This window comes from Bos indicus x Bos taurus, chromosome 18 (assembly GCF_003369695.1).
Source record: "Bos indicus x Bos taurus breed Angus x Brahman F1 hybrid chromosome 18, Bos_hybrid_MaternalHap_v2.0, whole genome shotgun sequence".
Lineage (NCBI taxonomy): Eukaryota > Metazoa > Chordata > Mammalia > Artiodactyla > Bovidae > Bos > Bos indicus x Bos taurus.
The window spans coordinates 22839795-22960773 of NC_040093.1; the positions used below are offsets into that span (position 1 = coordinate 22839795).

Genomic DNA, 120979 nt, shown 5'->3' on the forward strand with positions numbered 1-120979 from the left:
TACTTTAAAATTTGTTTGATTATTTTTGGCTGTGCTGGGTCTTTGTTGCTGCATGTGGGCTTTCTCTAGTTGCGGCAAGCAGGGGCTGCTCTCCAGCCGTGGTGCACAGGCTTCTCACTGGGGTGGCCTCTCTTGTTGCGGAGCACAGACTCTAGGGGGCACTGGCTTCAGTACTTGAGCCATGTGAGCTCAGTAGTTGTGGCACATGGGCTTAGCTGTCCCACGGCATGTGGAATCTTCCGGGACCAGGGATTGAACCTGTGTCCCCTGAATTGGCAGGCAGATTCTTCACCACCGGATCACCAGGGAAGTTCCTATATATTTTTTGTTTGTTTGTTTGTTTTTAATTGATAGTTTTGATTGAACAGAGTTAAACTTGAGTTGTTGTGACTTTAGGATAAAAAAGTTATGACTCTAAATTGTTCAATGACATTTGGTAACAATTATTTACATGTATGTCTGTTTCAATGAATTGGATGTGACACTCATTTGACACCCTAGAGCTTTTGAGTCAATGTGCTTTTGGTATGTAAATGGTCTAGAGCCCTAAGGTTCTATCTCTGTGTTGCCTACAGATTCATCTTCATTTGTGTGCAGGGAGACAGCCTAAAGAATCCCAGGGGACAGAAGCATCTTAGACAGGGTGCTTTAATCTCTTGCTTCTTGCCTCCGTAGACAACGTACGTGAGCACATTTTTATCAATGACATGAATGATAAAAGCAAAGTCTCGGGATTTCTGCTTTCAGCCCCAACATCTAAAGAGCTTAGAAGAAATAGATAAATCCACTATTTGAAGATTTTAACCTCTTCTGTCAGTAATTGATAGATCAAGTAGGCAGAAAATCAGTAAGGATATAAATGATCTGAGTGTTATCAATCAGCTTCATCTAATTGACACTTATGGAGTACTCCATCCAACCACAGAAGATCACCAAGAGAGACCAACATTCTGGGCCATAAAACACAACGTAACAAATTTAAAAGAGTATAAAGCATACAAAGTATGTTCTCAGAACAAAATGTAATGAAGCTAGAAATCTATAACAGAAAGCTGGAAAGTAACAGAAAGCAATAAAGATAGCTGGAAAATTCTCAAATACTTGGATATGAAACAACCTATTTCTAAACAGCACACGTGTTGAAGAAGATGTCTCAAGACCAAGTGGCCAACAGGTTCATTAAAAGAGGTTCGATGCACGATACTGGACGCTTGGGGCTAGTGCACTGGGATGACCCAGAGGGATGGTATGGGGAGGGAGGAGGGAGGAGGGAGGAGGGTTCAGGATGGGGAACACGTGTATACCTGTGGTAGATTCATTTTGATATTTGGCAAAACTAATACAATTATGTAAAGTTTAAAAATTAAATAAAAATTAAAAAAAAAGTGAGGGTAAAGTAAAAAAAAAAAAGATGCTCGACATCACTAATCATTAGGGGGCTTCCCTCATAGCTCAGTCAGTAAAGAATCTGTGTGCAATGCAGGATATTCAGGTTCGATTCCTAGGTTGGGAAGACCCTCTGGAGAAGGAATTGGCAGCACTCCAGTATTCTTGCCTGGAGAATCCCATGGACAGAAAAGCCTGGCAGGCTGTACAGTCCATGGGGTCACAGAGTCGAACACGACTTAGTGACTAAACCATGCGATGTGATACTACTTCACACGTTCAGAAGGCACTAATGAAAAAGACAAAACACGTGAAAAGGGAACACTTGTGCACTGTTGGTGGGAATGTAAACTGGTGTAGCTACTATGGAAAGAGTAATTTCAAAAAATTAAAAATAAAACTCCTACAAGAAAAAATAAAAAAGCTTCTTGACTTAGCGTTGGTGATGAGTTTTTTGGTACAACCTTAGAAGCACAACCCATGAATGAAAAAACTGATAAGCTGGACTTTATTCAAATGAAAGCCTTCTTCTCTGTGCAAGACACTCAACTGTTAAGAGAATGAAAAGACAAACCATGGTAATTAACATATATATGATAGAGGACTCGCATCTAAGATATACAAAGAACGCTACAAATTCAAGGATAAGAAAGCAAACCCCAGTTTAAAAATGGGCAAGATACCTGAACAGAAACTTTATCAAAGAAGCTATCAGTTCAGTTACAAATAAACATATGAAAAGGTACTAAACATCTTTTGCATTAAGGAAATAGAAATGAAAATAATAAAACACCACTAACATCTATTAGAACGGCTGAAATCCAAAAACCTAAATGCCAATTGTTGGTAAGGATGCGGAGCAAGAAGCACTCATTAATTGCTGGTGAGAAGGCAAAAGGGAACAAATACTTTGGAAGACTTGTTTGGTGGCTTATTTTGAGGCTGAACTTAGTCTTACCATATAATTCAGCAATTGTGTACCTAGGTATTTACACAACTGATTAAAAAGCTTACATCCATACAAACACTTGCACACTAATATTTATAGCAGTTGTAATCATGATCACTGAGAACTGGAAGCAGGGACCTTCCCTGGTGACCCAGTGGTTAACAATCTGTCTTGCCATTCAGGGGACGCAGGTTCGATCCCTGGTCAGGGGCTGAGATCCCATACGCTGCAGAACAATTAAGCCTGCCCATCACAGCTTACTGAGCCTGTGTGCTTCAGAGCCCGAGCGCCACAAGGAAAGATCCCGCGTGACATAACCAAGACCTGGTGCAGCCAAGTAAATAATTAAATGCTTTGAAAAAGAACTTGAAGCAGCCCCAACTGAAACAGTTTCTCCTCATCAAGATAAAATGTATGTAATATCAAGCCACACAAAAATACAAGTGAATCTTAAAAACATTGCTAAATGAAAGAAGCCAGTCTGTAAGGCTACATACTGTATGACTGTGATTCCATGACGTTCTGGAAAAGGCAAAACTGTAAAAACAGTAAATAGAAAAGTGGTTGCCAGGGCTTTGAACAGGTGAATTACAGGGGAGGTTTTTAGAGCAGTGCATCTATTCTGCGTGACATTAATGGTGGTGACGGATATGCAAGACTGGGCATTGATCAAAAACCATCAAGTGGTTTCTGTATGCTTTCCAGTTTGAGTTCTGTATGCTTTCAAGTTTGAGAAGCACAGTTTGCTATGACCCATGTATTTCCAGGTGGGACAGTAGTAAAGAATCCTCCTGCCAATGCAGGAAACGCAAGAGACACGGGTTTGATCCCTGGGTAGAAAAGATCCCCTGGAGAAGGAAATGACAATCCACTCCAGTATTCTTGCCTGGAGAATTCCATGGAGAGAGAAGCCTGGTGGGCTACAAAGAGTCAGATACGATTGAGGGACTGAGCACACAGCAACACACTCAGTCCGACTCCACTGGTGCTAGACATGTGAGTGAAAAGGACCTCAGATGACCCCAGCCCTAGGCCTCAGCTGAGTGCAACAGCATGATGGACTTCCCTGGTGGTCCAGTGGTTGGGAGTCTGTCTGCCAGTGTGAGGGACACAGGTTCGATTCCTGGTCCAGGAGGATCCCACATGCTGCAGCTCGTGTGCCTAGAGCTCGGACACTGCAACGAAGAGTAGCCCCTGCTCATCACAACTAGAGGAAGCCTGTGTGCACCAAGAAAGACCCAGCACAGTTAAAAATAAATAAATGCAATAGCACGAGACGTGAGAGTCGCTCAGCTGTGCCCAGTCAACCCACAGACTTGTAAAGAGACAATAATAAATTGTTGGACTTTGCTATTAAGTACTGGAGTGGTTTATAAGGCCACAATAGATAACCAGTCCGGATGGCTCAGAGGGTAAAGAATCCACCTGCGATGCAGGAGATACAGAAGACGCGATTTGGTCCCCTGGAGTAGGAAATGGCAACCCATTCCAGTATTTTTGCCTGAAAGATCTCATGGACAGATGAGCCTGTCGGGCTACAGTCCATGGGGTTGCAAAGAGTCAGACACAATTGAGGAGAGCCAGAGCTCTAAGGTTGTACCTTGATCTGGGGACTCCTACCATGTTGCCTTGCTTACCCCAAAGAGAGAAATGCCTGAACTATCAGAGGAGAAAAATGGAAAAGATCTCTAGGCAACATTCCCAAGTCAAGGCAGACAGTTACTCCAGCTCATTCTTCACCCCTCTCACCCATTCTCCAGCAGAATGAACAGATTTCATTATAAATGGTCAATAGCTAGTTCTTCAGTTCTCTTTCTAAGGGAAGAATTAAAACAATGCTCAGATTATCAGGAAAAAAATGGTGATGGCATCATGCAGCTCTCAGGAAGGCTCTAAGAGGTACCGCACTTGGTATAACCAGAAAGGAACCAACGAGGGACGCAGGCCTAGATGTTACAAAAATGGGGGTGGAGAGTACAGATACACACTTGAACAAGAATTAGCTCACACAACTGAAGAGGTGGAAGTCGCTCAGTCATGTCCAGCTGTTTGCAACCCCGTGGACTGTACAGTCCATGGAATTCTCCAGGCCAGAGTACTGGAGTGGGTAGCCATTCCCTTCTCCAGGGGACCTCCCCAACCCAGGAATTGAACTGAAGAAACATACTTCTTTTCTGGCCACGCCGTGCGGCTTGCAGAATCTTAGTTTCCTGGCCAGAGATTGAATTTAGGCCAGCAGTGAAAGCGCTGAGTCCTAACCCCTGGATTGACAGGGAATTCCCTGAAGAAATATTACAGAAAATGTCTCCAAAGTCTCAACGAAATTATCTTTAATCTTAATCATAGGGCATGCCTACGAAGCAAGAGGTTAAACAGAAGGTCAAAGACAAGAGCATCAACCGGCAGAAACAGAAGGGAAATGGCTCTTGGAAGCTGAGTGGAGGGGAAAAGTTTATAGAATGAAAAGCACCTCAGAAGCACCTAGAAGCCAAATGTGTCCTGCTGCCTTGGAGATGAGGTCCAAGGGAAAACCTGTCAGGTGCATGGGGCAAAGGCAGCAGAGAAATGTGATGAGATGGTGGATATGGAAGCTGGCAGTAACAATGCAGCACACAGTGGGTTTTCCCAACGAGAACAGAGCAAGCATAACACAACCAAATTTGTAGGATGACTGTAATTTGTCTTCTAAAAGGATTCTCTTACTATAATAAGACAAACAGCATAAAACCATCAGAACCAATACAAATCCTATAAGCATCAGGGCAGAATAAGGCCAGCTTATCATGGGAAATTTCAGGTTGGCGTCAGACTTTCCTCCAAAATTCAAGATGCCAAAGGAAAATGGAACAGTCATTTGCAGAGTATGGTGGGAAAGCCTTTGAGCTGAGAACTCACAAATGCTTCTCAAACTATATGCTTTAAGGGAAGACATATTCAAAGAAGAATCAAAATAAAGGACATATGAGTATAAAGATTGAAGTCTGTGATGGGCCTTGAATCTAAATAAACAAAATTATTAGGTTAAAGTGACTGACAATTGTGGCCATAAACCAGAATTTACTTATTAAAATGTTATTATTCTTACATTATGTTGCCTATTCAAGAAATGTAAGAGATCACAAAAATCTCAGCTAGTGCCAGCAGAAGCAATGGAAGCAGAGAAAATTGGAAAGGATCTTGGCTGCTTCATTTTTTTCTACAAGGGGAATATCTTAGTCCATTTGGGCTGCTATAACATAATTCTACAGACTGGGCAGCTTATAAACAACAGATATTTATCTCTCACAGTTCTGGAGACTGAAAATCCGAGATCAGAGTGCCAGCATGGTTGGGTGAAGGCTTTTCTTGCTGTGTTCTTGCCTGGGGAGAGGAACTGTGGGGTCTCTCTCTCTTTTTTTTTTTTTTCCATACATAGCATTTTATTTAGTATAAGCATTATATCTCCTTCCTTTTTTCCCTTTGAACTTATTATTTTGTATTGGAGTATAGCCGATTAACAGTGTTTTCAGGTGAATAGCAAAGGGACTCAGCCATACATATACATGTATCCATTCTCCCCCAGATTCCCCTACCATCCAGGCCACCACGTAATATTGAACAGATTTCCATGTGCTATACAGTAGGTCCTTGTTGGCTATCCAATAGTGTGTACATGACCACCCCAAACTCCCTAACTATCCCTTCCCTCCTCCCAGCAACCATAAGTTCATTTTATAAGTCTGTGAGTCTCTTCCGTTTTGTAAGTAAATTCGTTTGCATCATTTCTTTTTCGATGTATGGGGTCTCTTTTATGAGAACTTTAATCCCAATGGTAAGGGCTTCACCCTCATGACCTTATCATCTCCTGAAGTTCTCATCTACTAATACTATCACCTTTGGGGATTAGGATTTTAAAATATGAACTTTGCAGTGGGGAGGACACCTTCATATCATAGCAGGGAATCAAGAAGTGATATTTTATTAATTTATTTGCCTTTGGGCTTCCCAGGTGGCATTAGTGGTAAAGAATCCTCCTGCCAATGCAGGAGATGCAGGAGATGTAGGTTCGATCCCTGCGTCAGGAAGATACCCTGGAGGAGGAAATGGTAACCCACTCCAGTATTCTTGCTGGGATAACTCCATGGACAGAGGAGCCTGGCAGGGTTACAGTCCATGGAGTTGCAAAGAGTCGGACATGACTGAGCGTGACTCAACTTCACATGTGGGATCTTAGTTCCCTGACCAGGGTGGAACGCCCACTCCCTGCATTGGAAGCTCAAAGTCTTAACCATTGGACTGCCAGGGAAATCCAATAATATTTTATTTTTAAAGCTCATAAATAGGGACTTCCCTGTTGGTCCAGTGGTTAGGAATCCACCTTCCAATGCAGGAAATTCAGGTTCCATCCCTGGTCAGGGAACCAAGATCCCACATCTAAGCCCACAATTAAGCCCAGGCCCCACAAGTAGAGAAGACCCAGTACAGCCAAAATTAATTAATTAAAAAACATAATAAATAACTAAATAAAGCTTATAAATAAACTTTAACTTTTTTATGTTATTGTTCAGTTGCTAAGTCATGTCCAACTCTTTGTGACCCCAGGGACTGCAACACGCCAAGCTTCCCTGTCCTTCACTATCTTCCAGAGTTTGCTGAAATTCATGTCCATTGAGTCAGTGATGCTATCTAATCATCTCATCTTCTGCTGTCCTCTTCTCCTTTTACCTTCATTCTTTCCCAGCATCAGGGTCTTTTCAAATGAGTCAGCTCTTCGCATCAGGTAGCCAAAGTACTGGAGCTTCAGCTTCAGCATCAATCCTTCCAGTGAATATTCAGGGTTGATTTCCTTTAGGATTGACTGGTTTGGTCTTCTTGCAGTCCGGACTCTTGAAAGTCTTCTCTAACAGCACAGTTCAAAAGCATCAATTCTTCTGCACTCAGCCTTCTTTATGATCCAACTCACATCGGTACATGACTACTGGAAAAACCATAGCTTTGACTAGATGGACCTTTGTCAGCAAAGTGATGTCTCTACTTTTTAATATGCTGTCTAGGTTTGGCATAGCTTTTCTTCCAAGCGTCTTTTAGTTTCATGGCTGCAGTCACCATCTGCAGTGATTTTGGAGCCCAAGAAGTTAAAATCTGCCATGGTTTCCACTTTTCCCCCATCTATTTGCCATGAAGTGATGGGCAGTGAAGGGCAGAGTAGGCACGGATGATTCCAGTAACAAATCTGTTTCCTCCAAGACAAAAATATACTTCCCTTAATAAGCATTTCCCCACTTTTAGGTTGCAAGCTTAATTTAGAATTTTACTTGTAAATGAATCTTTGAAGATGAAGATATCATGCAAAGACAGCATAATGTAGTGGTTAGGAGCAGACTCTGGAGCTAGGCTGCTGGTCAACTCCAGCACGTACTAGCTGGGGGATAATTTTTTTGCCATGGGGCATGTGACATCTTGGGCTTCCTTGGTGGCTCAGCTATAAAGAATCTGCCTGTGATACAGGAGACACAGGAAACAAGGGTTCGACCCCTGGGTCAGAAAGATCCTCTGGAGGAGGGCATGGCAACCCACTCCAGTATTCTTGCCTGGAGAATCCCATGGACAGAAAAGCCTGGCAGGCTAAAGTCCATGGGGTCACAAAGAGTCAGACATGACTGAAGCAACTTAGCACACACGCACGCATGTGGAATCTTAGTTCCCCAACCAGGGATCAAACCTTGAACCTGTACCCCCTGCATTGGAAGCACAGAGTCGTAACCACTGGATCACTAGGGAAATCCAGCTGGGGGATCTTGAACAAATGCATTGGTTGAATTTTCTCATCTGAAAATGGGGTTTGTGATAGTACCTTTCTCATGGTGCTGAAGTGAGGATTAAATAAATTGCTATATGTATATCACCTAGAGGGCTTCCTGGCAGAGAAATGATGCTGTGGAAATGTTAACTGCAATAAATACAATAGATAAAGGGAGATAGAATGTCTGACTGCCTTTTACTGTTGTCCTTGGTGAAGGGTGTGTTGATTGTGGTTAGCCCAGCCCATGAGTGTTCTATCTTTGTATGTTGTGAGTGGGGCAACACACTTGGGGTTGGAGTGATGAACTTGGCATCTGGCTCTTAAGTCTCTGGGTGGAGAGAGTACCACCTTTAACTCAATTTAGAAATTCCTGTCCAGTACCCGTAGATTCTGGGCTTTAAGCTTGATGCCATGACTGGATGGAACTTTTGGATATCACCCTTGGAGGGGAGCTGTGTAAGTATATATTGTTTGTAGGGAAGAAGGGTGGTCTAAATATTTAGTGACAAGAAGCATAGACTGTGATAATAAATTGGCCGGTATTTCCACTTCTCCCATTTCTGGGTATACTGCAGGGTGCACTTTGGGGCCCCCTGGTGGTAGAATGAGTTGTGAGCAAAAGAGATGTATCATTTCCAGGTCAGAGTTTGGGGTGTTTTTAAGTATTTATTTATGTATTTTTGGTTGTGCTGGGTCTCTGTTGCTGTGTGCAGGCTTTCTCTAGTTGTGGCGAGCGGGGGCTACTCTAATTGCAGTATGGAGGCTTCTCATTGTGGTGCCTTCTCTTGTTACAGAGCACTGGCTCCAGGGCGTGCAGGCTCAAGCAGCTGTGGTGCACAGGCTTAGCTGTCCTATGACATCTGGGATATTCCGGGACCAGGGATCAAACCTGTGTGCCTTACATTGGCAGGCGGATGCTTAACCACTGGACCACCAGGCAAGTCCAGGCCAGAGCTTTTAAGTACTGGTGCAAGACCCCCTCAAAGCCATCTCTTCCTCTGCCACGGTGACCAGGCGCATGCCACACAAGGGCCGCTTCATCAATCAGTCTAGCGGGGAGGATAGCATGATGGAAATTTCCAGTCAACTTGCTGGATATGTAGGAAGAGTGGGAAATAACATTTCATTGCTTTAAGCCGCTGAGATTTTAGGGCTGCTGGCAGCAGAATTAAGCCTATCCTGAAGACACAGAAATGTGAAGGGAACATTTCACTTGTGTGAAATCGCCTTACACTCCATCTCTCTGTTTGGGGGCCAAAACCCTTGTTAAGGCCAGAGAGGAACCAGCATGGTGCTGATATGTCGTGGCTGCCTAGAAGGTAGTTTATGATTGATCGGTGAGCGTCATATTTTTCATGCTAGAAAGTCACTTCCATTGGACCTCTAAGGTCTTCACTAAGCTATTATTAGAACATAAATTGGAGCAGACTGCTTTGTAGTGACAGGAATATGAAAGTTGGTAACTTAGAGGCACTTCATTTTGAAACCGTTTGGACAGCTCACATTCAGGTATTACAGCAGGAGAGTTATAAGGAAAGATGAGCATGGGGAAGGCAGACAGGTTTAAAATGCGGCTGCTGGAAATACTCTGAGGGGATTCCAGCATCTCACTATTTACTATGTGATGAGTGTTGAAGGGAGGCAGATGCTTTTTACCATATCAATGTCCAATGACTTTGTTTTCTTTCTTTTTTTCAAAGATGAATTATTCTTTATTTTTTTAAATATAGATTTATTCTTATAGACCAGAAAAGGGGCCTAGTAACCCATGGTTATTAAATTTAAGTACTTAAGCAATTTAAGTATTAAATTGTTGGATGTTAAGTTGTTGGGTGTTGAGCAGGCCAAGGCCAAGTTCAAAGTCATTCTTTTTTTGAAAGATTTGCATTTAAATGTTTTTAAAGTATAGTTGATTGACAATGTGTTAATTTCTGCTGTACAGCAAAGTGACTCGGATATACACACATATACATACTCTTTAATATTCTTTTCCATTATGATTTATCCTAGAATATTGAATATAGTTCCCTGTGCTATACAGTAGGAACTTATTGTTTATCCATCCCAAATGTAACATTTTGCATCCACTAACCCTGAACTCCCAGTTCATCCTTTCCCTACTCTCCTTCTCCTTGGTATAACCACAAGTTTGTTCTCTGTGAGTCTGTCTCAGTTTCATTGTCATTGTTGTTCAGTCGCTAAGTTGCGTCTGACTCTGCGACCCCATGGACTGCAGCCCACCAGGCTCCTCCGCCCATGGGAGTTTCCAGGCAAGAGTACCGGAGTGGGTGCCATTGCCTTCTCCTCTCTGGATCATAGATAAGTTCATATCTGCCATATTTTAGATTCGACATATAAGTGATATCATATAGTATTTGTCTTTCTCTTTCTGACTTATTTACCTAATGTGATTATCTTTAGTTGCATCCGTGTCGCTACAAATGGCATTATTTTGTTCTTTTTATGGCTGAGTGGTATTCCACTGTGTATATGTTTCACATCTTCTATATCTGTTCACCAGTCGATGGCCACTGAGATTGTCTCCATGTCTTGGCTATTGTGACTAGTACTGCTATGAGCATAGGGGTGCATGCAAAATCATTCATTTTTGTAGTGACTCCTCTTAGTTGTTTTAAAAAACATTTCTTTGCCTGCTATATATCACTTTTTTTAAGACTTCATAAAGCTTATCCTTTTAATTCATTCTCATTTTTAATATGGACTTGTTATTTCTATTAGTTCATTTCATAAGAGAGTGAAAAGGGATGAGTGGCTTGGGCAGCATAATCAGATTTGCATTTTGAAACAACTCCTCTGCAATGTGGAGAACAGATCTCTGGGCGCAGGAGTAGGTGCAGACAGACAGAAAGCTGCCCAGGACTCTAGCTGAGAGATGATGCTAGCTTGGATTAAGTTATATAAAAATGAGGAATTGACAGGTACTAGAGATGTAGAAGAAATAAAATGACTTCTGGATGCGTCTGATACTGGAGACAAGGGAAAAGATAGTATAAGGATAGTCAGGTTTCTTAAACGTCAGGCTTGAACACCAGGATGGATGAAGGTACCATTCACTGAAGTAGATGCAGTGGGTTGACTGGTGCTCTCCCCAGATGTCTACATGTTAGAACCTGTGGTTATGACCTTATTTGGATAAAGGGTCCTTGCAGAGGTATTTATGAGTTAGGATCTTGAGATGAAATCATCTTGGATTTTTCCAGGATCTTCTAAGAGAAAGGCAGAGGGAGATTTGAGACATAAAAGGAGAAGAAGTGAAGATCATGTGAAGATGGAGGAAGAGACTAAAATGATGCAGCCACAAGCCAAGAACACTGGGAGCCACCAGAAGCTGGAAGAGCCAAGGGAGGACTGCCCCCTAGATCTCACCTTTTGAGAGAGGCTTGATTTCAGACTTCTGGTCTCCAGAACTGTGAGGGCATAACTTTGTTGTCTGAAGTCACCAAGGTTGTGGTAGTTTGTTATAACAGCTCCAGAAATGAATGCACTAGTGAACACTGGAAAAGGAACAGGCTTGGAAGAAGAAACAATGAATTTGTTTGGACATGTTGAACTTGAACTGCCTTTGAGACAGCAAGGAAGAGAAGTTGAATGGGCCCATATGTACTTGTCTAGGCCAGAAAAATCAGTTTGTGGGTCATGTACATTTAGGTGGTCTTGGAAGACAGGACACAGTAAGATCAGAGGAGAGAGAAAATACAAGGAAGAGGTATTTACAAGAAGACTAAGTCCTGAAGTACCTCAACCTCTAAAGAGATAAGTAGTAGAAGATACACCTGTAGAAGAGCTAGGGAACGGGAGGGCAGGGAAATAGAATGAATCAGGAGAGCACTGTCTTAGAAAATAAGGGAAGAGGGTCATTTTGGAAAGGATGGAGTGGTATATTTTTATTTTTTATTAAAATATACTTGATGTACAATACGGTGTTAGTTTCAGGTATATAGAAAAGTGATTCAATTTTATACATATATTCACACATACATATGTGTATATATCAATTTGCATAAGTATGAAAATATATATATTCTTTTTTCAGATTTTTCCCTGATAGATTATTACCAGATATTGAATACAGTGCCCTGTGAATTGAATACAGTCCCCTGTGTATACAGTAAATCCTTACTGGTTATCTATACAGAGCAGTGTATATATGTTAATCCCGAACTCCCGATTTGTCCTTCCCCCACCACCTTTCCCTTTTGGTAACTATAGGTTTATTTCCTATGTCTGTGAGTCTATTTCTGTTTGTATATAAATTCATTTGCATAATTTTTAAAAAATTCTACATATAACTGATACTATATGATCTCTGTATTTATCTGACTTACTTAGTATGATAATCTCTAGGTCATCCATGTTGCTGAAAATGGCATTATTTCATTAATCTCTATGGCTGAGGACTATACCACATCTTTATCTAGTCATCTGTCAAAGGACATTTAGGTTGCTTCCATGTCTTGGCTATTATAAACCACCAATGTTTAACATTAAGGGAGCACAAGGACTAAAAAGTGTCTCCAAATCTCGTGAAGTCATTGGTAACAAGAGCTTTGCTAGTCAAGTAGTCCTGCTAAAGCCACACTGGGGCGGGTTGAAAGTGACTACAGGCAGCTTTTTTGGGGAGAGGACAAGGGCATTAGGCCTGTTCAACAAAGGAGAGAAATTTACGCGTTGGAACGAGAGGATGTGAGGGTTCAGTTGGTTTGGTTTGTGTTTCTGTTGGTCCGTTTCTGTGAGAAGAGTCACGAGTACACTGAAAAGCTGATGAGAAAGACCCAGCTGAATTCAGAGGTTGGCTGTGTAACAAAGGAGGGATTATACTTTCTGAAAGCATCCCGAGAAGAAGGGTCAGGAAGGGAACCAAACCACAGGTGAGAGGGCGCTTCTCTGCTGCGACAGGTGGTCAGGGTGATAAGATGATGCAGATGAACGAACAGATGAGAAAGCTCTCGTGCCATGGCTTCTGTTTTCTGTGGAAAATTGGAAGTGGGTGTGGGTGGTAGCCTTCAAGACGGCCCCCAGTGATGCCTCCTGGCGCTCATGCCCTGGTGTGACCCCTCCCTAGAGTGTGGGCTGGACCCAGTGACTTGCTGCCACCAGACCCAACATGGCACAGTCACGGGAAGCTGCTTCAGTTATGAGATACCCTGAAAGGCAGTGGCTTCTGTCTCGAACCTCTTGCCTGCAAGTGCACTTAAGGAAAGCAAGCTGAGCTGCCCTATGGAAAGTCTCAGAAGGTGAGGAACTGGGGAGGGGGGCTTCTAACCGATAGCCTGCAAGGAGCTGAACACCACCAACAAGCATGGGAGTGATCTTAGAAGAGGATCCTGCCCCATTGGGTCTTCAGGGGAGGCACAGACCTTACCGACAACTTGGATGAAACCAAATGAGACCTGGAGTCAGAGGCATCCAGCTGATCCACACCTGAATTCCTGAACAACAGAAATGATGGACAGCAAATGCTTTTCATGTTGTAAGCCATTAAGTTTTTTGAGTTAATTTATTACACAGCAATAGATCGCTAATACTTGGTTTTATCTACTGAGAATGAAGAATGGTCTGTGACGTCTTCAGGGACATAGACTCATTCAGCACATTTGCTGAGGGTTTATTATGTGCCAAACACTCTTTATGCATTAACAAATATTTACTGGGTGTCTAATTGGGCTTCCCTGACAGCTCAGACAGTAAAGAATCTGCCTGCGATGCAGGAGACCTCGGTTTGATCCCTGGGTCAAGAAGATCCCCTGAAAAAGGGAATGGCAACCCATTCCAGTATTCTTGCCTAGAGAATTCCATGGATAGAGGAGCCTGGTGGGCTATAGTCCATGGGGTTGCAAAGAGTCGGACACAACTGAGTCAGTAGCACTTTCACTTTCAAATTGGTGCCAGGGCTTCCCTGGTGGCTCAGACAGTAAAGAATCTGCCTGCAATGCGGGAGACCTGGGTTTGATCCCTGGGTTGGGAAGATCCCCTGGAGAAGAGAAAGGCTACCCACTCCAGTATTCTGGCTTGGAGAATTCCATGGACTATATGGGGTCGCAGAGTCGGACACAACTGAGCGACTTTCACTTCAATGGGTGTCCACTGTTCTAGACACCGTTCTTGTGGGCGATGTGGAAAATTAATAAGTAAACAAAAAGGTGATGCAAACTCAAAAGGAAAGGAAAGAGGAAGGGATGGGATGAAGGGGGCTCTTTTATATAGGGGGCCAGGGCAGCTTAGTTGCAGGGGCTTCTGTAAATAGAGGATAGTACAGTGAACAAGATAAAGTCTTTGCTTTCTTGAAAGTTACATTCCTGTGGAGGAAATAGAAAATAGAACAAGCACAATCGTGGGACTTCCCTGGGGGGGGTCCAGTGGTTAAGAATCCACCTGCCGATGCAGGGGACACGGATTCAATCCCTGGTTCAAAAGGATCCCGTATGCTTGGGGCAACTAAACCCGTGTGCAGCAACAACTGAACCGGTGCTCTGGAGCTCCACAACAAGAAGCCCAGGCACAACTTAGAGTAGCCCACGCTCACCCCGCTGGAGAAAGCCTATGCACAGCCGTGAAGACGCAACGCAGCTACAAATAATAAATAATTTTTTAAAAAGTATAGCTGTAGGCACTGATAGATGGTAGGAAGCAGAATTAGAGTGAGCAGGGCATGCTTCTCATAAAGGGTAATATCTGAACAAAGTTGAATGGAGGGAGGGAGTCCTGTGGAAACAGAATCCCAAGCCAAGGGGATGATACCTAGAAAAGCTCTCAGATGGGGCCGTGGTTGAAATGTTCCAGCCTTGGCCAGTGCTCTGGGAAGTGAGAATTGCTTTTTGCTGATGGCACAGAGTATTTCAAAATTTTCATGGAGTTAAAAAAAAAAAAAGGGCAGAAAGTGTCTATTAACAGATGATCTCGTCACACCAGGGGTAAACATTTTATTCCATGGGGTAAGAAGAAGAATTACACAAGTCAAACTCCCCTTTAAGAAGTGTCAAAATTGTGTTAATAACAGCAGTAAATATTTATTAGGTGCTTATGCCATGCCTGACACTGCCGGAGAGCTTTAAATTATTAACTAATTTAATCCTTTCAAACCTTATGGGATGAGACTATTGATTTAATCTATTTACAGTTCAGGAAACTGAGATACAGTTTCCTGTGTTTATGTGTTTCTTGTCCAAGGTCACGCTGCTGTCAAGCGACGATGCTCTGGCAGAACCCTTCGCCCTTGTGCTGCCTTCATCCAAATCTCTTGGAAGGGTATTAGAAAATATTAGCAAATAATATGCATTATGATTTAAGTTTAATGGAGTGGATTATATATGTGAAGGGGAAATTAATTTCAAATATCTTAATGTAACATTACAGTAGTTGGATAGAAAGCAGCTTAGATTTTACAGATGGCTTAGTAGTTGTTTGGGTTAGAATTCTTAAAATGTCACTCACTGAGTTTGTATCTTATCATAAAATATTAATGGGCTAAGGATGGACAGGGAGGCCTGGCGTGCTGCGATTCATGGGGTCACAAAGAGTCGGACACGACTGAGCGACTGAACTGAACTGAACTGAATGATTTATGTTGAACTCCCAGCTGCTGATATGCCGAATCTTTTCAAATATTGTCCATCTGGAAAAACCCTAACTGATCATGGGGTAGGAGTCACTCTTTGTGTTTTATAGTCTTTCCATTTACACAGCAGGCTCAAATACTCTGCATTTGGTTTTCCTTTGATAGTTTTGAGCTCAGTCTGTTAATGACTGATTTTCATATAATTAACTTAAAGACAGACTTTATTTTTTAGAGCAGTTTTAGGTTCATAGAGAAATTGAGCAGAAAGTATAGCGGTTTCCTATATACTCCCGGCTCCCCGCTGACTCCTAGACAGCTTCCCCCACCATCATCTTCCACAAGAGGAGGCATTTGTTACAATTGATAAACCTACATCAGCACATCCTAGTCACCCGAAGTCCACAGTTTAGGGTTCACCCTTGGTGGTGTACATTCTATGGATTTTGGCAAAGGTATAATGACAAACATCCAACATATATTTAGGGAAGATGCATGTCCCTAAAAATCCTCTATGGTCTGCCTATTCAACATTTCCTCCCACCAGCCCCTGGAAACCACTGATGTTTTATGGTCTCCCTAGTTTTGACAGTTCCAGAATGCCATATAGTTGGGATCGTACAGCATGTAACCTCTTCACACTGGCTTCTTTCGCTTAGTAGTACGCCGACTCCTCTATGCTGCAGGCTTCTCATGACTTGATAGCTCATTTCTTTTTGTGCTGAATCATATTCCATTGTCTGGATGTACTACAGTTTATCCATTCACCAACCAAAGGACATCTTGTTAGTCGTTCTTCGGTCACCCAGTCGTGTCCAAATCTGACCGCATGGACTGCAGCACTTGAGGAACAGGGAGGCCTGGTGCGAAGGACGTCTTGGTTGTTCCCAAGTACTGGCAGTTATGAATAAACTTGCTATTAAAGTAGATATACATTTTCAACACATTTGGGTAGTGTGATTTCTGTCTGGGTCATGTGGACTTGGTGGCAGAGGGACCCCTTCTGAGTGACACCCTTGCTTTCAGAGGAGGACGCTGGCTGAGGACAGCAGCTTTCCAGCTTCCCAAACTGCCCTTCCTGGCACTGCCCCTCAGCCCTATGAGTAGGGCCTGGTGCATGCAGTGTGCCATCCTTGAGGAGAGCCCCCGTCTGCGGGGCCTGGATGGAAGAACGGAGCCCCATACCCTTGGCCACAACGGCCTGGAATCTAGTCTCTGCAACACGTAGCTGGAGTTGAAGGGTAAGAAATGCTGTGCCTCCTGGAAAGACACTGCAGCCATCAGTTGGGAGGTTGGGGAGGGAGCCGTGTCCTCATCTACACTGGCCTGGACCGGAGTTCCTGTCACGCTGAATGGGGAGGGGGAGGGAGAGGGGCTGGCTGTGGTTCAGATACCACAGACTTGCACTGTGTTTATTTTTAATAGATTTTCTTGAATAAATGTTTTTTTATAAGATAATTTCCAGAGACTTTAAATGGTTGGGTTTAAAAAATTATTTTCCCAATTTATACTCATCAGTGAAATAAGTATAAATTTGGAAAATAATTTTTTCTGATGAGCAGAAAATAATTCACTAATAATTCACTAATAATTTCACTGATGAGCAGGTCCATAGAATTCCTCATGCTACCTGTGTGGAAGTGACACTCTTTGGAAAGGCTTTTGCTAAATTCAATTTTATTAAGACATTAATTCCTAAAGTATTGTCTAAATAGCTACAAATACAGTGTGGTAAAGAGAGAGGGTGAGGGAGATTGCTTTAAGGTTTACAATAGGTAAATACAATAGATAAATACAATAGGTATTCTTCATTATAGAATACCTTCAAATAATACTGTATCACTTCAGGTAAAATATATGAATCTTATAACAGGTGGAGACAAGGGTGAGAAATAACAGTAAACAGAATATAGCCTGACAAAGTGTAAGTTATGACTGAAATTTGGAGGAGAAGGGAGAAAAGCCAAGGTAGATGTGATAATTGATTGTTGCACAGATAACAGGTGAGACACCAGAGAGTAAAAGCTAAATGAGTTTTTCTCACTTATTCCTAATGAAGAACATAAAAAGTACAAATATAAAAGTAACCAGTGAAACAAGATACAAGCTTTCCTAAATATAAACAATAATTTTAGAAAGAAGTTGATATATCACATAAAGAAACATGGCAAATATAACAGGCACAATAATTAAAACAATAAGAAGGCATTAAGACCATACATATCAATCATATCAATAAATGTTTAATGGGCTTAACAGCTATTAAAAATAAGTAAAATTTCTATGCAAATATGTGAGATGATTTCAAGGATATAGCATTAAGAAAAAATAGCAAAGTGCAAAAGAATATATTCATTTTGTGTAAGGAAAAATGAAAGATAAGAAAACATACACACACCTGCTTAGTTTCACAAAAAGATACAAAGAAAAAATAAACACCAGAAACTAGTAAAATGGATTGTGCACAAGAATGAAGTCAGGTGGGAAGGATAATGGAGAAAATGACACCTCTTTTTTATTTTTTTGACTTCTGTAATCATATTAATGTTCTAAATACTAACAAACAAAAAACAGAACAGCATGGATGGGGAGAGAGGAAAACTAAAACTAAACACAAACATAAACCGGTGAATCCAACTGTGTTTCATAAGAATAACAACCACAATTAAAGGGGGACGGGATTAATTTGAGCAATATTTGAACACAATACTTTGACTATATACCCACCCTCAGTCTAAAAAATAATAAATAAATACTGAACACTTTCAAGTAGGTTTTATTTTCATAGTGACTTATAGGCACAGCAGTTCTGAAACTATTTTACATGATTTGGGATTGCTAACATTGGAAACCAGGGTTCTCACTGCAAAAGGAAGACATAAATATTAATTTTTTCTTTAAATATAGGGAAAGCAAGGAAGAACATTGTGGGGTTGTATTGGAATTGGCTGTATCAGCACAAAGTCATGTGTGTGTTTATACATACATGCATGTATATATTTATGCATACACATATGTATATAAATTTTCTCATGCTTGAATATATGTGCATGCATATGTGTGTATGTGTTTCTGTGTATTTCATCTCATAGTCCACTGGAGAAGCCTAGAAGCCACAATGGTCAATAGCAATGAGTACATCTAGCATTCAGAGTTTGGTTTCTAAATACCATTTCCTATTAAAAGGACCAGAGCGCCTTAGAGAAATGCTTGGGTATAGGGCTCAGGAAGGAACACAAAGTAAGTATGGAATGTCTTATTGTACCAAAAAGAGAGGAAAGGTTAAGATAAATAACAGGGCATGTGAAAAAGGCGGAAGAGTCAGCTTGAAGGACTTCCACTGTTCAAAGCTATTAGAATGTGAACACTGAAGAAATAAGATCAGGCATGGTTTGTAAATCTAGTGGAGGAGCCGAAATTGATGAAAAACAGTGTTTTTGTTCTCAAAATATCTTCCCACACATCACTTACTATTTATCTTTTCATAATTATTAATAATAACTATACAGTGGGTTGGAGAAGCTAATGGCAACCCACTCCATAATTTTTGCCTGAAAAATCCCATGGGCGGAGGAGCCTGGTGGGCTGCAGTCCATGGGGTTGCTAAGAGTCGGACACGACTGAGCGACTTCACTTTCACTTTTCACTTTCATGCATTGGAGAAGGAACACTCCAGTGTTCTTGCCTGGAGAATCCCAGGGACGGGGGAGCCTGGTGAGCTGCCGTCTATGGGGTTGCACAGAGTCGGACACGACTGAAGTGACTTAGCAGCAGCAGCAGCATACAGTGGGTAATTGGACAACACCATAAGTAAGTGACCAAAATTAGTATCATTGAGAAAAGAAAAATGGTATCATGTGTCTTCAGGTGTGGTGCCCTGAGAAGGACACAACATCCCTGGTTTAGTATCACTGTATCTACATAATGTATTTATCCACGATTACCCTAAAATCTAAACAAACTGAACATTTCTTTTGAAAGGACAACATTTTCAGAATGGAGGAGAAAACCCTACTGTATGTTTATAAGAGACATCATAAATGTAGGAATACAGAAAGTTTCCAAGAAGAAGGGTGGAAACATATATATATACCATGCAAAGAGAAATGGGGTAACTCTACTAACATCAGACAAAGTAAGCTAAGCCAATAAGCACCATTTAGAAATTAAGTGGGGGAATCTCATAATATTGAAGGGATTCATCTACCAGGAAGGCACAGCAATTCTAAATCTTTTAAAATTAATTTGTCTTGGGTTGTGCTGGCTCTTTGTTGCTGTGTGTGTGTTTTCTCTCATGGTGAGCAGGGGCGACTCTGGTTGTGGTGTTCCGGCTTCTCACTACAGCGGCCTCTCTTGTTGGGGAGCACAGGTTCTGGGTGCGCGGGCTTCAGCAGTTGCTGCACGTGGACTCAGCAGTTGTGGCACGTGGGCTTAGCTCCCCCCATAGCATGTAGAATCTTCCCAGGCCAGGAATCGAACCCATGTTCCCTGAATTGACAGGTGGATTCTTAACCACTGGACCACCAGGGGAGTCTGCAATTCTAAATCTTAATGCATCCAGTAGCATAGCTGTAAGACATGTAAACCGAATTAACAGGAGTAAACTGAGGAACAGGCGAGCCCGTAAACACAGTGGGTTATGGGTTCTACCACCTTTCTCAACAACTGACAAGAAGAAACAAAGAAATAAGCAATTCTATATATTGAATATCTAAATAACAAAATTAAATTTGGCCTAACAATAAATAGTAGAGCACTGTATTCAATCAATAATGACAGATATCCTTTTAAAGTGTATATATGTGTGTGTGTGTGTGTGTATAGTAACCTTTTTTTTTTTTTTTACTGTTGACTGCTTGGATATTTTTGAGTGGAATTCTCATATTCATACATTCTTTTTGGAACGTAGATGAATCAGTTTCTTCAATAGGTCATAAGAAGGGAAGGTTAGCTTGCCAGAAGCCATGCTCTTGTTCCCTTTCTCTCCCTAAGAGGAACTGACTGACTATAGCTCAGTGAGTATTTGGCCACTTTGATCTTAATTGCAGAATCCAATGCAATAAACCCCTACAACACACTCACTCTCGGTGTCCATTCAGAGTTTGAAGATGAAAAATAAATAGTCCCTCTCAGGAAGTTCGCAGCACAGTCAGAAGGGTAGAAACTTACATAACTAACCAGTCCCTGGTGCTGGGAAAGACTGAGGGCAGGAGGAGAACTTAGTGACTCAACACCAATAGGATGACAAGTACCATGTTAACTGTGTAGAAATGTCTTATGAAATTAAGAACATCAAGAAGAGATGTCTTAAGAAAGCCAGACTCCTGAGAGTTCTTTGCCTGTACTATCATTTCATCAGGGATCAGTTGGTTATAAGAAACAGACACAGTAGCTCAAGTCAAAGAAGTAATTTACTGGAAAGTGAGTTAACAGGTACTTCCTGGAACCCAAGAACAATGCATGAGGCCAGCCTCAGGGGGACTATGATTAGGCACTGATCAGCCACAACCTGCTATTTCTCCCCCTGTCTCGCCAGGCAGCCACATGGCTTCCTAGGCCCGCTTTTTCTGTCTGCTTCACTCTTTCTTTGCAGGATGGCTTTGTCTAGTTTGGTGTGCACATAACTGCTCCAGTCTTGTGGTTTTACAACTCAAAAAGCCAGTGAAGACTGACTGGGGTCCTGAGGTCATAGTTCCAATTACACTTATGTTAAGATAACCCATTTAGTAAGTCAGCTGTGGGGAGGATTCAGGAATGTGCTCTTTTTTGTGTTAAACAGAGGCGGAGAGGGCAATGGCAACCCACTCCAGTACTCTTGCCTGGGAAATCCCATGGACGGAGGAGCTTGGTAGGCTACAGTCCATGGGGTCGCGAAGAGTCGGACACGACTGAGCAACTTCGCTTTTCACTTTCATGTACTGAAGAAGGAAATGGCAACCCGCTCCATATTCTTGCCTGGAGAATCCCAGGAATGGGAGCCTGGTGGGCTGCCGTCTATGGGGTCACACAGAGTCGGACACGGCTGACGTGACTTAGCAGCAGTAGCAGCAGCAGAGGAGGGCAAACTCTCTGGGAAGCACATGTGGGCAGTGCGGGTAATACTCGCTATAGATGGGCAGACCCATCAGTTTCTCAGACTTCTCTCTACATGGTTAATTATCACAGTTGTGGCACTGGAAACAAATGTTAATTATTGTTTTCATAGTATCTATGGGGGAAATGTCAAGTTGAATCTGTGGGTAGATAAAAGTTACATACATGATATCTGCAACAATTTTAGAGGAGATTAATAGTGCTCATAATGGGTTCCATGAAGGATGGGATTACTGATAAAATGGTACACGCTGGGAATTCCCTGGTGCTCCAGTGGTTAGGACTTTGCGCTCTCACTGCCGAGGGCCTGGGTTCAGTCTCTGGTCAGGGAACTAAAATCCCACAAGCCACATTCGGTGCAACCACAAAACACCAAAAAAATGATACAAGCAAAGTATCGAGCATTGTGCCAGACCTACAACAGGAACTTGAAAATGTGTTTTCCTCTTGTACTGAACATGCATTCCCAGCAGCTTCCCTCTCAAGAATGCTCTGGTTTTCCTAGTCATGTGAATTACATGTGATTGGTTTCACAATGAACTCCAGAGGGAGACACACTGATTGGCCTAAGTTGTCAATATAACCCATTCCCATGGTCTCAGCAGCTGGTTCTAAGACAGACACATGAACAAGATCAGGTCATAAAAACTCCATTCTTGGACCTCTGAGCTTATCTGAATCTGGATCATGCCAGCATATAGATCTTGAGAGCAGCTGACAGCAAGTCTAGAAACAGGAAGAGTTCTCTGAGAATGGAGGTAATACATTAGCACTAAATTGCACTCATTTCACATGCTGGTAAGGTTATGCTCAAAATCCTTCAAGCTAGACTTCAGCAGTATGTGAGCTGAGCAATTCTAGATATACAAGTTGGGTTTAGAAAAGGCAGACGAACCAGAGATCAAATTGCCAACATTCATTGGATCATAGAGAAAGCAAGAGAATTCCAGAAAAACATCTGCTTTATTGACTACATGAAAGCCTTTGACTGTGTGAGTCACAACAAACTGTGAAACATTCTTAAAGAGGTGTAAGTACCAGACCACCTTACCTGTCTCCTGAGAAACCTGTATACAGGTCAAGAAGCAACAGTTAGAATCTTACCTGGAACAATGGATTGGTTCCAGATTGAGAAAGGAGTATGACAAGGCTCAATACTGTCACTCTGTTTATTTAACTTCTATGCAGAGTATATCATGCAAAAGCCAGGCTAGATGAATCACAAGCTGAGATCAAGATTGCAAGAGAACTATCAACAACCTCAGCTATGCAGATGACACGACTGAATAGCAGAAAGTGAAGAGGAACTGAAGAACCTCTTGATGAAGGTCAAAGAGGAGACTGAAAAAGCTGGCTTAAAACTTAACATTGAAAAAACTAAGATCATGGCATCCAGTCCCATCACTTCATGCCAAATAGAAGAGGAAAAGTGGAAGCAGTGACAGATTTTATTTTCTTGGGTTTCAAAATCACTATGGACACATGACTGCAGCCATGAAATTAAAAGACACTGGCTCCTTGGAAGGAAAGCTATGTCAAACCTAGGCAGCGTATTAAAAACCAGAGACATCACTTTACCAACAAAGGGCCATGTGGTCAAAGCTACAGTTTTTGCAGCAGTCATATACAGATGTGAGAGTTGCACCATAAAGAAGACTAAGTGCCAAAGAATTGATGCTTTCAAACTGTGGTGCTGGAGAAGATTCTTGAGAGCCCTTTGAATAGCAAGAAGATCAAACCAGTCAGTCCTAAATCGGCCCTAAATATTCACTGGAAGGACTAATGCTGAAGCTGAAGCTCCAATCCTTTGGTCACCTGATGCAAAAAGCCAACTCATTGGAAAAGACCATGATACTGGAAAAGATTGAAGGTAAAAGGGGAAGAGGGCAGCAGAGGATGAGATGGTTAGATAGTATCACCGACTCAATGAACATGAATTTGAGCAAACTGTGGGAGATAGTGAAGGACAGGGAAGCCTGGCATGCTGCAGTCCATGGGGTCACAAAGAGTCAGATACAACTTAGCAACTGAAAACAAAACTGAAGCAGAGCAGTAAAGTAGACAAGAGAGGCATGTTTTCTGACACACCATTGATTAAGCATCATGAACTTAACTGGTCAATTCATAACTCTTTATTCCTGCTTCTGCAAAAGGGCTATTGCGTCCCCACTACGTCAGGTCAGGATAGGTGAGATTGAGGTGCAGTAACAAACAACCCTAAATCAAGGTGACTTAAAACAACCAAGGTTTATTTCTTACCTTACATGTCGAATGTAACTTGGCAGGAAGGTCTGTTCCACACCATCCTTTTTCAGGACCTAGGCTGACGGAGCAGCGGCCACTGCCTGGGAGAGAGCTCCTGAGAATTTTGCGCTGGAGGGTAAATGCTCTGACCCAGCAGTGACACATCTCATTGGCCAGAATTGGTCACAAGGCTGCATCCAACCAAAAGGTGGGCAGGGAGAGGGGAGAACCAGATTACTGAACACCAATAAGGACTACAATGCCAGTCTTCTCCATTTCAAAAGCTACTACCATCATATACCCAGTTTTCCAAGTAAAAAAAAAAATTTAGGTGTTTCCTTTGATTTTACCCTTATTCTCAATGTATAATCCACCTACAATGTATAATCCAGCTCCTATTTAACCCTACTTCTCTTCCTTCTCCATCACTACCATTCTGTTCCCCAAGCCACACACTTTTACTTGGAGTACTGAAATACCCCTCTAATCTTACCCTCTGCCCACTCAAGTCTGATTTCCACACAGCATCTGTGGTAAGCTGGGTAATACCCTCCTCCCCCAATTTCTACTTCCTAACCTCCAGAATCTGTGAATATGTCCTGTTACTTGGCAAAATGGTCTTTGCAGGCCACAAACCTTGATGGTTATAAACCCTGAGACGGGGAGATTATCCTATAACTTCCGGTGGGTCCAATCTAAGGCCACAAGCCCTTAAAAGAACACTTGGACTTTGCTGGTGGTCCAGGGGTTAACAATTCACTTGCCAATGCAAGGGACGAGGGTCCAGGAAGATTCTACGTGCTGTGGGGCAACTAAGCCCAAGCGCCACAACTACTGAGCCCATGCTCTAGAGCCTGTGCTCTGCAACAAGAGAAGCCACCTCAAGAATAAGCCTGTGCACCCCAATTAGAGAGCAGTCCCTTTTCGCCACAACTAGAGAAAGCCCATGTGCAGCAATGAAGACCCAGCGCATACTCAAACAGAAATACAATTGTAAAAAGTGGAAAACTTGTCCCAGCTGAAATCAGAAAGATGCAGTAGACAGAAGGTAGAAGTGACAAGTGATGCAGCAGAGAGGGGCTCCTACACCTTGTTGCTGGTCCTGAGATGTAGGGGACTTGAGAAAGGATCACAGAGAGAGAGATCACCAGGAGCTAAGGGTGCTCCCCAGCTGAGAGCCAGCAGAGAAATGAGCACCTTAGTTCCACGTGTGCTTGGAACTGAATTCTGCCAACAACCAGAATGAGGCTGGAAATGGACTCATCCCCAGAACCCTCAGAATGGAGCCTCAATTTCTTGGGAGAGTTTGAGCGGGACAAACAGCTGAGCTATGCAGACTTCCAACTACAAAACTGAGGTAATGCTTTAAGCATAGAAGTTCTTGGTAATTTGATACAGCAGCAACAGAAAGTGAATACAGCATCCACGGATACCTTTCTTGAAACAGAAATTAATGTCACTACTCTGCTCAAAATCCTCCATTATTTTCCTATCATATTGGAGTAAAATTCATCCTCTTTCCTGTGGCATCCATGGTCTGAGGGCTGCAAGCTTCCACCATCCACTTCCTTCCCTATGCTCTCATTTCTGACCCTTAGTGGACCCAGACTCCTCCCACCTACTTGCCTCCTTCCTGTGGGTCAAATCCTAGCCTACGTGCCATCTCCTCCAACAAGTCTTTCTGAGCACTTAATACCAAGTAACCCCCTAATTGGGCTTCTTAGGTGGCACAGTGGTAAAGTATCTGCCTGCCAGTGCAGGAGACGAGGGTTTGACCCCTGGGTCTGGAAGATCCCCTGGAGAAGGAAAATGACAACCCACTCCAGTATTTTTGCCTGAAAAATCCCATGGACCGAGGAGCCTGGTGGGCTACAGTCCATGGGGTCGCAAAGAGTTGGACACGACTGAGCAACTGAGCACTGTAACCCCCTAATTACACTGTCACAACACCTTATTTTCTCTCTAAACATTTAGCATTTTCTTATTTTTTTTCTTATCATGTGTATCCTCCACTAAAATATAAGTTCAGTGAAACCATGGACCTTGTCTGTCTTGTACACTAATGTGTTCCGAGTGCCTACGGGTCTCAATAAATATTGAGTCCATTTAGTCACTGGGACATTGCTAATGCTAAGTCACTTCAGTCGTGTTCGACTCTGTGCGACACCATAGATGGCAGCCCACCAGGCTCCGCCGTCCCTGGGATTCTCCAGGCAAGAATACTGGAGTGGGTTGCCATTTCCTTCTCCAATGCATGAAAGAGAAAAGTGAAAGTGAAGTCGCTCAGTCGTGTCCGACTCTTAGCAACCCCATGGACTGCAGCCTTACCAGGCTCCTCTGTCCATGGATTTTCCAGGCAAGAGTACTGGAGTGGGGTGCCATTTTCTTCTCCGCACTGGGACATTAGACTAAGTCTTATCTAAAGGCCTAATGTGCTAATAAATTCCTTTTATGGTTTGAGCCCGTTTGAGTTAGGTTTTCTGTAACTCTCAACATGAAACTTCCTAACTGGCACATCTTTTGTTTTCCCTTAGAGGAGTTTTGTTTTTTTTTTTGATTAGAGGTTAATTGCTTTAAAATGTTGTGTTGGTTTCTGCTGTACGTGAATCAGCCAAAAGTATACATATGTCCCTTCCCTAGTGAGCCTCCCTCCCCCTCACCTGTCTCACTCCTCTAGGTCATTACAGAGCACAGACTGAGTTCCCTGTGTTTATACAGCAACTGCTTACTAGCTATCTATTTTACACATGGTATATATATATATATTTCAATATTTACTTTCTCAATTCGTCCCACCCTCTCCTTCTCCCACCATGTCCGCGAGTCCATTCTCTACATCTGTGTCTCTCTTCCTGCCCTACAAATAGGTTCATCAGTATCATTTTTCTAGATTCCATACATATGTGTTAATATATGATATGTTTTTCTCTTTCTGACTTACTTCACTATGTACAACATGCTCTAGGTTCATCCACCTCAGTTCAACTGACTCAAATTTGTTCCTTTTCATGGCTGAGTAATATTCCTTTGTATATATGTACAACTTCAGCTGTGTCTAAAGCATATCCTTATAACCGTTTCACTCAGTATAACAGGGTATTTCTATTCATGTTCATATTATAGGACCTTCCCTATCCTTAGGCTTCACCTTGTCAGAGAGTAGGTCCTCAGTAAGTTCTCATGGAAGGAATCACTGAGCTGAATGATGGTACAGGGAAGGTTGTATTCATAATGTTTATAACCCAACAGGCTCTTACAGACAATCAGATTTCCTATTAAACAAGCAAAAAATACCACCCAAAAAGCCAGAGCAAAATAGCTGTACAGCAGGCTCTCCAATAATGGTTTTGTCCGTTTCTGTCATACTATTAATTATCAATAATCCCCACATACTTTCCTGGCCAGACAGAGAATCAAGCATGAGATCAGGCATTGCTTAAAAAAAAAAAAGCATTAAGAGTGAATTCTGAATGAGCGCAAGTTATGTAAATAATCTTAATAGCAATGATAAAAAGATAATTGTTCACAGGTGTCATTTCCTGGGGAAGGGAGAAATCCACCATTTCTTGCAAGAGAAAATGCTAATAGTTACATTAAATTTATGAGCTTTCATTATCACTCTGCTGTTCTAATTACTATGGTAATTCCTGAAGTCATGTTCTTTTACTCTTTTCCCTCTCTTAGGTAGATTCAGACACAATCAAACACTTTTACTTTCTTTATGAATATGTGCATTTTGGCAGGGCTTTGACGTTTATCTTCAATAATGATGATGTTGCTTCCAAAAACATGCAAATAATTAGCTTCTCAATCTTTGTCTCTGGCTCCTTTTCCTCTCATATATATATATACTTAGCTAGCCACAGACACAAAAATACCTCTCTTTGTGATGTAAACACGTAACTCAGAAAATACTGAGAAGTTAGTTTCCCTACAAGCTGTATGTCCATAAAGGTTTTTGTTTTGTTTTTTAAAGATTTTTTTTTTTAAACAGCAATATCGCAAGAGTAGTTCACAAAATTATCAAGGGTTCTTCTGGTTGAGTCACATAACTTTGTTCTTCATACTCTTCTTGAATTCTAATTTTGATGACAATGACGATGGTGATAATATCCTGTAGCTTCCACCTGCTGTACTCACCTTGTACAAAGTATTAGACCTATTGCTTTAAATGTTATCATCTCATTTAATCCATCCAGTGACCCCATAGGTAGATGATTAAACCTCTATATACAAAAAAGGAAGCTGAAGCTAAGAGTATATGTAGCTTGTGCAAAGTCATCTAGCCCCATTCTCTTCCTTCTCCCTGTGGGGCTTTAGTTATAGGAAAAGTAAAATGTTTTAGCATATACATCTCATGCTCTTTCCTTTTTCACTTTTTTTCTCCTTTATGTTTTAGTCTGAATATTTTCTTCTAACCTATCATCTAGTTGATTAAGTCTCTCTTTAGCTGTATCTAATTTTTTATTTAACCCTTCACTGAAGACTTATTATTTTTCAATTCTAGTATTTCCATTTTGTTCTTTTTTTTAGTTTTCACTTCACCTAAATTTTCCATCTTGTCATTTACTTTCTTGAATATAATAAGCACTTATTTTTGAAAGTTTAAATGGGTTTCCCAGGTGGTGCTAATGGTAAAGAATCCACTTGCCAATGCAGGAGACATAATGAGCCGTGGGTTCAACCCCTGAACCCACTCTAGTATTCTTGCCTGGAGAATCCCATGGACAGGGGAGCATGGTGCGTTACAGTCCATGGGGCTGCAGAGTCAGACACGACTGACGCAACGTAGCATAGCATATGGTTTAGACGCTAACGTTGGGCTTTTGTGGTGGCTCAGTGGTTAGGAATTCACCTGCCAATGCAGGGGACAGGGGTTTGGTCTCAGGTCTGGGAAAATCCCACATGCCCCAGGACAACTAAGCCTGTGTGAGACAACTACTGAAGCCCCAGCACCTAGTACCTGTGCACAGCAACAAGAGAAGCCACCGCAATGAGAAGCCCACGCACTGCAATGACCATCCACTGCAACTAGAGAGAAAAGCCTGTGCACAGCAACGAAGGCCCAGTGCAGCCAAAATAAATGAATAAATGAATAAAAATACAAAGATGGTACTCTGGTCAGTTGCTGCCAGATAGTCAGTATTGGCCAGACTCTAGTTTTCTTTTTAACTTGTAATTCTGCCTGTGGTAGGCAGAATTCTAAGATTGCCCCTAAGATTCCTACCCCATGGTGATCACGCTCTCTATAATCCCTCTCCCAAGTACCGGAGGGTCCTGTAATGATGATGATCTGATTACATCACAGTCTATGGTAGTGGTGAAGGAAATTTGTTGATGTAATTCAGGCCCCAAGTCAGTTGGTTTTGAGTTAATAAAAAAATGGAGATTATTCCAAGGGGGTGGGAGTGGGAGTGGGTGGGTGATGGAGTCTCACTTACTCAAGTAAAAGGCCTTAAAAGAATCTTTCCTGAAGAGAGATGCATTCCTGCTGGTCTTAAAGAGGCAAAAAACCATGTTATGAAATGCTTATGGAGAGGCATGGGCTCCAGGAGCTAATGGGCTCAGTCCTACAATCACAAGTAACTGAATTCTGCCACCACTTCTATGAGCTTTGAAGAGGATCCTGAACTCCAGATGAGCAAGCTGCCTGGCTGACATCTTGACTGAAGTCTTGTGAGACCCAGCTAAGCTGTGCTTGGACTCCTGCCCCATGGAAACGTTGAGATAACAAATGTATGTTGTTTTAAGCTGCAAAGTTTGTGGTCACTTGTTATGTAGCATTAGAAAACAAATATACTATCTGTGTTGAATTCTAGTGAACTATTTGAACAAGTTTCCTAGGAGAAATGTGGGAGATTTCCTTATTTTTCTATGGCCCAAATTAAATTTGGAGTCATCCTTTCTTTAAAACTTGCAATTTGGCTGTGTATCCTTCTTGCCCAGGTGTCCTTTACAACCTTTGGGCCTCTTTCCAGATTCTTCTATGGTTCTTGTCTATTCAAGTTTTCATCTTCTTCTTTGGGTTCATTTTGACAATTTCTGTTTTGTTAGGAAATCACCCAATTCTGGTAGGGTTTCCCAATTTATTTTTTGCTACAAAGTTGTATACATTATTTCATATATATTTTTGGTCACTTCTGATTCTGTGATTGTCTTCTTTTGCTCTTTTTCTTAATCAGGTTTACCAGGTGTTGTTTTCATTAGTCTTTTAAAAAAATATCCAGCATTTTGGGGGTGGGCCATTTGTTTATTCTATTGTTTTCCTATATAACTGGTTTCAGTTCTTACCTTTTTATCTTCCTAGCTTCCTGGTTAAATTTGTTAGTTTTTTAATAATATTACTTGGGTAAGTTAATGTTTTTTTAATTTAATTTTTATTTTTGGCTGCGCTGGGTCTTCGTTGCTTTCTCTAACTGTGGCAAGTGGGGGCTACTCTTCACTGCGGTGCTCAGGGTTCTCCTTGCAGTGGTGTCTCTTGTTGGGTAGCAATTTGGATATAAACCCTGTATGTATAATCTCTCCTGTAAATATTTCAGTATATATTCTAGAAGATAAGGATCTAACAAAATAACAATGTCCATATCATCCCTAAAATGTATAATTCTTTAATATCATCATCATTGTTCAAAAGGGTCTACTCTAGTAGAGTTGGGAGGACAAGCACAGAGCCAAGTTCAAGCTGCCATCTTCCCAGAGTCCTCCCTGCTGTAAGGGCATGGCTTTCAAATTGACTATGAATTCACAGAAACACGTTTGACATTGCATTCCAATGCACAGATATTGACATGTATAACTGAAACAAACATTTCACAAAACAATACTTATAGTTACCATATTGGCTGTCTGCTCTCTCCCTTCCCTTTTCCTCTCTCTCCTCGTCCTTCCTCCTTCCTGTCTCTCTTTCTCAACTACTAAATGTTGGCTGCAACCTACTAAGCTGATTTCACATTACACTATATTTCACATTACACTATAGCTCTGTTATCTGCACTTCAAAGAACAATCCTATAAAGCAAATATCTAAGTATTAACTGAAAAGGGGTACCTCCTTGGCAGCCCAGTGGTTAAAACTCTGTGATTCTATGGCAGGTGGCATGGGATTGATCCCTGATCAGGGAACTAACATCCCACATGCTTCGTGGTATGGCCAAATACAAATAACGAAATAGTTTAAAGATTAACTGAAAAGGTTTGAGATGAGTTTCAGATACCTCTTCTGAAAGGAGGGGCAGAGAACTAGCATTTTATCTGCTCTGTGCCTAGTGTCACTTGTCAGACCGCTACATGTTCATTCACATCCTGAATCTCTCGCTTATCTGTACTGTTCGCAATTCTTAATTTGCTAGACCGTTCTAGCAACATGGACTTAATTGTAAGTATACTGAAACTGTCTATGTATAGAGTCAGTATGAAATATCTGAGATCCCACCACCATTTTCCTCTGTTAGGAAGTATACCTGTCTCCCTGACCATTTTTGCTTGGAATTTCAATATCTGCTTTGAACGATAGTCAGGCACATTTCTTATCTATACACTTAGCAAAAATGTGAACCACTGGCATTTTCCTGAGGTACTAAAGACTGAGAATTTGATCAAGAAGTAGAAACAATTCCAAAGGTCAAAACAATAGCATTTATCTCTCTGAAGATAAATTCTGCTGATAGCAGCCTTCTCTTTAGAAACCTTAACTATAACCTTGAGGTTCAAGTGAAGCAAATAAGCAGCTAGCAAACCAAATTTTGTGAAAAAATGAACCCCTTCAACATTAGCAAGCACAATTAAGACCTTGCCACATCCATCTTATGTGATGATACTCTATTTAGCACATATTTAATACACTTCAGTAAGCCAGTTCCTTGTTTTTTGACCTTCAAAGAACTGAGAGACACTCATTTTGTGTAACTTAAAAGAGCTTTATTCAGTACATAATCTTCATACAGTTCAACAAATTATAAAAGCTCTTTGTAAGATTTTACCCATAGGATATTAAGTACAGAAAATGAATTGCCACAAGAAAGTAAGCCTCTCTCTCATTTTCAAAGCTTTTTCCCATGAACAAACAAGCACTCTCTTTTATGCCAAAAGGTTGTTGTATATAACGCACTTAGGAGCATACTGGCCAAGTTATATAATCTGAGAACATTTTGTCTTCCTATTAATTCCAAGGTTTAAACGAAAATTTAAAAATGGAATATTTCTGTGTTACTTTAGGTTAAGTTTTGGCCAAAGATGAGCTAAAATTGTTACAAGGTTCATGTGGAATAAGAATAAACATTTTTAGTTAGTTTTAAAGATGCAGGCCAGATGAAACATTGGTCTGCAGTATCTACATATGCCCTTGAAATCACCAGCCTCAACCAAACACATACAAAGACACGCACACTCACATAAACATATTTGTCTAGTTGATCTCGGTGAGGTCAAGAAAATCACCTTTAAGTGGACAACAAATGACGCAGATAACACCTAACTGTGGTCCTGGCTAATATATCTGAAATGAATTCCTACTTTTAAGTCTATAATAAAGTGACCGGAACCTTTCAACTGTAGTAGATCAGTCACTGTGATCAGCATCAGCAGCTAGTCATTTAATGAAGATAAGTAGGTCAAAGCAGGGAATCGTAACTTCACATGTATAATTTGTATATTCATTTGCTCATCTTTTGATGTAAAGCTGAGACGTTTCCTTTGCATAAGGGCCCAATGACTGTGAGAATCCCAGGGACGGGGGAGCCTGGTGGGCTGATGTCTATGGGGTCACACAGAGTTGGACACGACTGAAGTGACTTAGCAGTAGCAGCCAATGACTGTGGTTTTATTCTTGAATAAATCATACCAATAACATGCTTTGGGTACATTTTAATATCTTCTGATCAGTCTAGATTTTTTTAAAGGTGAAATGAGGACTAAAATAAATAAATCTGTGAAGCAATCTAAGCTCATAAATTTTCTTGAATTTTAAGTACTCCCAATATTTTATAATTTTCCCAAACACAATTAATTTAAAAGCAGTTTTTACTAGTGGTAACGTTTATCAAATATGATCAAAGCATTCTAGCTAACTTTCACAGAAATAATCCTTTTGTTTTAGATCGAAATGTCCTGGATTTATGTTCAATCGTGTATTTACAACAGGAAGTAGAGCATGCACAGACAAGCAGAGAACTCCAAGGAGGGAGCTGAGGCCTGTGAGAACAGAGCAGCGGGGAGCAGCCCCCCGTGGCGCTGGGTGGCAGTCAGCTTACATGACGTTGGAAACCATGAAGGGATCTGGTGAGTTGTGTACGTAAAGGATAATAAGAGCACTTACTGTACTTAGAGTTTCTTTTGAATGCTAACTCTGAAGCAAAATCTAGTGGTATTTCTATGCATAAAATACAGCCGTAATTTGAGGTCATTATCAAATATTAGCACAGCCACGGAGATCCGTGTGGAAGGGACCCTGGGCTACAGGTCACTTGCTCTGGCTCGGCAGAGAGCCAGGAGTCTGCCGCATTCCTCTCTTTCCTCCTGTGTACTCCAAGGAGAGGGTCATAAAAGAGAAAACTGAGGAGCACTAAAATATTTAACATGATTCACTGAGAGATTTGGTCATCAGGAAATAAAAACGTCTACTATACATGGTCACAGTGTTTTGGAAAGAGTGTATGTATGGATTCTGTCTTGCAAGATTTCTTGGCACTTTATATTTTTCACTAAAGACTGAACACTAAGTGTTTTGGCAACAGATGGCACCTAAACCACGAAAAAAAGATTACTGTGTGCCATCAACGCAGTGATGATAAGCATAAAAATTTAAGTACGTGTGTCTAGTATACTGAAACTCCAAATACCCAAATGTGTAGATTATAATAATACATATAGAAATATTTAAAATAAATCAAAATATTTCTGAGAAGGTAATAGGGGGTTTTAAAAACGTAACTAGATAGTCTAACATACTGTACCTTACATGTGCTTGGTTTCAACTAGAGTAAGGCACTCACTGAAGAACGGACTGACCCATGCTGTCAGCTACAATAGGCATGCATCATTACAGAATCAAAGTTTTAGTACTGATTAAAATGTTTCATTATTGTATTATCCTAAACTGCCGTGGTCTCCAACCCTATTAAGGGATATAAGACATAATTCAGGAGTTTCAGTTGCATAATTTAATAACCCAGCTACTGGCAATTTTTTATTTAAATAAGTTGTGATAAAAGCCAAGTGTCCTTGAGTCCAACATGACAGTGTAAAATTTCTTTCTGAATATTGCTTAATAAGTAGTAGGTGAATAAAAAATCATTTGGACATATGATCCATCCATCTTCATGCCTACAGCGATTTACTTTAATACGATTGTGAGGAGAAACATTTAAATCATTTCCAACATGAGAGATGAAAGTTAATCTCATTAGCCATCTTGATTTAGTTGAAAACACAATATGCTTTTATCAGCAACTTCTTTACATGTCCCTATCATTAGAAATTAATTATAAAAGCAATTATCAAAAACTTTGAGCAGGTACAAGGTACACATGATCCTCTTCATTGTTGTTTACAAGTAAGCATGACTTAGAGGCACTTGGTTACCTTTGAGTAAGAAAAAGAACAACCTATCAAGGGCCCTTGCAGTAAGATTGGAGACCACAAATCAAACCTAGTATGAAAATGCTTTCTGCCAAAAATATCATAGTTGTAAGTTAGTTAAGATACAACATTTAAAAAATAGTAAGACTTTGCAAGGTTCTAGGCTGTAAAAAATACAAAGGCTAAAAACAAAGAGTTTACAAAATCTTGCAAACCCAGTAAATTTGAATGAGTAAGAAATAAAGAAAAATTTTCTTACTTACAGGATAGGTTAAATAGTATCAACAGGTTTTAAAATAATAACACTAAACAGTGACAAATTTGACTCAGCTACGTAACATTGCTGCTGCTTTAAGGACTTACAGTATGGAATTTGTAACCCTTTTCTGTGTCCAGCATTAAAAGACGCATGCACGTGCTCATGTACACACATGCACACAGACACACACTGCTGAAGTGCTACCCATTACATTGCAGACACAGCACAACGAAAATTTAGATATATACGAAGGCCTAACATGATCTTTCTTTAAATAGTAAAAGCATGACAAATGGAAAACATTATAAAATTTTTAGGTGAAACAGGACAATAAAGAGCTTTTTAAAAAGTCACCAGTTGGTCTTCACTGGTGAAATAATATTAAATAACTTAATTATGCATTTCCTCAATTCAATTCAACTATAGCTGTTTTAAGTCAATTAAAAATTAGAAGTATTTCAAATCCTGAACAGGCTTTGGATTTACAACAGGATATGCAACTGTTCCGGGCTCCCTAGGTGGCGCTAGTGGTAAAGAACCCACCTGCCAATGCAGGAGACATAAGAGATGCAGGTTTAATCACTGGGTTGGTAAGATCCCCTGGAGGAAGGCATGGCAACCCACTTCAGTATTCTTGCCTGGAGAATCCCATGGACAGAAGAGCCTGGTGGGCTACAGTCCATATGGTTGCAAAGAGTCAGACACAACTGAAGTGACTCAGCATGCACACACGCATGCAACTGTTCAGGCTTCCTATAGAACACTTAATTGTTCTACCCAACAACAAACTTCTAGATCACTTTTAGAAAGTGGAAACATTTAGGCTAAAGAACATTCATGAAACAGGACAAAGACTGAAGCTTGTATAAGATACTTTCAAAGATGGTAATGCTTGTGTAAACATTTGTAGACTTAATCATATCACAGCTTTAAGGTTCGGGCTACCTAATTACATATGAAACATCATCTGAGTTTCATTATGATGGAGTTTCACGTATCAAAAATAGAGATTGAATAGAAAGCTCTGTTACTTGTTTCTGGATAGCTTGTAAACGTGGAATGTTTTGTTCTGGAACACTCTAGTGAAGTATGCTGTGTAGCTGGGCAGGTTTTTTTTAATCTCTTCACAGAAGCGAGGGTGGCCTGCAAGTTTCAAATCAGGATCGTTCTCTCCTGGGCCGTCCATCATCTAAAGCCAAAACAAAACCAGATACAATTTGGGAAAAAAAATCGTATTTACAAGCCAAACATAAGTAGGAATAGGGACTGAGTTTCTTTAAGAATGATATGCTAGTGAACTTAAATTGAATGATGTCAATGTCACCTGCGGCTTGGAGATCATCCGGTTCATCCTTTTTCCCTTTGGAAGTGTGACCCGGGGCTGAAGAGGAGAGTTCTGTGTCCAACAGCGCTTGCCTTTAATGGTAAAGCTAGAACTAGAACTTGGATCTCCTTGTCCTGAGGAACACACTACACTGTTCCTCTCACAAAAATCAAATATAAGAGAAGAATTTCTATGACCAGAGAAAGCTTTTCAACTCATTAGATGGCCTTGTTAGAAAAAGTTACAAAAGTTACCCACGAAGCAAAATTTAAATGCAGGTGTTTGGTCTGTACCTTCTCGGAATTCAAGATAGTTATGGACAGTTATTTTCCTTGGGCAAAAATCAAATATTCCTTTTTCTTCCCTCGGCTTTATTGAAGCATAACTGACAAATTATATATATTTAAGGCATATAATTGATGCTTTGTTACACATAAACATGGGGAAATCAGGACCACAATCAGTGGGTCAGGACATCTGTGTTGGTCAGCCTTTATAAGATAAGTAAGTTCTGGTGACCTGAATGCACAGCATGGCGACGAGTGTTAATCCTGTGCTCTACACTTGAAATCTGCTAAAAGTAGATCGTTAAGTGTTCAGAATCTCAAATTCTGTAGTGAAGTTTTTTAAGAGTTAGACTAGATTTATCACCCCCCCCCCATTCTAGAAATATCTATCAGCTTTTATTTTTATTTTATTTTTTATTTTTTTGGTGTCAGCAATCCAATTTATTGATTATGTCCTCAGTGAGGTGGAGGGAGGAAGGGCCACGTCCTCCTACTGCAGACCTTTGATCATCTTGACGGCTTCTGCTCTCTCCTGTCCCTTCAGCCCTGCCTTGGTTTCCCCACTGAGAAGGGAGGGGCTTCTGCTGTCCTATGTGCCTCTATCAGCTTTTAATACAGCCCCAATAATTACAGCAAACACCACTTCTAAAGGGTGAAAATCTTCTGTTTGCTCTATCTGGCACAGCTCCAAAAATATTTTCCCTCAGAAGGGAGAAAAGAGAAGTAGCTTGTTTTCCTGCTCTGGAGCGTAAGCTTGGCCGTAGAAAGCCATCTCTGTGGAAGTGTGTTAGAGGATGGAAAGGGACACCCAATGGGAGAGCAGGGAAGGAAATGAGATTCTGTCGTGGGTGGGGGCGGGGTGGGGGGAGGGCACAGGGGTGGCAGCGATGTGGGCATGGGGCACTGCAGTCATTTTGAACGAGCCAAAATGATGGTTTGGAGAAGCGGTTTTAAAAGGCTGAGGTTTCTTTTTTCACTTCTGAAGCAAGATCGTAAAAAAAAAAAAAAAATTCTACGCAGAGCATGACACAAACCAGGTGAAGACAAAGTTGCTTTATTTGGTGTGAAGCTGGGGATTAGAGCCCCACTCCTATCTCTCCTGCTGTCCAGCTCCCGTGGCAAGTATCTAACATGCCAAGGTAGGAATTCTGCAGAACACAGCAGATGAATGCTTCATCTATCGTGCAATTCTGCAGACACTCAGTCTAAAGGCTGTTACGTTCCTCAGGACTCACCCTGGACCCTCTCCTCCCCGGGAGATGCCCTGTGTGTGCTGGCTGGCATGCTTACGTGTCCATTGGCGACGTCCAGCAGGTCCCGCAGCCGGCAGCCCCGGCGGTGCCTGCGCTCGTAGCAGATGCTGTCTTCCAGGATCACGTAGTCAGTGCCAAACGACCTCAGCAGGGCATGCACTTCCTCTGGGGCCCTCTTTGCATATATCTGATAAACCTTCAAAAGGAGATAAAAAGTGGAATAGGGCAAAATACCAGTTAACCGCTGGGGAAGCTAGTCAAGGACTATCTACGGATGTAACTTCCCCCAGGGGCGAGTCTAATTGCAGCCACCTAGCTCCCTCACCTCTTCCCATGCAGGTCATCTCATTCACCTATAGTCCTGGGGTGTGTGGAACATTTCAAAACAAGAAAATTGTTGGCAAGGGGGAGACTGAGTCATGCTGAATATATTTGGATTTATACACCAAAGAGATCTGGATTGAGAATGTATTACCTTGAGTTATGAATATATTCATTAGCAGATCTTGATTCTAAGACTGCTTCACCAAGGTAAAGAATGAGGCGAAGTGAAAGTCGCTCAGTCCTGTCCGACTCTTTGCGACCCCGTGGACTGCAGCCCGCCAGGCTCCTCTGTCCATGGAATTCTCCAGGCAAGAATACTGGAGTGGGTTGCCATTCCCTTCTCCAAGGTAAATAATGTGATTTAGTAAATAAGGCACGACCTCTCCCTTTGAAAAGGGGACCTTCAGACTAAGGAGTGGAGGAGACTTTGGAGCTGCAGATGCGTGTAAGGAGACCCAGCCTCTGATGATGGCAGTTGGGGAACAGGACCCTCACAGGGTCCCTGGACCCGGGCAGGGGAGCACCCATCCTCTACTGCTGCTCTGCTGCACTCGGCTTGACCGGCAGACCCTCCACTTTCTCTCTCGTCTTTCCTGGAGGGAGAGCAACGTGCAGTGCTCAGGGGCACCAGTAGAAGGTGTCTTCCCAGCCACCGCCAGCTTCACTGAAGTCCTGTCTCCTAGGACTTGGCGGGGTGGGGGCGGGGGGAGGTGGATGGGGTGTGCATGGGGAGGGCGTGGTAATGAAGAGAGCTGCTGCTTCCTGTGCCGCCCACTGATTTCTCATATGTCTCTGACTTAGGAGACTGGGTTCTGACAACCTCGGTCAGCGTGTCTGGATGGACGCTGAAATGGTACAGGGTATCTGTACTGCTAACACTGTTACGTTAATCCTACCTACAGTCCAGCACCAGCCTCAGAGTAAGGCATTTCAGGAATTTGAAGGTCATGACTGAGGAGGGCACTGGGACCTTCAGGACATCAATTTTTAGGGCATAAAACAGCACTGAGGTAGAGACTGGATCTTGGAGAGGATGAAACACAGCACTCCCATCTCTCGAGTCAAAGCGGTGGCCACCTCCTGGCTGAACTCTGCATTTTGGTGAGCCAGGCACCTTCCCCTCTTCCTCGAGCTAACCTGGGGCTATCTGGAACATTTGGGCCAGTGGGAAAATTCCCATTTTAGCTGAAATCAGACTGTTCTCTTTAAAATGGAGGAGTTAGTAAAAATCATTTGCTTTTAGGCTAGTTATTAATAAACCTCATCCCCCCCCAAAAGACTTTTCAACAGACCTTCAGCCACCACCAAGATTATGAAGTGACTGACAAGAAACACTGAAAAGTCTGGAACCCCTGTTGGTAAGGACTAAGACAGGCAGCCTTCTGTAGCACTGACCGGAATGTAAAGTTGGTGTAATTCATACAGACTTAGTAATTCTATCTCAATAAAAATGCCCATACCCTGTGACCCAGCAACTTCACTTCCAAGAATCTGATGCACACTTGTACCTGTGCAGAGTGAATTCTATACAAGTATGTTATTTGAAACACTGTTCATGGAATTGCAGAAGACAGGCAAACAACCTAAATGGTTAAATAAAATTTGCTATTTCCAAGTAACAAAATATTAGGCAGCTTCAAAAATTGCAAGGAAGCTGTTGAAAAACCAATATGGAACAATCTCCAAAATATATTATATGCCCAAAAAAGGAAGATGTAGTAGGTTAGTTCGTTTAAAAAAAAAAAAAAAGGAGGGAAAAGAATATGAATTTACATGTGTATATACATACACATACATTTGTACATACATAAAATTGCTGGTAATGTTATTTGCCTCCTGGGAGAGGAACTGCTAGTTGAAAAACAGTGTTGGGATGGAGACTTTTCTCTATGTTCTCTTTTGCGTGTTCTTAATTTCTTAACTGTGTGCTGCCCCCCTACATACACACACACACTCACACTCACTCACTCACTCACTAGAAATGGCCCATGAACACTGTGACCAGCACGGCTTGCCCCCTTTCCCTCCTCGCTCCAGTTCCAGGCTCCGAGGGCTCCATCCTCAAACATTCTGCCCTAAACATCTCCAGGTGCACTTCTCCTCGGGTACTCTTCTGACCCGCGAGGAACATAAGGCCTAAACGGCACGCCTTTAATGGACGGGGCAGGTCAAGGTCTAGGCTCCGGAGACGTGAGTCCTACCAGGCACTTCAGTTGTGCCTTCCCCTCAGGACCCGCAAGACAAGCAGCCGGAGCCCCGGCTTTACCAAATACAAGCCAGCCCACAGCTGCCCTGCGAGGAGGAGGGTGAGGCCCTCACCGCTTTGGTCCGCTCTCTGAGGCTGTTGTCTTCGTAGTGTGGGTGGTTGGTTAAGGTCCGTCCCGTGCACAGCTTCACGCCCGCCAGCAGCTGCATGCTTCCAGCAAACACAGCCTTCCCTGGAGTGTTAGCGCTAAAAGATTTTAAGAGTCTGAATTAACCTCACTGCTAAGACTTCCATGAAGACAATGCCACACACTCAGGATGACCCGGCTGTGTTAAGAAAGGCTATGTATGAGTTGGGAAAAACAAGAGGCTGCTGTGATTCTGATCTGCACTCAAGCTGTTCTATGAAATTTTTCCTATCTGATTTTGACAATGACTGGGAAGTTTCTGATTTACTGTTTTGATGGGTTTACTCTTACAATGAATTGTCTTAGGATGTGGGTACCTCCTGAGTCTTCTAGGCTCAATCCCACAACCCTCTCCTGCTCCTGTTCCCAAGGGACAGCTTCTAACAAGAGGCCTTAGAAGACTGCCAGTGCCTTTTGTATTAAACTTAATTAAATGGGCTGCCTAGAGTAAAACAAATTATAATGCTAGAAACTGCAGCTGGCCATGAGTTGATTCCAAGGGTTTTTGGTTAAAACAAGAAAAAAAGGATCACAGATACTACTATAAATTACTTTTCAGAAAAAAATAATGGCTAAAAACAAAAGAACACGGAAAGAAGATTCTGAACCAGCAGATATCTTATTACTCGGTATGAAGCTATACAACATTTTTGGTGCGAGGCAGAAGTATTTTATGTATTCCTCTCCTTTAGCCCTGATTATGAAAGACTGCATGCATCTTAAGGAGTACAGGACATTCTGATACTAAATTACGGTCTCACTTTCCAGTTATCACCAAGCTGTGACTCTCCGCTTCCCCATAGGGTGTGAGGGACAGCTGACGGAGGGCCAAGGGAAGACTTCCTGATTGCTGTGATACCGTGAAAGCATGTTTTCCTTTTCCCCCTGGAAAAAACTAATCTTAGTCGTTGATCCAATTCCCTTCCAAAACCTGGGAGCTACCTTCAAATCAATGAGGTGTCATTTTATTGTGAAGAACATAACAGCTGTTCTATGGACTCTCCTTAATGCAGAATTTCCAGTAAAGGTCCACTGGAATAGTGTGAGATACACTCACCCTTCTTGTGTTAAAAACAAGGAGCTGTGGCTGCTAGGGTGAGTTAAAATGGACATAGTCTTTTTGAGAAGGAGTCTAACTGAAATCATTAAAACTATTGCAGAAAAAGCCAGAGCATACCATTCTCAATGTTTTGGACATCAGGGCAGGAAACTTGCTCTAATGTTCATTCTAAGAGGAGCCTCATTGTATTCATACATTCCATGAGGATATTCTAACTTATTACATTTTTACGCTAAGACTACAGCATGAACACCACTCAACAAAGGCCTTAGGATGTCTACAAGCAAGGAATTCTACAGCTCAAGCCAAAACACTGACAAATAATATACTTTACAAAAGTGCAATATTTTCTAACAATGACATCTAGTTCACTTGAATTCCAATAACCTTTCTTAAAGTGATAGAATTACAGTGAGCACTCACAGGGAATGACATAGGCTGTACCCTCCCTCATTCCTGTCGGACGCCAGAATGGATTACAAGAGAAAAACTTTTACATGAACCTGGCTGTGCTTCACAGGATATCATCATTCTGACAACCAGATCCAAGAACACAGGCATAAATACATGTCTGCTCTGTCCCCCGCCCCAAACCAGCACTTTATAAGAAATTCTTGACATGTGTCCCACATGATCAGGGAAATAGGAGGGCTTAAATGAAAAAGGGTAAAGCTGCACAGAGTTCCTTAGTGAAAGATTTTCTAACAATTCAGCTTAATTCAATGAATACTTACTAAATGCTCAGTCTGTGCCATATATACTATGCTGCTCTCATTTATAGAGTATCATAATTGCTAAAGAGAACAGATATGAACAAATGAGATGAAAGAAAATGTCAACATTTTCCCAAATCTGTCTTCTTTCCTTCTGAATACTCTTAACTGGAACAAAACATCCTACTGCAATACCTTATACAAAGAAGATGTCTTTGGGTCCTCTGAACCAAAGAGATTTAGAATGCGGGGAGAAGATGTGTCTGGTCTCCGTGTTTGGCAAAGCACGAGGTCAAGGTGAGAACTCACAGAGACAGAACCATCCTGGTCTGTATAGTCTTACTGAAATGCAGCAGCTGCGCTGACAGTATCCACTCAAATCTTTAGGCTGTCTGAGTATCATCATTTTGAATATGCAACAGGATTCAACATCAGGGAGATGCACAGAGCTGTTTGTAATGTTGGCCAAGATGGCTGACTGGCCTGTTATCTATTCATGGCTAACGAACAAGGCTTCTTTCCCCTTCCTGGGCTATCATCAGAATACTTCAATGAGTTATATAGTTCACAAAGGTTTAAAACGTCAACAATCCTAAACTGCTTGGTGGGGACTTACAAGGTTCTACTTGCTTCAGCCAAAAGTTATTACTGAGAGCCTACTACGTGCTGGGCTGATATGATACCCTGTCTTCAAGCAGCTTACTGGTTGACAGACTCAGCTCCCACCACTGGCAAACACTTCAAAACAAACCCGTAACTAGTCCACCACATACTGACGCCTGCCTTTTGTGGGCCTGCAGCTGTGCTGGAAATGGAACACCTCAGACGCGGCAGGACAGTGGTAAACACGCCTCTCCCCTCTGACAGCACCTGCTGCCCCTGCCTCCCCGCTGGCTACGGTCCCCAAGGCAACTGCAGCCTCACCAGGAGAGCAGGTCATGCCACATGACCGCTTAGAGGAGGTGAGGCTCATTCAACTGTGACAAGATTTTCATGTTTGGCCTCATTAGTAAAAGAGTCAGAAAGTTTAAAAGAAATGTAATCCGTCTCAACTGCAGGTGCTACAATCCTCCGGATTCTTAAAGAGTCTTTCACTAAAGGTTCTTGGTTTCATTTTCAGCAAAATACAAGCACCCTAATGCCTATGAAATGGATTTAGATATAATAATTTCTTTGAAAACGACTGACTTCCAAGCATACTAAAGATGCTGTTTATTCACGGGGTTGTTTGACTTGGTTTTATGTGCTAGCCCTGTGGTAAATCTGGGACATTTAACTGCTCCCTTAAATATTTAATTTTACCCATAAAGCAAATGCAGAAGTAAAACAAGCAAAGTGAAACAAAATGAAAAAGAATCACACGTTTTCTAAACTTTAAAAACCTAGGTTTGCAGTATTTTATGTTTTCTGTGGTAAGCTCAGTGGGCGAAGGGAGCAGGGGTTCTTTGTCTTGACTTAAAATATGCAGCGTGACAGATGGAACGATGGGTATTCTTCCTTCACGGACACTTCTGCTGACACAGTCTGTGGTCTGTGTCTAAAATAGCTAATGTGCTTTTAACCATTGAATGACACTTCTCTATTATAGAAAAACAAAGCAATTTTTACCAATGTTTGAACAAATGATGTATAAAATGAAAGAATAATTTGTTTTTATAGCTCTCTGCCAAGCTCCATAGCAGGCTGCCCAACCTGCAAACAATTTATTCTGTAAGAAATGTCACTAAATAATGACAAGGACTCACAGGTCAAATGGATTTACATTATATAATTTAAATGTCATTCTAGGAAGACCTGATGGCATTTTTGAACAAATAATCTCATTTATTTTTGAAGCTCTAAGCTTCAACAAGTTAATTACTGTTGAACTAATGGGTAAACTGAGCATTATAATATAACGTGTGAACATTTGCTTTATCTACACGTCAAAAATTTATAGAATTATGCAAATGCCACAAAATGATTCATTAAATATAAAAGAGGCTTATTGGCATTTAAGGTCTGAACTTAACCTACATCATATTTAAAATATACTGTAATTCTTTCTGCTTTGATTGTGAAGGAAGTCTGGTCCATTTTTTCAGGCCCATTGAGAAAATATTGCACATGCAGGCTTCATCACTGGAAAGAAACTATTTCTAGAGAAAATCTCCTATAGCCAAGTAGGTAAAATGTCACACCTCAAAACAGTCTATCTGAATTGCACAGTGTCCAAGAAATGTCTCAGGAGCCAAAAATGAAACACTCTAAGGATACAAAGGAACAAGGAATGAACTACCAATTGCTGTGAGATTTGGCCTTGAAGTAAATGTGCTTTCTAGTCACACACAAAATTTATAAAAGTTCCACCTGGGTTCTGCTGAAAGAGATACTAGAAAGTAAAACAAAAAAGCCAGGTTTTTAATTTTCGTATTCAGGAAGAACATCATTAGCAAAAAGGGGTTAATGTGAACACATACACTTAAATCTACTGGAAAATAGGGCATGCTGCACCTCAGTATAACACGGAAGGTAGGCAACCAGCCCCATGAACACACAGTTGGGGCTGTGGAAGGCATGGAGAGATGACGTCCTAGTTCTCACAGGGAAGACGCTGGGGGCCAGACTGCAACAAAAGGTCCTCACTGATTAAAGAAGAATTTAATCTTCAAGCATCAAGCCCTAGCATCAAGTACATGAGGCAGACTGGGAGATGGTGGTAGCTTCTTCTGAACACTTTGCACAAGGGTTGCCCCTGCTGAAATAGAGAGTCATTTGTCTTTCTGAGTTTCTTCAGGTCACTGTTTCTTGTTCTGACTCATTCTAGAGGCTGAGCAGCCATCCTGCAAGGGAAGCTGTGCCCTGACCCCAAAAGATGCTGTCATGACCACCCTGACAAAGGACAGATGTGAGCATATCACTCTGGCTACCTGAAAACAGAAGCAGACAGGATGGAGAGGAGGCGTCTCTCAGTAACAGTGCTGGGTGGGACCAGAGGCCCAGCTGCTGCCTTCAGGCAATTCCAAACAGGCTTTCAGATACACTCCACGAATCCTTAGCCCACAGCCTTTCCTCCAGCACAGCTCAGACCCAGTAATGTCACGAACTCTGTGTGATTAGTCAAGGTAGTAGAGTCAAAGTAGAAGGTCATATTTTACATTTAAAAGCAGAAGAAATCAGGACAGGTTAAATGAATAATAAAGTGTATTTGCTTGTGTTTGGAAATGAAATCTAGACTAGAGCTGATTTAAATGTTGATTTAAACAAATGCATTTTGTGTCTAAACAGACCCTATTTTGACATACATTCATCATCACTTAAGCTTATTTCACAAACATGCCTAGCAGCTATTTTTGCAAAAACAATAATTTAGATTTGAAGTCTTTGAAGGGAAAACAGGCAAGATTAGATCACAATGGAACCATTTTTAGGGGAACAATACAAATCCTTCAGTTGCTGAGATCTATAAAAAGTGAAAAGAGTAAGTCTACATACAGGGAGAAGAACTGTTAGTGGAAGGAGAATGTAAGAACAAAGCCCACTTTCCCAAATGCAGACTAAAAGATTATCTTCTTTACACATGGAATAAACTCTCATCCATAATTTTTCAGAACCAGAAATGTTATTTTAAATAACCTCTGTGAGCGAAAGCATGAAAATAAAGGCATTACAATAAGTATATCCAGTCTGACACAGCCAAAGATAACTCCGCTAGAACAAAACCTTAATGACATTACAATTAATTCCTAAAAGACCGGGAAGTGGAGGTGGGATGTTTCTAATGCCAATCCAAGTAGATCCAGAAGGTGTGCCACCCCCAGGACTGTACCCGAGGGGGCACCCTACAGCACTCCTAACAGTGGTGCAATCTGAAAAACAGAAAACATCAGCCTCACCTTCAGATGCACATGTCAGAAATTTCCAGCTGACTATAGCTAATGCAAAAGTAATCAGCTTTTCTTTATAGGAATAAGCCTTTTTTTTCTTACACAATAAATACTGAAGGAATTATTGTCTGCCATGATGTAAAGTTAAATCAATAAATAAAGATAAAGCACTGCTTCATACTCTCAGCACTGGAAATATATGAAAAATTATACTCACTGCATCTAGTCAAATCCAGTCCAACATTGGGACCAAAGCCACATATATATTTTAGATACAAGTCTCTATAAAATCCATGTATTGTACTCAAGAGGCCCAAGCTATCAAACATTTACCATCGCTTAATACACAAGCAGTGCTAAACTGTACTGGTTAGTGAACATCAGCCACGAGCAAGTGCCAATATGGCTACTAAAATTCTAAGTGATGGAGACAATACAGCCGACGCTTTCAGGATATGTCACATAAGATTTGCAACATCTATTTATGTGGAAATAATTACACTGCTGCGTTTTGGTTATAAAATAGGGAAATACAACATTACAGGGCACAGGAATGCTGCTTGGAGTAAAAGAGTTAATTTTTGCTGGTGGGAGGTGGGTTTCATTAACAAAACTTTGAAAAACATGAATCTCATTCTGCTGCTGAATGCTGAGGGGAAGCAACTGTGCAGGCAAAAATAAAAACCAATATAACATGAAAGCATTATGATGTTCGAGGAAGGAAAAGCTCTAGCTTTTGTATTTTAAATTTTCTCTAGGCCTAGTCTTGGGCAATATGATCAGTTAAAATGAAGTCTGCACTGAGCTAGTATGACTCTACTGAACTGTATTTTTTTTTACCGTATAATTTTAAAATGATTAACAAGGAAAGAATACTTTATATGTCAGTATTAATAGAAAATTTGAATGCTATTAAAGGGAAAGAAATGCTAAAGATAATACTGGCAGAGAACATAAAACTTGATTTCCACTGCTGTCACTGCTCTGACATATCTTCCGATTCTTTTCCCCTCTCTATACTGGTACTTTCCCTTCTTCACGGGACTGTGGTTAGAGAGAACATTTCTTGAATGGAAAGAAATTATTTTCAAGTATAGAGTTTTAAAGAAAAAACTTGAGAATGAATGTATCTTCATAATTAGATTCAGAAAAAAAAAAAAAAAAAAAGACCAAAAACCAAATGAGGCCTACAGTGACTCTTAAAAAGGCACTTTAATTTTTAAAGGTTAAAAAAAAAAATCCTCTTACTTAATCCAGTTCATCAGCTCCACTGTATCTGGATCATAGAATTCTCTCAACTCGGAGAGTTCATCCATCATTCCTGGCCAGAACTGAAATTAAAAACAAAACTAAACAAAAACAAAATCCACCCCCAGGCCCACAGCTATCACTAAAATTAAAGTGAAAAAGGAGAAACTGCATATAACTTCTGAACTAAGTAAACCCAGTAACTGGAATAGAACTCCTTCCCCTCCTTACACTTCTAAGTGTAAAGTGAGACAAAATCTGAGAAAAGTTCCCCAAATCATTTTGAGCTGCAGCTAATTGGAAGTACTGGTGTTGCCAACTGTAAAAACTGAGCTTTTATTTTACACTAACAAAAATGCTGTTGTATGTGTGTTAATATCTAGTAAAACATTAATTTGGATATGATAGGAGTGGCAACCATGAGGAAGTTCACAGGATATGAGAAAAATGTGACTAACTCACTCCATGTATTTATCTTTAAATGCAGAATGTACCCTTTGAATACAGAATCTCATTGTACCCTCACAACTCTTCAGGGAGAAAGATGACGCAGAAGGCATCATTACCATGAATATCTGTTCTTCATTTTTCTGGTTTAGAGACCTTGGCTCAGAGAGATAGATAACCTGACTTGCTCAGATCAGACTGGCAGAGTCACAACTGGAAACTTTTCATTCTGTGCTATGGTGAGTATATTGTTTGTACTAAAATCTGGACAAATGGTTTGATGAATATTAATATAATTACAGGTACAAAGGGAGAGAAGAATATTTGAAAGAAGGGTAGTCCAGGAAAACCTGGTACATATGAGTACTATCTTTATGCCATGGTGCCTCCTACTCAACTGGAGTTACTTAAGCTATGAAAATATAATGCAAAAATACATGCTGAATCCACTGCTTTTATATTATAACTTGTCTAATTCAACTATTAATTAAATGTTCATTGTTTTATCAAATGGCAGTTACCTAAGAAGACTTGATCATCTAAATACATGTTAGGATGAACTACAGAACTCAAGACCTATATTGAAACAGAAGCCCAATAATAATGTATCTATACTTCATTAATGTAAATAGAAATTTTCTGTTTAAGAACCATTAACTAGAACCAAAGTGGCACCTGACTGGTCTGTGGCTGTTTTTTAAATCCCCATCACTTTCTTATCTTCTTATCATCTCATCTTTGGCCATTTTTACTGCTCATTCATATCTGGTCTCCAGGGTGGGTAAATCAGGAAAATTGTTGGTGATGGAAAATCAGGTGTCTGCACTACTAATCCTAGGTTTCAGAAGAAATGTAATAAAAATTACTGATTAAATGATGACGTTTGTAAGATTTCAATTACCCATTGTCCCTATTAATTTTGATAATAATAGAATACCAACTTTTAAATGATATTTTAATTATTTTGGTATAAAACATTTTGAAACCTGTGAATCAATGATTATCAGATTTTTTTCCTAGTTTGAAAGTTGCTGTTGTTAATTCTGAAAATGTTATAATCTAATAACACAGTCTTACGGCAAACGTCTTAAACGCTGTGTGAAAAAATGCCTAATTAACTAAATGCTGTTGGCTAAATGATCAGCAGTAGTTTGTATGAGACTTCAGATATCCAAATAAGTGAATTAACATGAGGGCAATGATTTTATTAAACTCTTGATTTTTGAGTGGAGACTAGTACATACTTTTCCCTTTAAAAGAGGATTATCCTAAGCAGACATAGAGCAAAATAGGTATTATTAACAAGAAAATTTGAAATCCTCATTACAAGTGCTATGTAAATAAACTTAAATCAGACTTTGAAATATTAGTTCCTATTTCTTACAGATAAATCTATTCAATAGTTGGAAAACATTCAGTTTCAGGCTAACTGCTAATATGCATAAAATCTTTATTGTCTTTGTGATTTTGTATTTTACACGTTCTGAGAAGCTGAACTATGTAAATGAAACTATACAGTGAAAGCTGGATGCATCAGATTTCTCCTGAAGTCCAATACTGAGAGAGGCCTGGCCACCTGTCTTTGAAAGGATTCTTCAGAATTACTACTATCTGTCCTGTGTGTGTGTGTGTGTGTGTGTGTGTGTGTGTCTGTGTGCGTGCACACGCTCACACACACACACACACACACACACACATTCAGTCGTGTCCGACTCTTTGCAACCCTCTGGACTGCAGCCCACCAGGCTCCTCTGTCCATGGGATTTTCTGGGCAAGAATACTGGAGTGGGTTGCCATTTCCTCCTCTCCAGGGGATCTTCCTGACCCAGGGATTGTACCCACGCCTCTTGCGCCTCCTGCATTAGCAGGATTCTTTACCACTGCGCCACCTGGGAAGCCCACTAACTGTCTTACTCAGGATATATCTACAAAGACTTCCTAAGCAAGTGATGGCCTTTTCAGTGCTATCATTGGTTCTTCTCTGGCAATGGTTCTCAAGAGGGGTGGTGTCGGGGGATTCTGCCACGCCGGTAAGGGGACGTTTTGCAGTGTCTACAAATGTTTTTATTTTTGACAGTCACACGTGGAGGTTGGTGCTATTAGCATGTAGTGGGTAGAAGGTAGGGATGCTGCCAAGTGTCCTAGAACGCTCAGGACAGCCCTTAAGTCAAAGAATTATCCGGACAAAGTGCCCACGGTGCTGCCGCTGAGAAGCCATCCTACAGGGGTTTCTTAAGCGTGGGGGTGCAGTAGCACCACCGGGGAGGGCTGGTTAAACCTGGATCCCTGGACCCCACTCCCAGAGCTCCTGATGCGGTGGGTCTAGAGTAGGACCCAAACATCCGTGATTCTAACAGGTTCCCACGTGATGCTGATGCTGCCTGTTTATTTCTTCTATTATGTCCTTCCTCAATTTTGTCCAGAACAAGAGACTTTAGTCCTCAAGTAGCTTTTAAAAAAAATCAACAAATGTTCAAATAAATATTTGAGACATCAAGGAACTCAGCCCCACACAGAACAGTGGGAGAAAAGACTGCTGGGGTGTGTGTCCTTAGTGGTGAGTCAAGGATGAAGGTGAGCTGAATCTTTTCTGTGCTCTATGTCTGAGAATCAATGTGTAAAGATAAAGTTACCTCCTTCATCAACACACTTATACTCTGCTTAATCCTTAGTTGTTGCTTTCCAGATGTTTTTAAGAAGTTTCATTTACTTACAGTAGAGCAATAAAATTCCCAGAGGCATGGCGACAGAAATGATCTAGTTCTATGTTTGCCAGTATCTGGGAATTGGCACAGTGGTCTGCCTATAATAGCAAATGTTTTGGTAGACAGGAATATGATAGAACATAATTTTTTGAAATAGTTACAACAGAACTGTTCAATACAGTGATTATCAGACACTTATTCTTAGCCTAAAAACTTTGCTTCAAAAAAATCTTACATGAAAATACAAGCAAATAAACTCAGAAGCTGAGCTGGTAAAGCTGATCTTTTCTGTGGGAGAGTCTCCCCACATCCCACCACCTTCTTTAGCTACCCTCCTAAATCAGAAGCTATACACAGGAGAGTTTGAAATCTACTGTTCTAAAGTCTGAAGAAAAAAACCCTAAACTTAAAATATATATGTTTTTTTTTCCTTTTAAGAGAGGGTAAGAGCTCAATTGGATAAAACCATTCAAGTTCCCTGCCGAGGTAACAATTCAAGTGTCTAAATTTCAAAGATGTGAAAACACAGACTCATGGTTTTTATGGGGGAGTCTCAGAACTGAAACACAGTTAATGCTGTTTCAGAAATCAGTCAACTGAGAATATGAAGAATTTCTTTACTTCCTGCTGAAACTGAAGAACAGATCACAAAGCTAATCTTAGACTGTATTTATATGTGCTCGGTCTTCTTACACAGATGATTTTAAGCATCTAATAAAATGTGTAGGTTAAAGTAAGATGCATTTTAAGATCTTACTCTATCAAAAGCAGGTAATGGGGAAAACTAATTTTTCTCAAAATGGGTCTGAAAACATCTTTATTTTCAGAGTTTGTATCAGCTGAATAGTAAGTCAGAACCAAAATTAACTAGAATAATTAAACTGTAGTATTTTTTGCTGTAATGTTTTTATCTGTTAACCCCCTTTTTGGGAAGTAGATTGCTTTTCCTATCAATGTCAATTGCCATAAGAAACTAAGCAGATACCTGCAAACCACTCTACTTGCCAATGACACTAAAGTACACTGAGTCAAAGCAATTATTCTGCTAAATAAAGACAAGAATGAGGACAATTAGTCTTACCTTATAGCACAGATACAGCAGTATTAATATCGGTATTGAATATCGCATTATACATATCTATATAAGAAAGACATTATTTAGATTACAAGTATTTGGAATACTTTTACTTTATATTTTTGCTTTGTAAATACATTATTATAAAAAATATATATATATATAATCTAACAGGGCATGAATCTCCAATAGGTGAAAAAAACTGAGTCAATCATTTGTAAGGTATTTGTAGCTTCCACCATATTGCCACCTAGTGAGTTTATAGGGCAGAACAATCCAGAACTGCACTTATGGGCTATTAATCATTACCATATTCTTATTAGTAATTATATACATATTATATATTATAGTAATTAACAATAATAATAGTGATAACTCTAGATAATGGGATTACTGGTAATTTTTAATATTCCTTTTTGTGCTTTTCAGTATTTCCAAATTCTGTATTATGAACATATCTAACTATGAAAAAAAAATTAGAAAATAAAACTAAAATTAAGCAAAAAATTATTTTAAAATAATTCCTTATAATGCAGGGAACCCAAAGCTGGTCCTCTGTGATAACCTGGAGGGATGGGATGGAGGGGGGAGGTGGGAGGGGGGGGTTCAGGAGGGAGGGGACACATGTATACCTGTGGCCAATTCATGTATAGCAGTGGCCATCACAATATTGTAAAGTGATTATCCTCCAATTAAAATAAATAAGTTTAAAAAAATTATAATATATCAATTATTTTATTTTTAAAGTTTAGTATCCATTTTATCAAACTGATACTTGGACAACTCTTGGGAAAACAGAATTGATAATGAAAGAAATACTGAAAGTCAAAAATGAAATGGAAAAAGAGATAGCACTGACCCTCTTTGGGTTATAAAGATGGATCAACTTCAGAAGTAACTCCCATATTTCAGGGCTGCATAAGCCAAATGACGCAAACACACACATGTGGGACGTCCAGAGGTACTTCATTCTGTAAGAAACAGGCAGGCAAAGGTCAACAGCGCCAACTGTGCAGAAGCCGGAGACAGCTGTCAAGGCGGCTATATCGTTTGTGATCACTATATTATTTGTGATCATAGAACTTACTAAAACTATGCAGAAACCAACTGCCAAGGGGTTAGTTATTAATTCCACTGCCTTTTGAGAACCATCCTATAAGTAAAAATAGAGGAATATTTGGTAATTAGAACTGGTTTTAAATGGTATTTTGTACTGGGAGAAGACAGTAAATAAGGATATTTTTATGGGAACCATAATCATTAAAGAAGATGATTGTCAGTTTCCAAATTACATTGCCAAACTATGTCAGGTAAAGAGTGGTCATAAAAAAATAAATAGATAAGACAAAAATACCTCATTGTACTCAATGCCAAGAATCCAAACAGAATCGTGTGTATTAAATTGTAGGCAGTGTCTGGTTTCAGGCCAATTGTGTACTTTCCCATTTTACACATGGACTGCTGATTGGCAGAATCACTGGATAAAACAGCACATATACAAAATTAGTACTTAATTTTAATTCAGCTAAATCTTTGTTAAAGAAGAAGATACAAGAAAGCTATGCCTTCATATATTTAGAAACGTTTTATTTCCCTAAAATAAAGTGAATCAGCTCTGATCAATTTTGAATTTGTTTATGAGGCCAAAATTGTCATACTATAAATATATTATTAGAGTACTTAAAACTGCATAAATTTCATTTTAATTTAAGCAAAACCTTAAAGTCCTTCAATCCCTTCAATTATAAGAGACAGCAAAAAATTTTGGAATCATTGAAACTATAAGAGATCTTCAGAGGTGTTGTAGTACTCATATTTTTCTAGTTTTTACAAATAAGAAGTAAAACTGTATCCATAAACTTGGAATTCAGTAGTTTTATGAATCAATGATCACATTCTTAACCTATCACCGAACCTCATTACATATATCTAACATGATTTTTAAAATCAAATATGGCTACATTAGAATGATTGTTGTACCCATAAAATTAACAATAATCCTTTAACATCACCTAACATCCAGTTCATGTTCTAGTGTCTTTGTTACAACAGCTTTTTTCAGGTAGTTTCTTTGAATCAGGATCCAAAGCTTTCATATTGCATTTCAGTAATGTCTCTTAAATTATCTTTCAATCAACAGAATTACTCCCCCCTCCCAACTTTTTAAGGGCACTGACTTGTTGAAGAAAATGTATCATTTGTCCTGTAACTATCCCCACCTTCAGGATTTGGTTGACTGTCTCCTTGTGGTGCCATTTAATATAATTCTCTATTCTCATACTTTTGATAAACTTTGAACTAGATCTGCTGCTGCTGCTAAGTCGCTTCAGTCGTGTCCGACTTTGTGAGACCCCATAGACGGCAGCCCACCAGGCTCCCCTGTCCCTGGGATTCTCCAGGCAAGAACTCTGGAGTTCGTTGCCATTTCCTTCTCCAATGCATGAAAGTGAAAAGTGAAAGTGAAGTCGCTCAGTCGTGTCTGACTCTTAGCGATCCCATGGACTGCAGCCTACCAGGCTCCTCTGTCCATGGGATTTTCCAGGCAAGAGTACTGGAGTGGGGTGCCATTGCCTTCTCCTAACTAGATCTAGAGGTTAATCATTAGGGTCAAGTTCATTTATTTTGGTAAGCACACTTCATGAGGGTACAACGTATTCCATACTGCATCAAGTTGGAAAGCATGTACTGTCTGGTTATTCCTACTCGAGTGATACTGAGATGGACGAGTGCGTTCAGATTTGCACAATTTGTTGTCAAGGGGGAAAGGAAACAACAAGTAATGGCTGCCTGTTTAGGATAAAAATACTTCTTCCAGTAAGGCTCCACTTATCCTTCATACAAATCCAGTAGACTGGGATATGTACAATGCTTCTGTATAACTGCTGACCTATTATTTCCTGGAATTCTCTTTTCACAACTCTAGATACATAAGAAAATGAAAATGATACTCAATGATAATTTTCACCACTGGTGATATTCTTTACCTAAGCGTTTTGTATCACAACCCAAACTCTGGCTTCCATTGACACTAAAAGATTACTCCAGACAAGAACATACACTTTCATCCTCCCTTAATACTTGGGAGAATTCTGCAACACCTCTCCCAGTCCCTGCAACTGAGCCAGAACGCTCAATTCTGTGAATATAGAACAGGGCGCCCCTTTCAGTTATATACTGCACACTAATGTAGATGTGCTGTATAAACATAATAGTATCATCCTTCCTAGCACCAGAAGGCAGGAATACTTTAAATACTTGGCATTGATAGTATATCCTTCAAATTACTTAGACATTAATTCACATTAAGACGCTGTAATTCTTAAGAGACTTTAATTAATGTAGTGCTTTCCTCTAATCAAGTCCTAATATCCCTACCTGGTAGATGAAGATGCTCTAAAATCTTTATCTATAATCATATACCAAATCAGCTTCCAGGGACGGCTCATAGATTCACACTGAGCATGGCAGACATTTTCACACAACACTGCAGGCCCACTGAACTTCCTGCTTTGCATGCAGTCTAGAGTCCTGTCGACACTTGATGTGTCTGGAATAATATTAAATTATACTGTCTAGAATAATTTCCATCTATTTTCACAGGGCTAAATTTTTATCTTGGGCTCAGTATAAAAAGAACACTTCTGAAAGATACTAAAATAGTTTATAGTCAATGAAATATCTTCATGGTTCAATGTTGCTTCACTCTTAATAATCATAAAACACCTCAGCTGAGCTGGGCTCACTGTAATGACTTTCTCCCAGCCAGTTCTTGGTGGCTGTGAATCAGCTCACCAGCACCTTAATTGGCAAGGTAACTACACAGAAAAAGGGCTTCCTTCTGGGCTTCATTACATTTTCACAAATGACAGTAGCTTCAACTTCTTACACTTAATTTTCTTTCAATTTAACATGGATAGTAAATGCAAAAACCTCCATCAGCTTGAGAGGTAGGTATTCCATAAGGTTTTAAAAAGTCTTCATACTCCCTGACTTTTTCTTTTAAGTAAGTTAGCAGATTGCTAAGTTTTAAAAACTGTCAATTAATACCTTAAAGACTTTCAGTAGACGCTAATAATTATGGTCCATTCCAACTTCATAAGCCCTTAAACAAGATGCAACAAAACAAACAATGGTTTGTAAATCAATAATAATACCTGCTGCTGCTAAGTCGCTTCAGTTGTGTCCGACTCTGTGCGACCCCATAGATGGCAGCCCACCAGGCTTTCCCATCCCTGGAGTTCTCCAGGCAAGAACATTGGAGTAGGTTGCCATTTCCTTCTCCAATGCATGAAAGTGAAAAGTGAAAGTGAAGTCGCTCAGTTATGTCCGACTCTTCACGACCCCCTGGACTGCAGCCTACCAGGCTCCTCTGTCCATGAGATGTTCCAGGAAAGAGTACTGGAGTGGGCTGCCATTGCCTTCTCTGAATAATACCTGCTAATGACAGCTAAAACCAACAAAATACTCTATGCACAAGGCACTAAGGACTTTCTGTAGTTTTAACTTATTTCTCACAAAGACTTAATGGGTAAATACTCTTAGTGCTCTCATTCTATAGAAAGGGGAATAGAAATATGGAAAGGTTATGTAACTGGCTCAAAGATCACATCATTCCCAAGTGTGCGGGCCAGGACTTCAACCCAGACCTGGGTGCATGGCAACCACTGCTATTTACCGTCTCTTCACTGTTCGATAACAACTGAGAGAAGAGTCCATGCTAACCTGGGCATGTTCTCCCTTTCAGATGACTGTACTCTGTTCTGTATCTAATGCTTTGATTTTCAATTTAGCAATTTTTCTGCAACACAGAACAAGGTCATTAAAGCACCAAATTAGATTTCTGAAATATGCCATACCTGAGATTACGGAAGGCCACAGCTAATGCTGCAATCACTGTGATGGACAGAACAAATATATAAGCATAAAAAAGCAGAGTGTCTGAAAGTCTTTCAAATGTATTAAAAGGTAGAAGGCCAAATGCTTCTTCACACAGGTATAGGTTTGCATCAAAATCTCTAGGAAATAAAAGGAAAGCAAAGTATTTAATTCAATACAAGATAAGTAAACCTCACATTTTCCCTCAAAACAAGCCTAAAATTAAAATAACTGATAACTTACATTTTAAAGACTCTGCTGATTTAATATAAAAAATAAACACAGACTTTAAATTTAATCATACCTTGTTGCTCCAAATCCAAATTTTGCCTTCAGAAATTTAAATATGTGTTCGTCTGACTTAAGGTTAAGAATTTTCTGTCAGGGAGGGAGAAAACGAAAATCGCTAATTAGTTCCTTATACATGGTTTTCTGATAATTCCCCATTGAATACACTTATTCAATGTCCCATTTCATAGGACTGTATGTGTGTATGTGTAAAATTAGTAAATGCTGAAAACAATTCTTAGAATCAAGAAATTCGAAAGCTGAGATTTTCTTTCTTTTTTAAAAAAAAGTTTTTTAATGAAGTATAGTTGATTTACAATGTTGTGTTAGTTTCTGGTATACAGCAAAGTGACTCTGTTATACATACATGTATTTGTTTCCATTATCATTTGCTACAGGATATTGAATACAGCTCCCTGTACGATACAGTAGGAGCTTGTTATTTATCTGTTTTATATATAGCAGTGTGCATCTCAGAGTCGGACACGACTGAAGCGACTTAGCAGCAGCAGCAGCAGCAGCAGTGTGTATCTACTAATTCCAAGCTCCTAATTTATCCTTCCCTGAACTCCTTTCTCCTTGGGTAACCATAAGCTTGTTTTCTATGTCTGTGAGTCTGTTTCTGTTTAGTAAATAAATTCATTTGTATCGTATTTTAGGTTCCACATGTAAGTGATGTGTAATACTTGTCTGTCTCTGTCCGATTTACTTCACTTAGTATGATAATCTCTAGATCCATCCATGTTGCTGCAGATGGCATTATTTTATTCAAAAGCTGAGCTTTTCAAACTCCCTTTCTTCCTGTTTTTTTTTTTTTTTTTTCCTTAGCAGAATCACTTTTGCAAACAAAATCTAGGCTTAAGTTCAATATGAAAAATAGATAAAAGATGAGGTTCTTTGGTTTCAGGGAAAGCGAGATGGCTGAAGCCCCAGTGAGTACAATTTTTTAAATCAGAAAACTGATAATATCATGATCTGAAACCTCAAACAGGAACATAGTCCACAAATCCTATTTTGCTGATATAAGACTCATTCACTCAAAGATAATTCAAGACACAGCAGTAACCCTCAAGGGGTGAAGAGACAAATGCCAGTGTTTATCATTAATGAGTATAATTTTAATTCACAGTATTTTAAATTTATGGCTTACAAAAATTCATACAACTTAAATGGGTGAAGAAATTATATCAGAAGAAAAATGAAGGTAGAAAAAAAAATATGATTAATACAGAGCTGAGGTTGGTACATAAAATATATTCACTAGAGATGGGCCACAAATCTCGACTCAAGCATTCTAGCAGAAAATGCAAAGAAGGAAATAAAAACATCTATGCTACTCACAGGGTCGTAAGATTAAAACAAACCAGTTGCTTCTGAAGAGATCCTTATGGTCTTAAAATTGAGACTCAAGAGAAATTTCGCCCATGGGTATATTAAAAACAGTGAGCAGTCTCAAAGAGTATCTCTTCCTAATTCTTCTCATTAGGTGGCTGGCAGAATGTCAAGTGCAATTCAATAGACGTTATTTTTTGGGGGAGTAAAAAACAGTGGTCCAGATATGCAGCTCTCTCCTGGTTTAATCCACACACAGATAACTGAACATCTAGACTGGCGAAGTGAACAGACTGCATAACTTTCAGCCAGTCTTTCAGAAATGCTGACTGCTCTGCTCAAATATGTTTTTGGTGAGTACTGACCGATAATGGAGTTTAAGGACATAGTGACAAGGACCTGGAGTAAAGGTGTTTAATGTAGCTGGCTGAGTGAAGGGTCTTTTTTTCTTTCTTTGACAGTCAACAGACAGGGGGAGGGACTGCTATTCTCCTAGAGGAAGGGTCTGTCCTGGGTCCAGCCTTCCCAGAGGGGTGAATCATCTCCATCAATCAATGTGGCTCTGATAATAAAGCTAGTTTATTTATGAAATCAACCCAATAAAAATCATGTCATTTTTTTTAGTACCGTAGTACAGAAAACAATCTCTAAAAAGTAGATTTTTTAAATTTAGAGATAAATGCTTGTTAAATGCTTTTAAAGCTGAGTTTTTAAAAAAGTTTAATAAACTCAAAGGTGGGTTCAAAGTAGAACATGTTAAAGAGTGAACAGAAATCAAGGACTAAAATAAAGAAAACAATCCTGTTACTGAAACAAAGTTTTACACTGAAATCTGTTTAAAGTAAAACTAGTAACTCTTCAGTAATGCTAAATTAAATATATCATTTTATTAACATACCTTAATAATGCTGTTGAGAAAAAGTGTCAAACATAAAACGACAAATAAATGTAATAATAGTTTCCCAAGTCTATTAAGGAAGTTTCCAGTTTTCAGATTTTTCTAGAAATTAAGAGAGTTAAGTTTTAATTTTTTAACATTCATTTAACTTCACAAACATTTAAAATGAGATTACTTAAAAAATTCAAAACATTGAGTCATGCAACATACAGAGAAAATATAACCTAATTTTCATGTGGTAACATTGCTTAAAATTTGTTATTTTCTAATAGTAAATGAATCACTTAATAATAAGCTCCATATGATAAAGAATGTATCTGAGTCCTTTCTGTTTTAAAGACCTCTTCAACCAGAGTATGGAGTCGGCTCCTTAGAAGGTACTCAGCTCATAGTGACTGAAGAAATCTTTTGATGATTTATCCACTGATTTGTATGTCACAGACTATAACCCATTAAATAAAAACACCAGCACAAAAAATAAATTGTGCTCTTTGATATATAATAGTTTTATTATAACACTCAAATAACTTTACAGATTATCAAATATAATAATATCTAAACAGTTCAAAGATGAGTGATAATTCACTTCTAATTAAGGTTAAAAGGATAAACAAGATGTACAGTGTCTAACAGTCAGCTAGAAGCCATTTATTACAATCTTTGTGAGTATTTGTCATAGCAATTCTCACTCAAAAGACGAGTAAGAAAAAGGATTTATTCTTCCCCACATGGAAAACAAAACAGCTTCTTGATTTAAAAGTGATTATGAGAAATGTTTCTCATATGGTTATGAGACAGAGAACAGGCTTTGCAACATTGTTAAGGAAAAGACAACTCAAATTTTCTGTAAATTTAAGAAATTTTAATTGTATAATAAAGTCAAAGATCAGGTGAATGTCAAACATGTTATTCTAATAAGTGCCCCAGGTATTTATTTATTTGGAACCTCAAATTCTCAAAACTGCTAATTTTAACTGACTTTAAAATCAATAATAATAATATAATATGTAAGAATGAGGGAGAGGGGTGTTACTACTTCAAATAACAAGGTGTCCACCAACTTTAAAGACTGTGACAAACTTCCCACAAGCAATAGGTTCTTCTCATTCTTGAGTTCACACTTGAAAAATTCACATTTTTTTCTCTTTTATTTCAACTTTAAACCAACAGCATTCAAATAAGTATCTCTGGCTAATCCTGAATTTAATTAAGATTCCAATTTTTTAGGAAATAATAATGTCAAAACAAAGGAATGATGACATATCAGAGAGCTTGAAAACCAGTGCTATAGCATGCACTTCAAAAAAAAAAAAAAAATAATAATGCCCCTACTGTGATTTAGTGGGAGTTTGGTCATAAATTTTCCTTTGTATCCTATACGAAGACATGGTCCAAACAAACACACGTTTTTTAAAAAGTTTAAGGATCAAAAAAAAAAAAAAAGTCCTACCTGAAGTTTTCTTGCAATTAATACCGAAAGGTTAAAACTGATAAGCAATGATCCAAGAATCATGGAATTAAAAAACTGAAGCATGCAGACCAGGAGTAAACCTGTGAGCTGTATACCATACAGCCATGTCACCTGCAGCAACCAAAGGTCAGACGATTAAACAGATTTTATCTGGGGACTCCCACATGCTGACGGGTTGGTCCCAGGCTGAATACATCTCAAATTTTAAATAATGCAGAAGACACGCCTAGCTTCAAGTAATACAGTCTAAGAAAGGAAAATAAAACATTACACCTTTTAGGTATAGAACATTTTAAGCTTTATAACATTAAGAAGAAAGGAGATATATGAAGTAGAGGAAGCAAACAATGGTATAAATCAATTCTAGAAATAGGCAAATGCTGTTAATAGCTTTCAATTTTCTTCTAAATTCCTTTACAGTTATGGTTTATAATATTTTATCATATTCCAACAATCAATAATTTAATGTATACATTATTTCTCAATCTTTTATTTCCCAATCTTCCCTAATGATGTTGAACATCTTCATGTGTTATTGAACCTTTCTATATCTTTTCTGGAGAAATATCTATTTAAGCTTTTGCCTATATTTAACTATTGAAAGTACTATAAGAATTCTTCATATATCCTAGAAATCCCTTTTCAAACACGTGATTTGCAAATTTTGTCTCCCATTTTCTAAGCTGTCTTTTTACTTTCTTGGTGATACTCTTTGAAGTATAAAAGTTTTTAATTTTGATGAAGTCCAATTCATCAGTTTTTTCTTCTTTTACATACTTGTGATTTTGTTGCTGTTGTTTAGTTGCTGAGTCTGACTTTTTGTGACCTCCCGGGCTGCAGCACATGACTCCTCTGTCCTCCACTATCTCATGGAGTTTCCTAAAATTCATATCCATTAAGTCAGTGATGCTATCTAATATGTTGTCCTTTGCCAACCTTTTCTCTTTTTGCCTTCAATCTTTCCCAGCACCAGGGTCGATTTTGGTGAGTCGGCTCTTTGCATTAGATTGTCAAAGTATTGGCGCTTCAATTTTAGTCCTTCCAATGAATATTTAGGGTTGATTTCCTTTAGGATTGACTGGTTTGATCTCCTTGCAGTCCAAGGGACTCTTAAGAGTCTTCTCTAGCATTACAGTTTGAAAGCATAAATTCTTCAGCGCTCAGCCTTCTTTATAGACCAACTCTCACATCTGTGTGACTACTGGAAAAACCATAGCTTTGACTATACAGACCTTTGTTGGCAAAAGGATGTTTCTGCTTTTTAATATGCTGTCTAGGTTTGTCATAGTTTTTCTTACAAGGAAAAAGTGTCTCTCAATTTCATGGCTGCAGTCTGTCCACAGTGATTTTGTGGACAAATCACCTAGAAAATAAAATCTGTCACTGCTTCCACTCCCTCCCCCACCTTCTATTTGCCACGAAGTGATGGGCCCTGATGCCATGATCTTAGTTTTTTTGAATGTGGAATTTCAAGCCAGTGTTTTCATTTTCCTCTTTGATCCTTATCAGTTCAGTTCAGTTCAGTTCAGTTGTTCAGTCGTGTCCAACTCTTTGCGACCCCATGGACTGAAGAACGCCAGGCCTCCCTGTCCATCACCAACTCCCGGAGTTTACCCAAACTCATGATCCTCATCAGGATGCTCTTTATTTCCTCTACACTTTCTACCATTACAGGGGTATCATCTGCATATCTGAGGTTGCTGATATTTCTCCCAGAAAGCTTGATTCTAGCTTGGGATTCATCCAGCCCAGCATTTCACACGATGTCCTCTACATATAAGTTAAATAAACAGGGTGATAATATACAGGCTTGACGTATTCTATTTCCAATATGAACCAGTTCATTGTTCCATGCCCAGTTTAGCTGCTGCTTCTTCCCCTGCATACTGGTTTCTCAGGAGAAAGGTAAGGTGGTCTGGTATATAGTCAAAGGCAAGCCATTCAATATCACGGTAATCCAAGTCTATGCCCCAACCAGTAACACTGAAGAAGCTGAAGTTGAATGGTTCTATGAAGACCTACAAGACATTCTGGATCTAATACCCCAAAAAGATGTCCTTTTCATCACAGGGGACTGGAATGCAAAAGGAGGAAGTCAAGAGATACCTGGAGTAACAAGGAAGTTTGGCCTTAGAGTACAAAATGAAGCAGGGCAAAGCCTAACAGAGTTTTGCCAAGAGAACACACTGGTCATAGCAAACACCCTCTTCCAACAATACAAGAGATGACTCTACACATAAACATCACCAGATAGTCAATACTGAAATCAGATTGATAATATTCTTTGCAATTGAAAATGGACAAGCTCTATACAGTCAGCAAAAACAAGACTAGGAGCTGACTGTGGCTCAGATCATGAACCCCTTATTGCAAAATTCAAACTTAAATTGAAGAAAGCAGGGAAAACCACTAGACCATTCAGGTATGGCCTAAATCAAATCCCTTACAATTATACAGTACAGTGGAAGTGACAAATAGATAATAGATTCAAGGGATTAGATCTGAAAGAACGCCTGAAGAACTATGCATGGAAGTTCATAACATTGTACAGGAGGCAGTGATCAAAACCATCCCCAAGAAAAAGAAATGGGTGAAAAAGGAAAAATGGTTGTTTAAGGAACCCTTACATATAAATGAGAAGAGAAGAGAAGTGAAGGCGAAGAAGAAAAGATATATCCATCTAAATGCAAAGTTCCAGAGAACAGCAAGGAGAGATAAGAAAGCCTTCCTAAGTGAACAATGCAATGATATAGAGGAAAACAATAGAATGGGAAAGACTCGAGATCTCTTCATGAAAATCAGAGATCCCAAGGGAACATTTCATGCAAAGATGGGCACAATAAAGGACAGAAATGGTATGGACTTAACAGAAACAGAAAATATTAAGAAGAGGTGGCAAGAATATACAGAACTATACAAAAAAGATTTTAATGACCCGGATAACCATGACGGTATGATCACTCTCTTAGAGCCAGACATCCAGGAGTCTGTGGGTCTAAGGAACCACCACTACAAACAAAGCTAGTGGAGGTGATGGAATTCCAGTTGACCTACTTCAAATCCTAAAAGATGATGGTGGTAAAGTGCTGTACTCAATATGCCAGCAAATTTGGAAAACTCCAGCAGTGGCCAGAGGACTGGAAAAGGTCAGTTATCATTCCAATCCCAAAGAGAGGCAATGCCAAAGAATGTCAAATTACTGCACAACTGCACTCATTTCACAGGTGAGCAAAGTCAAGCTCAAAATCCTCCAAGCTTGGTTTCAGCAGTACGTGAACTGAGAACTTCCAGATGTACAAGCTGGATTTAGAAAAGGCAGAGGAACCAGAGATAAAATTGCCAGCATACACCAGATCATAGAAAAAGCAAGGGAATTCGAAAAAACATCTACTTCTGGTTCACTGACTACACTAAAGTCTTTGTGTGGACTGCAACAAAGTGTGTAAAATTCTTAAAAGGTGGGAATACCTGACCACCTTTCCTGCCTCCTGAGCAATGTGTATGCAGGTCAAGAAGCAACAGTTAGAACTGAACATGGAACAAGAGACTGGTTCAAACTTGGGAAAGGAGTGCATCAAGGCTGTATAATACTGTTGCCCTTTTTATTTAACTTATATGCAGAGTACATCAAGCGAAATGCCGGGCTGGATGAAGCACAAACTGGAATCAAGATTGCAGGGAGAAATATCAATAACCTCAGATATGCAGATGACACCACCCTTACGGCAGAAAGCGAAGAGGAACTAAAGAGCCTCTAGATGAAGGTCACAGAGGTGAGTGAAAAAACTGGCTTAAAACTCAACTTTCAGAAAACTAAGATTATGGTATCTGGTCCCATCACTTCATGGCATATAAATGGGGAAACAATGGAAACAGTGACACTTTCTTTTCTTGGGCTCCAAAATCACTGCAGATGGTGACTGCAGCCATGAAATTAAAAGATACTCGCTCCTTGGAAGAAAAGCTATGACCAACCTAGACAGCATATTAAAAAGCAGAGACATTACTTTGCCGACAAAGGTCCGTCTAGTCAAAGCTGTGGTTTTTCCAGTAGTCATGTATGGACACGAGAGTTGGACCATAAAGAAGGCTGAGCACCAAAGAATTGATGCTTTTGAACTGTAGTGTTAGAGAAGACTTTTGAGAGCCTCTTGTACTGCAAGGAGATCAAGTCAGTCAATCCTAAAGAAATCAACTCTGGATATTCATTGGAAGGACTGATGCTGAAGCTGAAGCTCCAATCCTTTGGCCACCTGAGGCAAAGAGCTGACTTACTGGAAAAGACCCTGATGCTGGGAAAGACTGAAGGCAGTAAGAGAAGGGGATGACACAAGACAAGATGGTTGGATGGCATCACTGACACAAGGTCTGGGAGATGGTGAAGGACAGGGAAGCCTGGCACACTGCAGTCCATGGGGTTGGAAAGAGTCATACATGACTGAGTGACTGAACAAGACAGCAGATTAAAGACAGAGACATCATTTTGCCGACAAAGGTCTGTATAGTCAAAACTATGGTTTTTCCAGTAGCCATGTACGGATTGTGAGAGTTGGACCATAAAGAAAGCTGAGGGCCAAGGAATTAATGTGTTTGAATTGTGGTGCTAGAGAAGACTCTTGAGAGTCCCTTGGATGGCAAAAGATCAAAGCAGTCAATCCTAAAGGAAATCAACCCTGAATATTCCTTGGAAGGACTAAAGCTGAAGCTCCAATACTTTGGCCACCTGATGTGAAGAGTCAACTCACGGGAAAAGACCCTGATGTTGGGAAAGATTGAGGGCCAGGGTTCAGTTCCCTGTTCAGGCGCCAAATGTTGGGACCAGACCAACAACGAACCAACCTGAGGGAAGAGTGCCACAGAAGAATAAAGAAAAAGAAGATTCAGAAATACAGAAAAAGAAGACTCAGGGGGGTCTGATGCCATTTACAGGCAAAAGCCCAGATCCTAATCCTTGCATGCCTTTTATTGTTAACTTCTACTTCCTTGTTTGTGCTCTAGAGATATCTGTTCTTTACAATCTCAGACTGGGGATAAAGATGCACAAGGCACAGTCCTCAATGTCAAGCCTTCAGGCCTTTCATGACTTTGTTTAGCTCTTCGGTTAGTGACAACCTTTCTCAGCAATGCCCTCAAGGCTCTGGTTACGGGAACAGTCACTAAAAGTTTTCCATCAGTCACATCAATACTGCAACATCTTGTTTTCAAGATGTCTTTCCATGATATACTTTTTCCTGCTCCCAGCCCTTCGTCTGGGGGTGATAAGAAAGTCCTTCTTTTTCAAAGAAGCCCTGTTAATTATAGTACAGGCCTGTGCATAGCATATTCCCTACACAGGAAAAGGGGATGAACAGAGGAGGAGACGGTTGGAAGGCATCACCAACTCAATGGGCATGAGTTTGAGCAAACTCTGGGAGACGGTGAAGGACACGGAAGCCTGACATGCTGCAGTCCATGGTGTTGCAAAGAGTTAGACACAACTTGGTGCCTGAACAACAAGTTGACAGCTTGGTTGTAACTGCGTTTTTCCTCTTTGTAAGTACCATAAGTATGTAAGTATGCAGTGCTACACATTTCTCTGCTAGTGCTGCTTTAGTTGCACCCCAAAAGGTTTGATGTGCTGCGTTTTTGTTGTCACTGAATTCAGTTTTCTCAAGGCTGCCTTTTTGACCCATAGATTATTTAGAAGTGCACTATTTAGTCTCCAAGTTTGGAAAGTGTCCTACCTTTTTGTATGATTTCTAGTTTGAACCCATTGATTCAATCCATTGGGTATTCTGCTGTTGTTGGGTGGAGTGTTCTATAAATGTTAGTTAGAGCCTGTTGGTTGATGGTGTTGCTCAGTGCTACATCCTTAATGATTTCTGTCTGGTTCTCAATTGTTGAGAGAGGGTTGCGGATGTCCTCAGCCCTGTCTGTAGGTTTGTCCGTTTCTCCTTTATAGTTCTGTCAGTTTCTGTTTCATATATATTGTGGCCCTGTTGTTTAGTACATATGCATTTAGAGTTCTCATGTCTTCTTGGTAGATGAATACTTTTTTCAATATACAGTATTCTGGTAATTTCCTTTGTTCTCATGCCTATTTCATCTGGTATTAATATAGCCACTCCTACTTTTTTTGGTTAATATTTGCAATGGTGTTATCTTTTCCAACTCATTTAGTTTCAATCTTCCTATATTGTTTGTTTTGTGTGGAGTGAATTTCTTATATAAAACATTTTGGTTGTGTATTTTTAATCTGCTTTGACCCATCTCTTCAAATTATTATATTTCATTGCTATGTGTGTGTTAGTAGCTACGTGTGTGTTAATAGCTCAGTCGTCTCTGACTCTTTGTGACCCCATGGACTGTAGCTCACCAGGCTCTTCTCTCCATGGAATTCTCCAGGCAAGAATACTGGAGTGGTGTGCCATTCCCTTCTCCAGGGCATCTTCTCAACCTGGGGACTGAACCCAGGTTTCCTGCACTGCAGGCAGACTCTTTACCATCTGAGCCACCAGGGAAGCCCTAAATAATTATTGCTATGCTAGATCTTAAAATCTGTTATTTTATCATTTGCTATTTGTTCATTCTGTTTTCTATTTGTTTTCTCTTTTCTGCCTTCCTCTGGGTTCTGATTACATGAATTCAAGTTCTTGCTATGGTCCCACAGGTCTCTGAGGCTCTGTTCACTTTTTCCAGTCTATTTTCATGTTCAAATTAGTTAACTTCTAAATTGTCCTATCTTCAAGTTCACTGATTCTTTCCTCTGACCATTCCAGTCCACTGCTGAATTGATCTTCTGAGATTTTTACTTTCATTATTGGAATTTTTCAGTTGTAAAATTTTCACTTGCTTCTCCTTTTTATCTTTCAAATCTCAGTTGAGAGTTTCTATTTTTTCGTTTGTTTCAAGTGCGTCTGTAATTGCTCAGTGACAGTTTCATGATGGCTGCTTTAAATTCCTTGTCAGATAATTCAACTTTTGTGTGTCTTGGTGTTGCCACCTGTTGATCCTTGCTCATTCAAGAGATTTTCCTGGTTCTTAGTTTAATAAATGATCTTCAATTATACCATATGATATTATGGATCCTGGAACCTTCTGTAAACCTTCAGTGTCAGCAGACCTCCTGATACCATCCCAGCCTCATGCCACTGAGGGAAGAGGGATGCTGTCTCATTATTTCCAGATAAACTGGCTGTCCAGGGTGCCCATTTGACCTCTGCTGACTTTTAAGGGGGTATCTCATTACTGCAAGGTGAAGATGAAAGTTTAGGCTCCCCATAAGCCATCTGCTGACACCATCCTGGCAAAGAGGGGAAGGGATGTCTTACTACCAATAGTTAGAAGTTGGAGGTTCTCCATGTGCCATTCATGCTTCACCCTTTTCTTGAGGCTTTTTCCCCCCTCTGAATCCATTAGTACTTCCTGGTTGTTAACTTCTCTAGTACTTAGTCTGAGATAAATACAGCAAAGAGAAAATCAAGGGAACTCACTGTCATGTTTTTCCTTTGGTCTTGAGGTCTCTAGGCACAGTCTACTTTCTTTTCTCCACCTCTCAAAATCTTATGTTTGTTTTTTATATAACATCTAGGGCTGCTTTTAATTGTACTTAGGAGGAGGAATAAGGAGAAGTGCGTTTACTTCATTTTATCTGGAAATAATTTATTGAGTATTTTAAAATTGCCTCCCAGGTATTAATCACTAATGTGTCTTGTTTTCACAACAGGTAATCTCTATATTCTTAGTAAAGGAACAGAATTAATTACATGCTTAATAATAACATTTACTGTTCTATTTTATACTTTTAAATTCTGTACACATTTCTCACTGAAAACTTCACTTTTGATGGTAAGAGACTTTCCATCATCCCTGAAAAGATGACACATACTGAAAAAGATAGTTTTTTATCACCAGATCAGGCTCTGAATTTGTATTATCTTTTTCTGTATCAATTATTCTGACTCTTTCCCATGTGACATGATTAGAGATCATGATTCCAGTTTATGAAGAAACTAAGGCTCCAAGAACTTATATCAGTTGACAAAGCTTAAAGAGCTAGTTATTTTCAGAACTGATAGTAGCAACTTGGTATTATAAGCCAGGATCCTTTCATTATGATACTGTTCCTTCTTAAATTCTGATACTACTTCTAACACCAACAGAGTTTCAAATATGAAAAGTTCGGTGAAGTTTAGAACTGAATATAAAATAAATTAGCTGTATTATTCTTTAGTTTTGTGTGTGTGCCAAAATAGTATCTTTTATTGTTTTCTGGAAAATTCAAGAGATCTATAGAACAAAAAGAAAATAAGAGTACTAAGCACATTTTGTTGTTGTTTAGTTGCTACGTCATATCTGACTCTTTTGTGACCCCATGGACTATAGCCCACAAAACTCCTCTGTCCACGGGATTTCCCAGGCAAGAATACTAGAGTGGACTGTCATTTCCTTCCTCAGGGGATGTTCCCCACCCACGGATCAGATGACTGCTAATACTTTAATGTATATATTTCTGGAAACTTTCCTTTCTATATACATGTTTTATTTTTGAAAAAAGGGAGAAGGATTATATATATGGTTATATATAATATGGTTATATATAATACTAATGGTTATATATAATACTCTGTTGCATAGTTAAGACATGTTCATTTAACAATACTCTATTGCTATTGACTTAGGTCATTTCCAGACTTTTCTTATTACAATACAATGAAAATGAACAGCTTTGATTATTTCCTTATGATAAATTTCAAGACGTGAAAGTCTGGTGAAAAGACAAACACATTTTCTTGGGCTTTTGATACTTACTGTAAAAATACACTAGAGAAAATTATATACTACAAAAAAACTTCATAGTTATATTTTCAAAATTGCTCATTATTTATTTTTTAATTTCTTCTTCTATTAATTAACTAATAAATCAATTTACTTATGTTAAAGTGTACAGTGTTCTTTTGAATGTGCTTGTTGGGGGTTGGGGGAGTCATATGAAGAAGCTGACTGGCCTAGGAGTGCATGACAAGGAGAAATACAGAGGCATCTGGGCACTCCTTCCCCTCAACTTGCAAGTCTCCATGAGCAAAGTATAAAGAGTTAACAAAACAGGAAAGCAAATATAAACCAACAGGAATGGACTCAGCTTCATTTGTACATATAGCTTTTACAGGCACGTGGCTTCCATTATTATTATCCAATATCACACATATACATATACACACATACACATTTTAGCTTTCGCTTATCCACCTGCTTTCTTTTCTAAATTTTTAAATTTTTATTTTATGTTGCAGTTTACTTGATTAAGAATGATGTGTTGGTTATTAGGTGTACAGCAAAGTGATTCAGTTATACCCATATCAGTATCCATTCTTTTTTGATTCTTTTCCCTTTGATCCACCTGCTTTCTTTACTGTATTTTACCTTCATTATTTTGCTTTCTCACATTCCATCCAAATTATACTCTCTTCATTTTTTGTCCAGCTCAAGCATCTCATTTCTGTGAAACCTTTTTAGCCTAAAAATAACTTTCCTCTTCTAGACTTCTAGTGCTTCAATTCAGTCAGTCAGTTCAGTCGCTCAGTTGTGTCCGACTCTTTGCGACCCGATGAATCGCAGCACACTAGGCCTCCCTGTCCATCACCAACTCCCGGAGTTCACTCAGACTCATGTCCATCGAGTCAGTGATGCCATCCAGCCATCTCATCCTCTGTCGTCCCCTTCTCCTCCTGCCCCCAATCCCTCCCAGCATCAGGGTCTTTTCCAATGAGTCAACTCTTCACATGAGGTGGCCAAAGTACTAGAGTTTCAGCTTTAGCATCATTCCTTCCAAAGAAATCCCAGGGCTGATCTCCTTTAGGATGGACTGGTTGGATCTCCTTGCAGTTCAAGGGACTCGCAAGAGTCTTCTCCAACACCACAGTTCAAAAGCATCAATTCTTCGGCGCTCAGCCTTCTTCACAGTCCAACTCTCACATCCATACATGACCACAGAAAAAACCCTAACCTTGACTAGATGGACCTCTGTTGGCAAAGTAATGTCTCTGCTTTTCAATATGCTATCTAGGTTGGTCATAACTTTTCTTCCCAGGAGTAAGCGTCTTTTTTAATTTCATGGCTGCAGTCACCATCTGCAGTGATTTTGGATCACTAATGCTAGTACTTAGTATTACTACAAATTGACGTCTATCTATCTATATATATAGAGAGAGATAGATATATAGATGTATATATTAGACATCTAATTGTGTAGACATCTTCATTTTCCAAGTTAGATGGCAAACTCCCAATGGATGAGACATCTTATATGGGTTCCCACCTGTGTTTTCTGTGCTGACTGATTTTAATGTTTCCTAATTCAGATTCAGTCAGTTTTCAAAGATTGCTACACCTCTTCTGACATGGAATATGTGAGCTCAACTCTTCTCTATGAGATTATATTGCTGCCCTAGGTCTGGAGATAATATTTCATTGTACTTGGGAAATACTTAAGTTACTGTTACTTTAGAATAGTAACTATGAGCAACTTAAAATTATACACAATACATCATAACATAGTTCTGCACGTGACAAAAACCATGCAGTTAAATGACAGCAGCACACACTGGGAGACAAACAATGGTTTCCTTCATAATTTTCTTATTTCGTAGGTGGCCTCTGGCCAATCAACAGGGATTCAGATCCCACATGGTAAACGTTACTATGAACATTTTATAAAGTACCACAGAAAAGTTGTTACACGTCCACTGATTTCCTTGGGGGGAGAAAGGATGGGGTAATACACAGTAATACATTTTAAAACAGCTATCCCATATTTTAACATTTAAGTAAACTCTATAAAGGACAATTGACTCAGACACTTGTGCTCCAAATAAATATGTCTTTTAATGTAAAATAAGCAAGATAAAAGTTAAAATCATCAAACTAGGCTGTATAAATCACTCAACATCAACTGACCACAACATATTTACATTACAGTTAAGAAGCAGCTTCAACTTTATCATTAAGCACGTGCATATTCTGAGCTCATTCTATGATATAAAACATTAAACAATGACCATCTCAACTGAGAAAAGAAAGCAAAGCTTACCTTCATTGCTGGCAACATGTCTAGGGAGTCCAGTATGAACAGCACTAATGCTTGCATCAGCATCATAAACTGATTAAATTGCCATGTTAGACTAAAGAGAAAAGTTGATATGAAAATGGCAAGAAGTGTCAGCCTCTGTAAAAAGAAAATCTTATATAATTTACACGTCTCTACTAATAAAAAGCCTCTCAGACAAGTGTTCTCAAGAGCAGCCAATATCTCTATAAACAAAACAGAAAAAAACTATAAAATGTTGCTCTGAAAACTCTTGCATTTGTTACTTATGCTCTAAATATCCTAAAGTGACACTTTGCATATAAATATTCACATACAGTATGTGTACTCCATATTATTATGGAGGCGATAATGCACCAAGTCACATCTCAAGAGCAATCGCTTAAAAATTCTGACAGCTCTGCAGGAATTTTGTGTGGGTTTGCTGCAACTATTTAAGGGCAGATGATACAAAGAACATTTTTAACATCGAAAATGAAAACATTTTCTTTGTAAAGTAGGGAAAGGCTTGGGAAAAAATTTTAACTCAAGTTAAAAAACTAGTCGTGGAATAAGAACTATCAACAGACACGGGGACACTATGAACATCACATTTTCTGAAGCTTCTAAGATAAAACTGGAGAACTAAAAATAGACACAAAGGATTGTAAAAACTTACTTGAGAAAGAGGCTGTAAGTTTGGTCTCAGGAAGTATGTAATTGCTGCTATCTGGATTGCAAAGAATGGCAGCGCCCAATTCTCTCTCAGGGGGATGGTAAACTCCACCCTTGTGGTATCTATTCTGTACACGGAAAACACGAAGGGCCAAAGGGGTAATTTTTACTATCGCTACCTCAAAGACTTCCTGAAGTCAAAGACGTGTTACATTAAGTATATTTAGATTTTGGTTCTTGGTTCTCAATAATTTGTCCCTATCATCATCCCTGTAACATAAAACTGTCATTGGGAAAATTTAAATAACCTGTCCACAGGTAGACAGGGGTAGAACTGGTAGTGTTTTATACTCGAGTCTTAATTTTGTCATTGATTAATAACTGGTAAAAATGGTACTGAAGAATTTATTTACAGAGCAGCAATAGAGAAACAGACAGAGAATAGACTTATGGACATGTGGAGAGGGGAGGAGAGGGTGGGATGTGTGGAAAGAGTAACATGGAAAATTACATTATCATATGTAAAATAGATAGCCAACAGGAATTTGCTGTATGGCCTAGGAAACTCAAACAGGGGCTCTGTATCAACCTAGACGGGTGGGGTGGGGTGGGGAGATGGGAGGTTTAAAAGGGAGGGGATATATGTATACCTATGGCTGATTCATGTTGAGGTTTGACAGAAAACAACAAAATTCTGTAAAGCACTTATCCTTCAATAAAAAATAAATAAATTTAAAAAATGCTGGTAAAAACTGCTTGACCCACACCCCCCCTAGAATGTGAACCCCCAGAGGGCAAGAATAGCTTTCAAGTTTGTACACCCAGTACAAGAACCATTCCTACACACACTAGGTTTCCAACAAATGTCTTTTATTTACTTCTAATAGAAGCAAATTTGACTTTTAGCAGGAATTATATGTTAGATTAAAATGTTAAGAAGCAGCATAACACAGCAGTCTCACACTTTGCATCTGAATTCTGATTAAAACTCAGCATGTGTGTGCATGTGTGTATGTGTATAGCTTTCTATATAAATATATATGCCTAATAAATAGTCTCATATACATGTCTATGCATATAATTTAACCTTTTACATATATTTATATATATAATATATACTATAAAACTCAACCTTTTAAGCTTCAATTACTTCATCTCTGAAATAGTAATAATAATAGTACCTACACTATAAGGTTGCTAAAATAATAATATAAAGCACTAATGTAAAGTGCTTGGCATATAGTAACCACTCAATAATGTTATAATAAAAAGTAATTTGTTGAGGTTTAACTAGCATTTGAACTCATGTTCAAATTTTAAGACTGATACTGAATATTGATGTTGCTTTTACGGGTCAGGCAATAATTCGATATATCTTGAATATGTTTTTTAAAAATGCTACTTCAGAATGTTCTGGTATTTGGAAATTTATATATATTAATTAAATAATGTAAGAACTTCCTTACGTTTGTACAGTGCTTTATGCTTTGCTAATTAGGAGCTCCACACAATTTTATTGAGGTTGATAATAAAGCTATTATCAAACGTTTTAAGAAATGAGACTTATGACTAGAGAAATATTAATCATACAGCAAGTTAGTAACAGAATTGGGACTATTATAGATGATCCTCTTGACTTACAATTCAATGTTTTGTTCCTCAGTTGTAGATATATTAATACAGAAGTAGGACTTCCTATGTTACTAAATAAAAACTTCACGAAGTAACCCAAAGAGAAAATGGTGGTTGTTTAGTCACCAAGTCATATGTGATTCTTTTTCAACTCCATGGACTGTATCATGCCAGGCTCCTCTGTTCATGGAATTTTCCAGGCAAGAATACTGGAGGCGGTTGCCACTTACTTCTCCAAGGGATCTTCCCAACCCAGGGATCAGACCCATGTCTCCGGCACTGCAGGTGGATTCTTTACCACTGAGCCACCAGGGCTTCCCCAAAGAGAAAATACTCTCACACATGGAAGAACTACCTTCTTTAAACTGGAAATGAAGTAACTTCATTTTCTAAACTTACACTTTAGAAAGGGAGAAAGGAATACTGATTCCTACTCACCTATTTGTGACGTACCAGAAGGCTGCTAACAGTCCTGAAAGCCACGTACCACTCAGGAGCCAGCTGGTTATGTAAAGAGCTGTGACATAAATTGCTTGGAGTCCAAATAAGGTGTAAATATAAAAATAAACCGGTTCTATATATTTCTGTAAAAGGGAATGATAAAAAAATGTTTGTTACAGAACTCCTACTCCTACTCATTGCCACTTAAAAAACATGCAAGTGGAAATTTAGTATTTAGAAGTTTGGTATCAATACCAAGAAATAAGCACACATCACTCCTTCCCATGTAAAAGTGTGCAAGCAGCCTTCTTTCTCAGTATCAAGAGCAGAAGAGGGAAGTTCCTGAGCACTTTGGCTTCAGAAAAGTTTTACACCTAGTTTTGTCTAGCATTCCCTTATTTAGGTGAGGAGGGTCACTGTGATCTGCTAATCTTCCAGGTTTTTCTTTTCTTTTTTTTAATTCAAAGGTAAATGAAGAGTGATTACACATTTCCAATTGAAAATACTTACCAGCTTTCAAACTGCACACTTATAAGCCTCGAAGTATCTATATGTAAAAATATCTTATAAAATACAAATAAAAAGCAAAATTCACAATATGTAAAGAGAAAATTAGCATACTGTTGTTTTTATATCAAGACAGCTGAAGATCAGAAAAACATTTCAACACTTTGACTTTCATCGGATATTAAATTCAATGTCACAGATCACAACGTACCTGTATGGGCAGAACTCTATATAAAATACTGAGAAAAACCTCTTGGTAAATATTCATTCGTTGAAGGAGGTTAATTGTCCTCATAGATTCCGTTTTGTTATCATATATTAAGCCACGAAAACCTAAGATTAATATTTGAAAATTCAGGAAAAGATAATTATAATTATTCATTCAAAACTATTCACAGATTCTTTAATATATGTCAGAGAATGTGCTAGATATTGGGGACATAATATAGTCCTATCCAAAAAAGCTTGGGCTTCCCAGGTGGCTCAGCGGTAAAGAATCCACCTGAAATGCAATGCAGGAGATGCGGGTTTGATCCCTGGGTTGGGTAGATCCCTTGGAAGAGGGCAGAGCAACCACTCCAGTATTCTTGCCTGGAGAACTCCATGCACAGAGAAGCCTGGCAGGCTACGGTAAATGGGGTTGCAAAAGAGTCGGACACAACTTAACGACTAAACACCACCACCACCCACACAGAGCTTACCCCCCAATATATCACATGGACACTTGTTTAAATGTTTACACAAACATAAGTAAATTATAACTTTCGTGATGTGAGAGAATCTTCTACAGAAATTTGCACAAAGGATTTTATATTTTCCTGCCCTGCCTTCCTGTCATGGGGCCTATTAGGACCTCCTTGGGGAGAATACATGAAGCCTCCCTTACTCCCCTGGGAGGGGTTTGGCCATATGACTTGCTCTGAGCAACGGCATGTGAGTGGATGTGACAGAGGTCATATCAGCAGAATTTACTATGTTTCCACTATGTTTCCAGAATCCAACATGTTTCCACTAGCAACCTTGCTTTCCCCTCTGCTGTGATAACAGTATGTTCTACATAGGGGTTGGATAATAAGAGTGAGAAATAAATCTGTTGTTAAAGAATTCCACTGCTGTAATTTGGTCACCTGTTACTGCAACCAAGTCGACTATTCAACAGAAGGTATGAATAGACAGTTTACAGAAGAACATGCACACAGTTCTTACACATTTGAAAAGATGCTCAACCTTACCCCTACTAGAAATGCAAATTAAAACTTCACTGAGATAACACTTCTCAACTACCAGCTTGGAAACAATCAAGCTTGACAATATATTCTATTAGTGAGCCTATAAGGGAAAGGAGTGTGTCAAGGCTGTATATTATCACCCTGCTTACATGCAGAGTACATCATGCGAAATGCCTAGTGGAGAAAGCACAAATCGGATTCAAAATTGCTGGGAGAAATATCAATAACCTCAGATATGCAGATGACACCACCCTTATGGCAGAAAGCGAAGAGGAACTAAAGAGCCTCTTGATGAAAGTGCAAGAGGAGAGTGAAAAAGCTGGCTTAAAACTCAACATTCAAAGAACAAATAGCATGGCATCCAGTCCCATCACTTCATGGCATATAGATGGGGAAACCATGGAAACAGTGACAGACTTTCTTTTCTTGGGCTCCAAAATCACTGCAGATGGTGACTGCAGCCATGAAATTAAAAGATGCTCGCTCCTTGGAAGAAAAGCTATGACAAACCTAGACAGCGTATTAAAAAGCAGAGACATCACTTTGCTGACAAAGGTCCATCTAGTCAAAGCTATGGTTTTTCCAGTAGTCAAGTATGGATGTGACAGTTGGACCATAAAGAATGCTGAGTGCCGAAGAATTGATGCTTTTGAATTGTGTTATTGGAGAAGATGCTTGGGAGTCCCTTGTACTACAAGGATATCAAACCAGTCATTCCTAAAGGAAATCAACCCTGAATATTCATTGGAAAGACTGATGCTGAAGCTGAAGCTCCAGTACTTTGGTCACCTTATGCAAAGGACTGCCTCATAGGAAAAGACCCTGATGCTGGGAAAGATTGAAGGCAGGAGGAGAAGGGGACAACAGAGGATAAGATGGTTGGATGGCATCACCGACTTGATGGACATAAGTTTGAGAAAGCTCCAGGAGCTGGTGATGGACAGGGAAGCCTGGTGTGCTGCAGTCCATGGGGTCACAGAGTCGGACATGACTGAGTGACTGAACTGAACTGAAGGTACTTTCATACAGTGTAGCTGGGAAGGCAAAATGATATAATCCTTATGTAAGAGAATTTGGCCTAGAGAAGGCAATGGCAAGCCACTCCAGTACTCTTGACTAGAAAATCCCATGGATGGAGGAGCCTGGTGGGCTACAGTCCATGGGGTCGCTACGAGTCGGATGCGACTGAGCGACTTCACTTTCACTTTTCACTTTCACGCAATGGAGAAGGAAATGGCAACCCACTCCAGTGTTCTTGCCTGGAGAATCCCAGGGACGGCAGAGCCTGATGGGCTGCTGTCTATGGGGTCGCACAGAGTCGGACATGACTGAAGAGACTTAGCAGCAGCAGCAGCAAGAGAATTTGGCAACACCTAGGAAAATTACATATGCATTTACTCTTTGATCCAGGAAGCCCATGTCTAGGAATTATTTTCAAAGACAGACTGGCAAAAAGACAATGACATAGGTACAAAGTTATGCATGCAACTCCAAAGTCCATCAATGGGAGGTGTTATGGACTGAACCATGTCTCCCTAGATTTCTATGTTGAAGCCTTAATTCCAATGTGTCTATATTTGGATAGGGTCTATAAGGAGGTAAAAACTTTAATATGTGAGGTCATAGGGTGGGACCTTAATCTGACAGGACTGCTGTCCTTATAAGGAGAGGAACTGACAAAAGGGGACTCTCTCCGTCTCTCTAAGAATACACACGGCGGAAAGGCCATCTAAGACCACGGCAAGAATGGGGCCATCTACAAGCCAGAAAGAGGCTTCACTAGAGACCAACCCTGACAGTACCTGATTGTAGACCTCTGGCCTTCACAACTGAAAAAAAAAAAAATTATACTGTTTAAGCCGCCCAGTCTGTGTTATTTCGTTACAGCAGTCCCACTAGACCAATGTAGGAGTGTTATGGAGTCTGTAAGTGCCTCCTGTCCATGTCAAAGTCCTAAGGACCCCCAGTGCAATGGTATTTGAAGATGAGCCTTTGGGATGTAATTAGGTAGAGATGAAGGTTAGAAGAGGGGGACCCTCATGATGGGATTAGTGCCCTTATCAGAAGAGACACTAGAGAGCTTGCTCTCTGTCTCTCCTCCACGTGAGGGTGCAGAGGTGGCCATGAACAAACCCAGAGAGTCCTCGCCAGAGCCCAACTGTGCTGGCAGTCTCATCTCAGACTGCCAGCTTGCAGAACTGTGAGAAAATAAATCTCTGTTTTTTAAGCCGCCCAGTCTATGTTAGTTTGCTACGGCATTCCGTGCAGACAAGAAGGCTACTCGAATAAAATATGGTGACCCACACAAAGGACTGCTGTGCCACTGCAAGAATGTAAGTAAGTAAATAAATGAGGAACATCATGATATTCTACTACAGAGTGATGAAGATTTCAGTCAAGTAAAAAAAAAAAAAGCAAAATAAAGAACAGTGTGTTCAGTAAGCAGGGATTTTTCTAAGTAAAAGGGAAAATAAGAATATATAAAATATTTGCTTACACTGAAAATATTAACTGTAGAATAATAAACCAAAAACTAATAAAAATAGTTACCTTAAGGGTAAGAAAAGAAACAGGGTGGAGATGAGAGGAGGACTTTCCTGAATGCCCCCTGTTTTATAGTTTTGACTTAGGAACCATGTAAACATTTAAAAAATAAATATAGAAATATATATAAAAATGTTTTACAAAGCAATCCCTGAAAATGAAAAGCAAGATAAAACAAAGATACCTACTGAGTTGGTATTAAAAAAAAACAACAACAACAAAACCTCTTTCCAGTGTTCTTGAGAATAGAGAAATGTGACTATAAATTTCTAGGAGGCTACATCCTAAGGACAAAAATCCCTGGTGGCCCAGTGGTTAGGAATCCACGCTCTCACTGCCATGGGTCCAGGTTCAATCCCTGGCCAGGGAACTAAGGTCCAATAAGTCACACGGTGTGGCCAAAGGCAAAAACCAAACAAACAAAAAATACAAAAATAAAAAAGAATTACAAAGACAGCTTTGTTTTTCAGGCAGTCACACTGTTGGTAGCAATATTATCATTTCTACACTATAAGTATTATACACAGCAGCAAAAAATAGATAAGTGATGTTAATGTCATAAGAAGTCAAAATTTTTGACTTAAATAAAAAAGATACAAATATAAAGTTGAAAAAGTAAAACCTTGCTCTAAATTTGAACTAAAAATAGCTATATTCATATTTTCTCTCAGGGGGAAAAAAAAATCACATTTCCTAGCTCTGCTCACTAAAATGGTCTGGAAACAAAGACCAAATTAGCAGCAGTAAAGGCCTTGAGTACCCAGAATGTGGTCTCTAGATAGCCATGAAAGAGGACTGGGGCTCCTCTGGAGAAACAGCTGATTCTAAGCCAGGGGTAGAAAACACACAAAATGGGTTTGAAAGGATGTGTCATGCCAAAAACAAGGGAGTCTGCAAAGACTACAGGAGTCATATCAGAGAGACAGAAGCTGATCCCACTGCCCAAGGATCGGACAGTTTGTTGTAAGAAGAATAATGCAAAAGATTGAAACACGTCAAATATGTTAGAAATCCATGCATTTATGGTGATATTTAAGAAAGCAAACCTTTAGGGGATGCAAGAGATGTAACTCATTCTACAACAAAAGGAAAGGATCAGTACTTCTCCCATCTTTCCTTTAGGAATTAAAATTCTGGGTTGCCAAATAGTTGAGAAAATGTTTTTCTTTAGAGAGGAATTCCATCTGATAACGATGGCAGGAATTATAGACTTGGATTATCATGACATGTGTCATGATACAATGAACAGATTTAGGTAGTGATCATCAGTGGTGTCAAACCAATAGGTGAAAGGCTGAGAATTCAGTAATGGATGGCTTAGGCCTAACTCCAAAAGAAAGAACTGTGCATTCCCTGACGTGGAACTGTACAACACCACCTATAAAGTATTCTTGCCAAAAAGCAGAACCTAAATCTGGGCAACACTCTGGATCTAACTGCCAATCAACAGGAAATTCAGCCAACAGAGAAACACCGGATGCAGCCACTGGGGCTCCGCAAAGCCCAGCAGGTGGAAAACTCACAGACAAAGCAATCCGTGTTTGTTTTCAACAAGGAATTACAAGAAAAAACGATGGCAAGAAATCTTTAGCTTAAAAGAAAGAGACACAGCAAAAGATTGCAGTGGATGAGCTTTACTTGGATCTCAAAAAACCACATCAAAAATCTATAAGACAATCAGGAAAATGAGAATACTGAGTGGATATTTGATACTAAGTCATTTCTTATTTGTGACAATGACAACTTGGTTATATTTACAAAAAGGAGTTGCCATTCTTTAGAGAAATATACTGACATATTTACAGATGAAGCAATATGAGGTCTTGGAATTACTCCAAAATAATCCAGGTTGAGGGTGGGGGGTAGTGAGGAGACAAGATTGGTCATAAATTGGTAACCACTGTAGCTGAGTGATACTTGACTGCAAACCCATTAGCGAGTTCTACATTTTTATATATATGAACACTTCCAAAAGAATAATCTTAACAAATGACTTAAATGAACTGAAATATCAACTACTGCGCTCACAGTGATACTTAGAAAATACTCATTATTCACCTTTAGAGCAGAGTTTCTCAACTTCAGCACTACCTGTATTTTGATATTTTAGTCCTGATAATTCTTTGTTCTGGGGACCGTCCTGAGCATTGCACGATGTTTAGAAACATCTCTGCCCTCTGCTCACTAAATTCCAGTAGCACACTCACTCGCTCCCCTCTAAATTGCAACTATCAAAAGATCTGTGGACATTCCAGTTGTCCCCCAGGGACAACAACTGCCCTTCAATAAGAACCACTGCTTTAGAGAATGCTAGAGAAGCAACTCATAATTTTGAGAACTAGTAAGGACAGTTGATTCTCATACTCACTGTAGTTATGTTATATAAAATTGCAAAGAAAACTGAGCAATACTGAAAGAGTAGGAAAAAAAACAGGGTTAGGTTCTTCCAAGCTTCTGGTCATGTGTTTTCATCAAATGGTCAACACATGACCTTCATTTATATAAGTTTTTGTCTAAAGACACCATTTGTTGATTCATAAACATTTAACTCAACAGCACTCTTAACTCACAACTGAACAATGCTTATCTAACACATGTATTTTCTCCGTATGCCTTCAGCACAGCCTTCTCGCATTTAAGAAGACTATATAGCACTCCAGTGCTATGCTTGGGGATCACTTTAAATATCAAAGTCATCAACAAAAAGCCCCAAAATGCAAAAAACATGGCACTAAACAGACTGTGACAAGGACTCTGTAGTCTGAGAGCTGGAGCATGAAAGCAGTGTGTCACCTTGTCCACTTCAGCTGGGACACGCACACCAGGCAACTGAAACTTGTCCCTGCTGTGCACACGCTTGTTGATGACCATGAAGGCACCAAAACTATTGACTCCGCGGTTACACGTGAGTTTCAGTGAGTACGTGAATGTGCAAATATTGAATCCGTGAATAATGAGGATCAACTATATGGGATGAGAAATCAACATTTACCCTGACATTTTTTTTTTTTTAATAAACTACTTCAGGGTAACCAAACAGCTGATGAGAAAAAGGTTTTCTATATAACAGAGTTTCGGGTAATAAATGCAGGAGGAATGACAGTCACTTTTGTAACTATTGAAATAATGTACATAGGCAATAGTCATCAATGGCTGCTAAAACCATTAAGTGCAAGGCTGGTGGGTAATTCACCTTATTATGTCTGAATGTGATTATCTACACAGGAGTCAACTGATTAACTTTTATGGCACTAAAATGAAAGGCGGCCAAAATTTCAAGTCTCCTATTGTGATGAAATTAGAAGTACAAAACATTACCTGTGACAAATACTTGCCAAAAATATACCTGATTCCAAACAAAGCCTAGAGAAAGGCAATTCTCTGTCACTGCACCCATATTAAGGATATAAAGCGTATATTAAGTAGGAGAGAGCCTTTTGTGGGGGGGTTCCATTAAATGGAGTAAAGGTAGAGAGTACACACTAAACCACTAAACACAGAAAATGGAGGAAAAAGGTAATTGCAAAATAAAGGAATGAATGGGGGCACTGGAGACAAAAAAGACAACTGTAATTCTCATTTGTATTGCCAAAATGTCTCCTGTTTTCAGACAACACTGCTTTTAAATACAGAGACCTTTTCCAAAATGATCACGAAACAACAACAACAACAGTAAAACCAAGAAAATGCAAACAGATAATTTGGGATGGAGTACAGCTGAGACGCAAAGGGAGGAGAATTACATACAATATTATACATAACTTCTTCCCAAGCAAAACATCTTCATGGATTGATTATGTTAAGGAAAAACATACAAGTACAAAGAAAAACTACACCAGCCCTATAAAACATTTAAAATGTATTAGTGCAGAAGTATATTTTGGCTGGAATATTAAAAAGAATGCAGTAGATCCTAAATAAGACTGCTGGTTGTGATTACCTTGCATGAGGGTAGGAGCCTGCAGCATCTGCTTGTAGTAGGAGTAATACAGTCCGCATTCTGTCCTGAATGAGATTTCTCGCTCCACTTCCTGAAATAAAGTGAGGTTTATTGGGTTTACTTGACCTAGTTTTTGTTTAAACATCTACTGTCACTGTAGAAACAGGACACAGAACTACAACTTAAAAAAAAACAACAAAAAACTTCTGACAAAATAGTCTTAAGAAATGTTGGCAAATAAAAACAATGGAAGGCTTGATACATACATGTATATGTATAGCTGAGTCCCTTTGCTGTTCTCCTGAAACTATCATGACATTTTCTGCTAATCAGCTATACCCCAATAGAAGACAATGGAAGGCTTGATACATAATATGTATATGTATGGCTGAGTCCCTTTACTGTTCACCTGAAACTCACAACACTGTCTGTTAACCAGCTATACCCTAAAATAAAACAAAAAGTTAAAAAAATATAATCTATAAGGACATACTGTATAAGACAGGGAATATAGCCTACATTTTGTAATAACTATAAATGGAATACAACCTTTAAAAATTGTGAATGACTATATTGTATACCTGTAACTTATGTAATACTATATATCAACTATTAATATGCTTCAATAAATAAATAAGCAATAGAAGCCTAATAATTATTGAAGCTGGGTATATATTATAGGGGTTGATTTTACTATTCTATTTTTGTGGATGTTTAAAATTTTCGTTTTAACAAGTAATTTTTAACAATGGAGAAAACTAGTTCCATTTAAGTTAATGTTCTGGAGTTAATGTTTTTTTACTTCATACAAATTAAAACCTTAAAAAAACACCATTCTTACGTACTGTTACTTAGAAACAAAATAGGGACATAGAAAAAAGTCCCTCAAATAAAAAGAACTACAATTGCATCAGATACTTGCCTAAAAGCTAATAATATTATATAAGATTGATAATCATTTTATTCTAAGAATATAAGGTATTCTTAGTAAAATGGGGCAGATCTCTTACATATGAATTGTACTCTGATAAGTGTAGCCTTGGTGGAAAGATTTTCTTGTAGGAAAATGGATATAAGAAATATTAAACTGCTTTTATATAAATATTCAATTTTAGAAGAACTGAAAATCTAAAGTAGTAGCTATTAGTCAATTTGGTTGCAAGATGCTTTTATGAAGTTTAAGATTTAAATCAGTAATACAAAATATGGAGGCAATTGGTAACAAGCATGGGGAACTTTCTAGAATCATCCTATTAATATTCTTAGACCTTAATTTCATATATATATAAAATAATATAAATGAACAAAAATTTTTATAACCTATGTTATTATAGATTCTTAACACCAGTATTTAAAAAGACCAGGTTCTGTAGCACAGTTGAAAACATAATACCATCTATGTTTTTTTCCTATACAGCAGATCCATATTCCACAAATTCAGCTTTATTGGGGAAGAAAAGCACAGAAAATCTTACTTTCTAGTCGATAACTTCTTTTAGCACATCTTTGCTTTCCCCGTCTCCAATTATTTTTCAAATAATAATAAACATTTCATTAAAAGAACCATTCATGCTATTTACCTTCAGATCTGGAAATTATGCAATGTATTTCCTTTTGCCCTTATGATACTTAAAGAAATATTTCTCCTACCCTTTAAAAAAGTATTATAAATCAATTCATGAATAGAGCACTGAAGAAATATTCAACTTTCAAAAGAGTGTGTAAACATCCGCTTAGTGATACTGAAACAAACTGTTAACATTTTATCATTATTAACTCTTTTTTAAAAAGCCAGGAGATACAGGGTAGCAAAACTTCTTATATACTGAGTTGCCTTTCACAGAAAACAAATTTATCCTTGGGAAATCAAACACAAAAGCAAATATTTCAGGCCCATGAGGTTCTGAAAAGGTAACTTCATGAGCACAGTTGCTTTATAAAAAGGACAGAAAATGATACAGCTCTTTTAGCCTTTACATTGGCTACTGATCTGTGCTGTATCTTTTATAGCTACAAAGTTTTATCTTCTTAGCAGTCACATTAATCCATTCACCTTCAATCTTTCAGCAAAACCTGCTCCATTGCTTTTGATAACATAAAACTAAATTGTATCACTTGTTCCGAGAATGTTCAACCTCCTCCTTGATCAAGTAATCACAGCAGCTAGGAATTGACATTAAGCAAATATTAGCTTTTGTCCATACAAATAATAAAAAAAAAACCCCAAACCATTAAGTATATTACATTCCTTTCCTTCTCTCCTGCTGCCTTAAAGTGTTCAAAGTATGGCTGCTTTCAGTGGAATATTCTAACATCAAACTCACATGCCCAACCAAACTGGAGAACCAAACCAGCCATTCACATGTAGGGGGCTTCCAATCTGACACACTTTTAGAAATAAAAGGAGACTGACTTCATAAAGATGAGGAAAAAGAAAAAAAAAAAAAAAAAACACTGCTCAAAGTACTAAAAGTAGAAAGCCACTTCTGTGCCCCATCTCTCTCTCTAACATACCCAGAACGTGTAAAGAACAGAGGGGATCCTGATTAGTAAAAATGCATTTCGACATGATTAATTGGTAATCTTAGCACCAGCTGCATAGAACCAAATGCTGTACTTTATTAGACAGACACTTGCAAGTTTTACATCTGCTTCATGCTAGGAGAACATCTGCTTTACTCATTCAAACGCTTTTCCAGTTTTTATACAGCAATTTATGCTTTGCCTGGTGGATAGTGCCAATGAAAATGCACACCAATAGAAGTTACCCTCTAAAGATTGTAAAATGAACAAATACAATACTTCATATTTTAACCTGCCCAAGTTCCACAGGGGAAGAAGCACTGTTGAAAGGATAAAAAAAAAACATGGTCTCTGAAGATAATGACAGAAAAAAGGAGAAAGACAAAAGATTGCATTTTTAAGAAATTGTACAGCTAAAACCATGTAAGTAGTAGTTTATATGGTAATTTAACAGAAGTATTAAAAAGAAATAAGCATCAAGAAAAAAAAATGACAGCTCACAATTAATGATACGCATACCCTGGCAACATACAAAAGGTAACAAGCCCTTTCAGCCAAATGACACCAAATTTGCAAAGAAACCGTATCATTAGCTTTTAAAAATCTCATGTAAATAACTTTTGTTTATAAAAACTGCCCCCCAATTAACTAGGCAACTGGTAGTGGGGAAGCCACTGAAAAACTAACATTAAAGATCACATTAACGTTAAAGATTACATTAAAGATAAATGTAACCTTTCAGAATTCAGTTAACAAATCATCTCACCAAGAAACAGTAGCTCATGATAAGACAGCTGTTCTTAAAGTTCTGTACAGGGAATCATGCCCTCAGCAAACATATTTATGGCACATACATGGTTTATTGTCTGGTTAAATTCATGTCCATCTGTTAGAATGGGATGATTCTTGCCCTAGCGTTGATGAAAGCAGTGACAAGTGACAGTTGCCAAGCAGTGTTTGTGAGCAGGTTAGACTAGCTGAGTGACAGTACTTCCTCTGGGCTCAGCTGAAGCAATTATTATCCCCGCTCTACCAGTTACCACCGTGCCAATTAACCTGACTTGGTCTAAAGGCTCCTTGCTTTGCAGGAGTATTCAATGGGGAGATGTGCAAATTCTACAGTATCAAATAAATAAGAAAAAATGTTAGCATAAGGTAAAAAGACTTCCAAAAAGTGAGTGACTTTAGTACTTTTAGCCAAATAAGAATTACCTATCCTTATCACTGAACATTCATTTGCTGAGGAAATAAAAGGTGTTAAGAATTCAGTCCTTGACCCCAAGCAGTTTGAGTTTCAGTGAGAAAGAACAATGCATTTTTTAAAAAGGGAAATAATTATTCAAGCAAAGACTGGTATCAAGAGAAAAGGAATGACTTTTCTTTGCCTATTCAACTAGCCTCCCAGACATCGCAGGTGGTCTAGTGGCTAAGACTCTGAGTTCCCAGGTTGCAGGGGCCTGGGTTGGATCCGGGTCAGGAATTAGATCACACATGACCCGACTAAGAGTGTGCATGCTGCAACTAAAATTAAAAAAAAAAAAGATCCTGCATGCCACAACAAAGACTGAAGATCCTGCGTGCTGTAACTGAGACCCTGTGCAGTTACATAAATAAATAAAAATAAATATTTTTTAAAAACCCAAAACCTAGCCTCCCCACTGGGTTCGGTGCTTCTGATTGGTTATCTTTTTAATCCAACTGATCCTCCTCATTCACTCATTCATTCATCCATCCATCCATTCATTTATTCATTCAACAAATACCTACTAACCACCAACAATTTATAAGCAATCTTTTGCCAGGAGATTTAGCAGGGAACAAAAGAGGCACAAGTCTCTGCCTTAATGGAATTTATAATCCAGAGCAGGAAGAGAAGAGAATAAACCAGTAGAACATAAAAGGGAGAGCAGAGAAGAGGGATAGGAAGGGAAGGGGGTGGTACTGTGACCCTGGAGCTGGGCAGTGAAGGTCTCATTGATGAAATGACACTGACCAGAGACTGGAAGAGGTGAGGCAGTGGGCCCCGTGGAGGTCTGAGGGGAGAGCTCAACAGTCAGAACCGCCCACACGCACCCTGGAGATCACTGAGAAGACAGGGTGGTTTGAGCAGAAGGAGCAAAGGAGGGGTAGTCGTATCAGAGAGGCTGAGGGGCAGAGACAGAATCTGAGATGTAAGCAGGGGTTGGAGGCTGACCACTGAGTCTGGGAGGCACACGGACTCTGGGCTCGTGCCCTGAGCTAGAAGGTGGGTGTGTAGGGAGATGTGAGGTAGGAGTTTGGTGTTAGGCATGCTGTGTTTGAGTGTGAAGGGTTTTGAGCAGAGACATACACTGCCAAACATCCGGGAGAATCTCACTGGCTGTTATGCTCAGGATAGTCTCCACAGGGCACGGGCAAAGCGTGGAAAGCAGGAAGGGAGCTGCTGAAGTAATCCTCGCAGACACAAAGGCGGAGGTTGTGAGTGGTGATCTGATTCTAGATACTATCAAAAGAAAACTGAGAGACTTCCCTGGTGGTCCAGTGGTTAAGACTCCATGGTTCTCAACCTAGATGTCCATTGGCAGACAAATGGATAAGGACGCTGTGGTACACATACACAATGCAATATTACTCAGCTATAAAAAAGAATGCACTTAAGTCAGTTCTAATAAGACGGATGAAACTGGAGCCTATTATACAGAGTGAAGTAAGTCAGAAAGAGAAACATCAATACAGTAATATTAACACATATATATGGAATTTAGAGAGATGGTAACAACGACCCTATATGCAAGGCAGCAAAAGAGACACAGATGTAAACAACAGACTTTTGGAATATGTGGGAGAAGGCGAGAGTAGGATGATTTGAGAACAGCATTGAAACACGTATACCATATGTAAAATAGATGACCAGTGCAAGTTCGATGCATGAGCAGGGTACTCAAAGCCAGTGCTCTGGGACGACCCAGAGGGATGGGGTGGGGAGCGAGGTTGATGGTGGGGTTTCAAGACGGGGGGACACATGTGCACCCGTGGCTGATTCAAGTTGATGTATGGCAAAACTCACCACAATATTGTAAAGAAATTATCTTCCAATCAAAAAAAAAAAAAAAAGACTCCATGCTTCCAATGTGGGTTGGAGGTGGGGGGGGGGGGGTTCAATCCCTGGTGAGGAAACTAAGATCCTGCATGCTGCACAGTGCAGCCAGAAAGAAAACTGATAGGATTTCCTAAAGGATTTAATGGCATTTGAAAGAACTAGAATTCTCTAAGGACAGAAATCCTGAGCCACTGAAGGACAAAGTTGCTATTTACAGATTTGGTTTTTAAGGAGAAACACCTGCAGCCAGGGAAGGTCAGGTGTTTAAGACAGTTAAATCAGAAACGCCTATTGGACAAATGCAGGTGATCAAGTAGGTGCCTGAATACACAAGTCTGAAGTTCAGGGGGATGTCTGAGCAGGGATGGACATCTGGGAGCTGTAAGCATAGAGATGGTGTGTGCGTGCTCAGTCACTTCAGTCATGCCCAACTCCTGGCAACACCCTGGGCTACGGCCCGCCAGGCTCCTCTATCCATGGAATTTTCCAGACAAGAATACTGGAGTGGGTTACCATTTCCTACTCCAGGGCATCTTTCCAACACAGGGATCCAACCTGCGTCTCCTGCACTGGCAGATTCTTGACCATTGAGCCACCTTGGAAGCCCACAGAGACGCTATTTAAAGCTACAGACAGACTGTTCTTAGCAGTTGAGGGTGGACAGGAAAATACAGGAGCTAATTCTTAGGGTTCTCTGCCAATAAGAGGTCACTAGGGAGGCTGAGGAGTAGCCTGTAAAGGAGTCAAAGGAGCCGCTGGAGAGGCAGGAGGAAACCCAGGAGACTGTGTACTGGAGCCAAGAAAAAAATGCTAATAGGTCAAGTAAGATGAGGACTGAGAAATGACCACTACAGTTAGTAAAGTAAGTGAGAAAGTCACTCAGTCGTGTCCGACTCTTTGTGATTCCATGGACTATACATACAGTCCATGGAATTCTCCTGGCCAGAATACTAGAGTGGGTAGCCTTTCCCTTCTCCAAGGGATCTTTCCAACACAGGGGTCAAACCCAGGTCTCTCACATTGCAGTCAGATTATTTACCAGCCGAGCCACAAGGGAAGCCCACAGTTAAGTAACTTGGGGGATATCTGTGACTTTAGCCAGACATTTTTAAGCGCAACATCATGGGTGAAGCCTGATTGGAATGGGTTTGAGAGAGAGAAGGGGAAGAGAGGAACACAAATGACCAGTCATCAAACTTTGGGGGGGAATTTTGGTGTTAAGATGAGCTGAAAAATGGGACAGTAAGTGCAAGGGAAGGGGAGAGGGGTAGAGTAGACTATTCCGTCCAGGATGGGAGAAAGTGTGAGAGAGAAGTAACTGCTAGAGCGATGTGGATCAGTGGAAGACAGGGGCGCGGGTCTGGCACATGTGGGGCAGGACGTCGGCGAGCAGGTGGGCAGCTACGGAGTGGAGGCAGGCGGGCGATCTCTGCAGTTTGCTTCTACTTTCTCAGCTGACAGAGTTCAGAACATGTTACCTCAAAATATGGCACCTTGGCATACTGAACACTCTAAGCTGAAGAAACTGGAGGGACGGCAGGTGCAGAATGGACTCTGACCTTTCGTTTCTCCCCAGAAGCCGTCATTAAGACTCTTGTGAGAGGTGGCTTCTGAGAGGAAAAGAACCTCTCATCGCTGAAGATGGAGGTGCTGAGAGGACTCTGAATGAATAGGCCCTGCTCAGTGTTCCCCCAGTGTACTGCCCTGGGCTCACACACCATCACATTCTCCCGTTACTTTCGATTCTTCATCAAATCCAGTACAAAAATGCAAAAGTTTAAGGATTTCTTTGGGTCGTTTCATTATGAAGGTGTTTGTGCCTCGTAAAACTTGTATTAAAGAAATTTGTCTGCTCTTCTCTTGTTAATCTTTTGCCAGTTCAATTTATGGGGCTCCAGCCAGAGAACCTAGGTGGGTAGTAGGAAAAATAATTTCTTCCTTCCCTACATGGTGAAACAGGAAGCAGCCACTAGCTGAAGTGAAGACTGGAGAAGGTCTGGTAAAGAAGAGGGAAGACAAGGCTAAAACAGTCACATAGGAGAGCTGGGGACTGAATGGATGTGTTCTAGGACTGCCAGGCAACACTTTTTAAAAAAAGGGCATATGTGAAGTCTTCCTTCCCTATTAATTTCAGGTTTTGACAAATGTAAAAATAAAATTATCGTGGCGTCTGTATATTTAATTTTAGCTTCAGTATAATTAATCCCTGGTACATTCTGAATTTTCTTATTGCTTGTAACCATTCTTTAGATTCTCTTGGGGTGAACAGGTATATAGTTGCATCATCTGCCAATAATTCTATCTCCTCTTTCAGTAAGGGGCAGAGCAGCACAGTGCAAGATGCCCCAGCTCCGGGGCCAGTAGACAAACTTTGAATCCCAGCTCCTTCAAATATTAGTGGACGGCCTCAGGCGACTCATGTAACACTTCTGAACCTCATTTTTTTTCTTTTGTGAAAAAAAGGAAAATAGAATCTACCAGGAGGAGATTTTAGGATTTAAGACTGTAACCTCTGTGTGATATGAGTGTGCTATATACATGTACATATTTCCCTAAAAGCAATGGTTCGGTATTCTCTAACTCACGGTTCTCAATGACTTTATAGATCATAACTGGTGGAAAGAAGAACTGACTGTAGCTACATTCTGATCCTCAGGTTCAGTGTGTAATTCTTGATTTATAACAATATCTTGGAGATTTTCTTCCTCTTTAGTGTTCTAGAATAGCTCAAACAGCAGTGGAATTTTTTAAGAGTTTGGCAGAATTCCTTCATAAAATCAACAGCATCTGGTATTTTGGGGGTGGGGGTTAGGAAGTTGTTTTCCAAGTTTTCTCTATCACATGTACAGAAACAATTTGTGTTTACTGGGACCATTTTGGTAATTTATATTCTAGAAAATCATCCATGTTACCCACTCATCTAATTTGCATAAAATCAAACAAAGTAGTATCATGTGGCTCTTTCTTATTTCATGGCCTTTATGGCTATTTCTTGGTCTTTATGGTTATTTCTCTGTGACCATATTTCATGATCTTTGTAATTTTTAGATATTTTCACTTCCTACCACATCTTTATCTTTTAGTTTTCATTCCCCAAACAACCATTCATTTATGAACTGTCTTCCTACTGTTGAGGTGACAATTTCTTTTATTAAAGTTCTTCCTTCTGTTGCGAGACTTCAGAAGTGGAATAATTCATTTATTTCATAATGAAAGTATTAACAGCTATAAATTTTCCTCTGAATACTTTCATTTTATTAATTCTGAAACATAGTTTTCAATATTTTCTAGATTTCATTTGTAATTTCTACAGTTTTAATTACCTGTGTCAAAGATTCTTTTTAAAATTCAAGGTACTGATTTTTCTTTTTAATTAGTTATCTCCAATCTTTATTTAAATAAAGGGGATATTGTGACCTTTATGCCCAAAGTCAGGAACAAGCCAAGACTATGTGCTATCACACTGTGACTAGAGAATATTATCATATAATTTCCGTATTTTTGGACCAAGATTTTCATTATGGCTTAATTTATCAATGTTTTAGTGAATGTTCTGTGGAAACTGGAGATGAGTGTATGTTCTCTCTTTAGATCATATTCAATATTACTGGGTCTTTATATCCTTATTTTAAAAAAATATTTATTTTGCTGACTGGGCCTTAATTGCAGCATGTGGGATCTAGTTCCCTGACCAAGGATGAAACCCAGGCCCTCTAGCATGGACTCCTAGCTACTGGACCACCAGGGAGGGCCCCCCCCCCCTTACTTATGTTTGTCCTCATGCTTTTCTATGAATGGGAAAGAACTAAAACTCAATACTAGTGTATTTCTATATTCTTCCTGCATCTCCTGTGGTTTTTGCTTTGTAAATATTTGGATTATTTGATACACAGATAGTCCTATTTGTAGTCTGTATGTTTATCACTGGAACACTGTCCTTCTTTGCCTCAGTTCAGTTCAGTTGCTCAGTTGTGTCCAATTCTTTGTAACTCCATGGACTGCAGCACGCCAGGCTCCCCTGTCCATCACCAACTCCTGGAGCTTATTCAAACTCATATCCATCGAGTCAGTGATGCCATCCAACTGTCTCATCCTCTGTCATCCCCTTCTCCTGCCTTCAATCTTCCCCAGCATCAGGATCTTTTCCAATGGGTCAGTTCTTCCCATAAGGTGGCCAAAGTACTGGAGCTTCAGCTTCAGCATCAGTCCTTCCAATGAATATTCAGGACTGATTTCCTTTAGCATGGACTGGTTGGATCTCCTTGCAGTCCTAGGGACTCTCAAGAGTCTTCTCCAACACCACAGTTCAAAAGCATCAATTTTTTGGCACTCCAGCCTTCTTTATGGTCCAACTCTCATATCCACATTTCACTACTAGTAAAACCACAGCTTTGACTAGACAGACCTTTGTTGGCAAAATAATCTCTCTACTTTTTAATATGTTGTCTAGGTTGGTCATAGCTTTTCTTCCAAGGAGCAACTGTCTTTTAATTTCATAGCTGCAGTCACCATCTGCAGTGATTTTGGAGCCCAGAAAAATAAAGTCAGCCACTGTTTCCCCATCTATTTGCCATGATGGGACCAGATGCCCTGATCTTCGTTTTTTGAATGCCAAGTTTTAAGCCAGCTTTTTCACTTTCATCAAGAGGCTCTTCAGTTCCTCTTCAGTTTCTGCCACAAAGGTGGTGTCATCTGCATGAGGTTATTGATATTTCTCCCAGCAATCTTGATTCCAGTTTGTGCTTCATCCAGCCTAGCATTTCTCATGATGTACTCTGCATATAAGTTAAATAAGCAGGGTGACAATATACAGCCTTGATGTAGTCCTTTCCCAATTTGGAACCAGCCCGTTTTTCCATGTCCGGTTCTAACTGTTGCTTCTTGACCTGCATACAGATTTCTCAGGAGGCAGGGAAGGTGGTCTGGTATTCCCATCTGTTGAAGAATTTTCCAGTTTGTTGTGATCTACACAGTCAAAGGCTTTGGTGTAGTCAATAAAGCATATGTTTTTCTGGAAGTCTCTTGGTTTTTCAATGATCCAACAGATGTTGGCAATTTGATCTCTGGTTCCTCTGCATTTTCTAAATCCAGTTTGTACATCTGGAAGTTCTTGGTTCACGTACTGTTGAGGCCTTGGTTGGAGAATTCTGAGCATTATTTTGCTAGTGTGTGAGATGAGTGCAACTATGTGGTAGTTTGAACATTCTTTGGCATTGCCTTTCTTTGGGATTGGAATGATAACTGACCCTTTTCAGTCCTCTGGCCACTGCTGAGTTTCCCAAATTTGCTGGAATATTGAGTGCAGCACTTTCACAGCATCATCTTTTAGGACTTGAAATAGCTCAGCTGGAATTCCATCACCTCCACTAGCTTTGTTTGTAGTGATGCTTCCTAAGGCCCACTTGACTTCACACTCTAGGATGTCTGGCTCAAGGTGAGTGATCACACCATTGGGATTATCTGGGTCATTAAGATCTTTTTTGTATAGTTCTTTTGTGTATTCTTGCCACCTTTTCTTAATATCTTTTGCTTCTGTTAGGTCCATATCATTTCTGTCTTTTATTGTGTCCATCTTTGCATGAAATGTTCCCTTGGTATCTCTAATTTTCTTGAAGAGATCTCTAGTCTTCCCCATTCTATTGTTTCCCTCTATTTCTTTGCATTGATCACTGAAGAAGACTTTCTTATCATACCTTGCTGTTCTTTGGAAATCTGCATTCAGATGGGCATATCTTTCCTTCTCCTTTGCCTTCAGCTTCTCTTCTTTTCTCAGTTATTTGTAAGCCCTCCTCAGACAACCATTTTGCCTTTTTGCATTTCTTTTTCTTGGGGACGATCTTGATCACTGCCTCCTGTACAATATTCATTGTTCTTCAAGCACTCTGTCTATCAGATCTAACCCCTTGAATCTATTTGTCACTTCCACTGTATAATCACTAGGGATTTGATTTAGGTCATATCACATTGACCTTCTTTGCTTCACTTAATAAAATTTTTTGTTTGAGACTTTCTTTCCCCCTTTTGCATTTATTAAGTCTTTATCCACACCTTTGGTCTAATCCCTCTAAGTAACTTTGTTCTGGGAGGATCTTATGCATATATGATGTGATTTGCTTTATGATCCAGAGTTTTTATTAGATGAGTAAAATCCATCGACACTTACTTAAACAAAAAGATCTGGATATAGTTGTGTTAATACATTTTGTGTGATGCTTTTTGCTGCTTTTCAGAACACATCCTTTGCTACATGATTTGTCTGCTTGTTTCTATGTGTGTGTGTGTGGTTGCATGTGTGTACATGTGTCTTTAACTTGGACGGTTTATGTTTTTGTTACCTTTCTTTATAACCTCAGAGGATAACTTCTTTACCTCTATGGACAGTATCTACTTACTTCCTATAAGGAGTAATAACAATCTTATTATGAGATTCATATTTCTCCTCTGCCAATTTTACTTGATATTTTTCTTGGAATGTTCTATTATATATATACTGTGTGTCTGTTTCTGGACATGATTTTTAGTTGAAACTTTTTGAATTCTAGCTATAAAAGATAAATCAGGATACCTCCACCATCTTTTACCTTCTCTTTCCAATTCCTCTTCTAACTTGTGCTATTATGTTATTATTACACTGTGGTGTGTTACTATTATAGAATAACATTATTACATGTTACTACATTGTTCATGGGCTTCCCCGGTGGCTCAGCTGGTAAAGAATCCACCTGCAATGCGGGAGACCTGGGTTCAATCCCTTGGTTTGGAAGATCCCCTGGAGAAGGAAAGGGCCACTCCAGTATTCTGGTCTGGAGAATTCCATGGATTGTATACTTCATAGCGTCATAAAGAGTCAGACATGACTGAGTGACTTTCAATTCGTTCACATTGTTCACATATGTTTTGTTCTGTAACTATTTAGTCTTAGTCCTAGAGTTAAATAAATTTGAACTTCGCTGACAATTTTTCTATCACTGTTTTGCCTTTTATCTCTTGACAGGATAAAGTTTTTCCTCTATCAACTTCTCCAAGTGTTGTTAAAAATACATGTTTCTCAGAGTCAAAAAAATGTGTATGGTGCTTCATATATGGTGGAGTAATCAGGTTAAAATATGCAAACCCCTTTCTTAGACGTCATTCGTGGTCTTGGAGCACTAGGTGTGACTATGGAAAACGTGGAAGCCAGGTTGACCTTTGTCTCCTATTATACGCAACTTGATGTTTTTGTCTGGATGACCAAAAGTTCTTTACTACTCAAGTACAGCAACTTCATAACTACAACTTGCTAACGACTTTTCTAGGCCTAATCTTCCTGGGACCCACTGTGCCTATTCAATTTGTAGATTCAAGTCTTCTTTTATTTTTGGAAAGTTTTCTTGAATTACACATTTAAACTTTTTTTCTTTTCCTGTTTCATGGTTTTGGTTCCTTTGGGACGCAAATTATGCAGTCTGGGTGCTGTTTTTCCTCAGCTGTCACTTCTCTTTAATATTTTAACTTTACTAATTTTATTTTGTGTAATCAGTCCCGTCCAACATTTCTCTGTGCTTTCTGCAGGTTCTGGCCTCCTGTAGTCATGATTTCTATCTATTATGATTATATCTTTAAATATTCTATTTATTGACTAAGTTCTGTCAGCTCAAGTTTCATTTCCTTTTGTCATCTTCCTACTTCTCTTTAAAGATGGTACATACCTTGCTATATTCCTAATCTGGATTCACCTTCTACAGTGGCAAACACTGCATTCTGTTTGCTTTTCAGTGTGACAGGATTGGCTAGAACCTTCTTGTCTCTGCTGTAAAAGTTTTCTGGTGACTATTCTTCATGTGTCATTTGCTCTCGATTTTCTCTTCCCTTTTTTCTTGCAGTATCATTGTACAGATCCTGTACTAGCTCCTTTTTGAGTATTAAGTAATTTCTGAATGTGGCAAGTTCTTACCCAATCAGCTACACGTCAGAAGTTCATACAGGGGAGAGGCCTGGGCCATAACTTAGGCCTGCAAGAATTTTTCTGGTGCTTCAGAGTGGATTACAGAGTGCGGTTTTAGTCTTCTCCTCAGTTTACTGAACAGAGATTGGCAGCTGTGGGGCTGTTGAAAATGCAAGTTTTCTCTCTTTATCCTGGTCTTCCTAAACTTCTAAACTTTTATAAAAATGGCGTGTTTCTGTGATGCGTTTCAGCCTGTCTGTCTTGTTTCTCTTTCACATCAGAGTGTCTCCAGGAAAGCTTCCGTCATTGCTCCTTACATCCAGTCCCATTAGCCACCACGCCCCCCAACCTAGGATATGCCAGTGAGTTTGGAGGACTAAACTTTGGCAGGTTTTTCTAAAATCTGCAGCTTTGAGATTCCTCTCTCAGCGTCTTTCTACACTCCTAGGAGTTTCACTGAATTTGGCAGCCCTTCCTCATATACTGCGATTCCAGATTACAGGACTCTTTAGTTTCATCAAAGAAGGAATTTGACTATTTTTCATTTTCTCAATTGCTCTGAAGTAATTCTAAAAAAAAGGAAGAGAACTGACATCTTTATCCTGTCACTTTAAAATGAGAAGTAAGCAATTTTAGGGCTCTACCCACACAGTCAGAAACAATCTACCCCAAACTGGGGAGCAAGGAAACAGTGAAATGACCAAGGGTATAAAAATGCCAAAAAGATTAAATTATATAGCTATCATTATTTACATAATAATTGTTCATGAAAATATACAATTGTATATTGAAAAGCATATGATCATTATAAAAACTACCTATATTGAAGTCATAAATAAGTAAAATACATATACACATACAGAATGAAGAAGAATGGAAGGGAAAGTGAAAACTGTCTTCTGTTACAGGTAATGAATACCAAGTAATGTTTTTCATTGAAAAAGTTTTTGTTGCTATCACAGTATAGTTTGTGCAATTAAAAAAATACACGTTCAAAAAACAAAAACAAACAAGACCATACAGATATTTACTTTAGTACCTACTGAACACAAATTGTTATAAACACAATTAACAGCTCCCCACTTGCCATTGCTAACCACGCACCAACCTTGAAGGCAAGCTCCGAAGGCTGCACCCTTCGGCTCTGGTTTCAACCAGATTCTTTGCGGCAGCGTGGTCCCCAGGCTACACCACTCCCTCACCCTTAGACGTTAACCCTGCTCCACAAGAGCACTGTCTACTCAGCACTGATGATGTGCGGGTCACTGTGAGGGCAGCACAGCAAGTAAGAGTATGGGCTTTAAATTCTCTTAGTTTGTTTTTTTTATAATATAGAGCAGGAAAAAAAAAAAAAACAACCATGGTTGCATTTAAAGGACAAGTTAGAGTTAAAATGCTTGGGCTTTGGAAACAGCCAGATTAAATAAAATATGTGTAAAATGCACCTAAAACAAGGTCAAGCACATAGCAGACATTCAATTAAGGTTATTTGAAAAAAGCTCTTATACTCTGAAAATGACTTTCTAATTAAAAAAATATGCTACGAAAGGATACTACATACACATGTTCTAGGACCATTTAAACCAACATTTTCTCCTTTTCAGCTCTCCAGTTTCTCTGTTCCAGAGTTTCCCACATATTAAATACTAACATTGTTATGATCACTTAAAAAAATTACTTTGAATGCATAAACTGAATGTGTGATTAGTCTATTTTATTAGCAATATCTGTACTCTCTGAATAATTACAACTAATTCAAGGTGTTCAAGAGATCAAAGTATTTTCATAAAAAAGTAGCCTAGTAATTTTGGTAAGTTATAACTCACAAATAAAAAAGAGGAAAACAGATTTACACGTCTCAAATACTTCCATAATCCTCCAAGATGAAGGTGATGAAATGGAGTAAATCTAGGTATAAACTCTGAAAATGAGCTTCTCTTTTGGCTAAGTAAATCACTGATCAATAATGGCTACAATTGTCATTGGTTTATTAACAGAGAATGTATACATACTTGAAAATTAAAGTTCAACTTAAGTAAAATTTGAAGCTTAGTCCCTGTGCTGCACTGGCCGCATTTCCAGTGTTCCGCCGCTACCCCTGGCTGGCGGCTGCTGTACTGGACAGGGCAAGCTTAGATCACTGCCTTCCGTGCAGAGTTCTGGAGATTGCTGGGTTTAGATGGGTCAAAGAGGAAAAATAAACCAATGCCTGCAATCTGGTTTGAGAAATGATTACAACATCTCAGGACTCCTCTTGTGACACAGGGGAGAAAAAGAGAGAGAGGTTGAATAGAGACCAAAAAAAAAAAAGCATCAAGACTCTGGCCCAGTTTTAAGCTTGAGGGGCTGGGGGTGGTGGTTGACGGTGAGAAGGAGAAACCTGTCAGAGGATGGGCCTCTTTCACGGCTTCTCCCAGATGCCATGTGAGGCACAGCCAGAATCCAGCGTAGGGTCTCTTTTCTCACTCTACATACTCCCCAAACAATCTTGCCCACACAACCACAAGCTGGTAACATCAAAGTGTCTGTTTCCAACACAGATGGAATTCCTGCCTTCAGGTCCATAAATCCAGCTTCCTTTACTCTAGGTCTTTACTTGGATTGTTTTGAAAGTGACTCACAATGTATCCAAACCCGGACTCGTCATTTCTTGCCTCACTGACTCCTGTATAATAAAGAACTGGTTGCCCTTTGTCCCCTGTTCCCGCGGGCAGCCAATGAGCCCTGGAACTTCCCTGTGACAAGAGTATCTTTGTTACTCACGGTGGGCTCCTTGGCCCACATCTGATAGCTTGTGTTAACACGTGACTCAGGGTGGACCCCTAGACAGTTTTCGCTAAGGAGATGATTCAGGATGGGAGTTGGTCAAGCCAGAAAGTCCAGCCATATCATCAGAGGCTTGGGGCATTTAGCCAGCAGATATCAGACCAACATCTGGGGAGTGGAGAGGGGCTGGAGATTGAGTTCGACCTTGTGGTCAATGATTTAATTAATAATGCATACATAATGAAACCTCAGTAAAAACTCTCAACACCAGAGCTCAGGCAAGTTTTTCTGGCTGGCAATACTCTATATATTGCCATACAAGAACATAACAGTCATGTCCTGACTCTGGGAGATGGGACAATGGAGACTTTGAGTCTGGGGTTCTCCCAGGCTAGCCGGATGTGCCTCTCCCTTTGGCTGGCTCTGATTTGTATCCTAGTTCTATAATAAAATTGTAATGATAAGTACAGAGCTTCCCTGAGTTCTGTGTTACCTGAGTGAATGTATGGCCAGTTGGTCAGAAGTGAGAGTAGCTGGGGGACCCCCAAAGTTGTGATTGGTGTCTGACGTGAGAGGCTGTTTTGGGGAGGACTGTGCCATCAACCTGTGAAGAGTGGCTTAACTCCAGGTCATTAGTCAGGTGTTACTGTCTCCTCCAGACCTTCTCTTCTCATGGGGTTCATGATCACAGTGAATGAAGACCCACCCATCTATCCTTCTAATAGAAGAAAGGTCATCACTGATGATTCTTCCTCCTCAATCGTCCTCCACACAAACGATCAATCATTACATCCTTCTGACTCTTGTCTCTGTCCATTTCTCTCCAATTCCTGCCCACTCCACAAAGCCCTACATGACCTGGCCTTTTCCTCAGGTTTCTTGATGAGGGGGTATATTAGTAAGGCCACTTATCAGCTTTAAATTAAAGAACTAAACTTACATTTTAAAATTATGTGATCTCTTTCACCTGTTACCTTGCTATACAGTTCCTAGCATTTAATTTTGGCTTCACGCCCACAAAGGGGAAATTCCCTGCTTTATTCAAAATACTTGTGTTAAATAAGTTTTAAATTTCTTATCTCCAGGGAATCTATTTACAGGTACTCCATTTTAAAAAGACATAGGTGAGTAAAATTTTTCTTGACAAGAAAAACTACCAAGTGTCATTGAAGGATAAGAATTATTATTCTTTGGTACCATGATCATTTGTAAAAAGATACATACATAGATACTTGCTATACCTATAAACTAATATGACAGGTTTAAAAAAATAAACATATTAGACATTATTCATAAAAATAAAACTTGTCATTCAAAGTAGTCTCCTTTGGAGACTCATCCCAATAATGGAACTGAAGCTCCAAATATTCTGGAAAACACTGGACACTGTCTTTATATTCTGCATAGATGCTTCTGAATATTCTCACAGACGATAAACTTTGCTTGTGAAAGTCAATTTACCTTCATCACCAACTAGTCATTAGAAGTCATGGTGGGAAATAAGGTCAAAGATCATGACATTTTTGGATGAAAAGCAAGCTATATTTGGACGAAAAACACTGGCAACATGTAAGTCTCCTTTTAAGTGATATACTTGCTCGGAACCAAAGCCAAATTAAAGGATGTATAGAAATGTTGAGAGAGAGAGAAAGACAATAAGAAAACCGGTGTTTAAAGAATCACAGACCCTCCTGAAAATCTAATGACATTTATCTTTTGTATATACTTTTAGAAAGGTATACCACATCAAGGTCATCTATGGAGCCAGATTAAAACTCCTTGGTTTAGAACAGTTGCTTTGGCTTTCTTTCTTTCTCCCCCTGCCCCTCACCCCCCACTTTTTTTCTATACCCAACAGAAAAAAATTATACTGTGACCCATTTTGTATATACATACATATAGTTAAAAGTTTCACAAATAATTATCAGTCTTACTATGTGACCATATTCTCTTATATCTGATTTCATTAAGAAAAATGTTACTCATGACCTACTACACCACTTTCACAATATACAGTTTGAAAAATACTGGTTTAGAGTAACTGATACATAATTGGAATAAATTAATGAAAATGGAAAAACTCATTTGACTATAAAACTTCTGATGTTATTTTAAATTAACAAAAGTCATTTTACTCTGCATCCAAGCATAAGAGCCTGAATTCTTTATGGCAAAATGAAACTGTCTTGGTCATACATCTAAATGGCTAACTAACTACTGGAGACCTTGATAGGTAAATCATACAATGTTCATACCTTAATATTAGAAAACCACAAGTCATTCTCATGTAAAGTGGCCAGGTAGACAGACGTAAGAAGCCCAATGCACAGGGCAACAGTTCCGCCAACTGTAAATGACAGAATCTTCCATAATCGTCTATTGGTACAACCTTTTAGAAAAAATAAAACAGATGAAAAACCAAATCAGTAAAGGATTTAGCAGTTAATAGTTCTATTTCAGACTGTCAAGCATGCTAAGTTCCAGCTGCCTGTCGTTGGAGAAGTTCTCCTTGTCCCCCGCAGACAGTTAGGGGCTCCTTTCTGTGATTCCACAGATCTTTCTATACTTTTATTATAGCTTTTCCCACCACTGTATCTAACTGTTCATTTCTCCATTTTGCCAACTAGAATGTGAACTTCGTGAAGACAAGCACACTGTCTCATTCACCTTAAAACCTAGGACCCATGTTTGACCTACTTTAGCTAATAAGTTTCTTAAATGGAAGAATAAATGTGTTATAGTTAAAATATAAACAGTCTTTTATATGATCTACTTAAAATGTGTGGTTTATTCATTAAAAGCTACCCCAAAATTTGATTAAAATTTTAAAATCCATAGGAAAAAATCCATCACACTAAAGTTAAAGGACGTATAAACTAGGAAACATAGTACATATAAGAAAGGTTAAGTATTCTTAATATAGTATACTTTCAAGATAATACAGCAATGAATATTCCAGTAGGAAATTGATTAACGATGAGAATAGGCAATGCACAAAAGAAAAAATGGCCAATAACATTAATAGAAAAAAAAAGGTTAGTATTAAAGAAATGGAAATCAAAACAAAGAGCTATAACTTTACAATACTAGCTAATTTGATAGCTTAAAAATGCTTAGTATTCTGTTTTGGTGTGTACACACACACCAAAAAAGACATTTTAAAAACAATGCTGGTGTTAGAATAAATTGATACCTTTCTGCACTGCAACATGGCAACAGGAAGTAAAAGCCACTGACACGAGCATCCTATTTGAACAATAATTCTAAATCTAGGCATATGCCCTAAATAAATAGTTTTAAACAAAACATTTGGCCACGAGGATATTTATCACAATTCAGTTTGTAGAGGTAAAAGGTTAAAAATCATCTAAGTATTAAATAAGAAATTAAAGAAATTATGCTATAGTTACACAGTGACTAAACACGGACAAAATTTTTAAAATACACTGACTGATGTATGTTCATATATATCATAATAAGAAAAAGATAGCAAGTTACACAACAGCATGTAGGATCTCAATTGTGCAAAACCACATCTGAATGTTTGTAGGTATATATGTACAGAGAACAACATGCAGATTGTGAGATAATCAAAGGGCCATAAGTGGTCATCTCAGGATTAGTGGGTTTCTGGGAATATCTGTTCCTTTCTTTTTGCTTTTGTTTTTTTCTGACAAATAATGCTTTGGTAGAATTAACAATTCTCAAAGCTATGTTTTAATTTAATGTTAGCAAAACTAAAATTGAGGAAATCTTGTTCAGGCTTCAGAAGCAGGACAGCAGGTCTCTGACCTGCTTCTGACCTTCCTGAACACTGCTTGGTGTTCAGTGCCTGATTCTGTGCCTGCCTGCAAGTACAGCAAGTCAGGTGGCACTTTAGACAAGAAAGGGAGTGCGTCCTGAAATTTTTGGGGCCCCGGAGGTCTGGCCAGTCCCGCAGGGTCTAAGAAGTCTTGTGACTCACAAGGTAAAACAAACAGCATTATAAAAGTTAAAGAAAAACCAGAGCTGCATTTTTGTGTGCAAACTAATGATGATATCAGTTTGTGGCCTGGGATTATAAACGAAAGTGAAAAGTGGAAGTGAAAGTCGCTCAGTTGTGTCCGACTCTTTGCGACCCCATGGACTGTATAATCCATGGAATTCTCCAGGCCAGAATACTGGAGTGGGTAGCCTTTCCCTTCTTCAGGGGATCTTCCCAACCCAGGGATCCAACCCAGGTCTCTGGCATTGCAGGCGGATTTTTTACCAGCTAAGCCACCAGAGAAGCCCAAGAATACTAGAGTGGGGAGCCTATCCCTTCTCCAGGGGATCTTCCCAACTCAGGAATCGAACCAGGGTCTCCTGCATTGCAGGTGGCTTCTCTGCCAACTGAGCTATGAGGGAAGCCCCAGGATTATGAGTGGGAGTCCTCCTAACTGCAATCTCAAATCTTGCCTGTTGGGTGAACACACCACCCAGGATCCTTCCCCAACTGAGAGTCCAGATTTGCTGTTAAGGAGGGACTGCCCAGCACTGTTTAAGTCTGGATGTTGGTCAGCCCAATTTGGTGATGTATGTGCTGTTACTTTTCTCTATTGTTTCCGTTTATCTTCTTTTAATGACTGTATATTGAAATTAAGTCAATCCTCTATCAAATGCTGAAATTGTTTACTGTGTGTGACAAGTGTTTTCTTTTGTTAACGAATCCTTCCAACCTGAAATGAAAGTAAAACTTTTGGCAAAAATTTAAAAGGACAAACTTGAACTTGTATTTGTATAAGATTTTCACAGAGTACTCTGCATTATCTCAATTTGCTAACAGCCGGGTGGCATGACTGCTCAACTTTATAAAACTGCTACCCCCAAATTACTTTACTAGCTCTACCTGCGGAGAAGGCAATGGCACCCCACTCCAGTACTCTTGCCTGGAAAATCCTGTGGACGGAGGAGCCTGGTGGGCTGCAGTCCATGGGGTCGCTAGAGTCGGACATGACTGAGCAACTTCACTTTCACTTTTCACTTTCATGCACTGGAGAAGGAAATGGCAGCCCACTCCAGTGTTCTTACCTGGAGAATCCCAGGGACGGGGAAGCCTGGTGGGCTGCCGTCTATGGGGTCGCACAGAGTCGGACACGACTAAAGCGACTTAGCAGCTCTAGCTGCAGTCGACATAAACTCAGTCATATCCAAAATGGCTGATGGACATGGACTTTTTCATGCCTACTTTTAAAAATCCTGACATGCTTAGTCTTAGCAACTCAGAAAGCAAAAGGTTGGCAATTAATGTCATTTGATGCATGGTTTAGCAAAAGTCTTCAACACTGTATAAACAATTTACCAAATTCTGACCACTTCCCTCCCCACCCCCAAAAAGGCAAAGAAAAAATATTCAGGAATTTGACTGAAAATAAAAAATTAAAAAATGTTTTGATTCATCTTTCAATACTTTAATGAATTGAGAAACTCATCCAAGGTAAGCCTGTCTACTGTGAGCAGCATACACACACCAGAAAAATAAGAACGAGACTAAAATCTGAACAGTGGGAAAAAGTATTACCCTGAAAGTCAAAAGATCAGGTTGGCATAATCATACTGAACAGACACCTGTGAATCAAAGGATTCTAAGCATAACTGTAAAATGAATATTATCAGATTGCAATCAAATCATCTGTAGAACCCTCAGGTAGTAGAACAAGTTTCTTCAACGATTAGGTCTCTCCAAATTTTGTTCCTGTTGGAGAGTGATTATTTCAATATGCAGACAAAAAAAAAAAAACAATCCAAAATGCTGCTTTAATTTAAATCACATACTAGATGGCAATTTATCTTCCAACTTCACATTTTCTTCTTGTGCCGTGTAATCCTCAGAAACTTCTGTGGTTTGTATTCCTTTTCTTTGCCTGATGGATATCATGGTGTCAAAGACTCACATGCATTGTTCTTCCAACCACTCCTACAAACAACACAGAAGTAAACCACCAGCCATGTGTGAGTACCCTCTCTAGCAAATACACCCTAGCGCTCATCTGTGTTTAGAGACTTTACCTGAGCCATTTTCCCATGCTTACCATGCCCTCCCATTTTCCCATCCAAACCTTAACTAGCATTCAAAGCTACTCTCAAGACACAACACAAATATTTCTTTAACACAACCACATTTATAAAGCGCCGGTTCTATGGCAGGCACTGCCAAGAGTTAGGAACACAGGTGAGCATCACAGACACACCCCTGCCCTTCTTCTAGGAAGTCTTCTTTTCCTGGGATGCACCAACCCCTACTGATCCTTCCCCTTTCTGAGTTATAGCAGTCATCATGCAATTTGTCACATAATTAGGTAGCTTCCTATCATTTTCTATAGTGCCATACCATGGAAATGGTATTAAGTATAAACTGTTCATTGTTGATAGCCTGATTTTGAAGAACTGAAATACTGTTTTGTCTCAGATATCTGGATTCTGATACCTGTGTTCCTTCAAACAATACACTCTGGAAGCTTTAGGAATATGACTGGGCGGTGATGGCAGCGGGGGTGTGCCAATCAGGGCAGCTGCTCCGCCAGGGAGCAACAGTGGGAGTGCCAGCAGGGAGCAGGAGCCTGGTTTGGAAGCAGCAAGTGGGAGGCGGGGGAGTGCTGGCAGTGAGTAAGCTGGCTACCGTCCCCCAGAACATCTTGCGTCTCTCCTCCGACGAATGAACAGCCTTAACTAATTATTTATCAACTATGACCGGCCGCCGGACATGATAGTTGGGGCAGTTTATTAATTCCTAAAAGTAAACAAGTTGCTCTATTGAAAAGAACACATCATCCAACATTATGCAATTCATTCATTCTTTCAAACAAGCAAAAAAACCTGAGAGGCAAAACAGACTTCGGTGCAAACACGGAAAATGGAGAATCTGGAGCAACGAGACAGAAAAGGAGTGTCGGCAAAGTCGTACCTCCATAGATGAGCTTATCCCCAAGTTACCTCATCCTACAGTCATGCTCAGAAAGAGGCTCCGAGCGGAGTTGTAAAAAAAATCCCACAACGGATACACTGTAACATGTTAGGACAGACGGCAACAAATATTTAAGTGTCAACTATGTGTGATAATTGCATGAATCCATGGAACAAAAGTTTCCCCACTAAATTACGAGCTACGCTATCTTAATGTTTGAAAAGGGAAACGACAGCGGTGCTTTTTTCCTCCATTGCTTAGAAGGACCAGCGCGTACTGGACATCCGGGGCGCTGCAGGGCACGTTGTTCAGCTCACCTCCGCAGCCCAACCCTACAGTACCAGCGGTCCCCGCCGGCAGCCGAGGGGCCGGAGAAGTTCAGTAACTCGCCCGGACTCACCCAGGAAGTGGCGTGGCCGCCGAGGCCGGAGACCACCCAGGCCCTCCCTCCGCCCGCGTGGCCAAAGCAAGAAGTCGCCCAAGAAGGCGCCCCGCCCTCGGCAAACTTGCTCTCTCCAGAGTTGCTGCCCCCGGCCCCGCATGTCGGGTGGACAGGGGGCGACCCGTCCCAAATCGGGTGCCCCAAGACACCACGAGGGGCGGGGCCGCGCCCCCAGACTGCGCGACTGAGCGGGGCGGCCAGTGGGCTTTCGGTCTTTGCGGCTGATCCGGCCGAACACCACCAGGCAAAGGCGCAGCGCCAGCCACCCGCCCGCCCGCCGGACAGTCCCAGACCGCCGAAGCCTGGCGCCCAAGCGTCCCTTCGCGCCGCCCGCGGCCCGACACGCAACCACAAACCTGGAGCCTCAGCCGTCCTCGAGCGTGGCTCGGGACCGGGAAGGAAGGCGGCGGGCCGGCCGGGGGCGCAGAGGGTCGCGGGTGGGCGGCCTCACCACGGCCTGCAACGCGCCGTGGGTACCGCCTGTACCCCGCAGCCGCGGAGCCTTGTGCAGCACCCTGGAAATGGGGGGCTGGGGGGCGTCTGCCGCCCCGGGGAGGGGGCGCGCCGGGGAGGCCGGGCCGCTGCGGCCGCGCCCATAGGTCCCGGGAGCCGTCCGTCAGCGCGGGCCCCCGCCCCCTCTCGGGACTCCCCGCCCCGTCTCGTGCGGCGCCGACCGGAAGGAAGCAGCCCACTTCCGGTCTCCAGAACGTCCTAGCGTGTGCGATACAGCTATCTCCACGGCACCCGGGACCCCGGGAAGAGCACTGGACTCGTGCTGCAGACCGCAGGGCCGGAGGCCAGCTTCCTCCACGCAGACGTCCACCACCCCGGGACCAGAGCGAGCGGTGGGGCTCGGGGGAAGAGGGCCGAGCTGCGAGGAAGGGTGGCTCGGGTCGGACCGCGGAGCCGTGGCACCTCTTCGTGCCCCAGGGGGAAGGTGGGCGGGGAGCAGAAAACTGTTCTTTCCGCCGGCGCCCGCCTGTCACCTGTGCTGGTCGATCCGGAGGGGCGGGTAAAGGGCCCGACGGACGGAAGCACTCCGACCACTCGGACTTCTCTCAGCTTCCTGGGTGGCAGGGCCTGCGCACCCCTTCCCCGGTCTTGGCAAACTCCCCAGGCCTCAGCTGTCGCTGATCTGTGCTTGGAAGTCTTTCACAGACTGCCAGTGAGAGTACCTACAGAGATAATTTCGTATCTCTATAGATGCCCTTTTTTGGGGGCAGCGAGCAGTATCTTCTTCCCAATTTTCTCTTCTAGAAAACAGTATGTTCCTCTTTTTACTCTCCTGTGTTACTCGAGTGTCTCCAAACTGGTGTCAGCTTTTTGGGGGGCTTTTACTCTTCTGTCTACGTAAATATCTTTCTTAATCACACTGCGATGAACAGTAGGTAAAGCCTTTGTCAGCAGATTCTCAGAGCACATGTTAATTCATTTTTGTTAAATGGTCTTATAGGTCCTCCACCTGTGAAAAGGCTGCCCATCTGTTTAATTCCAGGAATTACTTCAGCCAGGTGCCTTTCCTAGTTACCTCTGTTTAATATTTTTCTCCTCCTTTGTGTGTCTGTTGCTGTTAATAACACACATTCTGTGAGTATGGATTGAGGTAACTGCTGGGTTGTTTTAATAAAACTAAATGTCAGCTGTTTTTTTCAGATGGTGTTTGTCATGTTTCAACATGATTGTTGGTGTCTTTACTTCATGGTGTGGACCTGCGAACAGGGACTGTGTATTTATAATCCGCCTATTTCACCTTAAGATGCAGTAGTAAAATACATTTGTATGCTTAATAAATACATATGTGAGTTGATTCCTCATTAAATAGGGATTCCCCCCTTCTTTCTTATATAGGATTTTTTTCTTATTAATAAATTTTCGTGAGTCTGTTGTGAAACATGTATCTTTTGAGTAAAGGAAATACTGTTTGTTAGCAGCTGCTTGTTGTTTTAATATGAAATGGTTTTACTAAACAAGATACAGCTTTGAGAGAAACAGACACCCACTGCAGAGAGTAAGTCTTGGTAATAAATAAGTTAATTAAGAATGAATTCTTCATTCTGATACAGCAGTTGTGGCTGTGGGGGTGATGGGTAATGAGTGGTAGACCTTAGCCCCCGCTGAGCTCTGGTCATGGACTGTGACCGCAGAGGTGAGCACTTCTTGTTTGCATTATGTTTTGAAACAACAGTGGACTCTGGCTTTTCCTTTGTTGGGGTCAGCAACAGTTAAGTTGTGCTGAAACAGGTCAACTCAAAAAGTATGGTCTGGAAACCTGCGTCATCATGGGCAGCTTGTTGGAAATTATCAGAGTCTCTCCACGCCTATTGAATCATAATCTGTAGGGGTCAGGGACTGAGAATCTGTAGAAGTTCTCCATGTGAGTCTGTGTTCAGCAAAGTTTGAGACCCATATCAGGACCTTGCTATTCAAAATGTGATCTGTGGACCAGCGGTGTTGGCATTACCTAGGACCTTAGAAATGCTGGATCTCCAGCTCTCCCCAAGACCTGCTGAATCAGAAACCTGCATTTTAGTATAATCCTCAACTTGCATGTACGTCACACTGAGAAGCACTGCACCAGAAGTCATTAATGCTGTTCACATCTTTCCCATAAAAGCATCTTGCCTGGACCAATGGAGAGAGCGCTCTACTCCACCGGCTTTCTTCCCATGCACGACGTCTGTTCAGTTTTTAAGTTGTTTGGCTTAGTAGTGTGAACACTCTGGACCACTCCTGTTTTCTGCGGCAATAGACTCTCCTGGTATTCCTTCTTTGTCTTGTTCAGTCTGTTAAGTCATGTCCGACTCTTTGCAACCCCATGGACTGCAGCAACCCAGGGTTCCCTGTCCTTCAGGGTCTCCTGGAGTTCACTCAAACTCATGTCCGTAGCGTCGGTGGTACCGTCCAACCGTCTCATCCCCTGTTACCCCCTCCTCCTGTCCTCAATCTTTTCCACCATCAGGGACTTTTCCAATGAGTTGGATCTTTGAATCAGGTGGCCAAAGTATTGGAGCTTCAGCTTCAGCATCAGTCCTTCCAGTGAATACTCAGGTTTGATTTCTGGCATTCCTTTTCAGTCTTTTGTAAGCTCCTTTTCCTCTCTGGCTCATGTCTCCAGTTTCCAGTGATATTGTGGTGACTCATAAGTTTTTATGTCAAGGCATAGCTCCTCACCTTCAGGTCCCATATGTTCAGTGCCTGTTGGAAATTTCCATGTGTACAAAGCACCTCAAACTCACCTTGTTTAAAATTAAACTTTCTCTAATCCCCCAAACTACTTTTCCTCCCACATACCCCCATGTACCTAATTGCCAGTAACCTAGAAAACAAACTTTATTTCTCCCTGTTGTGTAGCACAAATACCTAGTCAAATACTGAGTCCCATCGGGTTTATTCCTAAATATCTCAGACCTTGCCCAACTTTTCTCCCTCGCTTGAGCCAGTACTGTAATCCAAGGTACTATCTTTCTGTCTGGATCATTTCAGTAACCTGCTGACAGATCGCCTTGCCTCTGGTTCCTGGTCCCTGGCTTTGTCCACTCAATCCACCCTCCAACCCTCCATATAATAACCAAACTGATCTTACTAAGACATAAATCTTTTGGTGGCTTACTGGCTTTCTATAAAAATCAAGCTCCTTAACAAGTTTCTAAGTACTGCCATGAATCAGGCTCCATTTACCTCTCCAGCCTCATCTCTACTTCCTGTTCATAAATTTCCAAGTATTTATAAGTGGTCTCCTTGCCTGACTTATCTACTATTCAGCCTTTAAATTTCAGCTTAAATGATCCTTGCTGCTTGGTATTTATATACTCCCCTCTCACTGAATACAGCTGTTCTATGTGATGCGTAGGATATGGTGGAAGTGACACTGTGGGATTTCTGAGTCCAGGTCATAAAAGACATCCCAGTGTTAGCTTAGTCTCTCCGGGACTGTTCAACTATAGGGCCACCAGCCCCTGTGTTGAGAGGACATTCACACAGCCTGTAGTGAAGGCCCCATGGGCAGCACCTGGCCTCTGACCAACAACCAGCCTGCTGTGTGAGTGAGCCACCTCAGAGCAAGACCTGCCAGGTCCAGGCCCTCCGTGCCACTCCCAAATATCTGATGGTGAGAATAGTAAATGTTTATTTTTGATATAGCTGAAGGGATTTGGGGGTAGTTTTGTTACACCATGATGGCTAATCAATACAGTAGTCATCCTCCATATGGATATATTATCCATTATATCATATGGATATGATATATTTATCATCATTTAATATTTCCCTGTAATTTGACATTTACATGATTTCTAGCTCTATCCTATTACAAGTAATGCTATAGAGAATATCCTTATATAATTTTTTAGGATATATTTCTAGAATTATAATTGGTAGAACTCATATTTTCAATTAGGATAAACATTGGCAAACTACATTCCAAAAAGGTTAAAACCTCTGTGACTTTACACTTGCACCAGTGTGCGTTATGGTGCTTATTTCTCCCATGTCCTTGGCAACAATGGCTGTTTTTCATCTTTGCCAATCTTAGGTGACAAATGATATATCACTTTAGATGTATTGCTGAGGTGGAGATAGTTATATCGGGAGATTATTGACTTTGTATTGCTTTTTTCTGTGATTTATCTTTTCATGTTCTTCAACCAGTCGTCGATTTACTCTTTATGTCCCAGGATTATTTGTAGATTGTGGATATTAATTTTTGTCATTAACATGCAGATCTCCTCCCAGTGTTGTGTGCTTCATACTGTGTGTTAACTGTGCACTGATTTTCCATTTTATGTCGTCAAACCTATCCTCTTCCCTTTATAGCTTCTGGGTTTTTTGCTATGCTTAGGAAAACTTTCACCATCCCAAGACTGTAAAATTTTTAAAATACTTTTTACTAGTTTTTAAATTATTGCATCCTTTTAATAGGAGTGATAGAGATCTGATAGTTTTTTAAATCGGAGAATCACTTGTTTCACCTTCATTCTTACTGATTTGAATTATCTGTATCACATACTAATTCTTGTATGTATATGGCCTGTTTGTAAACACCTGTTTAAATGATTCTAAAAAAGAGCTAGTGTGCAACAGTTCTGCATAGTGTATTATTATTATTTTACAATAGGTCCTTGCAAGGAGATCAAACCAGTCAATCCTAAAGGAAGTCAGTCCTGAATATTCACTGAAGGACTGATGCTAAAGCTGAAACTCCAATCCTTTGGCCACATGATGCAAAGAACTGACTCACTGGAAAAGACCTTGATGCTGGGGAAGACTGAAGGCAGGAGGAGGAGGGGATGACAGAGGATAAGATGGTTGGATGGCATCACCGACTCAATGGACCTGAGTTTGAGCAAGCTCGGGGAATTGGTGATGGACAGGGAAGCCTGGAGTGCTGCAGTCCATAGGGTTGCAAAGAGTCAGACATGACTGAGCGACTGAATTGAACTCACTGATTATCTGTTTTAAATATAGTAGTGTGTACATGTCAATCCCAAACTACTTATCTATCCTCCCCTCCACATTTCACCCCTGGTAACCATAAATTCATTTTCTAAGTCTGTGAGTCTGTTTCTGTTTTGTAAATAAGATCGTTTGTAACATTAAAAAAACCATACTGTATATAAGTGATATGATATTTGTGTGTCTCTGTCTGATTTACTTCACTTAATATGATAATCTCCAGGTCCATCCATGTTGTGAAAAATGTCATTGTTTCATTCTTTTTACTGGCTGAGTAATATTCCATTGCACGTACGTACCACATCTTTATTCATTCATCTGTCAGTGGACATTTGGGTTGCCTCCGTGTCTTGGCTGTTGTAAATAGTGCTGCAGTGAACACTGGCGTGCATGTATCCTTTTGAATCATGTTTTCCTCCAGATATATGCCCAGGAGTGGGATTGCTGCATCATATGGTAGCTCTATTGGCAGGTTCAGTCAAACAGTTCAGTCACTCAGTCGTGTCTGACTCTTGGCGACACCATGGACTGCAGCACACCAGGCTTCCCTGTCCATCACCAACTCCCAGAGCCTACTCAAAACGCAAGTCCATCACATCGGTGATGCCATCCAACCATCTCATCCTGTGTCACCCCCTGCTCCTCCTGCCTTCAATCTTTCCCAGCATCAGGGTCTTTTCCAATGAGCCAGTTCTATGCATCAGGTAGCCAAAGTACTGGAGCTTCAGCTTCAGTCTTTCCAATGAATATTCAGGACTAATTTCCTTTAGGATGGACTGGTTGGATCTCCTTGCAGTCCAGAGGACTCTCCAGAGTCTTCTCCAACACCACAGTTCAAAAGCATCAACTCTTCGGTGCTCAGCTTTCTTTATAGGCCAACTCTCACATCCATACATGACTACTGGAAAAACCATAGTTTTGACTAGACAGACCTTTGTTGGTAAAGTAATGTCTCTGCTTTTTAATATGCTGTCTATGCTGACATAGGATTAATTTCCAAAATATACAAGCAGCTCATACAACTCAATGCCAGAAAAACAAACAACCCAATAAAAAAGTGGGAAAAAGACTTAGACATTTCTCCAAAGAAGACATACAGATGGCTAACAGACACATGAAAAGATGCTCAACATCACTCATTATTAGAGAAATGCAAGTTAAAACTACAATGAGATACCACCTCACTCCAATCAGAATGGCCATCATCAAAAAGTCTGCAGACAAGAAATGCTGGAGAGGGTGTGGAGAAAAGGGAACGCTCTTTCACTGTTGGTGTGAATGTAAATTGATAGAGCCACTGTGGAAGACAGTATGGAGATTCCTTAAAAAGCTATGAATAAAACCACAATATGACCCAGCAACCTCTCTCCTAGGCATATACTCTGTGGAAACCAAAATTGAAAAAGACACATGTATCCCATTGTTCATTGCAGCACTATTTAGAATAGCTAGAACATAGAAGCAACCTAGATGTCCATTGACAGATGAATGGATAAAGAAGTTGTGGTACATATATACAACGGAATATTACTCAGCCGTAAAAAGGAACACATTTGAGTCAGTTCTGATGAGGTGGATGAACCTAGAACCTATTACACAGAGTGAAGTGAGTCAGAAAGATAAATATCATATTCTAATGCATATATACAGAATCTAGAATAATGGTACTGAATAATTTATTTACAGGGCAGCAGTGGAGAAACAGACATAGAGAACAGACTTATGGACATGGGGAGAGGGGAGCAGAGGGTGAGATGTATGGAGAGAGTAACATGGAATGTTACATTTCCCATTGCCAATGGGAATTTTCTGTATGGCTCAGGAAACTCAAAACAGGGGCTCTGTATCAACCTAGACGGGTTGGATGGGGTGGGAGATGGGAGGGAGGTTCAAAAGGGGGGGATATGTGTATACCTATGGTTGATTCATGTTGAGGTTTGACAGAAAACAAAATTCTGTAAAGCAATTATCCTTCAATAAAAAAATAAAACACCCCCCCCCACACACAAAGTAATAAAAGAGCAGTGGTCTCCAAACTTTGATCTCACAACTTAAATAACAAATTTTGTCCTGTCTCTGTGTGTATACACACATATTGTTTATATAAATGTATAGCTATAATACAGATAAATATATGTGTGTATGTATATATTGTTTAGTCACTAAGTCATGTCTGACTCTTGTGACCCCATGGACTGTAGCCCACCAGGCTCCTCTGTCCATGGGATTTAATACTGCAGTGGGTTGCCACTTCCTTCTCTGGAGGATCATTCCAAACCAGGGATCAAACCTGTGTCTCCTTCACTGGCAGGGGGATTCTTTACCACTGAGCCACCAGGGGAGCCTGTGTATGTCTGTGTACATATATACACACACAGACACACACTACATATGTATATGGAAATGCTAGTATGTTCTTCTGGCATCCCATGTGTGGTTTTACATACTGCTCGTGTATGACCCATGTCATAGACCTCAGAGATCAGCTGTGTCTACCGCATTCTTTCAAACCTGATTTGGCATACGTCATCTTAAGCACCCCATGCTGAGTCCTAAGGAGGACTTCAGTGCTCAGAGATCATTCCGGAGTCGCACAGGAATCAACGTTACCCCCAAGTCCTCCTCCCTCAGTACTCCCTCTCCTTCTCACCCTCCACCCCCATTTAAAATATTTGGTTCCTTGCTAAGAGTAGGCATTAGGTAATATCATTCATAACTTTTTCTCTCTTCCTTTGATCAACTGGACTTGTGATGGTTTAAACAGTGAAACTTATAGGCAGATTAGCATAGGTGCATGGTTATCCAAGGACTCTACTATTTACACATTGTGAGTGTTCTTTTATTTTCCTCAATACCTGCTACTCTTCTTACCCCCACTCTGTGTTAGTTTCCACCTACACCTTTCTTTTCTGATTCTGTGGTTAGATTAACTATTGGACTTGTGTATTTTCGAATGAGGAAACAAAATGCTAGTGCTTTATCACTCAAGCTCTAGGCCAAATGTGATGATTCCTAGATGTTGGCTTTTCAAATCCACAGATGAGTGGCCTTGGCTAGGCTTTCCAGTTTGTTCTCCTAGACTGCACTAGTATCATTCCCTGCAAAACAGGGTGTACACAACAGTGTCTGGAGACCCTAGAAGCAGGTATTTCTGGCTTCAGTATTTTTTTTTAATAGGAAGAAGTAGGACTTTTAGCCATAAATGTATGTGTTTCTAAAACCCTCAAATTCAGATATTTTATCATTTCCTTTTTGTATATATTTTATTAGTTCCAGGTTTCTGATGGGTTCAGAATGTGTCCAAGTATATATTATTTATTTATTGACTGTGCTGTGGCTTACTTGCCCCATGCAAACTCTTAGTTGCAGCACGTGGGAGTTAATTCCCTGACTAGGGATCAGACCCAGGCCCCCTGCATTGGGAATAAGGAGTGTCAGCCACTGGACCACCAAGTCCCCCTAAAATATTTTTTAACCAACCCACACAATGGAATTGATGATTGGTTGTTGGAAGGGATCTTGCTTTAGGGATACACGCCTTAGTCACCTGGAGCCCAGAAAAAAGATCTGGCCAAATATTTGCCCATAGGCATTATACCAGGGAACTTTGACCACATACTTGTTTAAACATGCCACTTAAGAGAATCAGCATTAGAAATACCACTGATGAGAGCAGCAGTAGAGTAGAAAGCAGGTAAGCAGGGTTAGTTACAATACAGTGGCTGTAATAACGGAGTCGGATTCCAGAGAAAACAAAGGTGGTGGTGTGGTTGCTGTTGCTGTTGAGTTGCTAAGTCCTGCGTGATTCTCTTTTGACCCCACGGACTGTGGTCTGCCAGGCTCCTCTGTCCATGGGATTTCCCAAGCAAGAATACTGGAGTGGGTTGCATTTCCTTCTATCATTTCTTAAATTATGGCTAATCTAGCACTGGGTTGAATTTTCACTAACACTTATCCAATCCTGGTCCCCAAACCTTCCTGAGTCCACCCATGGATGTTGATAAACTTGCTTAAGAATTCAGAGGACTGACTGCATCTCATCAGACCTGAAAGCTGCTAGGATTTAAATGACCTCCATAGCTGTGTGGAGACTGGAGTGGGCAGGCTTTGTCTGTTGTGTTCCCCACGTGATGGAGGAAAGAACACAGCTAACTCAGAGGTTTTAAATCACCGTCTCTTGATGGCTTAAAATGTTTTCAGTCAAGATACTGGGAAACAAAGCCTGTTTCTTCTGACCACTGTCACCAACCAGCTCATTTGTATGAGCATGACTTCTCCATGGTGACACTATTCCCTCCACTCCCAATAGGGAGAAAATTGGTTCTTAGGAGTTGAAAAAAGAATTAGTGTTATGTATTGGGTTGGTCAAAAAGGTCATTTGAATTTTTGCATAATATGTTACAGAAAAATCCAAATGAATTTTTTTGCCAACCCAGTATCAAATGCAGATATACAGTATATCTAAGGTATTCAAATTTCATGGAGGAGGGGTGATCAGGAAAAAAAAGTCTAGAAAAGTTTCCTTCAGTTCGGTTCAGTTCAGTCGCTCAGTCATGTCTGACTCTTCGCGACCCCATGAATCGCAGCACGCCAGGCCTCCCTGTCCATCACCAACTCCCAGAGTTCACTCAGACTCACGTCCACTGAGTCAGTGATGCCATCCAGCCATCTCATCCTCTGTTGTCCCCTTCTCCTCCTGCCCCCAATCCCTCCCAGCATCAGAGTCTTTTCCAATGAGTCAACTCTTCGCATGAGGTGGCCAAAGTACTGGAGTTTCAGCTTCAGCATCATTCCTTCCAAAGAAATCCCAGGGCTGATCTCCTTCAGAATGGACTGGTTGGATCTCCTTGCAGTCCAAGGGACTCTCAAGAGTCTTCTCCAACACCACAGTTCAAAAGCATCAATTCTTCGGTGCTCAGCTTTCTTCACAGTCCAACTCTCACATCCATACATGACCACAGGAAAAACCACAGCCTTGCCTAGATGGACCTTTGTTGGCAAAAGTTTCCTTAAGGAGGTGATAATGAGAAAAAGGTTGAAATGCTGATATAGATTAAGTCTTGGGGGTTGGAACCCTGACTAAATCCTAGCAGTAAACTTTTTTCTTTAGTGAATTTTCACTATGCCTGAGTGTGTGGCAGGGGGCAGGGAGGAAGACGGGAAATAATGTTAGGTTACATCAACAGATAATGGTTAAATACAGGTGCTGCTTTGGGTTTTATCTTTGCCCCTTCTGCCTTTTTCCTTTGGACAAAAAAAAAAAAAGAAAGTATTAGTCACTGAGTCATGTCTAACTCTGTGATCCCATAGACTGTGTAGCCTGCCAGGCTCCTCTGTCCAGGGAATTCTCCAGGCAAGAATACTGGAGTGGGTAGGCATTTCCTTCTCCAGGGGATCTTCCCAATCCAGGGATTGAACGCAGGTAGGTCTCCTGCATTCCTGGTGGATTCTTTACTGCCTGAGCCACAGGGAAGCCCTTTCTCCCACCTGATCCTAATTCTTCTTGGTGGAACTATGAGAGCTATGCCCCAGGCCCACAGGACAGTACCCCACAGAACGAGGCTGGCTTTGGGGCTGGCCTGCAGGTGTACTTCAGAATTAGGATTGCTCTGCAACCAGAGTCCTGCAGGTCAAACTGTCCTGTGTGATGGTTAGAAGACTGACTTTCGTGTCAGAGCCCTGCATGGTCTAAGGACATTTCTCCTGTTTTCAAGAACTTCCACCCTTCGCTAATGGTCCACTGCACTCCTGTATAGTCAGCAGTTGGTTATACTGAATGCATACAATTTAAAGTACCATTCTGTTTCCTTGGGCCATTCTGCCAGGTTACCAGATTATTTAACAAAAGAGGCATTCTTACATAGTCCTTAATGGTGGTTTATGGATGTGAGAGAGGGACTGATATAATGGTATCAGGGTAATGTTCTGATACTTTATCCCAGACCATTGTCTTTTGAGATGTGACATGAGTTGTATGCAATACAGTCCAAGGACCAAGTTTGTCTTTTTTGAGTCTATTTTAAGAGAGAGGATTATTTTGAGTTATTGTTCAGTCACTCTGTCATGTCCGACTCTTTGCGACCCCATGGATTGCAGCACTCCAGGCCTCTCTGTCCCTCACCATCTTCTGAAATTTGTCCAAGTTCATGTCCACTGCATCAGTGATGCCATCCTCTGATACCTCTTTTCCTTCTGCCCTCAATCTCTCCCAGCATCAGGGACTTTTCCAACGAGTCAGCTGTTCTCATTAGGTGACCAAAATACTGGAACTTCAGCTTTAGCATCAGTCCTTCCAAAGAGTATTCAGGGTTGATTTCCCTTAAGATCGACTGGTTTGATCTCCTTGCTGTCCAGGGGACTATCAGGATTCTTCTCCAGCACCACAGTTCGAAGGCATCAATTCTTCCGTGCTCTGCCTTCTTTACGGTCCAGCTCTCACAACTGTGTGACCGCTGGGAAGACCATAGCCTTGACTATACGGACATTTGTTTTCAGAGCAATGTCTCTGCTTTTCAACACACTATGTTTGTCATAGTTTTCTGCCGAGAAGCAATCGTTTTCTGATTTCATGGCTGTAGTCACCCTCCACAGTGATTTTAGAGCCCAAGAGGAAATCTGTCACTACTTACACCTTTTCCCCTTCTATTTGCCACGGGGTTGGATGCCATGATCTTAGTTTTAAGCCAACTCTTTCACTCTCCTCCTTCACCCTCATCAATAGGCTCTCTAGTTCCTCTTTGCTTTCTGCCACTAGAGTGGTATCATCCGCGTATCTGGGGTTGTTGATGTTTCTCCTGCCTATCTTGATTCCAGCTTGTAACTGATCCAGTCCGACATTTCTCATGATGTATCCTTCCTCAAAACACAAACCAGTATGGTTCTTAGATTCCTTTCCAAGGCTGTAACAGAAGCTTTGATACCATGATTTATAAGGGCATTTAATGTCTCCCTGTCCCCAACACACACACTGAATACTCAAACAATGATAGGAGCCACTGTTTGAGCTCACAGATGGCCAGACCCTTTATACCCATGGTTCCTGATCTTCACAACAACTCTACAAGGTTTAAGTATCACTGTTTTACTGATGAAGAAACCAAGGCTCAAAAAAAGGTTGAAAGCCTTACTCAAGGTTACATAGCTTAGACCCAAGGACCATCCAGAACTGTCAGAACTTGAGTAGGTATCTTACAGATGATCTTCTCCTTTAGTCCACATAACTCTGAGGTAGGTATTATAACATCAATTTGACATTTCAGAAAATAAAAGCAATAACTGAACTTACAAGAGGTTAAAACAGGTAAAAGCAAACTATATTTTGTGCCAGTTAAGGTAGCAATACTCATTTTGAGTACAGCCTAGTGGGCTGTCCAGGGACACGATGACTCTTTCCCCATTAGGAGGATTCACACTTTTTTTTCCCCCTGTGATTACAAAGCAGGTTTTTAAAAATGTCGCACATGGGGCTTCAGGATGGAGGGGACACATGTATGCCTATGGCTGATTCATACTGATGTATGGCAAAAACCATCACAATATTGTAAAGTTAATTATCCTCCAATTAAAGTAAATACAGAGTCACACAGTAAACTGGGGCCTTTTTATCAGCACTGGAGCACAGAGCACAGGGGTGGCTCCAGCTGGGCAGATTCTGAAGGGTTTGTTAACCTACAAAGTGACACCCTGCATGGACTCATCTCAGCATCATGACCATACCGTCTGCCTTCTCATGCTTCCTATGGAGACGGGCTTAGAAAATAAAGAACCTCGAAACCACTGGTTTCCCACAATTATTTAATTATCTCTGCACAACTATTTTTTGTAGAATGTTAGCTGTAGAGGACCAGAAATAAATACAGCTTCAGATTTGAACCGTATCCTGCTGTACTTTTTCTTAGAAGCCTGAAATAGAATTTTCTAACACCTTTTGTGGTTGGAAATACTGAATTTAAATAGGATTGCAGATACAAACATGTAGATTGATGTGTCTATTTCCATAAAATGCAGCCACCATATTGGTGAAGTATGGATACTAAAATTAATAAAATGACAAGTAGAAAAAAAAAAAACCCCAAATCTGGAGATAGGCACTGTAGTGACAATAAGCCTTTACATAACGTTAGGTGCTAATAAAAGATGTGAAAAATGAGTAACTTGTTTTATTTTGTTGAGGGACTCTTCAGGTCACAATTTTCTGTTGTGTACCTATTTAAGATGATATACTTTATTGATAAGTCAACAGGGCTTCCCTGGTGGTCTGGTGATTAAGAATCCGCCTGCCAGTGTGAGGTGTATGGGTATGATACCTGGTCTGGGAAGACTCCACATGCTGCCAGGCAGCTAAGCCAGTGTTCCACACCTACTGAACCCCAAGGGCTCGATAGCCTGTGCTCCACAACAAGAGAAGCCCCCACAATGAGAAGCCTGTGTACCGCAACTAGAGTAGTCCCATACGCAGCAACGAAGACCCAGCACAACCTAAATAAATAAATCTTTAAAAACTAATTTTAAAAACATGTTACTATTGCTGATAGCAGTGGCAATGACATGCATAATTATTCTTCCAATTTTTAAGAGGATAAAGCTGAGAAATTGGGGCTTACCTTGTGGTTCAGTCAGTAAAGAGTCTGCCTGCAATGCAGAAAACCCGGGTTTGATCCTTGGGTCAGGAAGATCCTGTGGAGGAAGAAATGGTAACCCACTCCAGTATTCTTGCCTGGGAAATCCCATGGACAGAGGAGCTTGGTGGGCTACAGTCCATGGAGTCACAACAGTTGGACACGACTTAGCAACTAAACGACGACAAAGCTGAAAAATTAGAAAGATGGAAATAGTTGGATCTGACTGCATGGTTAAAGAATAAAAACCCACCCGTCTTGTCCTTTTCAAACAACGGCCCCATGTGCCTCTGAATTGCCGTGATGTCTTACATTCAGGTTTGCAACTGTCCCAAATGGTTCCTTTACTATCTGGATTAAGTGACACAACTGGTGTAAATGTAGTTGAGTTAGGAAGCAAAACAATACCAACATCTGATGGTTTTTTTCTATAATGGTAAGAATTTATATTAGATGCCTAAAATTAAGCTTTAATTCAAAGGATGATCTACTATAATCAACTTTTTTTTAAGGCAAACAATTTAAACAGGACTTACTCATACTGGAAAAGTAAGAGATAAAAATCAATGTCATAGCATTTTATGGTTCAACTGAGAAAACTGGATACAGTATATTAATATATCACCAGAAAAATGAGGTCTACAGTTCCCCAACACAACACACACTGGATTCTGCTGCACATTTAGGACTCTGGAAATGGTTTAAGCATCTTAGTCATTTGGATTCTATGATATAAATCAAAACATACTATCTATTGTGTGGCACCAATTAAAAACAGAAACGTCTCTAAGAATTTACAGGGCC

At 40.2% G+C, this 120979-nt stretch overlaps 1 protein-coding gene across 2 annotated transcripts; it reads right to left on the reverse strand.

The window, feature by feature from the left end:
* Positions 1-31922: 31922 nt before the first annotated feature.
* DPY19L3 (dpy-19 like C-mannosyltransferase 3) lies at positions 31923-106710 on the reverse strand. 2 transcript variants are annotated; one of them, XM_027516022.1, is made up of 19 exons: positions 106463-106710; positions 104536-104677; positions 100998-101131; positions 82451-82541; positions 74949-75070; positions 74228-74373; positions 72162-72285; positions 71489-71623; positions 60400-60531; positions 58950-59051; positions 56736-56809; positions 56413-56571; positions 52911-53033; positions 52416-52527; positions 51563-51619; positions 47330-47412; positions 40369-40501; positions 37763-37921; positions 31923-36050 (listed from the first exon to the last, which is right to left on the reverse strand). In XM_027516022.1, the coding sequence occupies exons 2-19, from the start codon at positions 104636-104638 to the stop codon at positions 35889-35891; spliced, it is 2151 nt and encodes a 716-aa protein (XP_027371823.1). In that variant the 5' UTR covers positions 104639-104677; positions 106463-106710; the 3' UTR covers positions 31923-35888. The 2 variants fall into 2 exon arrangements, with proteins under 2 accessions (XP_027371823.1, XP_027371824.1); XM_027516023.1 differs by lacking the exon at positions 104536-104677 and having other exon boundaries at positions 106463-106542.
* Positions 106711-120979: the final 14269 nt, after the last annotated feature.

Bases quoted from the DNA above. Each gene is read 5' to 3' on its own strand.
- DPY19L3 (XM_027516022.1), bottom strand. From the start codon at position 104,638: ATGATATCCATCAGGCAAAGAAAAGGAATACAAACCACAGAAGTTTCT. The intron at 74,374-74,948 runs GTACGTTGTGAT...TCCCTTTTACAG, and splicing joins ATAGAGTTCTGCCCATACAG to AAATATATAGAACCGGTTTA. The intron at 36,051-37,762 runs GTAAGCATGCCA...TTTTGGCTTTAG, and splicing joins TGGACGTCGCCAATGGACAC to ATGATGGACGGCCCAGGAGA.